Source organism: Dipteris shenzhenensis, chromosome 32, assembly GCF_047967505.1.
Source record: "Dipteris shenzhenensis isolate YYH24624 ecotype China chromosome 32, Dip_SZ_1.0, whole genome shotgun sequence".
In the NCBI taxonomy this organism is placed as follows: Eukaryota; Viridiplantae; Streptophyta; class Polypodiopsida; order Gleicheniales; family Dipteridaceae; genus Dipteris; species Dipteris shenzhenensis.
In genome coordinates, this window is record NC_141627.1 from 27,363,347 (window position 1) to 27,507,525 (window position 144,179).

Below are 144,179 nucleotides of genomic sequence, written 5' to 3' on the forward strand. Positions count from 1 at the left end.
CCACTAATATAGAAAGTTAGACCACAAAAGCCCTGCCTTGGGCCATATATCAGGAGAGCAAGCTACTCCTTCTTTCTTCTCAAATCAGTCCCAAGGTAGGATTCTTCGATTAGAGTGTTGTAGTTGACCCTTTATAGCTGCCATATAAAATTCCATAGGTGTTTTCAAGAAATCCTTTTCAAAAAGTGCAGGGGCTCATCTGCCACCATCCAAAGAAAACAACCATATTTAACGTCAAATGGGAAGGCAGGCTTGAATACCTCTACATAGTTGTTATCCATGTCCATCCACAAGATGAATAAAAAACCAACTCTAGGAGCTCTTGGCTTATGGAAAAAAAGAGCAGGGTGCATCCAGTTCTTATTATAAAGTATGTGGTCTAATGGTTCAAGAATTGGAGTAGGCTTCCATGTTTTAGAATGCCCTCTAGCTTTTAACAAGCGACTGGCTGTGTGACTCAATTAAAGCAAAAAATTATTCTATTAATTTTTAATACCCATCCACATAGTGGATACTGTCTTCTTTTAGGTACACCCCAGAATAAGTTCCTTACTTGCACACAACACTGTGAGTAGTGAAATAATATAGAGCAAAAATAGTTTTCCAACATCCTTAGAGGATGAACAGAGCTAGTGCCCTGCTTACATGGTGCTCTCAGCTCTATTATTTTCATCCGATGGCATAAGGTAGGGAATGGATGCTCCACCCCAAATGGTTATAAGCATAAGGTATCAGTTGATGCTCCACTCCGTTTGGTTCTTCTCTAACTGATTCCCCATGTTTTCTTATGACTTAGAGTCCCAAAAAACCCTACTAAACTCTATTCTATGCACCACAGGTAATCGTTGTACTAATATCCACGTAGTCAATAGAGGGTAAAGTCTTTCAAACCAGAATCAGTGTGAGTCTGAGTGTCCAGGTAGCAGAGCAATCATAAAACCCATCTTACTATTCTTTAAGGAGAGGTTTGAAATGGAAGAAGCTTAGCTATGCCACATGGACAAAATATGAGGTTCGAGAACTCTAGGGAGCTTTGCGAAGGGTGGGAGGAGGTTTGGGAGGCTTTGGGGGAGCTACGCATGGGCACATGGCAGAAGGTATAGAGAGAAACCAATAACAGAGAGCAGCCAATAAATGCGAAGGATGCGACTCATGCGAGGCGGAGAGGGCCAATAAATGGTGGTGCCATCATGCTCACCTCGCATGTGCCATGTGTACGAATGATTTGCCCATGGTTTGGCCAGTTACAGAAAGCTCACGCACACCATGTGTCAAAGCGGGGTTCGCAGCCAGCGTGCACAGCCAATCTGATGCTCACTAGAGACTCGGAGCAGACTGCAGCAGTCAGTCTGACCATCAGGGTTCCCGCGTCATCTCAGCAGACTGCAGTAGTCTGACAAGCTGCTAACGTGGAGAGAGAGAGAGAGAGAGAGAGAGAGAGAGAGAGAGATACATTATAATATATTATAAATTATCTAAAATATATAATATCTATTTCATAATATAATGTATTATAGAATTTTATATATATATATATATATATATATATATATACACAGAGAGAGAGAGAGAGAGAGAGAGAGAGAGAGAGAGAGAGAGAGAGAGAGAGAATTCAGATTGATGTTTACTATATTGTAACATTTCGTGTTTTGTGTGTGTGTGTGTATGTGTGTGGACAGAGAGAGAGAGAGAGAGAGAGAGAGAGAGAGAGAGAATGTGTGTCTTCCCTCTACTCATGTTAAAAAACACAACAACATGAAACGCTCGGTTCCAAGGTCATCTTTACGTAGCTTCTTGTAGGACCGACAACACAAAACAATCATTGTGTACCCCATGCCATAACATAATCTAGTGTGCATAGTACTTTGTAATGCCGACCTGATCCCAGTGGCCTTGAGCCTTGCTAAGGCATAATAGGACCAGTTGAGATCCAAGGGGTGCTCATTAGGGCCCGAGGCACCACTATCTTAGCTTCACGTGTTTTTCTACCACATTATAACCTGTAAGCAATTGTATATTGAGAAGTTTTGCTCTCGTGTCCGCCCAAAAGCACGTGCATGTGTGCACAATCAACCATTATCGGTAGAAGATATGCTAGGGTGGTCCCCAGCTTTCAACCACGAGCTAGAGGCGGGCATAGTTATAAGGTCTAGAATCACATACTCTGTACCATGCTCTATGTTTAACATATCGGCTTTCATGCTTCAAAAACACAATGAAGTCATTCAAGCAACAAATTTTGTCGGCAAGGAAACCAAATACCAATGGACTCAATACACCATACACAGACAATCGTTATTACGTCGACTTGAGTAAGTAAACGGTCCCATCATAGTTTGGTGTTCGGTCCACGCCCAAGGAGCATATTTGTGCTCCAACATAAGATACAAACATGCGTGCCGTAAAAGAGAAGTCCCAAGTAGCAACTAGGGCCCAAAACAATAGATTTAAATGGCGTAGCCAATACAACTGATAAGTGCTACATGGAAATGTCCACCACTTGCCTTCAACTATATAGCAAGCCTAAGTAGCTCTCAATACCTTACACCGACTCACACAACAACTGCCAAAATCTTGCATTCGGTAATAGAAGCAGGGGAGCCTCTGTAGAGGTACATATGGGCATTCCATGCCTTACTGAGGCACTCAACCGCATAATGTAGTCTGCGACTACTACCACAAGGATAACGACTACTTGTAGAATTCGACAACTATCGTAAACTGGCTCATCGGTTTGCCACACTCTGAGGGTCTGTGCACACGAGACACAAATGCACAACTGGTGGCACAACAAGATTTTGTTCACACACATAAATTGCTCAAGGAGGATTTGGCATTTAATAGAGGTTGGACAGAGGTCTACGTACTTGCACGGAGCTCTGCGCTTGAGAGGTGGGAAGTTCTCATTGGCCTACCCATCCAAATCTGTACCTTTTTGGGAGCATTGAAGGCACTTTAGCCCACTCTAAGTTTGAAATGCTGGCCTCCTATTGGTTGGAGGTGAAATAGAGCACTGGTGCTTAAAATGGCACCTTCAAAAAATGAGTTTCACAAAGGAGCACCAGTGGCACTCTAACTGTGCCTCGAAATTTGAGCCAGCCTTCAAAACTCACCACCAAGGGTGCATTTTAGGGTGCGTGTGCACTAAGCCTGAGTGGTGCTACTTGAAGGCCTGTTGGGAGCTTTGGGAGTCGAGGATCTAAGGCCCTTGGAAAACCAAGGTAGCATAAAATTCACGGCTGAATGTCCTTCTTGCTTCTCAACATCTGCTTCTAGCTTTGACGCCATCCCTTGCAAGTCTTGTCCTGTGCGCCGCCCTTTGGAGCCATGGATTAAAACCTTCAATACTCCCATATCTCACATGGCTTGCAAACCGTGGTACCGTGCACGCTACGGATTCAAAGGCGACCCTCACATCACAATTTTTTGATTAGCCGGTGGTTTTGTCGTCCATTGTCCAATAGTCCTATGGGGTTCATTTGCCAAATACCTTCAGTACAAAGCTAAGACCCATAGAGACCTTCCCTGCGTCATTGATTGGTCCATTAAAAGAATACATAATACTTGTCATGCATATGTATATAATATGTATGTTCTCATATTATTAGTACCAACACAAGAGAGTACAAGTACTCGTGAGCACTCCGTTTACTACGGGAGGGAGAGAAGGAAAGGGGAGGGAGGCAGAGAAGGACTACTCACGAAGGAGGGGGAAGGGGGAGGGAAAGGGAAGGGGGGAGAGAGAGAGAGAGAGAGACAGAGAGAGAGAGAGAGAGAGAGACAGAGAGAGAGAGAGAGAGAGAGAGAGAGAGAGAAAGACAGAGAGAGAGAGAGCGCGCACAAAAATAGAAAGAATCCATGTGGCAAAAGGTTGTGTGAGACACTTTTTTAAAGAAAATGTAAGTAGAGCGCTGCTTGGAAGGCAGTGCTGATAATTCATAACCCCTTAAGGGCCCTGTATCACCCTTCCTGAATAAAGAATTCAAATACCAATTTGACAAAATTTCCCCGTCGTAACTACAAGCATTAGCCATACCTTAATAAATAAATCCAGAATAATAACTACTAACCAACATCCCTTCTGAATATAGATAACTCTCCATATGCTTCATGGATCCCCATCCTCCATCCCTTTAGGGTTCAAGTAGGCAAAAATACCCTCATTATTTTTTTCGAGACTCCTAATTTCCTATGGTTTTAGCAGGAGGAATTCTCGAAGCATCTCCTCCTTACTTTAAGTGACCGTTAGCCCTTGCACATAAACCTATTGTGGGTCATGGTAGTGAGTAGCTACCCTGAACATAAATCCCCTCTAGACCATGCCCGAGGAACTAGTGGGTGAGCAAACCGTACATGAATTGTAATTCGAGCCAACCATTAGCCATTGAATCAATGCCATATGGGGGAATGCCCTTGATTAACCTTGTATTGTAAATGTTAACTCCCCACTATATTAATCTGGGCCATACAAAACCATTAGTGGCAATTTTTCTAGACAAATCCCAAGCTTAAACCCATCCACCGATAAATATTCCCTCAAATATATCCATTTATACTACTTCAAAAATAGTGTCTTCTAGGCCAATCAATTTAGTGGCTTCTTCCCTTATTGTTGCATTATTACCATATTACCAATATAAGTAGCACTTTCTCATAGGTAGCACACTCAAAATGGAAATTAAAAAATCAATCTCCTCCATTGCCTAGTGGTAGAAAAATTTCCAATATTTTTAATATACCCGGATGAAAAGTGTCACTGTACCAAGTGCTAGTGGCCAACCACTTTTCACCTTCCTGACGGCTAAGCTAGGCAAGGGGACAGGAAGTGTGTGTGTGTGTGTGTGTACCTATGGACCGCAGTCTCGTAGGTTTGACACACACTCCTAGAGAGGATAGTAGTCGAACCCCTCACATAGGACTGGGTCGGATGACTACCCATTAGTGAATGCAATTAAGGAAATTACAATTGTACAAGATAGAATGAAGCTTACCCATCGATTGCATGATCCTTGGCTAGGTCCAGGAATCTCCTCACTAGCCTCTGGCTCTTCTTTATATCAAATCCATTATTCCCAAAGGCTTCAATAAAACCCTTCAATTTTAAGAAAGCATTGGAGTCTTCCCTCTCCATATATAAAATGGGCATAACCTGAGAGAGTATTATTTTTTCTGCAAAGGATCTAGGCCTATTTCCATCGGCTCAAATGTACTTGCATACTGGGTAGAGGAGGGATTCCGTCCTAGGGCGCCAACTTGATATGTAAGATGTTACTACCCTCGTCCAAAATCCAAGGTATGGGAGGACAAGGTCCATATATAATATGCATGGATTTCATTTAAAAAATTCAAATATGCAAGAGAAAAATATGAAATGTATTGTCCCCTTCCCGCAAAATATAAGTTATATACTTTGAAAAAAATGCAAGATTTTAAGATTTGTACATATTTTTCCTCTATTTTTCATAATATGTGAGGTCCAAGGGGGGGGGGGGGGGTCTTTTGGATGGGGGGGGTAAAACAAAAAATACATAAACCTCCCCCATCATGGTCCATTAAAAGAATACATATAAGATGTCTATTCTCATATTATTAGTACCAAAATAATCCGTAAGCCCAATCCCTTAAGGGCCCAGTATCACCCTTCCCGAATAAAGAATTCAAATACCAATTTGTCAAAAATTCCCCTCGTAACCACAAGCATTAGCCATACCTTAAAAAATTAATCCCAAATAAGAACTACCAACCAACATCCTTCTTAATATAGATAACTCTGTCCATAGCTTCATGGATCCCCATCCTCCAACCCTTTAGGGTTCAAGTAGACTAAAATACTCTCATTATCCTCATTATTTTGAGACTCCTAATTTCCTAGGGTTTTTCTCCAAGCATCTTCTCCATACTTTACGTGACCAGTAGCCCTTGCACATAAACCTATTGTGGGTCATGGTAGTGAACAGCTACCCGAACATAAATCCCCTCTAGACCACACTCCAGGAACTAGTGGGTGAGCAAACCGTACCCTAAATATCATCCGGGCCAACCATTAGCCATTAAATCAATGCCTTATGGGGGCAAGCCTCTTGATTAACCTGGTAATATAAATGGTAACTCTCCACTATATTAATTCCTCCTCAAGGGCCATACAAAGCCATTAGTGGTAGTTTTTCTAGACAAAACCCAAGCTTAAATCCATCCACCGATAAATATTCCCTCAAAAAATTTCATTTATACTACTTCCAAAATGGAGTCTTGTAGGCTAATCAAATTAGTGGCTTCTGCCCTTATTGCTGCATTATTACCATATTACCCATATAAGTAGTACTTTCTCATAGGTAGCATACTCAAAATGGAAATAAAAAAATCAATTCCCTCTATTGCCTAGTGGTTGGAAAATTGCCAATATCTTTAATACAACCGGATTAAAATTGTCACCGTACCAAGTGCTAGTGGCCAACCACTTTTCACCTTCCTAGCTAAGCTAGGCAAGGGGACAAGAAGCGCGTGCGTGCATGCATGCATGTGCGTGTGCGTGTGCGTGTGCGTGTGCATGTGTGTGTGTACAAAACATCATTATCAAGGTTAGAAAAAATGCGTAGAAGAATTCTATAGGTTAAGGTAAGAAATGAACATCATCGATGGAATTATAGACAATTGTTTTCCCAAGATCCAATTACACTTTAGATGTTACAAACACAAGTAAATAAATGCATACCATTCGTTTCCAAAGACTAATAGTTAGTCATATTATTGTACAATCATATACTTAAGTGCTAAGAGCTTCCAACCTATTACCCCAAAGTCTTGTGTCTTCAGCCCTCATTGCATCTTTGCCATAAAGCAATAAATCCATTCTAAACAACCAGCAATTATAGCAGAGGTGGGAGAGTAATCTCCATGACACCTCCGCTCGGATGGTCCCCTCTAAGTAGAACAGTAATGGGCCAAACCTCTATTGTGTGTGCTCTAGTCAATGGTCTCTATGTCACTAGCTCCACCACTCTGCACTGTCTCTTCCCACTAATCCATACTGCCCTCACGTTAGCTATCTCCTCCTCCTCTACCCCAATGTGTTTTGGGGCTAACTCGAAAGCATAAAAGTTGGTGACATGTCGATGTGCTCCACTTGCCTCTTGGTTGTTGTCACGTGATCTGCTGTAGTGAGGTCTCTCTTGGTCGCCACATCTTATCAAATAGAGACCAACGCATGTCTGCTCATGGAAATGGGAGAGTGACCTGAACCCATGTCCCTTCTGAAAGAGCCAACGCTACCATCCTCGAATCCCATAGTGGACGGGGCAGGAGCATATGAAGTGCTCCGTTGTCTCCACATCTACCAATGTGCATCGCTTTGTGTATGTGGCTCTCTTTCTCGATCCTTAGCTGATGGGATGAGACCTACATCTTTCTTATGGAAACATTATAAAACCATGGAGGTCATTTTGGGGCCTTGTAAGAAATTCATGATTTTCTTTTTCTTTTTGGCTCAAAATTAAAAAGTTCTAGAGTGAGAAGCACAAATTTACATGGTCGAGCATTCAATCAGAGGTATGAATCGCGAAACAGATAAACCAACATTTTGAAGTTCCCGCTCAAGCTTTTTTCAGTATGCCATAAATGCTATGTCCAAGGACCCAAATGGCTTTCTACTATTTTGGTGTGGAATTTGGTGGTTTTGGCATCACCGTTTTGTCGAAAGTAAGCGTAAACTCCTAAAATGACTTAGAATTACTAAATTTGGCTCCTGGAGGCCAAGTGCCCAAATCACTTTCTAAAGCACATTCCTATTTGGCAATTATTTTGGTCATTCTAACCCCTCCGAGAGGCCAAATTTAGTAATTCAAAAGTCATTATGGGGATTTTTGCCTACTTCAAACACAATGGTGATGCCAAATTCACCAAATTTCGCACCAAAATAGTACAAAGTCATTTGGCATTTATGACAAACTAGAAAAAGCTTAAGTAGGAACTTCAAAATGTCAGTGTGTCGAGCATCTCTAGAGAGAGTCTATTTTTTTGAAAAAGAAAAGGATTTCCAACGTAACGTTGGCATCGCTCTCATTGGAGGATCTCTAATTTTTATCAAACCTAAAAGGCCTCAAAATGAGCTCTGTCTTCTCCTAATGTCCTAAATGCATGTGAGACCCGTTTGTCCTCCAAATACTGTGCCTGGTGATCACTCGATCCTCTGCTATCTCAAGAAATGATAATAGTAGATCGGATCTTGGTGAAAAACTCCTGTTTCTAACTCCAAGTTTGAGACGTTTAGAGCTAGAGTAGGTCCAACCATTGATACGCTTGATCTCATCTTGTGAAACCTGAATGGACGAGACATCCAAGCTGTATTGAAAGAGGAGAAGGTGATCCATTTGAATACCTTGACTGCCAAACCATCAAGATATGCGTGCGTACCAAGCTGTGTGAATCCCACTCTCAACTAGTCTTTTGAATGACTCTAGTGCCAACCTAGGTAACATCCACTATCTGGAAGATGGCATCAAGATGAGTGGTGGCATAGCAAGCTTTGCCTCTACGCTCTGATGTGAGGCCAATCTTAGACTCCATAGTCACCTATAGCCTCTCGAATCTCGACAATTTGGCTATCGATAGGTCGCTTCTCCAAAAGGGCCCTACATACATGACTATCGGTCTTACAAGTCTCGTAATCATGCGGGCCCATGGGACTGCCAAAGACCTTCAAAAATCTACAAAGCAAGCATAGACTTCAAGGATCTCGATCTCGCCTCCTTGATGATGGCCCATAGAGTGAATATATGATCAAGAGTGGAATGTTGCCTCTGAAAACCAACCTGTCCCAAATCTTGCTACCCATGTGCCTCTGTGTAAGAGCTTCTCTCTCTCTCTAGTACCACTCCATAGATATAGGTCAGTGTGTGATCAATCATGAGGGTGCATAGTTCCTCGTGTCCCTGGGGTATCCTACTTTGTGCATCAACAATAGTGGCAATGCTCCAAGCAAGAGAGGAGGCCGTGGCATACTACATGGTTGAACATCTACTGTTTCTTTTTAATACCAGCATACACACAGATAATATACATGTTTAGCTTGACTATATAGTGCAATAGAGGTTGGTAGGATTGGTGTTGATAAACATTGAATGCACAGTGCACTGTGCATTGTTGCTTTTTCCTTGTTTGTATATATAAGCTACAGTTGAATGCCTTTCATTTTAAGTGCTCTCTCTCTCTCTCTCTCCCCCCCCCCAACCGGCCCCTACCCGTGTTCAGAAAATACACTTTAACTACGCCCTTGATGTGGTCTATATGAGCCAGTTGCCTTGTGAGCTACTGACCCCCATTGGGGATGATGTAGACCTCGCCCAGGTTTCAGACACTGGTGTATCAGTGGTTTAGGATGCCGCCGTCAAATCTTTCCCTACGACTTTATCCACAGCACGCTCCCCAGCTGGAAGATGGCAACAGCAGCAAGGAATCATAACATTTTGCACCTAAACCATGAGAACATCTCATAGTAATGTTGTTGTTTCATCCAATTTGAATGGGAACTAGTCACGTCAGGTCTGCGTACTCATTTGGAATTGATAGCAACCTACATTGCATCAAAAATCTTTGGTCCAATGTTGAATCCTTGCCCTTTATAGAAAATTTTCACACGAAACAGGCAGCTCCAAGAAAAGTCTGTCCTCACAAATATAACATCTGCCTTGACCGAATAGCTTTGACTTCATTAGCGCACGTCTCTAGCTTCATTTGCCAAAATTATCTTTACAAACTAGCTTGCTTCAAAATCTATCCACTTGCAAATCATGACCTCTAATTAAATCTACTTATTTTATCTCCATCACTGCCCATCTGGAAGATTATTTAAAAACCAAAATCATTTACAGGAATGGCCAAAAGCCATAAACAATATAAATAAGAGTAGTCCGTCTAGTGAAATTTTCAGACAGTATGATGTGTGAAAAAAAACAGCTTAAAAGCAGGAAGCAGAAACAAAACAGGTTCATTCATATACCAGAAGACAGATTCAATTTAAAGTACTTTACAGAAAATGAGAATCTCTTCTATTTTTGTTTGTCAAGTAATCATTAGCACGGTCCTTTTCCCTGCTCTTTACTGGTAAAAGGGAAAATAAAAGATGACTTTCAAAATTAATAATAATAATAATTTTCATACATACAACAGAATCACGCTTTCTGCATGAGGGCTGCCCATACAAATTTCACCAGCTCTATTCTTTTACTGCTTGGTGAGAAGTAGGGCAAAGCCGTATTGCCCTGTTTAATTCTGTTTTGCCTAAAAAGGTTTTACAATCCACTAGAGCTATCATTTTCTCCTGTGGAGCTCATTGAAGGTAGTGCCGATTCCTCTGCTTGTGAGTTCCTGTCATCTTCACCAACCGCTGTTTCAACCCGCTTGTATCTGATCTCATCAAGATTGGCATCCTTTTCTAAGACATGCGAGTTGCTATTTTTATCACTGCATGCAAAAAGACTTCATGTTAGTTAGTTTCTGTATTACTGGCAAATGCATGTGTGCCTGATTGACAAGTAAAGGTGGTGGAAGTGAAAGTGGAGTAATGCGAGCAACAGAAACATGCATTTGCACAACGAAATCTATGTACTCATTATCTAAGCAGGTTTGAGAGTTGTCGTTTGGTCCCATCGACAACACACATAGGCCTAGTCACCCGGATGGATAGCTAATCCGGCGGCCAACCAGTGGCCTGTTGGAGCTCAACATCTGCTGATGTCACCCTAGACAGAGAGGACCTTGCTTGTGGGTGTGCCCGCCCAGTGTGAGGCTAGGGTAGATGAGAGAGGGCCTGTGTTGTGGTGTGCCTGCCCCCTGTGAGAAGAGTGTAGGATAGACCACTGTGGCAGGTCCTCTTGCGGCTCCTTGGTCAGGCCTGTGGAGGGGGCTTGTATGGCCACCCTTTGGTGCTGCTGTCCCACCCTTGGCAGGCTACTTAAGGGCAGAGGTAGGCCAACTTGTTGGTCAGCCCCACAGGCTGCCTGGTCGGCCTGCTTGAGGCAGGACGTGAGCCCTTATAGGGCTGTGTGCTCAGCCCCTCAGAGGGCAAATCAGATGGTCGGCCACCAGGCGCTGCTGCTGGCCCTCAGGTCGGCCTGTTTGGAGCAGGGGCTCCCAAGATATGAGTCGGCAGGGAGAGCAGCTGGTCAGCTCCCCTTCTTGCTGACCAACCAAGAAGACGCTGGGGCTATTTATAGGCCCCCCTCCTTGGTGTCTTGTTATCTCAGTTGTGGAGGCTGTTGAGCAGTATGCCCAGCTCTTGAGCAGCCTGTTGTTCAGAGGTTTTCCGTTGTAGAGGGGCCTTTGCCAGAGATCATCTACAGTTCTCTTGTTTCCTTCTCTCCCTCTCAGTGTGGTGTGTGTGAGGCGTGCTCTCCCTCTCATTTCTGTTCATTTCCGCTGCACTTCTCACATAGTATCAGAGCCACGGTTGGCTATAGACCGAAGGAGCGGAGGGAGTGTTGAGCCAGCACACAAAGAGGAGATTTAGGGTGCCGTTCTGAGGTGTCTTTGAGGAGGAGTGTGTGCATGAGTCGACTGTTCAGGTGCCCAGCAAGGGGTGACTTTGAAGGGTGTTTTTAGATCAGAGAGGAGGTGTTCCCGTGGGACGGATAGAGAGGAGTGAATGACATGCCCCAGCACTCCTGAAACCTCTGATCTGCAAGCAAACACAAGAACCACACAACGTGAGAAACTGAGCAGGCTGCTCACCACCCAACCATGACATCTACAAGATGTGATCCCGCATCAGGAGATGTCCCCTCCGAGCCACGAGCTGAGCTACTGGCACGAACTCCCAACCAGATCCTAACCAGCCTGGTGTCCCATACCACCAGGTAGTGCTGTGAAGCCTTGGATCTGCTACTAGGCCTTGGGCTACGCTATGATGCAGGCGCGCGTCCGCGACTCAATCTGACGAAGGGTTGGCTTTTTGACACGCTGGTGAGACCGGTGACGAAATTCTGGTAGAGGTGTGGAGAGGTCTTCTGGCGCACTCTAGCATAGGCTGTGGCTGAGCTTATGATCTCGCCAGGCTATAAAGGAGACGGTGCAGCTATTCTAGGAAGCTATGCTTTCTAGAAAAGCCCACCCTCCAAAACTTGGAGGGTTGATGCTTTTTTTAGCATGCACACCCTCCCAAACTTGGAGGGTCGATGCTTTTCTCGCCCCACCCTCCCAACTTGGAGGGTGGTGCTTTTCTCGCATCAGCCTCCCCGAGCAGCCTGGCCGCATCCTACTCCAGCCTATGGCGCACCCCCCTGCCCGGCCGAATCACGCTCCAACCTATGGCGCACCACTCTGCCTCACCTACCTGCGTCACCTAACCTCTGCGCAGCCCTGACCAAAGCACGGGATCCCTCCGCCTACCAAACAGCTCCTCTCACGCCTCTCCTCCAATCATCTCCACTCTCTCCTAGCTACACCTCACACCCTCTCTCACTTAAACCCTTCAGCAATCTCGAATTCATCACTCACTCTCTTCTTCCTACCTTTTCCCTAAATCCTGACCACTTCCCATAACCGATGAACCAAACAAGAACTTGCAGCACAAATATCAAAATTAGGGCAACTTGGAGGAACAAATCGTCCAAAATTCTTGGAACAGAAGTTCTATCTCAAGAGCTGGCTCTGATACCAACTGACACGCCCCAGCACTCCTGAAACCTCTGATCTGCAAGCAAACACAAGAACACACACAACGTGAGAAACTGAGCAGGCTGCTCACCACCCAACCATGACATCTACAGGATGTGATCCCGAATCAAGAGATGTCCCCTCCGAGCCACGAGCTGAGCTACTGGCACGAACTCCCAACCAGATCCTAACCAACCTGGTGTCCCGTACCACCAGGTGGTGCTGTGAAGCCTGGGATCTGCTATTGGGCCTTGGGCTACGCTATGATGCAGGCACGCGTCCGCGACTCAATCCACGATCAGACCTAGCACCTGGGAACGAACTTTGCTCCCATCGGCTCACTGAGAACTGAACCCCTGGGCCCCTTTCATAGACTCGGGCCCCAAGCGCTAAAAATAGCGAAGACCCCTAACTGATTCGTACCCTTGCCACTCAACCCGAGAATCAAGCCTGCCTAGCTCTAAGCCTCCCCAGGCTACCTGAGCTAGTCTTGTGTACCCAGTACACGTCAGATACCAATCCGTGCACATGACAGTGAAGGTACATTGGACTGTCAGCCCCTTCATCCTATCCCATCCATCTCTTTCAGTTCAGCTCTCTCCCGACATGGTGACTTTGTCCGAGATGGCAGAGAAGAAGATTAGAATTTTCCAGTTTTGCCCACATTCCCGGTTGACCATCAGTTGGATGGGCTCAATTACGGCGTCTGATGGGTGATGATGGAGTCTGTGTTAGTCATATGATATGACAAATTTCATATTGATAGACGTTGCCACACAGATCCCCTTGCATCCAAACTTGGCATCCTGTAGCAGAAGGAGACCGAGACCCTGTCTCAGCTCTGGAACCGTGTCAATGCAAGGGTCAGATCATTCATTTTTCTTAACTGTACTCCTCAGGTGATTAATCACGTGAAGCACATGATAGTGGCCAAGAGTATATGGGAGCATTTGGCGTCCCTGTATAATTGAACTTCCCCCATCAAGAGGGTTTCCCTGGAATCCAGATACGGTTGTTGGATGCCCAAAAGTCTTCATCGATGCAGGACCACATCAACAAGTTAAAAGAACTTCAGCAGGAGATCCTCCAGGCGGGGAAGCAGATATCGTCCGGGGACATGGCCATAACTCTACTATCCCAATTCACTATCGGGCCTTCTATTCGTCCTTGATCACAAGTGGCAGGATGAATGAGTTGACCTAGGAGGAACTGGTCCCAATGGTGCTTGACTAGGAGCAGCGTTTTGTAGATCGTACCTATGAGAGTCATCCTGAGGCTTTGGCAATTGAGCAGAAAGGTAGAAAGCAGTTGACAGCTAAGAAACGAGAAGCACTCGAGGCATCCCGTACATGTAACCGACGTAGCCAGAAAGGTCATTATTGGCGGTAGTGTCCCTAAAGAACGGTGAGGGGCCTAGTAACCAGTTGGCCAATGTTACTGCCATGACGACGTATACTCTAGCCTTGCAAGATGCGCTGCTAGCTGGCTTTCTGGATCCATATGGAGGATTGCTTGCTTGTTTGTGGCAGCAGTATGAGCCACGAGAAGTTGTTCCTGCTAACTCAGGTGGCAGTATGTTACTAGTATGTATTCTATGTGGACGTTATGACCTGGCAATTCCAAACGGGGTCTCCTAGTGTTTTGCTGCAGCTATTGTTTGATGAGCTGCTTGAGATCTGGATAGGTCAACAAATTGCCAATGTAGGAATCCAAACACAGTTGCTTGATCCTTGTGCTTTGTTATATGACCGTTATCATTGGAGCACTAAAGTTCATCGATCTGGCGACAATGTACCAGTTTGGACTTGAGAGTAGACTATTAGCTCTGAGATACGGGTGTCCATGCAGGGAAGTAGACCTTGCACCGAGGACAGTATCAATTGGAGTATTGTTCCAGTACCTTCTGTTGGAGTGATGTATCAATACCAGCACTTGGATTGTTGTACTAGATGACCCATTGCACCAATACCAGACTAGAGGAGTGTTACGAGCACCTATGACCTAGGAGCAACACTTCCAAGTTTCCAGTGATCGTGTTGAGGCGGTTCACTCCATGAGGGTGCTTCTTTGACAGTACTTGTGGCGGTCTTCAGCGATGGAGTATCACACGATGGATTCCTCTAGTTGTTCCAACCGCACACCCAGCTCCCTGGCATCTTTGTCCCATCTAGGAGCTGAGAGAGGGTGTTGGAGGTCAGCATCTACTGATGTCACCCTAGAGAGAGAGAACATTGCTTGTGGGTGTGTCTGCCTAGTGTGAGGCTAGGGTAGATAGGAGAGGGCCTGTGTTGTGGGTGTGCCCGCCCCTTGTGAGGTAGTATAGGATAGGCCACTGTGGCAGGCCCTCTTGAGGTGCCTTGGTCATGCCTATGGAGGTGGCTTGTATGGCCACCCTTTGGTGCTGCTGTCCCACCCTTGGCAGGCTACTTATGGGCAGACGTGGGCCGACTTGTACCTAGGCTGCCTGGTCGGCCTGCTTGAGGCAGGAGGTGAACCCTTATAGGGCTGTGTGCTCAGCCCCTCAGAGGGCAGATCAGATAGTCGGCCAGCCTGTTTGGAGCAGGGGCTCAACCCTGATGTAGGGCCTTGTGGATGGCTCCACTTGTACGGCAGTTGGTAGGCAGGTGCAGTAGGGCTGTCAGCCAGCCCTTTATAGAGGGCAGAGGGGGTCGGACCCCCAGCATATGAGTTGACACAGTAATTGATCCCATCCAATTGACGGTCCACAGGGAAGGTGGGTAATACGGAAATTTTCACCTTGTCCACCACCATCTTAGACAAGATAGCCATCTCAGAGCGAAGAGAGTAGAACTGAGAAGAGAAGGTGGATGGGAAAGAAAGTAGAGAAGGGGGTTAAGGTGGAAGAGAGGAAAGGGCTGGAGAAGACGAGGAGGATACGGGCACACCCACAACAAAAGGCCCTCACTCCTATGCTACACCTGATACATCAAAAGATGCTCAACTCTAACAATATGACCCGCTGATGTGCTAGCAATGGACACACTTCAATGAAAATAGCAGCCCAAATGATGGAAATGAATATGGACAGCAAGAGAAAGAGGGCTGTTATAACAGATTGCAGGACAATACAGTGCTTCAGATGGTGCCTGGCAGTTCAGCATACTAATAGGGAGAAATATACAAGGTACCTACATAAAAGTGAATGAGGCAGGCCTGGTTGGTGAAAAGATAGATCACGATGAGCCAAGCAATGATGAACAAATTTATGATAGAAATCAAGATAAAAGTATTGACCAGTTAGGTAAGAAAATTTGGATTTACTCGCTCTTGACACCTCCAAGAATGTAAAGTTTGAGGACACATTTTTTGGTAGCTGAATGTATGGTCTCCAAAAAGAAGAAAATATAGAAGATGACATAAATATAGAAGATGACATAGGTGATAGCAAAGGATGCCGATGTAAGTTTGCACCAGCTTGTGCAGCAAGAACAAGAAACGCATGACAGTTTCCATCCTGAAGATGCATCACAAAGCATTGAGGACATGACAATGCTGAACATGGCAGCAGCTTTAAACATAACTAATGCTTCACTACTGCTCAATTGGTGGCTATACATGGGAGTTTTACCTTCTACACATGGAAGCCACGATGAGAACAACGGCATCTCATGGGAGTGCTTAAAACTTTGAAGAGTGCCCTTAGGTACACATTATGTGATGAAAGTCGCTGCCATGCAGCGCCACTTTGCAGAAGAAAATTGTGTTGCATTTAAAAAGACTGAACAAAGCCATGTATGTGATTAAGTATTGCTCATCAAGGTTGAATATTCATGACATAAAAATGCTTTCAGTTTGTGGCCATGTAGCACACAGGCGAAACTCTTTGAGCAAAACGGATTAGACACCAACTAACAATACGACTCAGCATCTTCAGCTACTACTGTTCCAGTGCCAGTAGAGTTTTTGGATGAGGTTGTAGGACTGCAACTTTTGACACAGTTATTATTAAGGCATTATGTTTCATTCGATTCTGTGGGCATTCCAACATATCAATAATGACAATCATGGAAGTCGATATTACCATGAATGGAATTTGGGTGATGGTGAGACTTTTCAATCACTACCATGCAAATTTCTGTATCTGTTCCCTTCCAAAGACTAGAGCATATTCCAAGGGCTAATCAGTTTATCTTGATTTGTCCTCCTCTTTTCTTTAGAAGAAGGTACAATCACATTCTCACCTTGCCGTGTAAATTGCAAGTCCAACTGCCACTGTTGCAAACGCAATGTAGAACAGCCAATCAACCTGAAAATTAAATCAAACAAATAAATAGAAGGTTTACTGACAATTTGCCATCAAGACTAACAGGGTAATGACTTGGTACATACCACTTCATGATAAGCAAAGACTCGAATGGCAACTGCCCACATGTCTGACGTGAGTAATGAGAGATTTAATAAGGCAGAACCACTTAACTGCCAAGCCACCACAAACTCACATTGATTAGATGCGATCAATATGTGTGTAAACACTGCTAAGACTTCAAAGGATCCTAACATGGACATGACCAAACTGACAAACGCAACAAAATTTGTACCCAAGCCTGGAAAGAAAGCACTGAAAGAAGTTAAGATACAAACTGCTGCATTTCTGTAAAAGTTTTAAAATTATCAAAACCTTATATCCTCAAAATAAGGTATGTAAATGGTCCATTTACATACTGGGAAGGGACAGATTGGGGGGCTAAACTTGGTTTCAGCTAATGCCCCTTCGTGCTAAGCCTTAAACTTGTTGACCAAGGTCATTTATATGGTTGACCTGCATATAAATTAGTTACTGAGAGTATTTAGGTGAGCATGCCGTATTATGGATTGTACCGCATGTACTCATGGATAATGAGAATAAAGTACAGTCAGCCCACTTTGTTTCCTTTTCTTTGTCTCTCACTCCATCTTAGAGCTCTAACCGAGCCTAAGATCTCTTATGTGCATTGATAGAGCTTACAATATCTTTGGAGAGCAACTAGAAATTGATGACAGATCGCGCAGCAGTGCTAAATGGAGAGGTGAGCCAAGAGCTTCACAGGGGTCAGATCTGTAGAATTTTTTGGGCGCTTTGCCAAAGATTTTCCAAAACAGAAAACCCCCCCCTCCTTTAAAAAAAAGAAAAAAAAGAAAAAAGAATTCCTCTTCCTCAGATCCGCAGGATATTCCCACCGATTTTCCCCTCGACAGCGGGGGGTTGTGATACATGACACTTCAGTTGCAAATCCAGCATGCCCAGAGCATCCCTCTTCAGGCCAGGCCTAGCCGTCCCATTCCTCCCCAGAACTTCGGCTTAGCTGGTTTTTCTCTTCAGTGGAGGTGCACTTTTGCCTTTTCCCTCAAGAGCAAGGCCCAATGCGTACATGTGTTTCCACTAGGGTAGAGACCTTGGATTTTGTTGGTTCACCAGCCACTCCTCACGTTGTAGCTCACCCACCCCCATTCTAGATTCTGTAGTGTAATGCTTTCACACCTCTAGTAATTTAGGAGATTCCATGGAGGTGGTTCCCTCTTACTTTCGCGACAAAACTCCCCAGATCAGAACCAGACTTGGTCAGGTAGCCAGTCGCCTTCAGCTGGGCATGTTACGTGGCCTGCTTTTCTTTCCCCAGAGGAATTACACTAGGAGATTGATCATAGAGGTGGATGCTTCCGTAGGGAAGCAGTTCCAAGCTTCATCCTCTCACCAATGAGGATTATTACCTACAACATTCAAGGCTTGGTATTGTTCCTTATCACCATTGAAGATAGCTGATTCATAATACATCCATGGGTTTCAGAAGGCTCTATTCCTAAAATGATTGTATTTTTCCCTTTATTGAGTGAGAGATTACTGAGTTATACCCTGTACCCAGTTAGAAGTTTTGGGGGGGGGGTAGCTGAGTGATGGTCTCAACTGCCAGTCGCGAGCTGACTAAGGGGATTGCTGTCACACGGAAGGTGTGGACAATAAGGAAATCAGTCTTCTCCTTGTGTATTGGATCTCACCACCTTTGCGCCAAAGGGGGGTTTATTGGGTTATTTCGTAGCCAAGGTGTGGGAGCTAGGCTGTAGACTTTGTGTCAGAGTGAACATGATTTTGGTTTAGTAGATGTGTTTGGTAGGTGGGATTGGTAGGTGAGTTAGGTGGTTTGTGACCTCACCTATGATGTGTCTATGTGGGAAGATAAGGCTTACCCAGCCTATAAAATGAGGCACCATTGTACTTGACACAAATCAATCTTCAAGATCCTCAAGATTTAGGAAATTACTGAGGATCAGAAATCTCATTTTATGCATCATCTCAGAAGGAGCAGCAAGAGGATTGTTCTCATTGACACAACTATCCCCTTGGAGTGGACCACAAGAGATGAAGGTCAGATCATGTGGACGGGAGTCTTTTCAGGTATAGGCATCCCCCTCCAGCTGATTGCCATTTTGTGGGATAGAGGAGGGGATACCTTGATTTTCACTGTTCAGTCCAGGGACAGGATGTCAGGATGAGGATGCAATCTACGATGCACCTCTAGAACCAATGAGACCTGTGGGGCTGATTGGAAAATCTTGATACGTTGAACCCCATCGAAAGGGCATTAGTTTTTTATTCTAAAAACTTCAGCTCTATGGAAACGTTTTCATCAAATTTTTGTAATGCGATCCAGCAGATTAAAGTGGATATCGGCACGTGATCATTCCAAAACCACAATCCTTTTCCATTTTACAGTCAGCAATGCCATGAAATTTCAGATCCATCTACAGGCTGGAGATCCTCTAGAGCACCTCGTTGGGGAAGGTTTCAAATTTCAGTTGATCTGCAGTCATTTTTGGAGGAGGCTTTGGAGATCACTTAGGAATTGGAATATTTCTCTATTCTTTTGGCCTTATATGCATGGAGGATTGCAATTAATAAATGGAGGAAGACTTTTGGAGCAGATCATTCATGCCCTGCTCACATGCATAAGAGTCTATTCAGCATTGCCTTTGGGACTGCAGGCAAGCCAGGATTCTTTGGGCTGGGATTGGGCAGATTCCTCCCCTCCACCGTATACCTTCTTTGGGATTCTGCGCCTTGACTGGGCCTCAGGTTTTTATGAGAGGGCAGACTCATCTTGGGCTATCAAGTTCCACTGTCATAATAATCCTTACTGTCCTTTCCACTGTTCCAGATTCCCAGTTCCAGCCCCCTAAGGTCCTTTGAATACGAGCTGAGAGATCATTGCCAGTATCACTGTGTGGCATATCTGGAGAGCTACATGCACAGAAGCATTAAAGAAGATACAGGTTCGTCCTTGTCAAACCTTTTCTTGCATCTGGAGGGATATTGTGCATACACTGATGGCTACTCAATTGTGAATCCAAGGCTCCTCCAGATCAGCAACCTAAAAATGAGGCACTTCCTCAGTAATGGACACATAGCACTTTCTTCTCTAAGTCCCCTCTGGTTTGGTTTGGCTTGACATTTTCAGCCACCTTCTTGCCTTTTTCTTGCTTCACAGGGTGTATTTACTGTGAGTCCTTATACTCATGAATCAGTTTATTTCATACTTAACAGAAGTCTCTTTTTTGGGGGGTGAAAAGGGAACAGTTTGCAGGAGAAGGGGAAGGGGAAGGGGGGGGGCGGGGGCGCAGCACTGTGACTAGATGAACATGTGTGATAATGAAGGCCTCGAGAACATGCATTCAATGTGTGATGATAAAGGCCTCGAGAACATGAATTTAAATAGGAAAAACAATACGTATTTTTGTTGGTAAAGGTAGAAGAGAAATGCTTCTATCGTGTTTCATTCCATGAAATTGGAGCGATGTTTCCTAAATATCAAGAAGTTCTTTACTGAAATAGATAGGTCTGTATCCAGAAAGCATGCCATGAAAAATGTATGAATGGCATCCTTAATACTTGCACAGTCAGAATGCATACTTCAGATAAATAGGAAAGCCCTAAACACTGACCTTCAAGATAAATGGTACAGCTGTGTAGAAAAGAAAAAGTGATATAGCAAAACCTACAAACGGAAGAACCTGCACTGCACATGAAGAAAAAGTATTCATAAACAGGGAAATGTACAATGACCTTCAAATGTGTACACAAAATAATGAAAGACCTAACACAAAATCTCCAGTCTGGGTTTTCATTCTTCACAACCATTGAAACAAAAATGCTGAGATCCTAATTATTCCCATCACGTTCTTCATGTGGCAAAGGTCAAGCACATGTCTGATGTTCCATGCAAAAGCCAGAAGAAAAGTATGACAGAGAGTGACACTTACAGCACTTTTATTCCAGTCAATAGATTCAAGTTCCTGTCGTTCCAGTATAAGTCTGGGTGATACATTGTTAAGACAGAAACGTGCCCAATAGTTTCCAACAAAGAAGTCCCAATACCAAGTTTGAATATAAGATAAATCAATTCAAAACAGTAATTCTTGGTATATGTCTGCATCACCCTCAAAAAACCGTTTTGTTAATACCTTGTCAAAGGGTGATGCATACAAACTCAAAGCTAAATTAAAAAATTCATACAAAATTAAGTTAATTGCAATTAAAGGAGGTTAGTTTTTTATATAAATCAATTAAAGGAGGTATATATAATCAATTAAAGGAGGTTAGTTTTTTATATAAATAGATACATGCAAAAACTTTTGTAAGGCACAAGATTCCAAAATTGCTTATGCCATCTCTTTTGAATGAACATATCAGCTCATTGCCTCTTCAGAGACGGCTCCAGGCTCCTTTCCAAATTCCTCGCCTACCCAGATTAGAGATGCCTCGCGGCCTTCATTCACGAGGGAGTCCAACATAGAGAGTACTTACTCAGACGACGGGGCTTGGCCACATCATCAGACACCTCTCAGAGCAGGATCACATAGTTCTTCCCATCCAGTGACATTGATCGTCCAGTCTCTAGCCGTCGACGTGACAGAGACCCCGTCTCGACGATCGTAGCACGACACACGAGACATCGAGGGGACACACAGATCACTCTGGGGGACCTCCCATCATTGTTTAGACCCGGGATACATCCCACGAGACTCACGGTGGCTCTCGTCTTGCGTCGAGCCTCGTCCAGGAGACCGAGACACATGGCACCCCTTGACGGGCACCAGCGTCCCATCACCGGCTATGCACCAGCCAGGGGGGCATGACATATGGAGGATTCCGCTCTGCTCAGTCCTTTTCTTTTCATTGTTACATCCAGATGTATTTGATTATGTATGATCAGGCTTAGGATTCAGCATGGGTGATGATGCTCGTTTCAGTAGCTCCACCCTTACTGTGATTTGTATCAGGTTTTCTTTCAGTCTCATAGACCCATCGGTCTTCCGAAGACTCTAATAAAATTTCTTTCTTTTCACATGTAACTAACATACTTTAAAACATATCAGCTCACATGTAACCAACGTACTTTAGAACCACTTCTGTGCATCAATCCATTGAAGTCAACTTTGATGATAAGAAAAAGAAGAGGACTGTATGAAACTGATAGTTTTCAGAAGCTTGAATCTAAATATGGGCCTGTTAATGGCATATCTTTGAAAGGGAAGAGATATCAGAACATACTTATGCCACACCATATACTGCCAAAACCTATAAGCCACCTTTGGCTATACATTCTTTTAAGGATACAGCTGGCACGCACTTATAAGTGCACCAAAAATGCCAAGAAAGGCCATGATTTCGATGAAGTCTACTTTGTGGATAAGGAACTCCTGTTCAAAATTTACATTCATCAAACCTGAAGTTGCTTTTTGTGTCAAGCATTTGTCTAACATTTTGACCATAGGAGGAACGGATAGCGCAAGGGATAAAAATTGTCCGATCAAACTCAAAATCTTGAAATGATTAGTTGATAAAGTTGGAAGACACTACCTCAGAAACATTTGAAAGCGCATAAAGCGTAGAGCCAAGGATGACCAGCGTATCACCCCAAAGAGCATTACTCCCACCTGACAGCATGCACAGGACTTTAACCCTTAGCCATATCAAAGTTTGCATTTCGGGAGGAGAACACAATGTATTTGAGATAAGAGGCAATATTTGTCCCACCTATTTCATGCTAGAGGCCGGAATTGGCTATGCAACCATAAAATTACAGGAGTGTCCAAAATAGGAAGAAGATATCTCTCAGCCTACAAAATTATGACATAGCTAACAAAAGGAAAAGAAAGCTACCACTTATGAAGGATACACCTGATCTCACAGAACTCAAAGGTGGGACAAAAAAATAAAAGCCGTGCTATGTACTATTCAACATCAAAGCATAATCTTTGCAAAAGAATTCAGAATAACTCTATTAAAGCTAGTGAACCAACCAAATCTATATAAAATGCAAATTGACAACAAAAACACTAAGCCACCCAAACAAGGAGGCAGAGAGACAATTATGCATGTTATTTCAAACCATGCACTATGACAAAATGACCAATATGAAATAAAATTATCAGTTAACATTTACGTGAGGCCTAACAAAGGAGCGGAGCAAAGGTTTGACTAGAAAGGCTTAGAAATACCTGACCTGAGAGTGATAAATTGTATCACATGGCATTGATTCCCTTTGGGCTAGCTTTCCAATGCCTATCTGGGCTTCTTTATCTTAGTCTGTTTCTATATTTGCCTTGACTGTCATGGTTAAGACTTGTGCCACAATGGATGCAGTTTGTGTTTCTGATTTTTTGCTTTGCGTGGAATTAAGTGCAACTAACGTTATTTCGCATGTAAAGAGGGATTAAAACTGGACTTTCAAGATCGCATTTTTTATTTTTCAACCCTCACTAGATATACAAAAGGTGAAAATTCTAAAGGTATTGCAAACAGAGCAAACTGCAGTAGGATCTTGGTTGAGAGAGAAGAGCAAATAATTAAATGTGCACAGTTGAAACTTTATGTATTCCACTGTACACAAAGAGAGGATTCAAGCTCAAATGACATGACAAACCCTAAAACTCAGATAAATGCCGTTTGAAAGAGCTTAACTCTACGATGCCCTAGCCTCATGCCCAAGGTATTTATGCTGAAAAAGTCACCTCCCCATCTATAAGCCCCCATATGAGGAGAGAGTGGGGGAGGGGAGGTGGACTTAGGGTTAGGGATGCCACATGAGCAGCACTTTGACTGCCATGTGGGCAGCATACCCACAGGTAAAAGAATGAAGAGGGGGCTGCCACATGGGCAGCACCTAGGCTGTCATGTGGGCAGCAAGCTCACACCAAAGCATAGAGATATGGGGCTGCCATGTGGGTAGCACAAAAGAGGGCTTACCTGGCAGTGTGGAGCCAGCATGGTGGACTGCAACAGGCCAGGGCAGACACTTGGCAGCCCGGCTCAGTTTGAAGAAGGTCTGCACAAGTCTAGAGGGCTAGAACAGTACGCATACATGGCAGGACACTTCAGCAGCAGGCGATGACATGGCACTGACATCAGCATGCTGTACCGAGCTGTTTGGCTCCCGGGCCTGGAAGAGGCCTGAGCAGAACAGATGCAGCAGTATTTTGGGCAGGTCTAGGACCTGCAAGAAGACCCCCATGGGGGCTGCTATGGGACTGGTGCACTGGCTGCAGGCCACGTTGTCAGTCAGCTAAAAGAGGGCTGGTCCAAGCCAGCAAACCAGGTCGGTTTTCACAGACCAGGGGCCTGGGCCCCAGTCGACTGGACAGACCAGCATGGGTCGGCCAATAAGGGCTGTTGGGTTGGCTACTTTTTGCCCTTATAAAAGGGGAGCCATTGGGCTCACGACTCACTCACCAGGGATCCAGTTGAGGAGCAGATTGGAGCTGCAAGAGAGCCTGCCTCCGGGACCAATTCAGGGACAAGGGAGGTGGCCATCAGCAGCAGACAAAGAGCCCACAGGGATCAGGACCCTTGGCTGTCTTCCAGGACAGCAAGGAGACTAGGAGTCAGGAGAGTCATTTGGGCTCATAAGAACATTGTGTGGCAGCTTTCAGGGAGCAGATTGGAGCAGTACACTGCCAGCCAGAAGGGCTTCCACAAGACCAAGGAAGATGGCAAGAACCTGCAGGCAAAGAGCTCTAGGAAGGGTTGCATCCTTGGCTTGTTGAAAATGTGGAGAGGGTGAGAGACACATGATTGGAGACAAGAGCTGAGGCACAATAGCTGATGTTGATAGTTGGTTGAATCATAGCAAGTACATGGCCTCATTTATAGGCTGGGCAAGCCTTATCTTCCCACACTGATACCTCATAGATGAGGTCACACACGAGAATCTAGATCCTATAATCTAGGGGAGGAATCACACCTACCACATGAGGTGGCACAAGTTGCCTCAAGACTCTTCACACTCACACAACTGTAGGACATGGCCTAGGACTCTAGGACCACACACACTAGGACTCCGATTCCAACAAACCCCCCTTCGGAGCTAGGGTGAGAAACTATGACATCATCCAGACTGTGCATCCCAGGCAATCTCAGAGGCTAACATCTGAGCATAATTCAGAGGTTGAACCAAGCACTCTCATGGCTTAGGTGTCAACGTGATCAGAGACTCAAATCTGAGCATGGATGCATGACCAACTCATAGGTCTAGGGAGTACACCAACATCCTGGAACTCGGCCAGGCCTGATAAAGGAAAGACATAACAACCCCCATGTCTCCTAACTAGGTACATGGAAATAAGTGGAGCCTTTTATAGGACAAGGCACACAAAAAATGACAAATTATTACATCATTTTAGGGGGACTACCCAAGGCAGAGTACCTAACACACATGACTCTAGAAAGCCCACTCTTCATCTATCACCTCATGGAGGGATAGACCAGAAATAGCAGCAGTGCAGGCTTGTTCCTCAGGTCCAGAAGGTGTAGCTTTATCGTCTTCGTCCTCGCTCTGCTCCGCAACCAAATTGGCATGTTCTTTGGCTTGTACCTTTGCCATTTTCTTGAAGCAACGATCCTCTGGATGGCCAAGTTTCTGATAGTAATTACATTTACGAGGTTTTCTGTTCTTCTTGGGCTTATTCTTGAGAAAGAATGCTTTGCCAAATTCGAAGGAAGATTCTGCTTTCTCTGTAAGCCTACGGTCCTCATCAATGAGATGAGCTACCATATCCTTAAAGCTCATATTGCGGCTGACTCTTAGGACAGCAAGGATCTCATTGTACTTGGAAATGTCTTCAATACTGGAGAGAAGTACAGCAACTTGATCATCATCTTCAACAATGGCTCGGATGGCAGATAATTGTTGGAGAATTGACCCAAGATTGCTCAAGTGTTCATTGAGGGTTTCAGTTTCCTTCATCTTGAGCTTGAAGAGTTTTTGTTTGAGAAATACTTTGGAATTATTGATCTTATTTCCAAACAAATTCTCTAACTTTTCCCAAACGTCGTTTGCTATCTTATCAAAATCCACATGGTGGATAAGGTTGTCAGCTAAAGCTAGGCCAATGATAGCCATTGCTTTATCATTTTGGTTCTCCCACCAACTGATTCTAGCATCATCACTTTGGGGTTTTGGCTCCTTGCCATTGGTGATATTCCATATGCCTTCTCGCATTAAGAAGAAGCCGGAGTTTTGTCTGCCAAGTTAGGAAATTGCTCCCTGAGAATTTCTCGATGAACGAGGAGTTTTTTATGCTATCCATTCGTGGGAAGGTCTTAGCTGTTATTACAGCCAGTGTCTAAATCCCTTGCAATGTTTACTCAGATTTCAAAAAAGGACCAAATTTTACATGGTAGAAGCTTCAATTATGCCAAAGGAAGACACAGAACAGAAAAGCCCTAAATTTTAGGGTTAGCATTGCTGCAAAATTAGGGTTTGCAAAAAATTGGGGCTTTTCTAAATTTCTGACAGAAAAGTTCTCGTTCAACGGTTGGGAACCCTCACATCATGAAAACACCCAAAAAATTCGAGAAGTTGAGCATAAATTGTAAAGGGGCGAAAATTAGGGTTTTGGGCAGGAAATTGGTCACGAACAGGACCTGTGTCAGTCAAAATGACGACTGAATTGCTGCAGCATTATCTTCATATGTTGGTGAAGAGGAATCCATTGGAGATCTTCAGAATGGCGAGCTTTGACACAGATAGAGCAGGGTTCAAGTCAGTCTGAATAGAGATAGAGCAGGGCTGCTACTGCATCAAGGCATCCTCAAGAGACATGGAGGCAGCAAGGAATCAATGAGCCGAATCATGGACAAAAGATCGTGAGGTTTATGGACCCACCACGCTTCCGCTGCGTTGACGTGCGAGTTGATGGCCGCGGCCCTCAGGTTGTCAGTCGCCGGTACATATGAGATGCCGCCAAGTCATCGCCTTGTTACAAGACCGGAGATGTCGCAAGTCTAGCTACATGGGCGTACGGGCACTCAGCAGGCTCGAGCAGGTAGAAGCTCCACAGGATGGCGGGCAGAATGGCACAAGCGCGCGTGGGTTCGGACCCAGGGAAAATAGCGGAGAGGCGGCACCAGCAATGGGCAAGGCGTGAGCAGATTGCGAGGGAGGCCGACTCAGATCTGGTGGTGCATGCAGCGTAAGTAGAGGCAGCAGAAGAGTGGCGCAGGTGTGGCAGCGAAAGATGGGCAAGACGCTTCCTCCATGACGGGCACTTCCCCTTTGCTTTCGCTCCCCTTCATACGCAGCTATGGAAGGTAGGTGTGCAGCTCCTCGTTGATGATGCTCATCACCTCAAGGAGAGGAGGAAATCACGAGTAGCTACAAGAGGAGCTTACGAGGAGAGGAATGGGCAGGGCGCTTCAAGTTGGCTCTGATACCGACTGTTGAAAATGGGGAGAGGGTGAGAGACACATGATTGGAGACAAGAGCTGAGGCACAATAGCTGATGTTGATAGTTGGTTGAATCATAGCAAGTACATGGCCTCATTTATAGGCTGGGCAAGCCTTATCTTCCCACACTGATACCTCATAGATGAGGTCACACACAAGAGAATCTAGATCCTATAATCTAGGGGAGGAATCACACCTACCACATGAGGTGGTACAAGTTGCCTCAAGACTCTTCACACTCACACAACTGTAGGACATGGCCTAGGACTCTAGGACCATACACACTAGGACTCTGATTCCAACATGGCTGTCATCCAGGACAGCAAGGTACGGGGATCAAGAGAAGCTTGGGCCTCGCCATTGGCTGCACATCAGGGAAGCAAGGAGGTCATGTTTTGTAGGCATTCACTGCCTCACAGGTAGCTGCATGGGAGGATTACTTGGAGGTGTGTTTGTCGGCACAGGTGACTAAGTCTACAAAAGCTCATCGGGGGAGCATGTGGGCTCAAGGATCTAGAACTGCTACGAAGGTACTAGGACAACACCTTTTGGGGTAAGGACAGAGGACCACGATTTGGTGGGACTCTGGACTTCTTTTGTATTGTCCTATCGAACGGAAATATATTTTGGTCGGTTGTATATCTCTTGTGAAGCATTATCTACTTACTGGCTTGCACACACATGGTTGGTTGAGTATACAGAAGTAAAGAAGTTTTGGATTCCGTAGTCAAACACTTCCACGTGAATTCCTGGGACGCTCTATTAGTCTTCTGCTGCAGGATACCCCCTGTCTGGTTCATTTCTAACATTTTAAAACCCTTCTTTCAAAAACCCGAGGTCCATTGTATTTCCAGACACCTCCACAACGACCGTGGTTTTGACCCCAAGGGTTCTGTTGAACCCTAAGTAACAAGACCACAAGCTAGCATCTCACTAAGTGGTCCAAATCCCCCACATCACACAACCTAAACCAAAAGTAGGTCACGCATCAGGACTGCATCTTGCTCATTGCAACCTCTCAGCTGATGGTTCGTGGATACGACAAAGAACAAACATTACTATTCAGAACATGAACCAAACCAGAACAACAGGTTGCATAGAGAAAGATACTTAACGAGCTTCAACGAGCTGTTCCCAAGCTTCCCTACCTTCCCTCTGTAACTTTGCCCCCTTCCTGTAGCTTCCTCTCCAACTTCATCTTTCCTTCCTCCTCCCGTTCTCTCACCTGGATGCATTGCAGGCTTTTTGTTTATCCCATGATTTGGAGGTCAACCTTGGCAAGACCAAGGTCATGATCTTTAACACCTCTCGAGCAAACATGCAACGGAAGCAGGTTACTTTTACTTTCGGTGGGTCACCAATTGAGATCGTATCCTCATACACTTACTTGGGGGTCATCTTCTCCGGCCCGGTCTTCACAATGAGACCAGCCATGTAGGCCAGACTAAGCAGGGGATACGCCTCACTGGCTCGGCTAGAGAGACAATGCTTTCACTCCCACTTCCAGGACCCTCGGACCAAGGCTCTTCTCTTCGACTCCTTGGTCCGACCAGCCGGTATGTATGGCAGCCCTTGTTGGGGGCTTGACATGTCAGAGATAGAGTGGACACGGGTGGAGCGCCTGGAGATCCTCATGCTCTTACGAATGATCCGAGGGAAACCGTCTGTACCACATCATCATTCAGGCCAAGTTTGGTGCTTCTCCACTCCAACTAGATGTAGCCTTTCAGACCATCACATACCTACACCGAGTTAGATCATATGGGGACTGCACATCAGGGAGATAGAGGTTGCCATGGTTGGCTCTCGATTCCTCCATGAGGTTGGCAGCAGAGGGAGACGAGCGATGCTACCTGTGGAGGGCGTCATACGCATGGTTATTTAGAACAAGTGTCTTCTAGATGAGATGCTTTGGTAAATTTTTAAAAATTTTCAAGATTAAACATGTCTGCTAGGTTTTTGAACCTTTTTTAATCTTCTTGTATCCACTGTCACTAATAATGGCCCACTCTTGACATGTGAATTTAAACTTCCATTTTAGTTATCATCTTGTTTGTTTTCTAATGTCTAAGACTTTAGTTTACAGAGTATAGTCGTATTGCTAGTTGGGTGGGCATTGATGTTGCCACAATGGTGTACATTTAATGAGTACTGCCATGGCTATGTGATGAATTGTAATCACTGACATTATAATTATGGGGACGGCCTTATGTTGAGGCTTCAATCTCAATTTGGGGGTTTGGATGGAGCCCTCAAGTCTTGATGGGATCAAATGGCACGGATGGTAACAATGTGTATTGGCTAATATTTTATTAATAAGATATCCATTCAGGTGTCTGGGTCCTAGGGGATCCAGGAAGGGAAAAGAGAGAATTAGGATGCATGAAATGGTAGGTCCAAGAGTCTTAGGCTAAGGGTAGATTCAAATGGGGAGATGGTCCTTGAGTCATCTCAAGGGGCGTTATTGAATGGGTAATCCTTTCATGTGTCAACATGCATCTTCTTTCCAACATTGCATTCATGTGTAACTTCTTTTCCACCTTGCATCTAGGTCGAATTGTGACAAATTCGCTCACGAGCCCCGGGCCAATAATGTGTCAATTTCTGCATCATGCACACATGAGCATGCATTGAAGCATTCAGTTCATAACACTTGGTATCAAAGTAGTATGATTTCAACCTAGGCTGGCTGTTTGTGGCGAAAGAACGGGCTACATGCACGTGGGCAGGGCGAGGCGAGGCATAGCGGAAGCGTGCTGTCCAGAATCATGACGCAGCCTACAAAGGATGAAACGCGAAAGGAGAATTCCATCTGAAGGCAGGCGAATTTTGTTTCATTTCTGTTCTTGCCTAAAAGGATCTCCTTGAAAGGAAAGTTTCGTTGCCGTTTTTCTTTTCATTCAAGCGAATTTCATCTGACTAAAACCGTAATTCTGAGGGTGGGCCAATATAAAACATCCAAGGTAAGGCAAAATTTTGTTTGCTAGTTCCCTCTATGTCCGCCTTCAAGAAAAGCCTTACATTGCTCCCCCCCCTTTCCGGGTGCGAATAGACTAAAGGGTGTGATCTCCTTTCAAAATCATTCTCCATTAGATTGTTGAAAGCACTAGGCAGACTCCATACAACGAAACGGGAAAAGAACCCCATTCGGTTGCAGGAAAATCAGGTTTTCAAAATCTTAGAGGCGCATTATGGGGGCAAGATGTGCTTTCAAATGTGAGAAACAGAGCAGTAGAAGGTCACACTTGGAGGGCTGTTCGAAATCAACGTTCTCCACAAAGCTGCAACAATACCTTCTACACCTGCAAAGGGGAATACCTCAAGCTGAAGATTTTCTGTTTACTAATTTAAGGAACCCCCTTGCTGAATTTTCTTCAAGTTTATTATTTACAACTACATTGGAGGGAAGGGCTGGATGAGAATAATAATGAAGGTCAACCCTCTCAAATTGAGGATGTGTCAAGTGGACAGGAAGCTTCTGCAAATGAGACACCTGAAGGAACCATGTTGCTGATCCACCCAATTATAGTGAACCTCCTTTACCTCTTGAGCCACCACCTGAAGTCCCATCTCCTCCACATGAGAGTGATCAGTTTAGCGGTCCATTTGAACTCTCTTATTAAACTATCAATAAAAAAATGTCTACCAAACGCCAACTATTTGTGGACCCTTCATATGAGGAATTGCCAATCTATAAAAAGCCTAAGTTTGAGCCGAAAGAGGGCTGAATTTCCCAAATACGATGGATCAAGAGATCCACGTAAAATTATGAATTGAATGAGGCATTTTGAGGTATATTTTACTCAAATATCCAAAACTGACCAAGATTGCTTTGGCAACCTTACATCTAGAGAAAAATGCTTTGATGTGTTGTTGATCCTTGTACACATCAATGTATCTTTATCCATAAAGGTGAAAAGACTCTTAGTCGAGGAGATAAAGATTTTTTTCCCATACAACTCATCAGCGCTACTTACGCAAAGCGAACCTTCAACAAGGGTGCAAGTTATTTTAAGGATGGAAAGCAATCTCTAACTCTTCAAGAAAAAGAAAATCATGCCTTGCTTTAGGCATTGTTGGAATAATCTTCATGGGGGTTTGGTTGAAGCTCTAAGGTTTGAAGGGGGTTGCCCATGCAATCACACGTGGCAAGACTTCATACATAGAATGATGTGGTGGTCCAATCATGTATGGCGGTTTCCTCAAGCTATGGCAGAATTCTCTGTGGTGGTTCTACACGTCTATATTTATAGGCTCAATGCATCTGGCTCACTCGCTTTGTCCAGCCTCTCACATGAGAGTCGATTGTAGGTTCCTTGTCTTTGCCAGGACTTTACGACTGGCTAATATAGTGTCTTAAGGTCTTCTCAACTGAGTCGAATCTTTGATAAGGTCCTGATGGAAAAGAGAGAGAGCACGAAGCAAGATAGTGTAAGCTGAACATCGAGTATGCAAATGGAAGAGTGAAAGGAAATACAAAGGGGGGATAAGGTTTTGTCTAAGTGACAAACCTTATCCTTCAGTAACCGTAGTTAGTGAACTAACTGTGGTTAGGGGAAAAAATGTCTAAATGAGGGAAAAGAGCCCCTAACCCACTTATTGACATTACATTGGTCACTGCCTAGAATTTATCAATAATTCTAACACCCCCCTGCAGTGCCAATGTCATGTATAAGGAAATGATCAATCACCAAAACGAGATAAGTTCAAGGCACTGCGAAATGCCTCAAACTTCTCACGTGGAAGTGCTTTATTTATCAATAATTCTAACACCCCCCTGCAGTGCCAATGTCATGTATAAGGAAATGATCAATCACCAAAAGGAGATAAGTTCAAGGCACTGCGAAATGCCTCAAACTCCTCACGTGGAAGTGCTTTGGTGAAGATATCTGCAACATTGTCAAGTGTTGACACATAGATCATACTGATCTCTCCTGCATGCAACTTCTCTCTCCTGCATGCAACTTCTCTCTGACATAGTGATAGTGAACCTCAATGTGCTTCGTGCGAGCATGAAACACAAGATTCTTTGCCACTGCTATAGCACTCTGACTATCAGTGAGAATCGAGAAGGACCCTCCAATGAAAGATGAAGATCAACAAGCAAACGACGCAGCCAAACACATTCAATGTCGCTGTAAAAGCTGCCCTGTACTCAGCTTCACATGAGGAAGTAGCCACAGTAGATTGCTTCTTGCTTAGCCAAGAAATGCAAGCTTTGCCCAAAAAGAAACAATTACCACTTGCGGACTGCCTAGTGTCATAGTCTCCAACCCAATCTGAATCACTGTAAGCATGCATCTGCAAGTCACCCCCCGGGGAAACATCAAGTCATAAGACTTTGTGCCTTGCTAGTAACGGAAGATGCATTTTACATCCTACCAATGTGTTGTCTTTGGGCTGTGCATATACTGGCTCACCTGCGATACTGCAAACTGAATATCAGGCCGTGTATTGCACATATATATGAGGCATCCAACCACCTGACTGTAGAGTGTGGCATCTACAGATTCTCCTGCATCAACATTGTAAGCCTCAGCCCTAGCTCCATGGGAGTAGCTATAGGCTTGCAATCTTGCATCCTGAATCTATCCAAGAGTTTTTGAACATACTTGGATTGAGACATAATGATACCACGTCTCTCTTGAATGAATTGGATCCCCAAATAATAATGTAACATGCCCAAATCTGACATGTCAAAAGTGGCTCTCAATTTAGCCTTGAAATCTGCAATTTTATCACCATTTGGCCCTGTGAGCAGTAGGTCATCTACATAAAGAATGATGACCAAGCTCTCAATTCAGCCTTGAAATCTGCAATTTTATCACCATTTAGCCCTGTGAGCAGTAGGTCATCTACATAAAGAATGATGACCAAGATTTCCCCCCCCATCCTTCTTGATATAGAGGGTACTTTCAGTTGGACTATTGCTGAAACCCTTGCTGGACAAAAAGGCATCTATCTTTGCATACCAAGCACGGGGAGCCTGTTTCAGCCCATATAAAGCTTTATTCTGGTTACATACCTTACGTGCATCATCTGATACCGCAAAGCCTAGAGTTGGTTTCACATACACCTCTTCCAATAAGTCTCCATTTAAAAATGCTGTTTTTATGTCCAACTAATGGACTTTCCAATCCAAATGTGCAGCCACATCAATAACAATTCTGATGGTTGTCATCCTAGATGTAGGAGCCAATGTCTCCTCATAATCAATGCCCTTTTGTTGAGCATATCCTTTGGCAACTAGCCTTGCTTTGTACCTGTCAATGGACCCATTGGGGTTCCGTTTGACCTTGAAAACCCATTTTGTAATGGCATGCTTACCTGGTGGCAAATCCACAACAGCCCAAGTCTGATTTTTCTCTACGGACTGCAACTTATTGTGCATGGCTTGCATCCATGATCCAATGCACATTATCCTTTGCTTCTTCAAAAGATTCAAGCTCCTCTTCATCAAGAAGAGTCCCTGCATAAGCTGTCTCAACTGAAAGAGCCCCCCCTGCGTGCCTTACTACACTACGCCAGGCAATGGAGCCTCAAGCCTACTCTCCCTGAGAGTTTGAAGCAACCAATTCGGGACTGTTTTGGTTGCATGTATCTCTTGAATCTCTTGTCTGACAACTTCATCCACACCCTGAGGTGGTACTAAATCAGCCGGTGGCTGAATAGGGGCATGTGGATCTGGAGGAGGTTGCTGTAAATTCTGAGTTTCAGCGGGGGAACCAAATGCTATAGGAAGCATCCCCTCAAACACATCACCTAAAGAAGCTGGAATCTGAAATTCAGCATGTGTATGTGCTGAATTTTCAGAGAATATAACATCTCTACTAACAAAAATCTTGCGTGTAGCAGGATTGTAGAGACGATAGCCTTTGCTTTGTGAACTATATCCCACAAAAATGCATTTGAGTGCCTTATCTGACAACTTGTGTCTAAACTCCACAAGCACGTGGGCATATGCAACACAACCAAAAACTCTGAAAAGGTCCACTAAAGGCTTTCTCCCGCCTCATAGGGAGTGATTGTCTTCAAAGCCTTTGTAGGAGCCCGATTCAAAATATAGTTGGCACACATGAGGCCTTCAAGCCAAAACCTATGAGGCAACTTCTTACTTGTGATCATGCATCTATCCATCTCCATGGAAGTGCGATTCTTCCGCTCAGCTTTGCCATTCTCTTACTAAATCAGCCGGTGGCTGAATAGGAACATCTGGATCTGGAGGAGGTTGCTGTAAATTCTGAGTTTCAGCAGGGGAACCAAATGCTATAGGAAGCATCCCCTCAAACACATCATCTGAAGAAGCTGGAATCTGAAATTCAGCATGTGTATGTGCTGAATTTTCAGAGAATATAACACCTCTACTAACAAAAATCTTGCGTGTAGCAGGATTATAGAGACGATAGCCTTTGCTTTGTGAACTATATCCCGCAAAAATGCATTTGAGTGCCTTATCTGACAACTTGTGTCTAAACTCCACAAGCACGTGGGCATATGCAACACAACCAAAAACTCTGAAAAGGACCACTAAAGGCTTTCTCCCATGCCATGCCTCATAGGGAGTGATTGTCTTCAAAGCCTTTGTAGGAGCCCGATTCAAAATATAATTGGCACACATGAGGCCTTCAAGCCAAAACTTGTAAGGCAACTTCTTACTTGTGATCATGCATCTGTCCATCTCCATGGCAGTGCGATTCTTCCGCTCAGTTTTGCCATTCTCTTGAGGTGTAAGCCTCACTATAAGCTGATGCGTGATGCCTTTCTCCTTCAAAAATGCCTCAAATTCATGAGACATATACTTGTTGGAGAACTGAAAGGAAAGCATGGAGTGAACACAAACTGAGAATTCTTGCTTATAGAATGAAGAAAGGTGAGGTCCTTATGTAGGTACCTCTTACATGATCATTGACATCACTGATGACCTCTGAGCTCCACAATCATCTCCTCAATCTGCTCCTAGATTCTCTCAATCATCCTATGTGGCTTCTACCACCACCTAACAGTGCTTATGGGCACCTAACTATGCCTCTAACACACACACATAGAAACCAAGGTGTGCCTGGGGCATACACCTTGAGATATCCCATCATACCCCCCTCAAGGGAATGCCTCACGCTATGTCAAGGATACATCTAGTCTCATAGTTTCTCATGCCATCTCATGGTGGTCAAGGATAAATCTATGGCTAGGTTCTCATGCTAGCAAGGGGTTCCCAAGGGTGTGAAGTAAACAAAAGGGATATAAAAGACCTTCCAATGGTTATCTCCTCTGCAGGTACATGCACACAATGTCTGCAGGAGGTACCATGGAGCAAAACACATACACATGGCCTACATCATATGGTGACGAGAGGTGTTTACAAAACACACAATAGTTTATTTCATTCGTTTTGGAGGACTATCCAGGCTGAGTACCTTGACTTAACATAAAAAAGAGAGATCTGGAGCATATATGGAGATGATTCAAAAAGCATAATCTTCATAGGATGCCTCATCTTGTGGAGGCACATCAACTGAAAGTAGATTGACAGTTTCTGACTTTGTAGTTGCTTCCTTTTTGGCTCTACAAAACTTTTCATGGTGATTGTTTTTGCCACAGTGTTTACATGGATTGATCTTGAAGCAGTCTTTTGAGAGGTGATTAGTCTTCCCACAATGTTTGCAAGGTGAAAACTTGCCCTTCTGGATTTTTATAGCATAGGCTGTGTCATTGCCACTCCGGAGTTCCATGTGCCTTTCTTCTTCTTGAAGAGCAGAAATAAGACCTTCAAGATTAGGATTAGGAAGATTTTTCAAAGTGGTAACAACATGATCATAATCTTCATGCATACTCTTTTGCAACACTGCCATTGCATCATCTGTAGTGATTGGAGAGTTGATAGAAGCAAGTTGAGTCATGAGACTCCGCATATGATTGACATGGGCAGCCAAAGGAGTGCCACTAGCCATCTTTAATTCAAAGAAAGCAATCTTAAGTGACAATTTTGAGATGTGAGAGCTAGCACCAAAAATAATGTCAAGCTTCTGCCAAGCTTCTGAAGGAGACTCTAAGTCAGAGATGTGATGAATATAGTCATCTCCTAAGGCAAGAGCAATGATGCCATAGGCTTTCTCCTCTCTAGCAGGATCTCTTGCTGGGTGTGTCGGAGCTGAGGATTCTCCAGCATTGGAGGCTATTGAAGAAGAAGTTGAAGCCGGTTTGACAAGCCCCCAGAGGTTTTCCCTCATCAATGCAAACTTAACCTTCATCTACCATGTGTGAAAGCCCTTACCATTGAACTCATCCATATTCAAGATGGTAGCCATGAGAGGGTCTAACCCAGAATGGGCAGTGTCTAGTGCCTTACAAGTGAAATATGAGCAATAAAAAATAATCCTTCAAAGAGTAACTACTTGAATACTTTGACTTGACTTAAGTAAATGTCAAAGCATAAGGCAATTAGTCAGAGCAACATTTATGCAAGATGTCTAAGCAAAAGATGACCAAGTAGATGCTAGAAAATGAGCATAGCAGACTGAAAATAAATCTTGGTCAAACTACCAGTCAAACTTTGACTGTCCAAAGTCAAACTTAGACTTGCATAGTCAAGCTTTCATGGCCAAAGAGGCAGCTCAGAAATCTGCTCCAATTCGTCATGTAGAGGTCGAATTTCAAAGGGGTTTTGCACTGGAGAGGAAGGTAAACATGTAGAGCTTCATCCTCAGAAAGGAATCGTGCAGAAGATAAACACGACGCCCAGCATTGTAGAAGAACCATGGACTGGTTTTTTGACGAAAACTACCCGAATGTTGCTCCAAATGAGCTCAGACTTGATGAGCAGCAAGGTCATGATGTCGCCCAGCTCCCTTTGGAAGGAATTAGACAATGTTGCTCTCCACAGTGAGACCAAGGAAGAAGGTCGTCGCAGCTTCCTGAGACAATGCCGCCCCGAAAATGGTGAGATAGCTTGTATAGCTCGTTCTGCAGATTCGCCCTGCCCTTGGGAAGACTCTTCTAAAAGATGAGATGCTGAGAATGCAGGTTTGAAGAGAACTCTCACTTCCAAAATCGACTTTCGAAGGGAAGGTGGAAGATGGAGGTGAGGAAGAAGATGATGATGTGGCACCTAACTAGGGCTTAAGGAGGATCATAGGCTCTGATACCATGTTGGAGAACTGAAAGGAAAGCATGGAGTGAACACAAACTGAGAATTCTTGCTTATAGAATGAAGAAAGGTGAGGTCCTTATGTAGGCACCTCTTACATGATCACTGACATCACTGATGACCTCTGAGCTCCACAATCATCTCCTCAATCTGCTCCTAGATTCTCTCAATCATCCTATGTGGCTTCTACCACCACCTAACAGTGCTTATGGGCACCTAACTATGCCTCTAGCACACACACATAGAAACCAAGATGTGCCTAGGGCATACACCTTGAGATATCCCATCAATACTCTTCCCCTCGATCTGTGTGAAGTGTTTGCACCTTGAGTCCTGTCTCATTCTCAACCATAGTCACAAAGTGTTTGAAATGCATAAACACTTCTGATTTTGCTTTCAGACCATAGACCCAAGTGTAGTTGGTGAAGTCATCTATAAATGTAGCAAAATAGAGATAACCCCCAAAAGCAAGTGTCCTCAGAGATCGTTTCAAACTCTAGAAGATATCAAGCTCAAGAGGCATATGGTTATTCATGTTTTAGGGAATTCATGGAGTGGTTTTCAGCAAAGAAGGAAGAAAGAAGCTGTAATTAGCACATAAGAATGAATTAGAGTGACGCAAGAAAGACATATGTTCCTTATTTTGATATGAAACGTCACTTGCTTGATGGAGGAATCTATCTTGACACAGTTCGTGTATTTTGACATAGCTGCAGAGTTGACTTGCAGATCAATCTGGCTCATTTGTGAGCTCTTTGTAGGATCAATCTGGCAGATAAATATGCTTCCTAGGAGACTTGGAGTGAATTGTGGGATCGATCTGGCTCTCTGTGGGTGTTTTATTTGATTGTTTTGGAATCGTTATGGCTCTTTGTGGGTGTTCGACTCATATGTTTCGAGTTGGCTCTTTGTGGAAAGTCAAGAACTTTTTATCGCTTGTTTAGTCTTGGCTCTTAGTGAGTAGACTAGTATAGGTTATTTGGCAGTGGCTTGGCTCTTTGGAAGCGGTATGGATTGTACTTATTCCTGTTGGAGTTGACAATTTAGGGCAGCTGATTATAAATCAATTTCAAGCTCTATGTGGGCGTATTTCTTCCTTGTGTTTTCTTGATTCATCCCCATTTAGATTAAGGGGGGTGTTGGAATAATCTTCATGGGGGTTTGGTTGAAGCTATAAGGTTTGAAGGGGGTTGCCCATGCAATCACACGTGGCAGGAGTTCATACATAGAATGATGAGGTGGTCCAATCATGTATGGCAGTTTCCTCAAGCTATGGCAGAATTCTCTGTGGCAGTTCTACACGTCTAGATTTATAGGCTCAATGCATCTGGCTCACTCTCTTTCTCCAGCCTCTCTTATGAGAGTCGATTGTAGGTTCCTTGTCTCTGCCAGGACTTCACAACTGGCTAATATAGTGTCTTAAGGTCTCCTCAGCTGAGTTGATAAGGTCCATGGTTGTGTTGAGTCTTCTTTGTAACTAGCAACAAGGCCATAGGCATGAGTTGGATAGTGTGTCGAGATCTATTGTCTTGAGTCAAGTTCTTCATGATACATGTTGTCATTTTGGGTCACAATATCTCTCTCTATTATGCATGATCAATTGATATTGCATGTGATAGATTTCAAGGAATCATCTCAGGTTAATAGCTTAGCTTGAGCACCAATTCCAACAATTGGTATCAGAGCCCGTCGGTTGGGAATCCTGTGAGGTCCTGTGAGGTCGTATATTCAAGTAAGCGTTTGTCACGGTTCACTGGGAAAGCTTGTCGTTAGTAGATCATGCAATTTCAAGCCTCTGGCAAAAGAAGACGGTATTAGCTTTGAAGATATGCAGTTTTTGGAGGACATGATGGTTTTTCAGCGTAGTTGTTCATGTCATCGATTGGTGGTGACACTGTTTTGGCATCTTCGGTTTGAGGGTCGTAAGCCAATATCAGAGCATCGTTTGATTCTGAGGATCTGCAAGTTTTTGAGAGATTATGACAGTCTTGTCTTGACAAAGGATTTGGATTTTGTTTGCGCTACTTGAATTTCTCAAAAGTGCACGTTGCCACCATCGGTCGTTGTCCCTTGCTTCATACGATATCTGGTCTTTTGTTTCTGAAGCGCAATAATTTGTCTTGTTCGATGCTCCGATTGTGATCCCTTTGCAAGATATATCAAAGATGAGGAGATCGTTTCAGACTCTAGAAGATGTCAAGCTCAAGATGCACATGGTTATTCATGTTTTAGGGGATTCATGCAGTGGTTTTCAGCAAAGAAGGAAGAAAGAAGCTGTAATTAGCATATAAGAATGAATTAAAGTGACGCAAGCAAGGCATATGTTCCTTATTTTGATATGAAACGTAGCTTGCTTGATGGAGGAATCTATCTCGACACAGTTCGTGTGTTTTGACATAGCTGCAGAGTTGACTTGCAGATCAATCTGGCTCATTTGTGAGCTGTGGGATCAATCTAGCAGATAAATATACTTCCTAGGAGAATTGCAGTGAATTGTGGGATCGATCTGGCTCTTTGTGGGTGTTTTATCTGATTGTTTTGGAATCGTTATGGCTCTTTGTGGGTGTTAGACTCATATGTTTCGAGTTGGCTCTTTGTGGGAAGTCAAGAACTTTTTATCGCTTGTTTAGTCTTGGCTCTTAGTGAGTAGACTGGTACAGGTTATTTGGCACTGGCTTCGCTCTTTGGAAGCTGTATGGATTGTACTTATTCCTGTTGGAGTTGACAATTTTGGGCAGCTGATATATCAATTTCAAGCTCTATGTGGACGTATTTCTTCCTTGTGTTTTCTTGATTCATCCCCATTTAGATTAAGGCGGGTGTGGGAATAATCTTCATGGGGGTTTGGTTGAAGCTCTAAGGTTTGAAGGGGGTTGCCCATGCAATCAAACGTGATAGGAGTTCATACATAGAATGATGTGGTGGTCCAATCATGTAAGGCGGTTTCCTCAGGCTACGGAAGAATTCTCTATGGTGGTTCTACACGTCTATATTTATAGGCTCAATGCATCTGGCTCACTCTCTTTGTCCTGCCTCTCACATGAGAGTCGATTGTAGGTTCCTTGTCTCTGCCAGGACTTCACAACTGGCTAATATAGTGTCTTAAGATCTTCTCAGCTGAGTCAAATCTCTGATAAGGTCCATGGTTGTGTTGAGCCTTCTTTGTAACCAGCAACAAGGCCCGTAGGCATGAGCTAGATAATGTATCAAGGTCTACTGCCTTGAGTCGAGTTCTTCATGATACATGTTGTCCTTTTGGGTCGCAATATTTCTCTCTATTATGCATGATCAATTGATATTGCATGTGATAGATTTCAAGGAATCATCTCGGCAGCTTAGCTTGAACACAATTTCCAACAATTGGTATCAGAGCCTATCGGTTGGGAATCTTGTGAGGTCATATATTCAAGTAAGAGTTTGTCACGATTCACTGGGAAAGCTTGTCGTTAGTAGATCATGCAGTTTAAGGCCTCTAGCAAAAGAAGACGGTATTAGCTTTAAAGATATGCAGTTTTTGAGGGACGTGATGGTTTTTCGACGCAGTTGTTCATGTCAACGATTGGTGGTGACATTGTTTTGGCATCTTCGGTTTGAGTGTCGTAAGCCAATATCAGAGCATCATTTGATTCTGCGGATGTGCAAGTTTTTGAGAGATTACGGCAGTCTAGTCTTGACAAAGGATTTGGATTTTGTTTGCGCTGCTTGAATTTCTCAAAAGTGCACGTTGCCATAGTCGGTGATTATCCCTTGCTTCATACAATATCTGGTCTTTTGTTTCTGAAGCGCAATAATTTGACTTGTTCTATGCTGCGACTGTGATTCCTTTGCAAGATTTATCAAAGATGAGGAGATCGTTTCAGACTCTAGAAGATGTCAAGCTCAAGAGGCACATGGTTATTCATGTTTTAGGGGATTCATGGAGTGGTTTTCAGCAAAGAAGGAAGAAAGAAGCTGTAATTAGCATACAACAATGAATTAGAGTGACGCAAGAAAGGCATGTGTTCCTTATTTTGATATGAAACGTAGCTTGCTTGATATAGGAATCTATCTCGACACAGTTCGTGTATTTCGACATAGCTACAGAGTTGAGACTTGCAGATCAATCTAGCTCATTTGTGAGCTCTTTGTGGGATCAATCTGGCAGATAAATATGCTTCCTAGGAGACTTGCAGTGAATTGTGGGATCGATCTGGCTCTCTGTGGGTGTTTTATCTGATTGTTTTGGAATCGTTCTAGCTCTTTGTGGGTGTTCAACTCATATGTTTCGACTTGGCTCTTTGTGGGAAGTCAAGAACTTTTTATCGCTTGTTTAGTCTTGGCTCTTAGTGAGTAGACTGGTATAGGTTATTTGGCACTGGCTTGACTCTTTGGAAGTGGTATGGATTGTACTTATTCCTCTTGGAGTTGACAATTTTGGGCAGCTGAAATATCAATTTCAAGCTCTATGTGGGCGTATTTCTTCCTTGTGTTTTCTTGATTCATCCCCATTTAGATTAAGGGGGGTGTGGGAATAATCTTCATGGGGGTTTGGTTGAAGCTCTAAGGTTTGAAGGGGGTTGCCCATGCAATCACACGTGGAAGGAGTTCATACATAGAATGATGTGGTGGTCCAATCATGTAAGGCGGTTTCCTCAGGCTATGGCAGAATTCTCTACGGCGGTTCTGCACGTCTATATTTATAGGCTCAATGCATCTGGCTCACTCTCTTTGTCCTGCCTCTCACATGAGAGTCGATTGTAGGTTCCTTGTCTTTGCCAGGACTTCACGACTGGCTAATATAGTGTCTTAAGATCTTCTCAGCTGAGTTGAATCTCTGAGAAGGTCCATGGTTGTGTTGAGTCTTCTTTGTAACCAGCAACAAGGCCCGTAGGCATGAGCTGGATAGTGTGTCAAGTTCTTCATGATGCATGTTGTCATTTTGGGTCGCAATATCTCTCTCTATTATGCATGATCAATTGATATTGCATGTGATAGATTTCAAGGAATCATCTCGGGTTAATAGCTTAGCTTGAGCACCAATTTCAACAGGCATATGATGAGCGCTTTGTAGATAGTTCTAATTTTGTTATGCCTATTAGTCGATTGGAGGATCTATACCTCCCCGTAGAGCTCCTTACCAAATGAATGTGTAGAATTGGACGAAGTGGAGCATCAGATCCCTGAAAGATTGAAAAAAGGAGTGATTCAACCCCGTTTTGTAGACCTGTCCTACTAGTTCGAAAGAAAGATGGCACTTTCAGAATGTGTATTGACTATAGGGCTCTAAATAAATTGACTATTAAGAACCGGTACCCAATCCTATGAGTGGATGACCTGTTTGATGTGTTGAAAGGTTCAAAAGTATGTAGAAGTTGTATCTTACGTCAGGATATCACCAAGTAAGAATGAAGAAAATGACATACGCAAGACTGCTTTTGGTACACCTACAAGCCATTATGAGGCCTTGATATAGACTTTTGGTCCTAAAAATGCTCCAGCAACCTTTTGCAAATTTATGAGAAGGGTTTTGCAACCATATCTCAATAATTTTGTGATGGTTTTCTTTGATGACATATTGGTGTTTAGTAAGATCATGGAGGAGCATATGCCAAAAGGAGTTTCAAGCAAGAGATTGAATATTTGGGTCATGTAGAAGACTAAGATCGTTAAAGAGTGGCCTAATCCCAACAATATTCATGAGTTGAGATCTTTTTTGGGCATGTGTAGCTACCATAGGAGGTTTATTCGAAAATTTGTCCAAATTGCTTCTCTTCTAACTTAACCTTTTGAAGAAGCAATCTATTTAGTCCTAGCATGTCCATTGGAATGACATGAGAATAGATTTACTATCTTCGTTCATTTAAAAAATTAAAAGATAAATAGTGGTTTGGATAAGATCCTGGGATTACTTAAACCTCTTTGTATTCCATCCAAGACATGGAAGCATATTACCATGTCCCAATGATGGAGGTTATGATCCAATTCTCACTGTAGTAGATCAATTGAGTAAACAAGCCCACTTTATACCTTGTAGAAAGAATACTAGAGCCCCTCAAACTGCTAAACTCTTCATTTGGAAGATCTTTCGACTTCATGGTTTACTATCTCAGATAAGGACTCAGCCCTTTTTGGACCGCTTTGTTCGAAAACCTTAATACTAAGTTACAATTTTCCATCGCTATTCATTCCCAAGCTGATGGTCAAAGTGAAAGCGCCAATAAAGTTATTATTACTATGCTACAAGAACTATGTCCATGGCCAGCATAGACTTTGGACTGAATATCTTCCTTTACTAGCGTTTGCCCACAATAACACTACCCATACATCCACTACAAAGTCTCCATTTAAAGTTATGTTTGGTCAAACTCTCCTAAGTCCAATCACACACATAGGGGAAAGGGTTCTTGCTTCTGATCAATTTGTGAGACAATACACAGATACTATAGCAGGTTAAAGAAGAAATTAAGATGGCTCCATCCCAATACGAGAGAGCAGCCAATAAGAAGCTTTTAAACATCGAGAAACGAAGAATCAAATCAGTTCAAGGACTTAGCGATACGTAGAACTAGAAGCGAACTACTATGGACCTTTTCAAGTGAAAGAGGCAGGTTTTCCTAGTGAAAATCAGGTCATATAAGCCATCAGGTAAATTTGTAGGCCACTTCGTTAATGTTTTTAATCATCAAGAAAAGCCCACAAAAGCGTGAAGGTATTTTACAGACTTACCTATTCACATTACTTGAGAATCTTCAGGGGTCTTCAAGTAAAACCACTGGCGCTTCGAAAGAGCTCGAGGTAATCGCTTCTAATTAGCATAAGACTGTGCTCTATCCTGAGTATTTCTCATGCTTCCCATTGCAAACCGCAACATATCTTGTTGTTGCACGAATCAGTAGCAGTGCCAACCTTGACATTCTGTAAGCCAACCATCCATGGGGCTTTGGGCTAGTATCCATACATCAGCATGAATGGACTGATTCGGCTGGCTGAATGTTCAATGCTTAGCAGTATTGCAAGCAAGCTCCAATAGAGGACATACTCTTAGATCAAACTACCTCTGGGAGACATAGGTTCTTAGCAAAGTCTGATTAACATGTTGCACTGTCATGTGGCACCGTCATCAGATGGCATGGCAAGGTCAACAAAGGATGTGGCACAAGTGCCACCTGGCTTGTCGGCTGTTGGTCGGTCCATGTTGAGGGCTGGTCAGCCCAGGAGCTTTGCACTCTCACTCTCAACAAATTACAAGTGCCTACTTCACTCCATCCCTTGAGGAGTGCAAAAGCATGCGGCAGTGTGCATCCTAGCACATTGGTCCTTCACCTTCCAGGTACTAACACCACGGTGGAGGAAAGTGTGGTTTCCATATATTGTACCTGTGGTGTAGCTTCGATTTTCTGCCTGATTGGGCTCTTTGTATTCAGATCTACATTGTCTCTTCTATCTCTCTTTCGTGTGAGCTATTCTTGGTTAAGGATTGCTTTCACTGATGAGCATTGCATGCACGGTGAATTTTCTCATACTTCTCATCTAGATTTATCTTAAAGATGTGGTCTCAGTTCTCTACAAGAGGAAGAAGAATCTGCAAAGTGATGAATCATCTTGGTGCCTCCATTTCTTCTTGTGTCCTCCCAGACTAAAAGGTGCCTCAAAATTCAAAATCAATTTATCTTTATATTTGATTCATACGTTTTGGTTCTGTCCAACTGTTCTCCCTGTGATATAATTTTTTGAAAAATAGAATGTTAACTTCTTCATATTAAAATTATTCACTCCGCTAAGGAATCTGGGATTGGTGGGTGAGAAGTTCCAAATCAATTTAGAAGAGCCTAAAACTTGTAAAACTTCGTCAAGAAGTCACCTACTTGTAAATGTAAATCACAGAGTCTTCTTCAGCCAGTTAGAAATGATGTTAACTCCAGCAATCATGGTTGCTAAAGTGTGAGCTATACACAATGTATTAATTCTTCCAGAATATCCCTTGACGACTCACCTTGTATTTCGCTGGTCAGAAGTTGCTCCATAGTTCTCAAAAACCGCTCATTTAGAAACATAAACCTGTCATTTGACTACTTACGAAATCTTGTCACTTTTCTTAGGTTGGGGATTTTTGCTTTAATACTTCTACAGTTTAATAAAGATCAATTTTCCATTTCTAATATCGTTGAAGCCCTTTATTGTAGCTAGCTGATCAAGCCATCGAAGGATCATACAAGAAAGAGAACATTGTGCATGTTGAAGGATGCTAAAATCTATTCTCTTAAGGACAATCAGCAATCCAGCTTATCATGATTTCCCAAGGTCGCGATTCATTCACATGTCCCTTTTTGAAGCACTGATGCCCCTTGTTGCCATCCAACTTCCTGCAGTGTATCTGTCAGAAGATCCACCACAGAGACAAATCTTTCAAAGTGTGGAGTCCTTGGGTAAAGGAGGCATTCATATTGAGACACAAAACTAGAATAAGCACCATCATCAACAGCACACATTGAATAACACGCCCCTGCGAATGCTCCCACCCCTCCCCCGCTCCCGTCTACCCCCCCCCTCGCGCTGCGCAGCCCCCTCTCCCCTCCCCCTCCTCTCTCTCCACCGCCTCCCGCCGCGCCCCTCCGTCCCCCTCTCCTCCTTCTCCGCCCGCCATCCCCCCCCCCCTCTCCTTCTTCTCCGCCCTTCCGTCCTCTCCCCGCCTCCCCCCCCTCGCGTTGTGCTACCACCCCCCCGCCCCTTCCTCCCCCTCCCCGCTGTTGCGCAACGCTGCCACCCCCCCCTTCCCCTCCCTCCTCGCCTTTCTTCCCCGCCCCCTCTCGCGCTGCGCTGCCACACCCCCCCTCTCCTTCCTCCTCTTCCCCGCCCTGCGCTGCGCTGCCCCCCCCCTCCCTCCTCCTTTCCTTCCCCCTTCACCATTCGCTCCCTCTCCACCACCTCTCCTCCCCCCGCTTCCCCGTACTTCTCCATCCCTCCCTCTTTCCTCCCCCGACTCCGTCCCACTCCCCCCTCCCTCGCCTCTGCCATTTCCTTCCCCCGCCTTTTGGAGCATTCGCAGTTTGTCGGTGCGGTATGGCGGCCGTGAGCCCGGAACCGGTGGCCCAGACGGACCCCCCCCCTCAATCAGCCTACCACATAACACTGACAGAGCATCAGGTCTCCTTGGTGAGGCAGGCCGCCACAGACTTCTCCTAGACGTCCGTTTATGGGAGAGTCATTGGCTACGCCCCTTCACGAGCAGACATCAGGGACTGGTTGCAGTGTCCACCCTCTACCTTGAGGATAGCCACATTGAGGAGGTCGCACTCATGGGACGTGGTATCTTCTGGCTCAAGCTCTCCTCAACACAGGCTGCGAGCGATATGGTCAGACGGTCCCCTACTTTTGTGGGTGGGAAGATCATCCTTATGGTCCCATGGTATAGGGGTTTCAGTGTAGCAGACTTCGATGCCCGCTTCCGCATTCCTCGCCATCCAGTTACCCTCATTTTCCCAGGCCTCGCAACAGAGCTTCTCCCGATCAAGGACCTGGGGGCGCACTTTGACTGGCTCATGCAGGACACCTTCGTTGATGCGACAACAACCCAAGGGGTGCCACGTGTCAAAGTGGCAGTCCTAGATCCACAGAGTATCCCCTCGGAGTTCGAGATTGAGACGGACACAGGTGTGGTGACGCAGCGCATTATGGTCACTGGTCGCCCAGATCAGTGTCTGAGATGCCACGGCTTCGGGCACCAGGCGCGCTACTGCCCTCGCTTCACGAGGACAAAACCTCAGATGGCCCCCATCCAGGCAACTCAAGATCCCCCCCGCCAGGCATCGACACCCCCTCCCGAAGGGGAAGGTTGGACTGAGGTCAAAAGAAAACGGAAAGGAAACAAAACAGGACCAAAAAAGCCTTCCCATCTACAGCAAGAGACCCCTGTGGTCACCAATCAGCAGCAGCCTGGTAAGGGGAAGGAGAAAGGGAAGGAGAAGATCAGCCAGCCTCCCCCTCATCCTTCACCCCGACCCCCCCCCCTCCTCCTCGGTCCCCCTACCTCCCCCCCCCTCCAGGATCCCCCCCAGCACCTTTGGTTTCAGTCCCCCTCTCTCCCTCGAGCATGATCCCGAGGGAACCCCCCCTTCCGCCTGCGGCCCCGAAGCCAGCACAGACCTCCTCCGCGCCTATCCCTCTTGGCCCGGTGGAGGGGAGAGGCCCTTCCCCGCAGATGGCCAGCACCACTCCAGCTTGTTCGACAGCCAACACCCCTCTTTCTGGCTCAGACTCCTCATCCTCGTCCCCACACCCAAGGGCATCTCCTAGAGCTCTACCTTTGGAGTTTTACCGAGCAGGACCTTGGGATTATTTGGATGCAGCGGGTATTGGCTCCTTCCTTGCATGCCTAAACATCAGCATCTTCTTTCTCCGAAAGGGGGCGGAGGGTAAGGTGTCCGTCCTTGCCCCCCATGATGGTCCTAGCTATTCCTTCACTATCACCAGTGACGGGAATGAGCAATGGACAAATGAAAATGTTTGGGAGACGATTCGAGATCAGTCCGAGGAGCAGGTGCAAGACTGGATCGGTACACAGAGCAACGGAGCTTCTTCAGCAGCAGTGGAAGAAGGGTGACGTTCGTCTGAGATGGCGCCACAGCGCCAAACGATTCCGCCTTTTGGTCATCATTCGACCGCCTCTGGAGTGGATCTACGCGGAAGGGGTCCGCCCGTGGAGGACCTCAGAGGTAGCGGGCTTCTACAGTATTTTCCTCGCGAAGGCTTCGAGTTGGTTAGACAGGTTAGAGAGAGCTTACCATCATGGGATGAAGGGCCTCTCCCCTCTGTTGAAGGTTTTAGAGGATGGGTCCGATGATCCGGCCTCTCCTTCGAAACCCTCACAGAAGCGCCTTCGTCTGCACACTGGACATCCTCCGACCACCTCAACATCGACCGCAAGCAGACAGCTGTTTGTGGCCCATCTCCCCTCTTCATGAGTATACGCATTATCTCTTGGAACGTCAACGGGTTCCACTCATCAGGAACCCGCGGCCCCAGGAAGATGGTGCTCAAACAGGAGCTCCAACCAGCCTTGGTGGGAAGGATAGATGTGCTCCTATTGCAGGAACACAAGCTTTCGGCTTCTCAGACCAGTAAGTGTGGGAAGGTCCTCACAGGACGCTCCCACACCTACTGGGAACCTTCGATTGGCGAGCAGGGGAGGAGCGGGGGTGTCTGTACCTCCATCGACGCTTCTCTAGTTCAGCATGTGTGTGGTTTTGGCACCCTGATCCCAGGACGAGCGCTTTGGGTGGGCTTGAATATTGAGGGATCCTGCATCGGCATCCTCAATATCTATGCCCCGACCGACCTCAGATGGAGAGCTGCTTTTTGGAGCTCTTTGACAGACTTATTGCCAGAGATGGATTCTTGGATTGTAGGAGGGGACTTCAATAACCTTGAGACTTTAGAGGATCAACAGGGACAGGGCCCAGAGTTCCTCGGTATAGCTCAGGCGGAGCAGGCAGATTGGGACTCCTCCTTGTTTGCTGTGGGAGGTCGGGACAGCTGGAGGGAGCCTTCCTTTTGCAGATGGACAGGGAGTCTGGACTTCTCTTGGGGTTACAAGAGGGAGGGAGGCAGACTTCTGGAGCGGTTGGACCGTTTCTATGTCAGCGATTGGGCGCTAGGCGGAGGTGGAGAGTCAAGAGTGGTTCCAAGGACGGCCCTCTCTGACCATGCCCCAGTCATCCTAGTCCTGGACTCAGCCTCTCACTCCTTACCTCCACGCTCGTACGGGATCCCAGACTCCATCTACTCCAGAGCAGCGGTTCGCAGCAGGATAGTGGACCTGTGGGAGCAGGATTGGGACCCCATGGGGGATATGGCAGCTCAGGTAGCTCAGGTTCTTGCCGAGTCTAGTCTCATCTGTCAGCAGGAGGCGATTCAAGTCAGGCAGCAGTGGTGGGCGAAGGAGAGGGGTCTCAGACGAGATCTTGCCTCGATACAACGGACGCAGCAGTCTGTGAGGGAAAGAGGGGAGTGGAACAGTAGGAGACAGTAGACACTAGGGAGTGTGGGTGTGTAAAGAATGCGTTGAGCCACACCACAAACTCAAAGGTTTTATTAGGATTAGGTATTCACCCTATGACTGTCTTAGGACAGTCATAGCGGTCGTAACATTTAAAGGGTGGCAATGTGCCTTTACCCCAACAACCTCCCACCTAAAGGCCAATGTGCCTAAAGGGGAGAAAAGAATAAATATCATCAGTGTGCACCTTCACAAGCTCAAGCTGCTTGTCCTCCAGTACCTCCCTGATAAAATGATATTTCACATCTATGTGCTTGGTCTTCTGATGAAAGACCGGATTCTTTGCCAACATGATAGCACTCTGACTATCACAATGCAAAACTGGTATATCTCCTATAATGCCCAAATCTCCCACCAGCCGAGCAAGCCATATTGCTTCCTTGCAAGCCTCAGTGGCTGCAATATATTCAGCTTCTGTGGTTGACAGTGCAATGCATTTCTGCAAACGAGACACCCATGATATAGCACCTCCTTCAAATGTGAAAACATAACCGGTAGTAGACTTCCGGTTATCTGCATTTCCTGCATAGTCTGAATCTGTAAAACCATGCACCAATGCATCCTGCCTACCATAGCATATGCACAAGTCTTTGGTACCCTTGAGATACCTCAAGACACCTTTCACTGCTTCCCAGTGCCGCTTGCCTGGATTTGCCATATACCTGCTGATGACTCCCACCGCAAAAGCAATATCCGGACGAGTGGCAACCATGGCATACATCAAAGAACCAACTGCAGATGCATACGGAACCTTGGCCATCTCAGCCTTATCATCATCTGATCTGGGGCTGTCCTCACTGCTGAGTTTTAAATGTGGAGGCAACGGGGTACTAATAGACTTCCCCCCCTCCATTTTAAACCTCTGCAGTACTTTGCCAATGTACTCCTTCTGTGACAGAAACAAAAGTCCCTTGGACCTGTCACGAATAATCCGCATACCAAGTATATGGTTTGCATCACCCAAGTCTTTCATGTCAAAAGACTTATGCAGTTGCTTCTTCAAAGCACTAATCTCCTGCTGAGATTTGCTGGCAATCAGCGTGTCATCCACATATAGAATGAGTAGCATCAAATTGCCATCCTTTGACCGTTTGGTGTACAAGCAGTGATCGGTCTCACACCTATGATACCCTTGGGACTGCATGAAGGCATCAAACTTCTTGTACCATTCCCTTGGTGCCTGCTTGAGTCCATACAAGCTCCTCTTGAGCTTACACACAAGCTTCTCTTTTCCTTTAACAGCATATCCCTCTGGCTGACTCATGTAGATCTCATCATGGAGATCTCCGTGAAGAAAAGCAGTCTTCACATCCATCTGACATAAATCCATGTCCTCATGAGCAACAAGAGCTAACACTGCTCTCAAAGTAGTCATCTTGACTACAGGGGAAAAGATCTCATCAAAGTCAATGCCCTTCTCCTGCTTAAATCCCTTGGCAACCAATCTGGCCTTATACCTCGGTAAAGCATTTGAATCCACTTTGACTTTGTAAACCCACTTGCATGGCAAAAGCTTTCTGCCTGCAGGTAGCTGCACCAAGTCCCATGTATCATTTTGAAGTAGGGAGTCCATTTCTGATTGCATGGCTTTCTCCCACTTCCTTTTCTCTGTTCTTCCCATAGCTTCCCTGAAGCTGGAAGGCTCACCACAATCTGTCAGCATGATAAAATCAGCCACATTATTGGCTCTTGGAACAAACCTGTCAGGAGGCCGTTGTACACGGTTGCTCCTCCTAACAAAATGCTCCGTATTAGGCTGCTGTCTAGCCTGTTCGTCATGCATGACGGGTGGCTGTACCACCATATTTGGCTGTCCTACAGCGCCATTTGCTGGCATATCCAGTGGTGCATCGTTGGCAAAATTGTCTGGCTGATTTTCAGCCTGTATACCCTCTTGAACAGGGTTATTTACAGCAGCCTGCTGCTGCATATTAATGGGCATTCTTTGCTGTCCGACATCATCATAAACAACCCTCCTGTATTCCACAGGTTGCACGGGTTCTTTGTGTACACTATCCTCTTTAAAGATGACGTCATTGCTGCGTATAATCTTCCGTTTGACAGGATCCCATAACCTGTACCCCATTTCACCTTCGTCACCGTAACCCATGAAGATGCATCTGAAAGACTTTGGCTCCAGTTTGGTGCGCAGTTCTTTGCGTACATGAGCAAAGCACTCGCAGCCAAACACACGTAAGTGCTTGTATGAAGGTGGCTTGCCAGACCACACCTCCTCTGGCACTTTCAGCACCAAAGCCTTGTTCGGCGACCTGTTAATTAGGTGAACTGCTGTTTGCACGGCTTCTGCCCAAAAGCCATGGGGCAATGCAGCATAAGACAACATACATCGAACTTTCTCCTGAATAGTTCGATTCATCCGCTCACTCACACCATTTTGAGGTGGATTATGAGGGGCTGTGAGTTCCTGTTTAATGCCCTTAGCTTTGCATAATTGTACAAAAGCATGTGACACATACTCACCCCCATTATCGGATCTGAGGCATTTCAGCCTGCATCCTGTCCGATTCTCAACCTGAGCGACAAACTTCTTGAAAGCATCTAAGGCATCACTCTTATGCTTCAAGAAATAGACCCACACTTTGCGTGTGGCATCATCAATAAAAGTAATGAAATACTTTGCACCCCCTAGTGATAGCTGTGGCATCTCACACAAATCAGTGTGCACTAGATCAAGCGGTGCTCTATTCTGGGGAGTTCTCCTCTTATGAGGAGTCATAGAATGCTTTCCAAAAATGCAATGATCACAAGTAGGCAAATCTGAAAATGAAAGAGACGGCACATAACCCAAACGTGACAGTTCTTGCATTCCTTTAACGGACATGTGTCCCAACCGGCTATGCCACAATGAAACCTTCGGCAGCTCGGTTATGGCAACAACATGATTACCTACACTGGAAACATAAAGAGGGTACAAGGTATCACTCTTATAACCCTCAGCCACTACAACCTGGCCATCAATAATCACCCATTTGGAATCCCCAAATGTGGTGTGGTAACCACTGTCATCCAATAAGCCAGTGCTAATCAGATTTTTCTTGATTTGCGGCACATGGCGAACACCATCAAGCATGAAAATGCGTCCGTCAGGGAATACAATCTGTACACTGCCAATCCCTGCAATTTGACATGCATAGTTGTTCCCAAGATGAACAACTCCATGAGTACCTGTATAGAAAGTAAACCACTCCCTATGAGGTGTAACATGAAAAGAAGCACCTGAATCCAAGAGCCAGGTGTGCATGTCATGGCCATCAACAACCAAGGTATGTGCAATCACAACAGAAGAGCATAAAACATCATGTCTATCTCCATCACTGTCCTCTGCTGCAACATTGACTGCATCCAAGGCTTCACAGCGCCACCTGGTGGTATGGGACACCAGGCTCGTTGGGATCTGATTGGGAGTTCGTGCCAGTAGCTCAGCTCGTGGCTCGGAGGGGACATCTTCTGATTCGGGATCACATCCCGTAGATGTCACGGTTGGGTGGAGAGCAGCCTGCTCTGTTCTGATGTTGTGTGTGGTTGTTTTGCAGATCAGGGGTTTCAGGAGTGCTGGGCTCACTCCTGAGTTCGCTAAGAAATCCGAAAATGTTCTTTGGAGGTTTTGTAATGTCTCCCATGTTGCATCCTCCTCAACACGATCCTTTCACTTAATCTTGTATTCCGTGATAGTACGATTTCGAATCTGTCTTTCACGAAATTCAAGAATAGATTCAGGTTCGTGAGGAATAAAAGTCAAATCTGTAACTTCTATAATCTCATGAGGAGCAACAAGTTGATCATCTGCACCCAAGACTTCTTTCAGTCTACTGACATGAAAGACTGGATGTATTTTAACATCAGGAGGCAATTCTAGTCGATATGCAACTGGTCCAATTCTTTTAATGACCTTGAAAGGACCACAGTATCTGGGGGATAATTTCGGAACCAAACCAATACTTAGGCTCTTGGATTCCTTAGGAATTCTCAAATATACCATCGTTCCTTCAGAGAACTCTCTGGGTGAACGATGTCTATTAGCATAAAATCTGTCCCGATCTTGGGCACTTCTAATAGACTCCTTGGCAAACTGCAATATTTCCTGCATGTCTTGCAAGAAGTTCTTAGCAGCATCATTTTGAATCCCTTTTAATCCTACCATAACTGGTGACTTAGGTTGAAACTCGTACATAAGCATAAAAGGACTATAACCTGTACTGGAATGCTTTGCACTGTTGTAAGTAAATTCAATCATGGGTAGATAATCTTCCCATGAAGACTGTCTCTTAGATACATATGCCCGAAGCATGTCTTCAACCAACTGGTTGACCTTTTCTGTACTGCCATCAGATTGTGCATGATCCGAGGAACTCATACTTAGAGTGGTTTCCAACTTCTCAAATACGAGTGTCCAAAAGTTACTTGTAAACTTTGAGTCCCTATCACTGACTATGTCAGATGGCAAACCATACAACTTGAACAAGTGGTCCACAAACTCGTGAGCCAACTGAACAGCTGAAATAGTTGTTCTTGTAGGTAAGAATCTAGCCATTTTTAACAAACGGTCCACTATGACCCAAATAGAGTCATGACCCTTGCGCGTTCGAGGTAAACCAGTAATAAAATCCATGGAAATACTTTCCCATTTATTACCTGGAATCTGTAATGGCTGTAATAAGCCCGCGCTTCTAAGGCGTTCAGCCTTAGTAACCTGACAAACTCGGCAACCTACTACATAGTTTTCTATAAATGCACGCATCTTAGGCCAATAAAAGGTATGCTTCACAAGAGACAGAGTCCTATGTATACCTGGATGTCCCGCACTAGGAGCATCATGACACTCCCAGAGAATCTTGGATTTAAAGTCCAGAACATCAGGCACACAAATCTTTTCATTCCGGAACAGCAAGCCGTTCCTAATCATCCACTGACCTCCCGCCGCCTGTATCCTAGGTGGCACAATCCCTGAGTCCTGGTCAACCATGGAGCTCCCATCCTGGACTCTCTGTCAATAAGAACTGAAATGACTATCAGTTGCGTATAGCCCTCTTAAGGATTGAAATAGGTCTGAGGATATTTCCGTAAATGACAAAGCATTTACAAACTTAACTCGACTTAAGGCATCCGTCACACTATTCAACGAACCCTTACGATAACGTATTTCGAAATCAAAATCTTGCATTAGCTCTGCCCATCTAGCTTTCCTTCCTCTCAATTCTGATCCATCACACACATACTTAATTGACTGGTGATCAGTCAATACAAGGAACTTTGAACCATACAAGTAGTGTCTCCAAACCTTGAGAGCATACACTACAGCATAAAGTTCCTTCTCAAGTGTGGGCCAACGATACTGGGTGTCGTCTAGCTTCTTACTCTCAAAAGCTACAGGTCTGCCCTCTTGGAAGAGAGCTGCCCCAATCGCATAATCGCTCGCATCGGCCTCTAAAACATAAGGCCGGGTAGGATCGGGTAATGCAAGAACGGGTGCTTCCTTGATAGATAACTTCAAGGTTTCAAAAGCCTTGTTCATTGCATCATTCCAAGGGATCGGCTGAGTAGACCTGCGTCCACGACCTTTCAATATGTTGGTCAAGGGTGCCGTGATATGTAAATAATCACGCACTGACTTCTGAAGAAATACCGTAAATCCTAGGAAAGAACGAAGTTGTTTCACAGTCTGAGGGATAGGCCATTCTAAAACCTTCTGGATACGATCCAGATCAATGCTAATACCTTCAGAAGAAATCTTGTGTCCTAAGTAAATGATCTCCTTCATAAAGAAGTCACATTTACTCATCTTGGCATAAAGCTTATGCTGTCTTAGAACAAGTAAGACAACCCGAAGGTGTCCTATATGATCCTCAAGCGTTTTACTATATACCAAGATATCATCTAAGAACACTACAACAAATTTGCCCAGAAAATCCCTGAACAAATCGTTCATCATCTGCTGGAAAGTAGCAGGAGCATTGGTCAAACCAAAAGGTAATACGAGGAACTCGTAATGACCATACCTAGTCCGGAATGCGGTCCTATCTATGTGTTTAGCATAGATACGGATTTGGTGATAACCCGTACGCAAATCAATCTTAGTGAAATACTTCGCTCCGGCCAAACGGTGTATCAAATCATCAGAACGAGGTAAAGGATAGCGGTTCTTAATTGTAACTTTATTTAATCGTTTATAATCTATACACATTCTCCAGGAAGAATCTTTCTTCTTTCTTAAGAGGACAGGTGCACCCCAAGGTGATTTACTTGGGCGGATATAGCCCATATTCAGGTAATCCTGAAGCTGGATAGCTAACTCATCCTCCTCTACCTGGCTCATCCTATAAGGTGGTACACTGATAGGTTGAGCCCCTGGGACTAAGTCTATGCGATGATCTACTGCCCGTTCTGGAGGTAAACCTTCCGGCAGTTGAGCTGGGAATACGTCTTTAAAATTATCTAACAACATTCTCAATTCTCGGTGTTCAAACACACTTAATTCATTCTTGTTAATTACCGAAACAACAAATGAAGAAAGTGGAATCAAAACACACTGATAGACATCATAATGAGAATTGTTCAATATATTCCGAAGCTGCATCGCAGATACAATAGGCCCCTGAGAAGGGGGAATCTTATCACACTGAATACAAAATTGGGTGTCCTTGTCTACAAAAGAAAGCGTATGCTCCGTCCATCCGATCTGGATATTGTGGGTTTTAAACCACTCTATCCCGATCAGCAAGTCTACATGCTCTAGATGCATAACATAACATGTGAGAGCTCCCGTGTAGGCCTGAATCCGGATGGGAAGCGCTTCAACCTTGCGATCCCAAAACTGCTTCCCAGCTGGAAGCTGCACCTCGTAGGTGTGGTCGCTAGGTACTGTGGACAGCCCCATCTTCTGCACAAATTTGTAATTAACAAAATTGTGAGAGCTGCCCGGATCAAAGAGAATGTGAACCTGTTGGTCCCTAACTTCTCCATAAACTCGGAAAAGATCATGGGAACCAAACAACGAAGTATTAAAGGTACAATTACAAGAAAGGGGGCAGGTAATGACATTTACTGAAATACCTGTCATCGTGACTTGGTTGGCTCCCTTGGCTGCGGTGCGTGGACCCGCCTGGAGCTTCGGTCCTAGCACCAATTTTTGGTTCTTCCGCTTAGGACACTCATTCTTTGTGTGGCCCCGCTCCTCGCAATAAAAACATCGGCCTTCTTTCTTGAGCCTGAGAGTGCGAAGGAAACGGGCCTTACCATTCTTCGCAGGAGTTAAGCTTTTCCTGGAGGCGTTGTCCGTAGACTTCGTCTCCCCAATACCAGTTGCATGCTGAAAGAACTTGCGTTTGTTCTTTCCGCTCGTTTCGGTAACTGTGGTTACCTTGGTACCGGCCATGGTATCATCATATATGCGCGCATATGTCATGGCCTCCTGCAATGTTGTGCACTTGTTATTCTTAATCTGTAACTTATAGAAGTCTGGCAAACCATCCACGAAAAAACCTAACAAGGTTACTGGATCCATTTTAGTGGCCCTGGTTTGCAGATCCCTAAATCTTTGAAGATAAACTTCAAAAGTTAAATTCAATTTAGACATATCGAGGGCCTTGAGCTTGCCGACGATATCGTAGTCATCTTCCTTCTTCAGGAACTCCTTCCTGAAGATGCCCTCAAAATCTGTCCAAGTATCAGGCTTAGGCTGGAGTTCTTTCCACCAAAGCAAGGCTTTACCTGACATAAACCCTGCTGCAAGCTGAATCTTTTTCTCATCTGGATAGGGGTGAAATTGGAAGTGTACTTGCCACTTGTGCAACCAAGTGTCAACTACCTCCTTTGTTCTTGATTTTTGGTCACCTGGAAAAGGATCCGGAGTGATATTCGGGCCTAGCACGGAAGCCATGGCATCCACATGCGTGAGTGCCTGAACCGTGCTAGCCAGAAGAGTCAGAGTTGCTTGTATCCCTTGGAGTTGCTGTGTCAACCCCGATTGATTAGCGTTGACCTGCTCAAATTTACCATCCAGAGCAGTCGTAAACTCACTGAAGGCTTTCTTAGTTATCAGGTCGTCATAGAGACCCTGATCATCCTCTCCCACTGGAGTGTAATCTAAGTCCTGCTCTCCCATAGTGAACTCGGGATTTGGAGCATCAGACATGGCTGAAATCTGATTTGATTACGTACGGAGAGAAATAACTGACTGAAACGGCACAGAGGAGGATGGAGCAGAAGAAAACCGTCCCGAATGATGCCGATGGAAGGAGATGCTGAAATCTGGCGAATCGGAAGACCCAGAGTCACGGAGCCTCCCCGAACCCGCAAACCGGATGCGCAGGCTGCAGTAGAAACTGTACGGTCTGCTGACGTGGCCTGTACGGCTGCTGACGCAGGCCGTACGGTGGCTGCAGGTACTGTCGCAGTCGCTGTTCGATGCAGCAGCAGGTACAGGAGCAGGCGGAACAGTCCGTACAGGCTGTACGGCTGTCGCTGAAGCTGTACGGACTGTTACAGAAGCTTCGGGAGCTGTGCAGGGCTGACGCAGGCAAGGGCAGATGCAGGGGAGCTGATCGAAACAGGGCGCAGGCTGTACGGATGAGGCTGGCTGGGCACGAAACTCGAGGTGAGGTCTCGATACTCGAGGCTGCTTGTGGGTAGCCTAGCACCCAGCCCCACCTATATAGGGTGCAGGGCTGCCTTATTTGGAAGCTGGGCTTTCAAAAAAGGCTGAGCCCCTCCAGCTTTGGAGGGGTGCTTTTTCGAAAAAAGCACCCTCCTCCTGCGCAGGCTGCACGCAGCCCTGGGCGCAGGCTGTTCGCAGCCTGTTGCGCAGGCTGTGGACAGCCTATTGCGCTGGCTGTGGACAGCCTATTACACAGGCTGTCCAGCCTCTACTGCCTCGTCTACTCCGCCCTTCCCTAGGCTCTGCATCCCTTCCTCCCTTGCTGTCTATTTCCTGCACATCTCTCCTACTTTTCTGCTCTCTTTCTCCTCCCTCTAAACTTCTCTCCGATGCCTTCAGAAATTTCGATTCTCTCTCACTCCTATTATTCTTTCTTTTCCAGTTCTTTCTCCACCCCTTCTACCCCAGGTAGTCAGCAAAAACGCAGCAGGAAATTTCGAATTTTAGGGCATACCTGGAAGAGAAATCCGTCAAAATTCTCGCATCAGAAGTTCCTACCTCAGGAGTTGGCTCTGATACCAACTGACACGTCCCAGCACTCCTGAAACCCCTGATCTGCAAAACAACCACACACAACATTAGAACAGAGCAGGCTGCTCTCCACCCAACCGTGACATCTACGGGATGTGATCCCGAATCAGAAGATGTCCCCTCCGAGCCACGAGCTCTGAGCTACTGGCACGAACTCCCAATCAGATCCCAACCAGCCTGGTGTCCCATAACACCAGGTGGCGCTGTGAAGCCCTGGATCTGCCACTGGGCCTTGGGCTACGCTAAGATGTAGGCGCGCGTCCGCGACACAATCCAGGATCAGACCTAGCACCTGGGAACGAGACTTGCTCCCAACTGCACACTGAGAACTGAACCCCCTAGGCCTCTTTTATAGACTTGGGCCCCGGCGCCAAAAATAGCGAAGACCTATAAATAGTCCGTACCCTTGCCACTCAACCCGAGAATCAAGCCTGCCTAGCTCTAAGCCTCCCCAGGCTAACCTGAGCTAGTTCTGTGTACCTAGTACACGTCAGATACCAATCCGTGCACATGACACAGAACTAGCTCAGGTTACCCTGGGGAGGCTTAGAGCTAGGCAGGCTTGATTCTCGGGTTGAGTGGCAAGGGTACGGACTATTTATAGGTCTTCGCTATTTTTGGCGCCGGGGCCCAAGTCTATAAAAGAGGCCCAGGGGGTTCAGTTCTCAGTGTGCAGTTGGGAGCAAGTCTCGTTCCCAGGTGCAAGGTCTGATCCTGGATTGTGTCGCGGACGCGCGCCTGCATCTTAGCGTAGCCCAAGGCCCAGTGGCAGATCCAGGGCTTCACAGCACCACCTGGTGGTATGGGACACCAGGCTGGTTTGGATCTGATTGGGAGTTCGTGCCAGTAGCTTAGCTCGTGGCTCGGAGGGGACATCTTCTGATTCGGGATCACATCCCGTAGATGTCACGGTTGGGTGGAGAGCAGCCTGCTCTGTTCTGATGTTGTGTGTGGTTGTTTTGCAGATCAGGGGTTTCAGGAGTGCTGGGACGTGTCATTGTTGTACCTCAAAAAAACACAGTTTACTCTAAGTAATCCTCGGGAAATGCATAAACAGCCTTGTTGTACTTTGTACCTGCGCGTACTTGCATGTACCACGCAAAAGAGCAGAGTGCTCTTCACTCTTTTCCTTCTTCCCCAAAAAAAAAATTTCTGTGTCTGCTGTACCTGCAAGTACCTGCTGTGCCTGCACAGAGTACCTGCTGTACCCTGTACTTGCGAGGGCATGGATCCCCAAAAAAAAAACTGTCGAAATTCTCAAAAAAAAATTGCACTCGAACCTTGGCTGAGGGTACAGCCGGTACGGCTGTACCTGTACGTGCACGCGTCCCGAGGACGCTGCTGAACAGTAAGATCTGTGCGTGGCTGGTTTGTGCGCGGCTGTTCACAGCCCGCTGATGGAGGTCGGCTGCCTGTGTGCAGCCGGCTGCTGCTGGTCACACGACCCGGCAGCTAACAGCTGCACGGCCGGCTGCCTGTCGCGGCTGGTCGCGGTCGCGACCAGCTGCCTGTGCAGCCTGGCTGCAGCTTGCAGCTGGCTGCGCGCTGCGCGCGCTGGCTGCACCCGCCTTGGAGCTGCCGATAGTCGCTTGCTAGCGAGCCGAAGAGCTCGCTGCTGCCCTTGAAGAACCGCGTGCTGCTGCCCGCGCTGAAGGAGAACCGCCGCACGATAGAATGCTGCCCGAAGCCTTTACACAGCTCGAGCTGAGACTCGAGAGCAGTTACAGTGCTGCCTGCTGACAGAGGGCACGAGGCCCGAGGGGAGAGGGAGGGGTAGACCGGAGTGAGAGAGGGAGGAGAGAGGGAGGAGGTAGGCTCTGATACCACTTGTGAGGGAAAGAGGGGAGTGGAACAGTAGGAGACAGAAGACACTAGGGAGTGTGGGTGTGTAAAGAATGCGTTGAGCCACACCACAAACTCAAAGGTTTTATTAGGATTAGGTATTCAGTCTATGACTGTCTTAGGACAGTCATAGCGGTCGTAACATTTAAAGGGTGGCAATGTGCCTTTACCCCAACACAGTCTTCTCCAGGCTCTGAGGAGCTCAGACGACAGGAGGTTAGAGCCCGAGCCATGCTAGAGGAGATCACCCAGCGATGCTCAGAGTTCTCGTTTCATGCTTCCAAGTCCTTTTGGGCTAGGAAAGGCGACAGGATGTGCAAAGAGTTCTTCAGGACTCATGGCCAGAGGTCAACAGGGGAACAGCTCCGATCTCTTAGAGCGCAGGATGGTAGTGTCAGGACAGATCCAAACGAGGTCCGGGACTTGGCGACAGATCTCTATTCCAGCAGGAGCCCCCAGACCCTCGTGCCCGCCGTTGCAGGGAGAAGGTGTGGAGGTATACACCGTCGCTCGTGCAGCCTAGCATGAGTGAAACCCTTCTCACCCCTTTCACCGTGGCAGAGATGCAGGATGCGGTGAGTGCTATTGATGGGCAGAAATGCCCAGGTGAGGATGGGCTCTCTAGAGCTTTCTTCACCACCTTCTGGGAGCAAGTCCACCAGCCCTTGCTCACAGCCTTCCAGCATATCTTCTCCAGCGGACAGATGCCAGAGAGCCTTGCGACAGGCTTGATTTGCCTAGTCCCCAAAGGGGGGGACCGTCAGGAGATCAGACAGTGGCGCCCTATCACCCTCCTCCCGACTGCCTACAAAATCCTCGCCAAGATGATCAGTAGCCGCATCCGCCCCCTGCTACATGACTTGATCCATGACACCCAGACTGGTTTTGTCCAAGATCGCAGCATTTTGGACAACATTTTCACATTCTCAGAGGCGACGGAGTGGGCCCAGCACAGTGGCCAGCACCTTGCCATACTCCTTCTTGACTTTGAGAAGGCGTACGACAGGGTAGACTGGTCCTTCTTGGAAGGTACACTCTCTCGGTTCAGTTTTCCGGACGAGTGGATCAGAGGTATTGCTAGTCTCTACAGGTCGGCCTCCAGCCGGGTTATCATCAGCGGCAGGATGGGGGAGAGATTCACCCTCGAGCGCTCAGTGCGTCAGGGCTGCCCGCTTGCGCCCTACCTCTTCCTATAGTTTGCAGAGGCCATGACTCACTTCCTACGAGCCCGTACCACTGGTCTTCGAGGGATGCGCCTCCCTATTCGGGATGATGCAGAACTTTTGGACTCCGAGTATGCAGACGACACGGCCCTGTATGTGCAGGATGATATCGAGTCACTGGAGCGAGTGAGACTGTCTTTAGTGGTTTTTTGCCTAGCCGCTGGGGCGAAAATCAATTGGCATAAGTCGGTTGGTTTTCTTACGATCTAGGAGCCAGCTCACAGTGGGGTATTTTCGTGGGGTTTCGCTGGATCCCTAGAGGACAGACAACACGTTACTTGGGATTCTAGGTAGGTCTGAATATCACGCCGGCTCAGCAGTTCTTACCGGTCCTAGTCTCCATACGACGGAAGCTAGCCTTCTGGAGCACGGCTCGACTATCTTTGGTAGGCAGGGCCCTTGTGGTCAACCAGGTCCTTCTTGCCACCGCTTGGTACGTGGCATCTTGCTGGTGTTTCTCGAGATCGTGTGTAGCCCAACTGGAAGACTGGTGCGGAACTTTCTTTGGTCTGGCTCAGATGGTTCCGGCACCACCAAAGCCCGGGTCGCCTGGCAGACGGTCATTCTCCCCCAGACAGAGGGCGGTCTTGGCATCATAGATCCAAAACTGCAGAGTCAGGCATTACTTGGCAAGTTAGTCATCCGCGGTCTGATCCCAGGAGGGCAGACGTGAAAGCTCTTGCTTCAGCATGGTCTCAGCGCGTGCATCCCCAGAGAGGGGGTGATTGGCAACCGTCTATCCGGTGGATTTTCACTTCTGCCCCACTGACTCAGCCCCGTTCCCCCTTCCTCCGTAGCCTCGTCTCGGTCTGGAGGAAGTTGCGGCACATCCTCTCTCAGGTTCCCCCCAGCTGCCGAGAGAAGATAGACACACAGCCCCTGATCTGGAGCAGCCAGGTGACAGATGATACAGGTCGCCAGCTTGGAGACTCCAGAGCAGAGAGGCCGTGATCGACCCCCAGCTTCCCTGGCAGCGCCTTCGCATCATAGGGCTCAAGGGAAAACGTGGCATATAGACCCCCTGATTATGCAGGACCACGACTGGAGACTCTGGATTTGGGAGGGCCGCTCCTTGACAGAGGTGGAGTGGGACCCAGGGGAGTGGCGCTGGCCACCAGTGGAGACCTCAGAGAACCCTACCCCCTTCTTCTCATACAGTGCGTGTACTGGTAGGCGTGCTCTTGGGGCTCTCCAGCGCAGGCTACCCACATAGTTGGTATGCCCAAGGGATATCTCTGGTTTTTCTTCGCACATTCTGGAAGACTCTTTGGGCAAGCTGGCGGCCGAGGAAGATCTCTTACTTTCTTTGGATGGTGGCCCACAAGGGGCTACCAGTTGGCAGCTGGCTGAGGCAGATGGGGCAGGAGGGGCATTGCCAGATGTGTTTTCAGGAGGAGGAGTCCCTGAAGCACTGCCTTTGGAGCTGCTCGCATGCTCAGACAGTGTGGAAGGGAGTCATGGGGATCTTAGCGAGGGCTGCACCCGAGCTAGGACCGGTCACTTGGGGAGCCGTTTGCTGGTGAGCACCGAGATGGGACATCACTTGGCTTATGAGTTCTCTAGGCAGGATCCAGTTTTCTTCATCACGCAGGCCACCTGGGCATACATGGACAGCTTCCCTTGGCATCTGACAGAGACAGATGCAGGAGCGATGACTCGGCACCCAGTTTGGGAGATCATAGGGAGTATTGTAGGCTGGCACATCTGGACTTCAAGATGCGCGCAGACCTTAGGAGATCAGGCTTCTTCTGCTACCCAGACCCTAGCGGACATTTGGAGCACGATCATTCACACGCTCAAGGGTCAGTGGGATCAGATTCAAGGGGAGTCCCAGGCAGGGAAGGAGAAGAGACGGCGCTTCCTTCGCGACTGGGACCATCAAGAGCTGTTCTTCCAACACTTTGCTTAGAGTCTTCAGTGGCATTACTCCCCCCCACCGTGGCTGTTTGTCCACACTCCGATGATTATGCCCTTAGAGGCTTGTAATTAGTATTTTGTTACCACGGGCTGTATCCGTTTTGTGATTGCAGCCCGCTGGCCTTTAGGCCCTCTTGTACTCTCGTTTTCAAGCAATATAACTAGCACTACTTTTTGTGCAAAAAAAAAATCAACAGCACACATTGAAGCTAAGATATAAATGTAACATCTAAATCATATTAAAACTAAAACAAAGATCCAAGCAGCATCAAAAAAATTCACAAAAGAATAAATCACCCAAACCAAACAAATGGCACAAACCTGATCTATCGTTTCCATGTACATCAGATAAGATTACTAGTACAAGGCCCAATACACAGAAGCACACTCCAATAAGCTGCCCGATCTTGTATTTCGTCTTCATAATCAGCCATGTCAAGAGAAGAACACAAGGAATCGTCCAGCAGTCTAATAGCATCACACTTGTCAAAGAAGTGTATTGATATGCTCTCACCACTACATTGAACAAAATAACAAAGTCAGGCATCTACCAAAGAAAAAATGATGACCAAAACACTCAAAAGAACTCTTCCAACAATTGAGCCACAAAAAATCCTATAAGTATTCTACCATGTGCCATTCTCAAACAATAAGAATATGGTAAATAAGAATAAGAATAACGAAAAAGTCAAGTTTTAGACATCAACATGGACCTCAAGGATCTATGAGACCAACAAATGCATAAATATCAGATCTCTAAATCGATTCCCTAGTATTCTTTAGAAAAATGGAAACAAAACCACAAGCTATCATCTGTGGAAGGACTAAAGAATGAGTGTGCTCCACAAGAGTTTTGATTTCAACTCCACCATGCTGAGGGTAGTAGTATCAATTCTACACTTGGATGATATGTGTGCTCGTTGAGAGAAGCTTGGTTCCACTTGAGGATTGGGGGGTCCCTTGATTTTATATTGAGTCTCACATCCTGCAACAATGTCACGATCCAAACTACGTTGTTGGGGTGATCGAGTTTTGAGGGATTGGTGATTCTTTATTTTCTTGAAAGAGAAATCATCTAGATTATATTTTCCTAGAAAAGAGATTATCTCATATACCAAATGTATCGATGCTTACAGTTGTAAACATTGTCGTAGATAAGTATGGAGGCCAATACTTGATTGGATATCTTGTAACTCACTTTGTATCACTAGTAAAAATACACCAGAGATTTGAATACCCTAGTAAGGGAGGTGGACCTCACTGCTTGACCTCTTTGCAGCTATTTACTGTAAAGTATATTAAAATTCTAACAATATCGTGTGAATAGTGGTGTGTGAAATAAATTTGAATTTGTTCTAACTTGTGGAAATTCAAGTTAATATTTTTGTTCAATGTGACTATGCTTCCTTAAGCACAATTTGACACATCTTAAACTTCTCCATTACTTTTCAAAATCTCCATTTTTCTTCCAAATGTCTTTCACAAGAAAGCCTTTGAGCTTTAAAGGAAAGTTTATGATCTCTTTGCTTAAGAAATACAACCTAGACTTTCCTCGACAAGCCATCAATGAAAGTTTAAAAGTACATCTTGCCACCAAACGATGCAGCGTTAGGCCCTACTAACAAAGTAAAAGGGAGGAGAGGAAAGAGTAGAGATGGAGGAGACAGGGCACAACTAGGACCACACACAAGTGACTGATTGTACACTAGTATTAGTTCAAAAGAATGAATACATACAACTTTTCCATTACAATCACAAGAGCCTTTGAGCTTTAAAGGAAAGTTTATGATCTCTTCGCTTAAGAAATACAACCCAGAGTTTCCTCGAGAAGCCATCAATGAAAGTTTAAATGTACATCTTGCCACCAAACGATGCAGTGTTAGGCCCTATTGACCAAGTAAAAGGGAGGAGAGGAAAGAGTAGAGATGGAGGAGACAGGACACAACTAGGACCGCACACATGTGACTAATTGTACACTAGTATTAGTTGAAAAGAATGATACATACAACTTTTCCATTGCAATTAAAGTTTATGGTTGAGGCATGGAAACCCTAGTGCTATTTTAGCACTCTCAAGTGCTATGCATATTAACATCTAGACAGAATGTTGAGCGTGCTCTTCAACACCTTTCCTTAAGATCAACATCATAAAGTACCCTTCCCTCAAGAGGACGATTCTAGGGTTTAAAGAAGGATTGAGCATTACATTCCATCACTTCCTTTTAATGGGAATGTCCTTCCTCTGAGTCAAACCAAGAGCTTGTCGGTGTTTCTCAAAGGCTCTTTTCCAATTGGCTTGGGAAAGATGTCTACAACATTATCTTTGTTGTCACAATATTGCACTATGATGTCTCCAAGTAGCACTCTTTCTCCAATAAAATGCTCTCCAGACATCATTATGTTTTGTCCTAGAATAATATATTGGATTGTTTGCTAGAGCTTGAGCGCTTATTGCTTCACAAGCTCCTATGGTAAGGGCTCTATGTTTGGCTTATGTGGAAGACAGAGAAAGAGTTGCTTATTAGTTGAGAGCCATGAAATTGCACCTTGTCCAAGGAAAAAATGTTGCCACATTATCCTTGGTATCATGCCTTGTAGGCTAGATTTAGCCCTTTTAGAGCAGTTAATACTAGTTCTAGGCTTAGGACACTTAAGACACTTAGTCCTAAGTTAGGCCAATATAGTATATGGCTGTTCTTTGTACTTTCATCCATTCATCATGTCTACAAGTACATTCGAGCTCTTTTCCTTCCAATTGCATTCCACTCAACAAGGGTATTGGAGCCAAGTCTCCAGCCCCCATTTTGCCTTGATTATGGCCCCAACTGCAACGCGATTTGCTGTAGCAGCTCGCCATTCCTTCTTGTAGCAAAGGTGACAAGCTCCAACAGCCATGACCATTTGCTGCAGTCACTCATTGCTAGGTCACCCCACCGTACAGCTCATGGTCAGATTTGCTGCATCAATTCAAGCGCAACCAGTCGTTCAGCTCTTACACGTAGTCAACCTGCAGCTCATTCTTCATATCATTTAGCCTAGTCTTCAAGACAGCCTGCTACGGTAACTGCTCATATCTGCGTTGCCCTCTCTGCATTCAACATCGCGCCATCAGATTTGGGAAAACTTTAACAATTCAGTGCACAGTGGACTCATTTTACTGAGGGATTAGCAGGCATTCATTGGTAGTATAACCAATCTCTACGGTTCCGTACAACCAGTCTATACACATCCATACAGATTGTCTGCGCCATACAGTTGCAATCCATGCAGCCATACTGTTTGTTGTCCGCCGCCCCGTTCATCATCCGTACATCCATCCAGACTATACGGAATCCATACAATTTGTATAGTCTGCTTGCTCCAGCTCTGGACTGGCACGTAGGTTCTTTTGGAACTCGTACAGTTGACTAAGCAGCTAGTTTCTTTTTCAGTGCATTGGTCACCTAAAAATTGGGCGTTTGCACACTGCAGAGGACATTGGATTGGTACAATTGAGGGTTTCATTGCACTTGCCCTCTATTTGAGACTTTTGTACCTTTTACTCTCACATTGGACCCTCATGCCTCAAGGTTTGTGTGTCAAGTACATTCAGCCAGTCAAAATCAGTGGGCAGATTTGGCATTTTAAGTAGTGGTTTATGCAGGTATTTGTAATCAAAGTTTGCCTAACATTTGCAACCATTGGCAGTCAAATTTTTGCCTGACATTTGTAGGTATTTGCAGTTAGATTTTGTGGGCAGATCTATGCATTTGGATCAGACTTTGCCGTGATAGCCTTGAGGCTTGGGCAGTTGCATTTATGCAGAGCCACTTTTATTTATTTGGGGATTTCTTGCTTTTTGCTTGAAAGCAACGGCCAGCAATGATTTGTTTGGGATGCTTAGTGCTGAGGACAAGCTCAATAGCACCAACTATCCAATGTGGTCATATATGATGCGCTCGTATATGATGCGCCATGTGTTGGTTGCCAAGACTATGTGGGATAGTACAAGAACAGATACGAGACACGTGTCACAGGCATCCGTTGCCACCACAACTACCATGGGTGGTGGTACCACCGCTAGTTCTGCATCATCTACCTCTACTACCACAGTGCCTCCTACTCAGGATTAGATCCGATGGGATGGTAGAGATGTACAAGCTTGCCTTGTCCATCGAGAGATTTATTGTTCCTCATATCCCGTCTTACACGACAGCGAACGCTGCATGGGATCAATTGGCATCTCTATATCAGATAAGGAATGAAGCCAACATTGCCTTTTTGCATGGGTTGATGGAAGAAGGAGGCAGCATGGATGTCTACTTGACCAAGGTCAAGGACTACAGAGAGCAGCTCATTAATATTGAGGAGATCCTCAGGTTGTGTCTACTACTCTGAGTGGACTTGGATGATGGAAGAAGGGAGCAGCATGGATGTCTACTTGACGAAGGTCAAGGACTACAGAGAGTAGCTCATTAATATTGAGGAGATCCTCAGGTTGTGTCTACTACTCTGAGTGGACTTCCTAATTCTTATCAGGAATTTGTTACTACATTGAGGTTGACGGCCATGAGAGATCCCAACCACTATACTTTTGATCAGCTTGTCACATTGCTTTTGCAGGAGGAGCAAAGCCGTGCAAATTGGACTACCTCCATGAATGCAGGTCAAGCATTTGCCATCGAGGGCAAGGGTGGCAAGAATTTCAGCAAGCCTAAGAACAATGGTGGTATTTCCATCTCCTTTAGCCACGGTAATGGCAAGAAGAAAAAGAAATGCAATTATTTGCAGAAAGCCCGGACATGAAATTTGAGAATGTAGAAAGCGCATCGCTTCAAAGAAGAAGCAGCATCAGTCAGGAATTGCAGTTTCAAATGATCCTACTGCAAGTGAACACAACAATGAAGTAGCAACTATTGCTCATGATGATTGGGCATTTGTTATCACATGCCGCTATCCCTCCAAGCATGATGCAGCTTTATTAGTGGCTGATTCTATGTCCACTTGGTACTTTGACAGTGGTGCTTCTAAGCACACCACCTCCTGCAAAAATCCGTATGTCCTTGGGCGATGCACTTAAGGGGGGCATAGTCACACGTGTGCCAACAATGCTTCTTATCCAGATAGAGGCATTGGTCAAGTGGAAGTTATATCAGCCTCAAATGATGCAGTACTCTATTGGAGGTGTCATATGCTCCAGGTATTAAGAAAAAACTGATTTCTATTTCAGCCATTGCTAAAAATGGCTTGATGGTTATCCTCGTTTCGTGTATGACTTCCGGCATGATAACAGCATTTTATTTACTTACTAGAGGGCTGTATAATCTCGATTCTTACAAGAGAGGGGCTGTTGTTGAGACAGCAGCTGATTCAGTTATTGCTGATACTCACCTATGGCATGAGAGACTTGGGCATCTAAACTATCGTAGCGTGGCGAAGATGCATTCACAAAAATGCACACACTTTCAAAGCACATTTGTAAGGGCTGCTTGCTGGGGAAGATGCATTGGTTCTCCTTTCCCAAGGATGGGACTGTTGGTGCATCTCATAAGTTGCACTTGGTTCATAGTGATGTATGTGGACCGATGCGGATGGCTACTCTTACTTTGTAACCTTTGTTGATGATTTTACCAAGCACACTTGGATTTATCCTTTGAAATCCAAGTCAGATGTCTTTGCTTGTTTTAAGCATTTTCGTGCCATGGCTGAAAATGAGAGCAGACACAAGCTCCTTACACTCTGCACAGACAAGGGGGGTGAGTACATGTCCTGTGAGTTTGGTGATTTTTTAGCATCTCTAGGCATCATACATCAGTGCATAGTGCCATACACACCGCAGCAAATTAACGAAAATAGCTAGGTGTATTTAAAGGGTAAGTCTTTGCCCAACAAAATTTGGTTGGATGCCATTATGTGTGCAAAATATGTGCTGAATAGAGCACCTACCACTCCCTATAAGGCATGGACAGGACATAAGCCTGCCATTTCTGATATAAGGGTCTTTGGTCGTTTGGCATAAGAACATGTACCATCTCAGCTGCAGCACAAGTTGGAGGATAAGGCAGTGAAGTATACTTTCATTGGCTACAGCTCACAAAGCGAAGGCTACAGATTGTACCAGCCTCACACTGAAAAAATAATTGTTAGCATAAATGTTGTCTTTGCTGAGCAAGCAGGTTTCCTTTGGCTGGACTGTCAAAAACAGCCTGTTGTTAATGCCTCAGCCGTATTTGACTCATTGGTGCCCCTTTTTCAGTCCCGTACGGATTCATATCAGCCATTACAGAGTTCAAATACCTCATCTGCCACCCAATTCACAGCCCCTGCCCGATGCACATGCTCAGCTTGATGGATAAACTAATCTATACTAATCTAAGCTATACCAACCGTCGAATCAAAGAAAATGCAAGAAATAATTTCTTTTTCATGTTCATTTTAATAGGTTACCTGCAAGACAAGAGTTATAAACAAATTTTGATTCTTTTCATATATAATTAAAGTATATTTAATTTAGCAAAACATTTTAAACTAAATTAAATATACTTTAAATATACATTTAATCTAAAATGAATTGAAAATTAAAGATTAAATGAAAATTACAAATTAATGAAATAGAGATTATGTAAACACATAAATTATAAACTAAGGTAAAATAATTAAAAATAAAATACCAAGCAATTACCAAGGAAAGGGCTATCATAGACAGCACAAAACAGTCCCCATATGGCTGTTAGATACACTTAAGGACAGCAAGCAATTACCAAGGAAAGGGCTATCATAGACAGCACAAAACAGTCCCCATATGGCTGTTAGAACCTTTGATTGCCTGCTCTAGAGGTGCACAACGTTAGATACATGGACATTTTTAGAGATGTTGTATTGATTGCCACAGCCTGTAATAAGGAGCCTTTATGCCACAAGGATGCTTTTGGCAGCAAAGAGTGGATGGATGCTATAAAGGCGAAGTTGGATTCCATTCACCAAACGTACACATGGGAGTTGGGTGACTTGCCTCCTTGCAAACATGCCATTGTCAGAAAGTGGGCCTACAGCGCACAGCTGATGGCAGCATAGACCGCTATAAAGCCCGTCTTGTTGCCAAGGGAGCAGGGCATTGACTTTGAAGAAACTTTAGCCCCCACTTCAGACATGTTTTGATTGAGATGCATTACTAGAGATATCTTGGGTTGCATGTGCATTTTGAGCTTGATCACACTCCTCTACTTGTATTCTTTCTCATAGTTGCCTGGTATGTTACAATAATGACATTTTCCTTTCCTATTGGATCCACTACTAGATCCCTCAGCATTACCACATTCGATATTACCTGCACTAGAGAGTTTTGCAGTTTTCTGACATTTACCTTTGCCTTTCTCGCAGCTACGGCCTGCAACGTTCTGGTCATGCCATTGCCATTCTCTACATTCTGCACCATTTGACTTCTTAACAAAGCATCTGAAGAACCTCCTGCAAAGTGGCCATGGCAAATCTAGTTGTCATAATGAAGCTGGAGATGAATTTCTGTAGGGAGGTGCCAAAGAGTTTAAAATGACAAGAATGAGGTTTTATCAACCTCTCATCCATCACTGCAAGCTGGCTCCGTAATCTCCAAAATCTTGGCGAGATCAGTGTAGGCCATGTCCCTCTATCATCAATAATAAGTGGAGAGCTGACTCTTGAGCTACAAAACCCTGCTTATAAGTTGAGGATCTTGCACTAATAATATGATGAATACGTAAAAATCTATATTATTTCATCCCCCATTATCTTGTGTAACCCTTTGCCAAGCCAGAGCACTTTCATGATGAACTTGTTTGTTGGATAATTTCAATGCTACTCTTCATGCTGAAGCAGAATCTTCCTTTTGCAGAGCTGCAACATCGAAAGTTGAACTGTTTCTTGCCATCATTACACCTGCATATGAAAACTTTATAATGTTTAGTAGAGCCTTGGTGAGTATGCTCTGCTGGATTGGTCTTGGTGTTTTTCAAAGGCTGCACATATCTTGCAGCTTTCAATACTCACATGCTTTTCATGTGAAGAAAACACCAGGATTATAACATTCACATTGTTGTCCAAAGCTGCATCAAAGCCATTACATGGCTGTGCTTCACTAAGCTTAGAAATATTACTAAGAAGTTGGTTGCAACTCGTGAGAAGATAGAGCATAAAAATCTCATTATTATCATTTGAATTTGTCAGCAGTGGGATACAAAGTCTTATCTCTACCTGCCTTTGAATGGGCAGCCAGCCTTATGTAACGAGCAGCCAGCTCATGATGAAAATAGATTTTAGGATGGTGATATTTTGTAAGCTATCGTTTGATAGTGAATCTTCCTATCCTTAGTTGCAACATTTTGCCAGCATCGTCCATCTCAAACTTATCCTACAATATTTGCTAAATTCTTCATACTCATAATGCATAATAGGTCTAAATCTAATATTGCATGAGATATTGGACATAGCACCTCCATTTTTTGTCCCTCATGCTTCAATTTTCATCTGATGGATTTTCACTCATAATGTACATGATGAGTCTAAATGAAATATTGCGTGAAAGATTGGGTATTCTTCAAGTGCCCTTGAGTCTATAACAAAATTTGTCAAAGTCAACAAGGAGCTTCTACAAGCCCTTGCCAATGAGAAGCATCTCCATTGTATACTCTCATATTGAATAGCTCACAATGCACTCATCTCTTCTTTCACATCACGCATGGAATATGCTAGGGTCAATCATCTAAATGAGATGGCCTATCTACAAAGTGTAGACTACAATGAAGGGGAGTTACAATGAACGTGATACTACAAATACCATTCATTCAAATAAGAAAGAAGAGTACACCTCAACTTACCAAAATAATTTCCTTCCACATCCATAAAAGCGAAAAGAAGGTAAAAGTACCAAGGCACCTGCAACCACAAACAACAGCATTAAGTTACTTGAGCATGATCAGTGAAAGAGATAAACAAATAGTAAAAACCTTCCAAATATACAAAAGGGTTCGTCTAGTTTATCCTCCTCGTCAAGATGTTAATAATCTGAAGCAATTCAACACATACTAGCACTATCCATCCACTGTCCAAAAGCAATCAAAAGTTGTAGCGGACCTTAGTAGTAAAAGTACATTAATCATGTGTTCACCATGCTTACAGCTCTTGTAAATAAGATATAAGCATGTTTGATAGGTACTTTCATGAGACTAGATGTCGTCAGTTTAAACCACAAACAGTTCGAAGTGAAATGCTTTATTCCTCCTCCATTTCACCTCTATGGAGAAAACCCGAACACTACTAGTCCTCTACCATCCGGTGCTCAATTAGTCTTTGTCCACCTATGGTACCATGGTTTTACTATTGAGAATATGGAGACAATGCATTAATCCCTTACTTCTTCATTCCTCTATGCTTCCCAAGTCTTCCTCAAGAGAACACCGAATAGAGCACTAAAAGATTTGTGTTGTGCTTGCCAATCCCAACACCCTTTCATCAAAGCTCCTTGTATCCTTCTATTGGAGTGCTTTACCAAAAGGTTGAAGCAACCCCTAGCCTAGGATTCGTTCAGTCGTTCGACTACCTTAGTGACCCAATCCCCGTTCCCCTCACCTCAATTCCTCCATTCCCAAAGCCCACGTCTCCTGTCCCCCTATCCCCACCACTTTTTTGTCGTCCCCCCCTATAGCTACCTTGCAACTAATAACTCTATTTCTCTGAGGCTACACCGATGGTAGATGCGACTGCGTTCGTGACCGCTACCCTGGGTGTGGCTAAGCACAGGATAGAGAGGGCATGGTGGGTGGGAAGAGATTCCAATCGAAAGCAACCCCTGATCATACAATTTCATGACACTCAGGCACGACTTTCAGCTCTACGACGCAGGTCAGTCCTTCGAGATCAGCCAGCGATCTCTATGGATGAGGACCTCAAACCTCTACAGGTTGAGGAGAGGCACTCTTTGCTGCAGCAGCGAGATCAGGCCCGGAAGGAGGGAAAGTGGGCAGTGGTACGAGAGGGACGACCTCTTACAGGCCCCCGTAGGAAACCTGCCCCCTCCGCTACATAGGGAAGCCGAGTCTATGAGACTCAGATATCCGAGACCCTGTCCTGCACCATTTGGAACTGTAATGGTACCTTATGGTTAGAACCAGGGAACTTCTCGAAATCCTATACAGGCCACAACATAGTCTTCTATACAGAGACACATCAAAGTCCAGAGCGTCCTCTTCTAATAGTCAACGGACATATATGGGAGTCTACCTACAGAGATGAGACGAGGGGTACAGGAGGAGTTCGAGGTTCAGGTGGAGTTGCAGTCCTTTTCAGATCCACACTTCGGGGGATCATTTCAGTAGAGCAGAGAGATACACATTCCAAATTTCTTTGGATCTGGATACGACACATGGACAGCCAGGATCTGTTTGTTGCAGTTTGCTACTTCCCCCCGGAGACCTCCCACTTTGCCAGAGATATTCGAGGTGATGATGAGACATCCCCATTTGCTGCCCTTTATCAGTCCATCGTCGACTTTTCTAGCCGCGGAGAAGTCCTTCTAGTGGGGGACTTCAACGCAAGGACAAGGGCCCGTCAGGTACCACTTCTTGATTTCATAAATGATTCCACTCTACTGGCAGATGTTGACCTTGAGGAGGCAGGTATGCTACGGGTTTCGGCTGACAGGCGAGATCCATTCTCATCTCATGGGCAGGCCCTATTAGACCTAGGCAGGATACATGATCTCATTATCTATAATGGTCTTGACAGATGGCCCGCTTTAGGTGGTTTCACATGCTTTTCACATGGGGGGGGCTCCAGTGTCGTTGATTCCATCATGGGATCCCCTGTCTTCACATCTCGCATTACTGACTTCACTGTAGCACCTCTCCCCCCAGGGGCTGATCATACATACCTTTTCTTTCGCATCTCCACCTCCCTTCGCACAGCACCTTCCACCCAACTCAATGCTTACTCCACCTACCACAATATACGCGTTGATCGGGATCACTCACTTTCTTACTCTGGCCGTCTGTACATACTTCTCGCTTATATTGACTTCATACCCCTTTTAGAGGATCGTGCTGCCCTTGTCACCCGCTCACTACACGAGGCTGCCATTCACGCTTTTCCCCACACCACCCGCTCCACCCGCCCACCACCCCCTAGAACCGTACCCTGTAATAGTTGGTACGATGATGAGTGTAAGGCCTTACACCGTCAACTCAAATTCGAAACCAAAAACAATCTTTCGAGCGCACCAGATACGCTACGTGAATACCGTAGACTGATACACAAGAAGAAACTAGACTTTGTTCGTCAAAACGAAGAGCTACTGAACATTTTGTTTAGTAACAACTCTAAGGACTTCTGGCGGAGATTTCTAGAAGGACGGTCCCCTCCGCCACTCACTGACACCCAAATTTGGTTTGATTATGCATGCACACTTTATGACACCCCAAATCAGCCAGTCCCTAGCCTCTCACACATGCCTTGTCCCACATCCTGCACCCTCTTCACTAGAGGAGGGGTAAAGGATGCCGTAATGAAACTTCATAATGGCCGAGCGAAGGATCATGAGAGACTATGCACTGAGTTCATTGCATATGGGATTAACCTCCTAGCCCCGATCTTTAGCAAAGCTTTTTAATGAAGCGGTTTGTTTGGGATTTCCACACACTTGGACCATTAACACTATCTCACCCATCCACAAGGCAGGGGATCCCATGAGCCCGAAGAACTACAGGATCATTATGATTAGACATGTCATGTCCAAGATTTATGCATCAGTACTTGACTCCGAGGTTAGCAGACTTGCAGAGTGTCGAGGACTTGGAGTAGCAGGACAGGCTGGATTCCGGCGTGATCATGGAACCATGGACCACATTCTCGCACTCAGATGTATCATCAAGGAGGCGAGGTCACGGAAGCAGAGGGTTTATTGTTGCTTTGTGGATTTCCGCAAGGCATTTGGCATGGTCCCAAGAGCCCACCTCATACGGTGCCTACAGGACTTGGGTTATGACCAAGAGATCATTTGGGCTGTCGTGGCACTTTGCGAGAGAGTTTCTGGCAGAGTTCGGGCAGAATCCGGGTGGACAGACGAGATCATGAGTACCATCGGGGTCAAACAAGGGTGTCCTTTGTCGCCTACCTTGTTTGGCCTCTACATTGACGAGCTTGAGACAGTGATGCAAACACAGGGGGGTGTAGGTTGCTCTCTTGCGGGCACGCTGATCCAGATTTTGCTCTATGCAAATGACGTGGCTCTCTTGTCTTCCTCAGCAGAGGGGATTCAAAGACACCTAGACGCACTACAGTCCTTTTGTGGGTCTCATGATTTGAAGGTCAACCTGGGTAAAACCAAGGTCATGATCTTCAATACATGATGGCTCGAGATGCGTCAGGAGCAGTTTACATTTGTGGGGTCATCTATAGTTTCGTCATACACTTATCTTGGGGTTATCTTCTCCAGACCAAGCTTCACTATGAGACCCGCGATGCAGGCACGCTTGAGTAGAGGGTATGCCTCATTGGCCAAGCTAGAGAGGCAGTGCTTCCGCTCACACTTTCAGGATCCACGCACCAAGGGGTTGCTTTTTGACTCCTTGGCTCGCCCAGCAGGGATGTACGGCAGCCCTTGTTGGGAGCCAGACTTGTCGGATACAGAGTGGGCCCGTGTGGAGCAGCTACAGGTTCTCATGCTATCACGGATGATTCGTGGTAAGTCATCCGTTCCTCACTAGATTATTCAGGCTAAGTTTGGGTCACCCCCTTTACAGCTAGATGGCTGTATAAGATTATGGTGGACATGTATGACGATATCACTGACTATGTCTACACAATTTTCTTAGGATGCTCGCTCAGTAGCTCCACCCTTTTGCTCATTGTATCAGGTTTTCTTTCAATCTCACAGACTCATCGGTCTTTAGCAGACGTTAATAAACACTCTCTCTCTCTCTCTCTCTCTCTCTCTCTCTCTCTCTCTCTCTCTCTCTCTCTCTCTCTCTCCAGCTCGTCTTACCCCTTCGTACAGCTCCTCATAGCCCTTCCGTACGGCCTCCGTAACTCTTCTCGTATCCCTTTGTACAACTCTCCATACCCCTCTGTACAGCTTTTTGTACTCTTTCGTGCACTTCCAGTAACAATCCGTAACCCTAGCTCTATCCTCTTCTATGGCACTTGCAGCAGGAGGAGATCAGAGGTGCTGGTATGCACATACAGAGAGATGGTTTGAGCGACTGGGGCTCCACATGGATAGACTACCTCCCTTCTAGTATAGCATGGATGCTCCATTCTCTCCCCTCTTATCACATGAGGTCAACCAGGTTATCCGTGAGGATCGTGAGGATCTACTACAGCTACACACTTTTTGGACCTGGTTGGAACCTAGTGAACTCCCAGTGAAGCTTAGCTTCTACAATGATCACTGCTTACATATCATAGTGGAGGGTTTCATTGACCCACTAGGATACACATAGATTCACCTACCGCACTCGATGAGGATCTCTCTTGGGCAGTTCCGGGTCTCTTCACATAGACTTCGCATCGAGAGCGGCAGAGCAGAACGACTACCCAAGGAGCGGCGCATATGCACACTCTGTGACATACAGGAGGTTGAGACAGAGGAGCATTTCATCTTCACTTATCCTGTGTACTACGAGATCCGAGGACGTTTCCACTACCTCTTCAGGGATAGTTATGGGATTTTAGCCCGTTTCCTCTCCTACCCAGACCAGCGGTGTTTGACAGGTTTCATTCATGAGGCACTTAGACACCGCGAGAGGATACTCCGAGCACGGAGACAGGAGCAGACTTCTTCCTCGGTTGATCCCTCTCAGAGCTCTATCACGGAGTTCTTTCAGCTAGATCACATGGATCCCAACGAGACGAGGCCTTGACATGATCGTGACCCGGAGCCCGTGACCCTACAGCTCAGACAGAGGATCGACACACAAATCACACTTGGAGACATCCCCTCCTTGTTTAGAGTCGGAGCCCTAGTAGTAGATGTGATTCACGAGGGCTAGAGGCTCATCTTAAATAGGTGACACACTGGCCATTAAACCAGTGCGTCATCCAATTAGGAGTGGAGAGCTCCTTCCTGATGCAATGAGCTCCGAGGGTAGGCATGGAGCCATGTAATGCCTTTTGACACCCTGCCACATAAATTCGACTACTCGCCATCCAACCCCCCACAGAATCATAGAAGTCCACGATCGTCAAACACGCTTCCACTCATCAAAGGGCCTTGTTTGCCAACCCCAACCCCCCATGAGCTGGACCATGGTGAGTTGGAACATGCATGATCTTCATGATCAGGCATGTCAGCAATCACAACAACTTATTCTTCGCCAGGAGCTACAACAAACTTTGGTGACTCATTGTCACGAGGACGTGAATTTATGGGAGTTTTGATTTGCGACTCCCGTAATTTGCGTGTGACTGCCTTGGGCCTCTGGGGCAGGGAAGTTTGGCCATGTGTGTGGGACTTGGGGAATTAAAATTCCTAGTGGGCCCTTGGAAATTATGAATGTGCATGCCAATTACTAGGCAATTAACTCCTAGTACCAGTGTGTGCAGCAGAGGGGAAAAAGAGTGGTGCAATTAAAATTTGCTAGTTTTTGCACAAGACTCCAAAAACAGCACAGGACACTTATTTGGCATGCAAGAGGCCAAAATCAGGCCAAGAAGAGAGAGAAAATCCATCCAATTTTCCCCGGAGTGTGCCCGGCGCTGGGCGACCTGTTTTTTGGCTGAATCTGATCTTCTGCTATTGCTGGTGACCTCCAGGAAGCTGGGCGACTTGTTTGGATGCTGTTTCTACTGCCGGAAGCTGAGCAAGAAGTGTTGTGATTTCTCTATAGGCCGGTTTCTGCTATTTCTGGCCCCCAGCAGTGCTGTGATTTCTTCTACAGGCTGATCTCGCTGATTTCTGGGCCCCAGGAGAAGAGGCAACCTGTTTTGCTGCTTCCTAGGTTGCAAACTAAAGTGGGGTGAATAGGCTTCTGGCTGATTTCTGTAGGCTGTTGCTGATTTCGAAGCCTTTTCCAGGTGGGACGACCTATTTTGGAGCTGCCTTTGGGCTGTGCCAGGGCTGAATCGTCTATTCTTTGCTGGCTCTATTTGTGAATCTAACCAAGGGAGTGTGTACTACATAGTATGCATCTCTGAATAATCATTAAGAAGCATAAAGACTACCAAAGTTTTGGCTGCCTTTGGCTTTTCTGCAACTATTTAGCCGTGTTTGGTGGTTGGGCAATTGGTTGTACAGGTGCTGCAAGCAAAGAGATAGTTTATGCCTTTGGGTTTTGTTGCACGCTTGGTCGGAACAAAGAGAGCGTGATTGCCTATTGATTGGACACATATTCGGCATATAAAGTTGAGCAGGAATTGCAGGGTGTGCAGGATATTGGAAGTCTGTGGGGAGTGGTTTGCCTATGTGCAGCTTTCAGGAGACCTTGTAATCAGCCTCTTGGCTTTATATGAATATTAAAGAAATACCGCAAGGGGCGTCGGTGTTTGGGGCCAATCATGTCTTTGTTTTTGAGTAGGAGCGCTCTAGCTCCCTGTGATTTAATTGTTAGTTTGATTATTTACTGTTAAAGTGGATTCTACCACCCTTTGATTAGTGAAGGCTGATTTCATGGTTCCGTTGCCGGGACCCACCTAACTTTTTCAAGAGGTGAGCCTGTGGTTGGCTTGGTGCAAGTCCAGCAAAGGATACAGCAAACAGTCCAGTAAATATGTCTCACAAGGAAAGATCTTTGACTCTCATGAAAGAGGAAGACGAAGAGAGGATGTCACAAACCCCTACTGATGATCAAGGCGTGAGAGAGGGATCCCAGCATGTTGCTGAGCATCAGGTTGACAATATTGATGAGAAGGATGTGAATTTCTTCAAGGCACAATTGTAGAGCTTTACGAGTGCTTTTTCTCAATTCACACAAGACCCTCGTCTTCAAAAGATTCTGAATTCTGAAACGAAGCCAAAGAAAAGGAAGTCCGATGATGCAGATAAGGAGTTCAAAGTTAACAAGAGCCCGCATGTGAATTTTCATGATCAGCCCTCACAAAATCCCTATGGTTTGCAGCAATCTAATGTTATTCTAGGGCCGAATCAAGGCAATAATTTTCAGTCTATAGTTTCCGGACAACAAGGAGTTATTGCACCCCCTGTGCAACAGGGTTATTTCAGTGGAGGATCAGTTTTTTAGGCTATGGTCAGCCCTCAAGCACAATTTGCTGGTATGCCTACTAGTCAGATGGTGGGGTTTCAGCATACTATGCAGCCCATGGGACAGAATTTGATGCATGCAAATGTTGGGGCAGCCCCAAGGATGCAAATGAGTATGCCTAATGCAGCAACATGTAACATGGCTATGCCAAATATGTAAAACTCAGGAGCTGGTCTGAATAATACAGCTTTGCCTCATGGTGTTTGTGTTGGAGATAGTGTGCCACAGATTAAATCACAAGGAGCTAGAGCGCTCCTACTCAGAAACAAAGACGCTGATTGGCCCCAAACACTGGTGCCCCTTGCAGTATTTCTTTCATATTCAAATAAAGCCAAGAGGCTGATTACAAGGTCTCCTAAAAGCTGCACCATAGGCAAACCACTACCCACAGACTTCCAATATCCTACACACCCTCCAATTCCTGCTCAACTTTATATGGCGAATATGCATCCAATCACTAGGCAATCATGCTATCTTTCTTCCGACCAAGCATGCAACAGAACCGAAAGGCATAAACTATCTATCTGCTTACTGCACCTGCATAACCAAGTGCCCAACCAGCCAAACACAGCTAAACAGTTGCAGAAAAGCCAAAGAAAGCCAAAACTCTGGCACAGCCAGCCAGGAAACCCTTCCAAAACAGGTTGCCCCTATCTGTAGTCACCCTGGCCACTGCCCAACAACATGACTCAGCCTTCCTCTGCCTGGAAACAATACCAAACACAATAACCAGCCAACAACCAGTCCGAAAACGGCAAAAGCAGGCAAAAACTAGCCTTCCTCTACCCAGATTCCACAGGAAATAGGTCATCTGAACTGGAAAACCATAAATCCAGCAAAGAATAGGCGATTCAGCCCTGGCATAGCCCAAAGGCAGCTCCAAAACAGGTCGTCCCACCTGGAAAAGGCTTCGAAATCAGCAACAACCTACAGAAATCAGCCAGAAGCCAATTCGCCCCACTTTCTGGTGTCTGTCTACAACCCGCTGTTGCAACACAGGAAGCAGCAAAACAGGTCGCCTCTTGATTGTTAGTTTGATTATTTACTGTATATGCTGTGGTTAAAGTGGATTCTACCACCCCTTGATTAGTGAAGGCTGGTTTCACTCAATCTATTGACATTCTTATCACTCAGAAGCACAAGTTCTCTCTGATGACGGTGCCACTCCTCCCAAGACAAGCGCCAAAATTTGGCCCCCAACAGTACGCAGGAGCGGCAGGGCGTCCATCTCAGTTTCCCAATCCTTGGCTACGAATGATTTTGATCAAGGTGAGCTCACAGGAAGACGAGCAGTCTATATTGGCTTGAGGATGGGGACTCCAAGCAATGCATAAAGGAGCCACAAGTATCTTAGCTAGGACGACAATGTCGGATCCTCGATAGTGCTTCACTTAGAGCAGCCCTATCGCGGACTCCCCCAGAAGGGGGTGTGGATCCCCAATGCCTATTACAAGAGGGGGAGATTCAGCAGGCAATAACAGAGATCTAGCAGTAGCTGGCCCTACCCCCCCAAGCCAGCTAGGTAGTTGGGTCGCAGCAACAAACTACTGTTGGCTGTTTCAATCATTAGATGATACCACACAAGTCCTCACAGCCTGGGAGTCCATGTGGGCACACACCCTTTCATGGTCTCTCAAGGCATGAGCAAACAGTTGGATGCCCCGATCACAGGAGAGGAGCTCGAGGAGGCCCTCAAGGCCCTCCCACGGCAAAACTGCCCAGGAGAGGACGGCCTGACCCCGGCATTCTTTAGGTGCTTTCGGGAGTGCATTCATGCATCCTTGCAGTTGGCTTTTCTAGACATCTTTAATTCCAGTCGCTCTCCTAGTCACTCAATCGAAGCTGGATTTGTCTGATCCCGAAGGGGGGAGATTGATTTGACATCCATCAATGGCGCCTGATCACCCTTTTGACCATCACTTGCACAATCTTAGCCAAGGTCTTCAGCTTGCGACTGCATCCCCATCTTTTTGACATCATCCATGACACGTAGACGAGTTTTCTGTAGGACTGGACAACATCTTCACTTTTTGGACGCAATGGATTGGGCGCAAGAGGAGTCTTAGCCTGTTCATAGTCCTCCTCTTGGATTCGAGAAGGCTTATAACAGTGTGGAGTAGCCTTTTTTGGAGGCCACCACAAGAAGGATGGGCTTCTCGGAGCATTGGATTTGTGGAGTTCCGGCCTTGCATATGGGTAGTGCCATTAGATGCTTATTGGAGGCCACATTTGGCGAGGCCTTCTCTCTCTCCCGCTCAGTGCAAAATGGCTGCTTTCTAGCTCCATTTCTTTTCCTCTCCATGGTAGAGGCTTTGGGATACTTTAGCGCTCCCAATCGACAATGAGCTTCAGCAGACAACACGGCCCATTTTGTGGAGGGCACGGCAGAGAGCCTAGAGGGGGTCCAATATGCCCTAAAACAATTGGACCAAATCAATCGACCTTCTTACGGCCGTCAGCCACTGAGAGGTTCGGGGGGGTGGGCACTCTTGGCTTCTGCTAGATCCCGCGAGACCAGACAGCGAGATACTTATGCTGCCAAGTTGGCATTGACATTTCAAGGGAGCAGCAGATCACCCCTGTGCTAGAGAGTTGCTCAAAAATAGAGCACTGGCAAAGTTATGCTCTGAGGTTCACTGCAGAAAAGCTCCTTCCTGTGCACCTTCTTATGCTCTCGTATAGGATGTAGGTCTACGTAGACCTACGTGTGCTGTCTGTTTCAGCCACCTGGGGACTGTTCTGGCTTCTTGCACAGCAGCCCTCTCCTCTGACCACATCCTCATCTGTCATGGCCTGTTCATGACCATGTTCTAGAGCATCCAAGTCTGCTGTGCCGGCCATAAATGCTGAATTTCTGCTTGCTGTAAACTATTTACTAGCTGTGGGAGCAGCCCCTCTAAACTGCTATCAATTGGCACTAGGAGCAACCCTTCAAACAATTCCTGAAAACCCGTAGCTGTCTTTATAACTCAGTCATGGGCTGATCTGAGTTTTCAGCAAAGACCACATCTCTACTGACAAAAATCCTTTGAGTATGGGGATTGTAAAGGGATTGTAAAGATGGTACCCCTTCATTTCACTGAGGTAGCCAACCCATATGCATTTCACGGCCTTGTCATCCAGCTTACCTCTCATTTGTTGAGGCACATGTGCATATGCTATGCAGCCAAACACCCTCAGGTTATCCACCTTGGGTTTCCTATCATGCCAAGCACACTTCATCATACACCTGGCCTTCTCCATCAAAGATCTATCCTTACTCTCAGCAAGACCATTTTGCTTGAGTGTATATGGCACTATATACTGGTGGGTAATGCCTTTTTCTTGCAAATATGGCATTGACATGTACTCCCCCCTTTATCTGTTCTCACTGTCTGCACCTTGCAACTTGTCCAGTTTTCAGCCATGGCAACAAACTAGTGAAAACACATAAATACTTCAGACTTCTCTCTCATAGGATAGACCCAAGTAAATCTGGAAAATTCGTCTATAAAGGTCACAAAATGCAGATACTTTCCCACCGATAGTGCCTACTGGGAGCACACATATCAGAGTGTCTGAGCTGCAAATAGGCAGTCCACAAGAGGAAAGTGTTTCTCTCTTGGCAGTTCATGTATATCTTGATTGAGCAAGAAGCAACCCACTGTGGCCACCTCCTCATGTGAAGCTAAGTACAGGGCAACCTTCACAACAACTAAGGCTTAGGAGGTACCACTCCTATCCTCACTGATAGTCAGAGTGCTATTGTAATAGCACAGAATATCACACTGATCTATTCTCCTATACATAACAATGTTCCAGATGTTTTCACCCAGGCATTATCCAGAGAGAAGTTTGAAGCTTTCTGTGAAGCACTAGGCCTGATTCCTTGTGGTGGTGGATCTACTTTCCTGTACATGTTCACACTGCTGTCAACAGTAAAGAGAGCAACACAGATCTGGAAGAGAACTCAGATATAAAGCCAAAATAGAATAGACAAAACCCAAGTACAAAAACTGCCGGCACATGTACCAACACCTTCAGCAGACAATCAATAAGGTAAGGTACCAAATATGGCTTCTTTTGTTGCATCCTCTGAAGTATAGGACTCCTCTTCTGCCCCATGCCTCTGAGTAGGCTTCATTAACTGCTCAAAGGTAGAGCACTCCCGCAACGTTCTGCTCTGTGACTGCAGACAAAGCTCCCTCCTGTGTTTCTTTTATGCTCTCCTACAGGATGTAGGTCTGCACATAGATGTGCTATGGATGTCTGCGACTTCTGCTCCTGCAAGACCTAACTCCTTAGCCTCTGTGCTGCTCTGAATGCAGCCTGATCTGAGGCATTGTGAAGTACGAAGACCCCCTGCAAATGGGCTCTTATATAAGGGCTGAATGCCCCCCCAAACTGACCGACCCTGCTGCAGACTGGCTGACCAGTCTGTCAGTCAACCACAGACTGGGCCGACCTAGTCTGTCCTCCTCTGCTCAGCCGACTGGAATCTGGGCCTATCCAAGGCCCTGCTGTAGGCGCCTATTGCTGGGTTCTGCCCCAGCCCTTCTGCAGTCTGCAGGCCTTGCAACAGCCACTGTTCCTGCTGCTCTACTGCCAACCAGCACAGTGCCAGACTGCTGTACCTGTACCTGCACCTGCTGCCATACCGTGCATGCCCTTCTGCAGCCCCCATTTCATTGTGCATTGCTCCAGCTCATGTGCCATCAACAAGGTCTAGTGCCAGCCTTGGATGCTGACAAGGGTGGCCCTTGAGGCTGCCCTAATTACAATTCAATGAGGAGATATTTGTTCTGCCCAAGGCAGGGCCAATCTGGTGCCTCATGGCACAGAAATATGGTGTTGCAATGCACATAAGCCTGATGCTGTAGACGGGGCCCCATAACAATAGGAAGACGAATCTGCTGTGAAGAGGTATAATGGTTGTTGGGATAAGCAAAAGGCATGCGAGAATGAAGCTGGCATGCAAGATGGAGGAGATGATGCAGCCATAAGATTTCTCCACAAAAGAGAAGAACCTGGAAGAATGCTTACGCAGGTTTACGACTTGTTTGAGATTATAGTGTAATCATTATGCTACTAGAGACATACTTAGATGTAGCTGTAGTTCACTATATGACCATTCAAACTTCACCTAGTTCCTGCAGAACGAGTAACATATAAATATTTTTCTAAAGTTGCTACAATATGTGCATCGTGTACGATATAGGACACACGTGTTTCTCCTTTCCCATATCATTGATGTTTCCTTTTCAAAAGAGCCATTCAAACTCTTTGTGGGGATTGGATTCAAACAATATGAGCCGCAAATTTGTTTACATGCCAATCTGCAGCAAGGATCCAATGAATATTCATGGACGCATTGAGATACATACCATGAAATGGAAACTAGTAGACAGATCACAGGAAGAGAGGGTGCGTGCCTACTCCATGGTGCACTAGTTGCATGATTGTGGACTATCACAAGACTATTTTGTGCAGTGAAGATGAGTTTGAAAGTAACAGGGGAAACCAAAAAAATAGACCCTGAACTAAATTAACCAGCCTATCCAAACACTCAGAAAAAGATCATGGTATCAACAGACTACACAGGCTTCTTCCTGCTAAAAGCATACATTAAAACTCCAACCAGTTCTGGCATAAAGATCAGAAAGTCACCCGTGGCGGCTTCTTGCGGCTAAGGAAAATGCCACCATAAACTGCAGCTAGTAAAACATAGTTGCAAAAAGACTGAGAAGTTGGAGCATCAATGCCTGCACCATAGAATAAATACAGAAAACATCAAACTTTCCTCAATGTGACCAATAAGTTTTGCCTTAAACATCTAGTTTAACAGCTGACTATCACTAGGTCTTGTTCCCCAATAAGTTTTGTCTTCAAGCTTAAACGTTTAGTTAACAGCTTACTATCACTAAGTGTTGTTCCCAAGAATATGATAACTCTGTTATTCTTACCTACACCTTTATTTTTTCAAACAACCTGCATTAGCACCATGTTTTTCTTTGCTTCTGGCTTCACCAAGTGACTGAACTAACGGCTTACAAATGTATTTGCCTATTGACTTTCATATAGTCTGAGCAACCCTGGAAAATGTGACTAAAGTATGTGGAAAAATATGGGAATGACTTGTGGCTAGGGGTAAATCAAAGAGCTACGGCTTTAAAGTACAGCTTTTTCTGTTTAGCCACAACAAAATCAAAGAAGAATTGCAGAAAGGGTGTGATCGACTTGCAAACCCATAAATACCTCAAAGAAACAACACTAAGTGTGTACCACTGTCCCTTCGACACGCGTGCAATTTCTACTACCAAAATATCAGCAAAGCAAGCAAGCCTCAAATCATATGCCATCATTTCTACGTCAGTAAAGGGATAATCGAAAGGCATGCACATTATTGCAATGAAACAAGTATTTGTCAAACCAAGTGGCCTCCTTACACATGCCTTGAAATTACCATGGAACACCCATGTTCTATAACAAAATGGTTGGCGTTAGTTAGAAACTACGAAATCCCCCATACTTAAAACTTATAATCTAACCTTATACCCAATCAACAACCCACCCTTTTTCCAGATATTTGGCAAACCTAAAAGTAGTCTATTACTGGTAGAGCCACTATTTCATGGCACTTCACTAAGACATTGTAGGCAAATCTAAAGGAAGTTTATAACTAGTAGACAGCCACCATTCCATGGCACTTCACTAAGACATTGTACACTTGCTTGATGACCAACACCGTTGGACAGCATGCATCAAAATTACAGAACCCTCTGGTTAGAAGCAGTCTGGAAATGGGAAGCAAGGGAGCTGCTGTTCATACAGATAATTTGCAGTAGTCAAGCTAGCATATCTGCTCAACCTACAGGTAGATCCATTTTATTGAACATTCAGCCAAAATGGCTAATATCACTTGGCATTGCATGAGCACAGACCATACAATACACAAACCTTAAGTGAAAATCAAACAAAACTAATGAATTTCCATTAAGCATGTGCACAATCTTACAAAGAAGGAAATTCTCTCAAAGAAAGAGTACGCGTGCACACGCACACAAATAAGAAAAAAATAAGAAAAAGTCTCTATCTATCTATCTACATACATACATACATAATTCAGCCAAAATGGCTAATATCATTTGGCATTGCATGAGCACAAACCATACCAACACACAAACCTTATGTGAAAATCAAACAAAACTAATGAATTTCCATTAAGCATGTGCACAATCTTACAAAGAAGGAAATTCTCTCAAAGAAAGGGTACGCGCGCACGCACACAAATAAGAAAAAAATAAGAAAAAGTCTCTATCTACATACATACATCTATCTATGGCACCGCCCAAGTCATTTTGGTGCGTACACTCACATTCGCTGATGTCAAAACCAAAAGGAAATGAAAAGACGGGCCAATACGGCTGACGTACGTCGTACAAAACTGTGCCAGACACACGATTAGCAGCACAGATTGCTTTTAAAACAGGATTAAAAACAGGTCCGCTACAGACCTCGGCATTCGTTACGCATCCATTTGTTTACAAGCGTACGATTAACTTGAAGCATTTTAATAAGGACCACCGGCAAAACTGGGTGCGCAGAGGCCAGAATGGAAAGAAATCCATTAAAGACTCGATCGAAGCAGCTAATTATTAACAGGATCGAGATAAGAACGTGCGATTTCCGAATTGCGCAGTGCAGGAAGAGAGCAATTTTTGCAGAGACGGAGATAGATGATACCTTCGCGAGCAAGCATACTGGAAGTGAGGCCGGTGAAGGTGACGAGGAGAGAAGCAAATTGGCCAAGTCCAAGAGCTCCAAGCAGCCTATACAGCTCCGCTCCCTCCATCGCAACGCGAACAAGCTCATCAGTGTTCTGTGCGTCCTATTTTTTACGCCATGCTCACTTATATATATGTACCTATTCATTCCAAAAGCTTATAAACAAGAGAGCTAACTTATATTGCTATTTTATATTGGCCTTAACAAGAGAGCTAACTTATGGAGAGAGAGAGAGAGAGAGAGAGAGGGGGGGGCGGGCCAAGCACACAGGATTCAATGGAAGCATGGGCATGGGATGAGTGTGCAAAATTGACTTGGATGACGCTTTTTTTCAAAAGTGTTAGTAGAGCGTTCTTGCCTCGAAGGGAGCGCGAAGAACTAGTTTTTGAGTCGGATGAGCTACAGCTCAGGTGGTAGGCCTTGCGATCGAAACCTGCATGATGTCTCGTGTTGCTTGGCAACGTAGGCCCCGGGCAGATGTGCGTGGGCCATGGGTGGTTGAGTGGGTGGGTGAGTGGAAAAATATATATATAATTTGAAGATGAAAAATGCCAGAAAACTTTTGAGCTAGATGACTTATTTTAAATCTAAAGAGGAGTCCACAAGTGACTGTGGTCACTACCTCCTAGTATAATGGTAAAGCAAATGCAAAGAAAAAGCAAACAATTTTATAGGAATATGAGCCATTAAAAGGTAGGGTAATCTCCATAATTGGCAATTTAAAACACATGACTTAACTAATTTGTTAAAAAGTTACATGGAAATTTACAAAGGAGTGCACTACGGTAGTGCTAATAAAGTTGTTAAACCTTTTTCAAAGATAAAAATGTACTTTTACTCTAGAAAAGAGTGCGCAACTACACAAAAGGAAATTGTAATGTTTTTGAAACTAATAATTCATGATTATCTTGTATACTAAAGCTAGAAATCGTGTCTCCTATGTATTTTATTTCTCTCATAATTGATTATGATATTAAGAATTTGTCTCATGTTTCTCAATTTGATTTGATCATACTATGTTTCACTCTGGATAAAAACCAAATAAAGCAAATTGAGCATATATTATCTGGAAATTTTCAAAATGTGACCAATTGGTATGGCCGAAAGAGCTTATATCTCCATTGCCAATCGTATCTCCCCTTCTCCCAAGAACTAATACAGGTCCAACAAGTTGTTTAAAAACTATAAAGGCGAGACGATTATGGGGTGTATCATTGTACCCCTTGTTAATTTTCCTATTGGTTCCACTTGACTTGAGGGTGATTATCTAAGCACATGGCACACGTGCGCACACACCCACACACACGTGGACGCGCACGCACGCACACATCTTTCTATATACTATTATAGAGTTATGTGGTTATAGAGATGTTTTTGATACATATATTCATATGTGTATATATGCATGCATACATGTGCATACATGTGTGTAGAGAGAGAGAGAGAGAGAGAGAGAGAGAGAGAGAGAGAGAGAGAGAGAGAGAGAGAGAGAGAGAGAGAGAGAGAGATTGCCTGCCACCACTAGGTAGTGTTTCACATTTGGCATATCTTCATAAGGAATAATATTGCATTCAACGCATAGGGTGTGCAATAGACAAAGAACAATGTTTGAAAACAAGCTATTAGGAACATAGAGACAATTGTGGGGTTTACAAGAATAGAGTTGCTGATTCTAGAAAGAAAGAAAGAAAGAAAGTTTATTAAAGTCTTCAAAAGACCGATAGGTCTATGAGACTCTGAGAATCCTGATACAAACAAACTATGAGGGTGGAGCTACTAAACGAGCATCCACACCAATGTAGAATGCAAAAAGCTAGTGCTAAGTACTACATAGTCATGTGAGAGTGATCAACTACACATCAGTACCATCATCATCATCATCATCATCAGGTCATCAAGGTGGATGAGACAATAGAAGCATGAAGTCAGCAATAGAGTGTTGTCGACTGCTCGTAGGCATGGTCCTGTGTCCTCTCCTGGTCATAGCTCTGCACCTAACAAGGGATGTAATAACCCCTGTTAGTTGAGCCCCGGACTTTGAACAGAGAGGGGATATCCCCAAGTGTAATCTGTGCGTCAACCCTCTGTCTGAACTGTGGTGTTGCTGGCTCTAGACCCAATATGGGGGTCCACATGCTCTGCCTGGAAGAACTTTGTGATCAAGCTTTGAGAAGAGTCTACTAAGGAGGAGATCTACTCCTATCTCTATGATCAAAGTAGATACTAAAAGAGCATCCACACCAATGCAGAATGCAAAAAGCTAGTGCTAAGTACTACATAGTCATGTGAGAGTGATCAACTACACATCAGTACCATCATCATCATCATAAGGTCATCAAGGTGGATGAGACAACAGAAGCATGAGGTCGACGATAGAGTGTTGTCGACTACTCGCAGGCATGGTCTTGTGTCCTCTCCTTGTAGTAACCCCTGTCAGTTGAGCCCCGACTTTGAACAGAGAGGGGATATCTCCAAGTGTAATCTGTGCGTCAACCCTCTGTCTAAACTGTCGTGTTGCTGGCTCTAGATCCAATATGGGGGTCCACATGCTCTGCCTGGAAGAACTAGGTGATCGAGCTTTGAGAAGAGTCTACTAAGGAGGAGATCTGCTTCTATCTCCATGATCAAAGTAGATGCTCGCAGTGCTTGACTACCTCATGGATGAAAGTTGCCAAGTATCTCTGGTCTAGCTAGGACAGAAATTGGGACAACACCCCAGAACTATCTCTGAAAAGGCAATAGAAGCGTCCTCGGAATACTGGGCACCTGAAAATGAAATGCTCCTCTAACTCGAGCTCTTGTATGTCACATAATGTGCATATGTGCCTCTCCCAGGGTAGACCCTCTTCCCTGCCACTCTCAATGCGTAGCCTATGTGAAGAGACCCGAAACTGCCCAATAGAGATCCTCAATGATTGGAGTAAGTGGATCTATGTATATCATGGTGGGTCAATGAAACCCTCCTCTATAATATGTGAACAATGATCTTTGGGAGCTCACTCGGTCCCAACCAGGTTTGGAATGTGTGTAGTTGTAAAAGATCCTCGTGGATGACGTGGTTGACCTCGTGTGATAGGAGAGGAGAAAATGACACGTCAATGTTATACTGGAAGGGAGGGAGTCTATCCATGTGAAGCCCCAATCACTCAAACAATCTCTCTGTGCATGCATACCATCATCTCTGGTCACCTGCTGCTGCTGATAGTGCCATAGAAGAGGACAAAGCTAGCCATGATAATCTGATGCACCTAGAAGTGCAATCCCCATACCCCCTGACCCAGTATAGGTAGGTAATAACCTAAAATATTGCATCCAGGTATAGTGGGGAAACTGGGGATGACCCAAACTCAATCTGAATGATCTAGTGAGGGACAAACGGCTTACCACAAATCATTTGCGATAGCATGAGAACTTGTAGCCGCTCCACACAAGCCCACTCTATATCTGACAAATTCAACCCCCAACAAGGGCTGCCATACATCCCCGCTGGATGGACCAAGAATTCAAACAACAATCCCTTGGTCCGCGGATCCTGAAAGTGTGAGCAAAAGCACTGCCTCTCTAATCTGGCCAATGAAGCATGTTCCATGCTCAGGCCGGCCTACATTGCGGGTCTCATAGTGAAGATAGGCTTACAAAAGACAACCCCAAGGTATTTATATGACAAAACAATCTCAATAGGTAACACGTCAAACGTGAACTACTCCCGGTGCATAACGGCTCGAGATGTATTGAAGATCATGACCTCGATATTACCAAGGTTGACCTTCAAATCATGGGACTCACAAAAGAATTGTAGTGCACCAAGGTGTCTCTGGAGGCTCTCTGCTAATTAAGACAAAAGTGCCATTTCATTTGCTTCGTTGAGCTTAAGTTTGGAAACTTGCCTGATGCATGTTATCTATGCATATCATCTGGTCATTTTGCTAGAGAATGCCCAACTCGACATGTAGAGGTGTTCAAGGATTTGCTTGTCTGGAGGATGCCTACATGAAAAGAAAGGCAAAAGGTTTGGAATGTGGATATCGGATCAAATTGAAAGCCAAGCTACTAGGATCCAAATACTCAATCTACCTATTCCTTACAGGAGGAGCTAGAACTAGCAAGACTACACTTGTACTAACTCTGATCAGATAGTTGTTACACCTATATATGTAGAAAGTGGGAGTGCAAAGGAGAAGAAGAGCTCAATTACAGAAAACTCTCACAAAAGGAAGAAGCTCTCAAGAACAAGAAGGGAAAGCAAGAGAGTTAAGCCTATCCAACTTTTAAGTTTGGATTCCATTCCACACCACAAACTTCAACTTGTGTGTGTGTTTATACAAGTATTTGGATTGGCGTCATCCCCAAATCCACACACTCACACCTCATTGGCTCCTCAAGCCAAAACACTCACCCCTGCACTCCTCTTGCTTACATTTCATGGAGATATTCTAACATTGCCTCTCTATGTGGATATGTGGCACACACGATGAGCATTGCACTCAACTTCAATGCATATAAGATTACAAGGCATGTGGCAAGCACGTATGTTTAAATACCAATGTTATAGGCATTCATCTCTTTCCTTTTCAAGAAGTCCCTAAGGGATTTCAACGTCCCCTCTTGTTACAAACACGCTCCTCTTACAATTAGAGGATTCCAGATAATCACTTTTAGAGTAGTGATTTTTCCAAATACTCCCATATTGTACTCTCAAGATCGAAAAATTTTCCACAAAAAAACTTGACAATAATCTTATGTTCATCAAGAGATTTTGAATCAAAATTTCCCATGCTTGAAGAAGACACTTGCAACGAGAAAAATGTTTGAGCCATTGAGGAACTTTGTAAAAGAAGATAAGGAGGCCTAAAATTAAGTGTCATGTCTCAAATATTAGGATACTTTAGAATCTTAGCAAAGAAACTTAAAAAAGATAGAGACAAAGGGTGTCAATGTTGTTGTTATATAAGAATCACTTGTAGTAGGATCCGTATGCTCAACAGAGCAATACACTCTTTGAATGCCTTGTTCATAATAGTAAATGAGGTCCATTTGCAAAAGAAGGACTATGTTAGCTCATAGCATCACTTCTACTAAAAACCGATAGAACAACAATACATAAAAGAACTTGAACCACTCCTTTTGGCAAATGGTTAAAGTAACAACAGTGATAGACTTGATAAGACAAGATAGTCAGCTTCAAATGGCTTCTATGGCAGGTCACGAGCCAATAGAAGCGGTGCTACTTATAACTAGCTACCACATAAAAGTTATCTAGCAAGCGACAAATAGCATGTATGAAAGGTGCCCTAGAAAACAGAGACTACTGTAGCCAAAAAATTGATGCATTCCAATGATAAGTCACATACAAACTTCTTGATAACTTAAAGCAAAGAATACTAACAAAATAGAAATATTCTAGAAAATTGGTGATGAATAGTAATAAACTCTTGATGATTAACAAAAAACACAATGTAAACCAAGGTATTTACTTATGGCACTTGCTTTGTTGGCTGCAATCATTGTTGACCTTTTTCCTATTGCTAATTCTTTGCTTCTTTGCATTTGCTTTACATTTGCTTCACTAACCAAAAGAGACTTTTGAGAAAGAATAAAAAAATGAAGAGAAAACATTAATAAAGAAAAAAACCTTCAAAGATATGCTTCAAGAGTTGAAACGGCACATCCACCAAAACCATAGGCAAGAGGGAAAAGAAATTGAGGAAGAGCTCTAGGCTCGAATGAGCGCAAAGGAGAAGAAGAACTCAAGGTGGAAAACCTCTCACAAAAGGAAGAAGTTGTCAAGAACAAAACATGAGAGACAAGGGAGCAAAAGAGAGTCAAGCATATCCAACTCCTAAGTTTGGATTCCATTCCACACCACATGCTTCAACTTGTGTCTGTACTTATACAAGTATTTGGATTGGGTTCTTCATCCCCAAATCCACACACTCACACCTCATTGGCTCCTCGCATGCTTAGCCAAACCACTCACTTATGCACTCATCTCGCTTACATTTCTTGAAGATATTCTCACATATATAACAAAGGCCCTAATTTAGATCCATTGAAGATAAGAATACTAAAAATGGCATACATAAGCAAAGCTATGTACAACATCAACGACACAACTCTCTATTCCACACTAGACATAGGAACAACTACAAGAAAATGCCTAAATTAGTAGTAAAGAAGTGGACAACCTCACAAAACAATGCATGGATCTTCGAATAATCATCCTATATGAAGTCTCATTGATTGGAAAAAGAATATTTTGATTTGCAATAGATGATTGCATGCCATCAAACACATCCATAACCTCCCATTTGATGGCCTAAATTTCATCATAATTGGAGACTTATATCAATTACCCCTTGTACATGGCAAATGGAGACATTCTAGGAGTACATCAATAACCTCCCATTTAGTGGCCTAGATGTCATAATAATTGGAGACTTATATAAATTAGCCCTTGGACATGAATAATGGTGATGTTCTAGGAGTACATCAATGAATTTTATGCAATATTCTTGGATGACCTCTAAGTCTATAGCACAAAGCAAAGTGCCTGCAAAAGGCATCTTAGAAATGTAGGGAGACAAGAATTCTCCTTTACCCATACAACTGTGTTTTTTGTGTATTTAGAGGTGTGTTGTTGGGTCACACAATGTTCGACGAAGGCATCATTGATGAAAAGTCAAAGATAGATGTCATACAAAAAATGAAAAATTCAAATAATGGCAAGCAAGCATATTGATTTTCAGCTTTTATTAATGATTCATCAAGAAGTTTGCAAGTATCTCTGAACCATGTCAGTAATTAACAAGGATCGACATGAAGTTCAAATGAAGCAACAAACATGATGAAGCGTTCAAGACCCTATAGGCAATGGCAATCAAGGCATCGATCCTAAGGAAGCCTGATTGGAACATGATTTTCCATGTGCATGTTGATGCATCAGGGATGGTGACTAGTTCCATTATGGCTTTTTGCAAAGCAAACTTGGATTTCATTGAATCCACCAAAATTTTTGGCACTATCTTCTTGGCAACCCCTTTGTATTTTATGTGGATCATCAAGCGCTCTTGCACCTCACCAACAAGACAATCATGAAGCCATGGCTTATTCAGTGCATGCTCTTGCTCTAGGACTTTGAATTCAAAATTGTTTACAAGCTTGGTTCGTGATATTGTGGGGCTAATTTCTTGACTCAAACTGAAGATGACAAATCTCGTGAAGAGATCAACGATAGTGTTCTTGAAGCAAACCTATTTTTTGTGTCCATGTATGAAGATAGCATGAGGACTCTTTATAAATTTTATTTATTTTCACTCTTTTGCACATTGGAAAGTTACACTTGTTCAAGGTAGTTAGGCCTCATTGTTGCACCATGACATTGGTAGTAGCCTCAATTTTCAATCTTAAGTAGTTGAGCCTTATTAGTTGCACCATTATGTTAGAAGTAGTCTCATATAACTCATTCGTTGCACCATGATGTTGGAAGTAGTCTCAACTGAGACTACTTCCAACATCATGGTAGTTGAGACTACTTCCAACATCATGGTGCAACTAATGAGGCTGAACTACCTAAGATTGAAAATTGAGGCTACTACCAATGCGATGGTGCACCTAATGAGGCTTAACTAACTTGCAAGAGTGTAAGTTTCCAATGAAGAGATAGGTAAGATTTAAGAATTGAGATTAGTGTGCTTCTTTTGTGCACAGTTATAGTCATAGTGCCCAAGGATATTCTTCTTGGCCTTTTGCACTTAGCAAATATTACATGCAATTCAATGTGAGGTGTAGCAACACAATTGGAAATTTGCACTAGGTATGCCTAGCATCCAATTGTTTCATAGTATGCGTAAGGGTAAATATGAGCTTCTAAGAGATGTTGTGCATAGCATCATAGGCATTCGTTATGTGGGTTCGATTTTGGCTAAAATCTTGTTAGAGCCTATTGCCTACATGCTTTGGGACCTACAACGATCAAGCATGGGATCTTTTGCATGTCTTGTTCGAGCTTGCCTACATGCATTCCTAGCCACATACTTTCCTTTCTTCTTTCCCTTTGCATAGATCCATTCCCCATATAGTGGGTGTCCTAAGGGCCTTATCTTGCTAAGATATTAGGAAGCATAGGCACAATCATTGCTCATGCCAATTAAAGCCACTTTCAAAGTACTTGCTAAAGTGAAATACTTATTTTTTTGATCAAACAAGCAATACCTTGCATAATTGTAGGCCCTCATAGCCATAGTTCCCCTAGTTGATTTGGTGGTAGAGTATTTGTGGAGTCTATGTCAACAATTATGGCTTTTGTATTCGGGGCAAGCAAACCATCTGAATCATAGTGCTCTAACTCCTCTTCAGTCACGAAGATAGTTGCAAGGGCTGTTGACTCTGTGAGACCATAGCCCTGGAACCAATGAAAGTAAAGAAAGATGTCATCCCTTGAAAGGGAGGACAATAATAGCCACCCCACAAGTTAAGGGATTTTGCTATTGGGCTTTCATGATTGATGTAGTTTTTTGAACCAAGCCAATAATTCCTAAACAATATACAAACTACCGTATCATAGTGACAGTTTCTGTTGTAGTAAAAAATCTTTCATGTTTCAATAATCCCCCCCCCCCTCTCTCTCTCTCTCTCTCTCTCTCTCTCTCTCTCTCTCTCTCTCTCTGTGATTTGACCACAGTGCTAGACACAGAAACAGTCTAGACTAGAATAAGGTGCTTGCTACCACTCTTCCAATAGTCCAAACCAAGCTAAAAAACAACTCATAACTTGGTACATTTTTCTCAGCCTAGTCACTCCAATTTGGGAGGACCAGACTCCCTAACCTCATCTATCTTACTCTCATTGTTGGGAGGACCAGACTCCTCAACCTCATCTATCTTACTCTCAATGTTGGGATACAGTTTGAGAGATGATTGGAAATCTTATCATGTGGCCCATCTAAACATCTCAGTCTATAGGTGCTAGTCTCTAGATGGATATAATAGCCACCTCAGAGTTTTGCTCATCCATGTGGACTGATCTTATCCACATCCTTCACATCATTCAAGACCACTATTAGAATGCCTCCATATTGGCACAAGATATTTCCTTTTCTCAATCAGCAACCATAGAATGATGTGGCATTACTTTCTCCTTCGTTGGCTCTTGCTAGCATAGGGTTGTTGGTTCTTTTTTCATTTCCACAGGTTGCTTTGACAATCACGGATGAGATTTATGCAACCATGAAAATGGATTGTTTTAGTTCCCTAGGTTGCTTCAGGCCATAGCTTTACTTTTGTTCAATCATGATGTTCTGCTTTACACAAATACATTTTTTAAAGGAATAAACATAGAAAAGATTTCTCCTCCACCCTCCCTTGAAAAAAGAAATTCGTATATCATGCTTTGAAAACCTAGGCATGATCAGCTCTACAAAACTCGTGTACTATGCTTTGACAACCAAGGCAAGATTAGCTCTCCGAAAGGGCACCAACAAGAAAGAAAATTGGGTTGTTTGCAGCTTCCACTTGAACTGGCTTGAAGAGGAAACCTTGTAATACATCCTTACAATTTCAGCCAACCATAGCTAGCCTCGCCTCTTCAATGCCAAATAGTTACAATTGTATTCTTTGAGCTCTTGGTGATATGTCAAGGCCACAAGTAATAAAGTAGATCGATAGCATAACCCAATTCTTTCCTTGTGTATCAACTTGGGTATGTGATAATGCATCTTATACATGTTCAACTGATTTCTCTCTCTTTGAGTTAGCACTTACGTTTTTGCATTCCATGAATAGCTCTGGCAGGCTTGAGAGAGAAAGAATTGGTTCTCATGCATGACCCTGTCTACATACATAACCCAACCCAACTAGTGTCCTAGCACATGCATTACTTGGTCCTTCAATAACAAGAGGCGGAATAGAGACGACATCCATTTCTCCATCCCAGAACTAGAGTACAGAATCTACAAAACAAATGGTTCACACTATAATTACCATAGTGACCTCTAGGGCATTACGGTAGTTCAGTGAAATTGTCATGTTGGAGGCTGTTGGCGAAGAGGGAGGGGTCGAAGAAGGATAGGGAAACAAAGGCGACTATGAGCATGATGCAAGGGTTGCTCCAGGAAGTAAGGAAGATTACAAGATCTTGGTTGGAGGAAGAGGTGGGGTGCTAGAGGTGGGTGAAACTATTATGACTTATGGGGTAAGAGGGGGGCAGGAGGTGTTGCCTCTCCCAAGGGAGGGTTGGATGATGGTTGCTCCCATGTAGCTTTGATACTTTGTCATCCATGAGAAGCAAGGATTGTTGTGGTGGGTGTTCCAAGACAATACCAAAATGTGCACCGATGGAAATAAGTATATCTTTGTATTCCCTAGGCAATTTAGAAATGGGGAACGTTTGATTGGTCTCCATGTCCCCTATTGTGAATCCGTAGTACCGAGGAATGAAAAAAACCAAGCCCAGATGCACTTCCGCTAAAGCAAGAGCTGTACATTCTTTTGCCAAATAGAGTAATGTCTTGAATGTGGTTACCAATCAAGAGCCTCTCATCGTGTGGGGTTAAGGCTAACAATTTGACCAAAAATTGCCCTATCCTATATATCTTTTATTTTGTGCTCAGCCTATTGCTTGTTCTTAGGGGAGAGAGTATTTGGATGACTATGGGTGTCAAGGGTGTTGTCATTATAGCTGTTTTGGATAGACTAAAGCAGTCACCTTCTAAAACCTTCTTCTAGAGACAACCAAAACCTTTGGAACTGAGTATTGATGAAGAAGGCGAAAAGAGAAGATGGAATGTATAGAGGAAGGGAAAGTGAAGGAAAAGGAGAGAGAACAAAAGCAACTAAGGACAGGAAAAAAGGGGGGATCAAAGGGCTACCTAAAGGAAGAGAAAAATGACAAAATTTAGGGAGGGGCCAAGGAGGGGACAAGGGGAGAGTTGATTGCTTCCCAATTGGCTACCTTTCTAGCTCAAGGACTATGCAAGGGGGGGAAGTTAGGGGCGAGGGATAGTAATGGAGTTCTTTCAAGTGACGATATCCACAAAGAGACCAGTCACCTTTCATGAGGGTTGAGTACAAATTGCTTGTTGTTTTATAACTTTGTTTGATAACCAATGTCTTTGGCAACTGTAACAATCAACCAACAAGCTTAAGTCTTTATAGAGGAATCTCTTTGGCTAGCAAGTCATACTCCTTAGTATAGAGTGAAGGTAAAAAAAGAAGCTTTGAGAGATGATAGAATAGAAGATGACCTATAAGACTATCATGATTGACTCAACAAAGTAGAATGTGATTTGTGATCATAGAAAAAGCACTATGAATACCAAATTCTCATATTGGAAAAATAAGTACAACAATGTGAGGAAACACTGCATCAATCTAGAGTTGAGACATAGACAATTTAATAATTCATGTTCAAAAATCCAAGCATTAGGGCTAGGAAACTATAGATTATGGTTTCGATAAAAAGGAAATGAGTAACCAATGGATATTGAACTCAATTGGAAAGAGGCCTCAAAACTATCTCTAAAGACCTATCTTGTTTCAACTACCACAAGCATGATGATTTTACAAGCATACCAGTCCCTCCATCTGTTGCTGTCTCACCGTGATCCAAGTTGAGGATTAGTTCATAACCTCAAAGATTTGTCTTCTAAGGCTAGGTCTAGCAAAAGGCTAGACATTGTCAAGGAACCTAAGAATAGTGATGATGATGTGAAGCGCTAAATCCCACTTTGTAGGAAGGTTTATTAATGATCAAAATCAAGTCTTTTAGTTGAGGACAACTCCTATTCAAGTGGGAAAAGTAGTTATGCCCACGGTTACTTAAACAATAGCAAGGCTCATTCTAACCCTTACTTTTGCCTATTACCACAACAAGGGTCATAGTAACTCTTGAGCTTGCCCGCTTGGAGTTCTAGATGAGCTTCTGTTGCTTCTTCCATCTCAATGCTCACTCTTATGCCTTTGAAGCTTCCCGGTCTCACACTTCGACCCCAGTAGCCCTCTCATCCCATAGATTAGGCCTGGCTCCTTACTTATGTAATTGGATCAATCCTTTGCGCTTGTCCAAAACATGTGACCTCAATCTTGCAACGTGGTGAGCCGTCCAATGGGTTGGAATTCGGCTTACATTAGTAATATGCCTTACTAAGGTTAGCCCAAGTAGCATTGGTGCAATGTTGTAGTACAACAGCTTGTCAAAACAAAACTTAGAAATCAATTGGGCACAGAAAGTGCGGCAAACTTGATGTGGATATCTATAGAAGGTCCTCCTTTGTCTCAATTTGACTTCAGTGAGTCAATTACTTTATGGTGGACTGACGTGAAGACAACAAGACATGCTTACAGCTCTCATGGTTGAAAGGTGATTTTAACATTTTCTTTGGTGAAATTTTTTGCACTATTATCTCTATTTGACATATGTGAAGGCTTACTTTAGTGATATTTTCTCTTCTATTTACAACTATCACATTATATTGTATGAAAGTGAGTCAACATAACAATCATGTGGATGTGTGCATGGTATTGTTTTTTTTGTGTCCTTTTTGTGCGTGTGGATGTTGTGTATAGATGCATGTTAATGTGTGTAGGTTGTGCATATGGATATGTGTATGGTATGAATTTATTTTGCATCTCCTTTTTGTGCATATGGATGTGTGTATAGATGCATGTTGATGTGTGTAGGTTGTGTTTGAAAAGACATGTTGGGGTTCAGAGCTTCAATCTGAAGCTAAGAGTTAAGTGCAAATCATATCCATGTATTCATCGACCTCTCTTTGCCATGCTTGGTCGTCTCTTTGCTATTTCTGTGTATCTTGCAGGCATACGATAATCATCTCAACAAGATCCTTGGAGACATGGAGGAAATCATTATCTTTGTTGTGAAGCAATTGTCCAAGCAAGATCGACCATTTCCATAATTATCTATATGCTGTTTAGCAAGGGGAGGGGGAGGGAGAGGGATGATTTAGCCAAAAATTGAGAGGGAACTTGGAAGGGGGGAAGCGGGAAAACCCAAATGGGTCTCTCCCATATGGTTAACTCATCAAGGGGACTCGGGAGAGGGCCTCCAAATCCCTAATAGCTATTATCGCTATCTCTTCTGCTCACGACTCCTTATTTTCTTGTGAGCTCTTCATGATCCCTGTACTTGCCTGTGATCTTCCAGAGTTGACTCCACATACCAGTCCCTCCATGTGAAATTGCCTCAATCTGATCCCCGCTACTGCTTCATGACTCCCTGTACTATCTCCGAGCAACTCCATCTACTGCTATGAGTCACATTGCGGCCTTGATCTCTACAAAGCTTGTGCCTCCATTGTCTTGCCAATTTCCAAAGCTTTCAACCCACTGCTTGTTGGGTAACTTGGTGCTATTTGGTACGTTGTAACCCGAGGGCCCCGAGCCTATCCTCCACTTGAGCAAAGCCTCAGTGTGCAATGCAACTCGTACTTAATTAGGTAGGCACTCTGTGTAAGATCCTAAAGGTAGCGGGTTGGACTTCACTTGCATCCCTGTATGCTTTCTAGCCTAAAGACTAAAGATTAACATTCATCCTGCTCTTTGAGCTTGAGGGCATTGCTCCTTGTGAGGTGTCCTTCCTCGCTTTGCCAGTAGAGCCTTCATGGCCCTCTCTACTTTTTCCCTCTCCAGCAGACCTCCCTCCTCTGTCCTCCCCAGCTCATCCCCACTCCCCATACTTCCTTTACATACCTTGCATTTGTCCTCTTCTCTGGCCCCCTCGGACACCCCCATCACCACTAGCTTTGACTAGACTTCTGTGGGTGCATGATTTGGTTCATGAGGAGTAGCCACTCTTGCACCAAGATAAGGTATACTATTTATTTTTCACTTAGTCCCTATTTTGTTTTGTCTCTACTGGGTTTTGTGACTATTCTAATATTTTGCATGCATGTGTCTCAAGAGCTAAACCTTTGTATTCCTTAATCTTTATTAACGTGTAATGCATTACCTTTGAATAGATTAGATAAGAAGTTCAAGGTTCTATTTCATTGAAAGTTCTTAAACAGTGACACTCTGTTATTGTAACTTTTATGCATTAGATATATATTTTTAAAGAGTTAAATATATGGAGAGATGTCTTTTTCCTTTGAAGAGACATTGAGAGCTAAAAGAATTCTTGTTTTGTAGTGCAGGTAGCATGGCTATTTGCAATTGGACTCTCCGATAGCCGACCAATTGTATAGAATGAACAAGGATGGCATCATGAAATGGCGTGTGCAAGAACAAGAGTATCTAGATGTCCTAAGGAAGCCCACACTAGAATAGTGGGTGGACACTTCTTCGCTAACATCACATGTCATAAAATTATGCAAGTACATCTCTAGTGGTGCACACTTTTTCAGGATGTAGCCAAACATGTCAAGCAATGTGACCCCTACTAGTAGTGATGTAAGATACCCTAAAAGGCTGATCAAATGACCCTTATAGGAATATTGGTAGATAAACCTTTGAGAAATGGGTTTTAGTTTTCATAGGCCCAATCAGTTCAAAAGCCAAAGGTATGCAAGCCCAATATATCATCGTGGCTACAGACTATTTTACAAAGTGGGTCGAGGCCAACAAGGCCACAAGAAAGGATGATGCAAGAGCTACGGCCACGTTCTTGTATGAAAATGTTATCAAATAGGTTTGGATGTCCCCTAGAGTTGGTTAGTGACAGAGGTACTCATTTTTTAAATGAGGCAATTGCCATGTTGAAATCAAAAGTCTTGATCATACATAGGAAGTCATCGGCCGACTACCCAAAAGAAAATGGCCAACAAGAGAGCACAAACAAGATGCTGACCTTCATGATGACAAGAACCATTGAGGCCAGTCGAACGGATTGGGAGCATGAGCTCACCATTGCTCTCTGGGCATACCATACTACATATAAAGTGGCTACCAATAGTACACCATTCAGCCTTGCCTTCGTCGTGGAAGCAGTCATGCCCATGGAGTTCATAGTCCCCATCATGTGCATAGTAGTTAGGGATCAACTTACCAAACGATCGCTATGTGACAGGCTGGTAGAACTTGAGAAGCTAGATGAAACTAGACTTCGAGAAGCTTATTGCATGAAGGTTGAGAAAGCACGATGAAAGAAATGGTTTAATCACAACCTTCAAAATAAAAATTAAAATGAAGGTGACCTTGCTCTTCTATATAGTGTAAGGAACACTAAGCACAAATTGAAATATAGGGGAATGGGTTCCTATCGCATGGTAGAGATCACTCCCCAAGGGTCATGAAAAATTGTGACTCTCAATGGAGTCAAAATGGATGGCTACATCAACAGTAGCAAGCTTAAAAGGTATTATGGACCTCTGACCATACAAACCCTTCAAGCCATTCATAAGGAAAAGGAATTAAAACTTGAAGTGGCTCGTATGAAATGACAAGTGATACACAGGTGATAGAAGAATCCAGATATTGCCATGCAAAGTTAAAACAATCGAGTCGTATGACTCTTTGTAAGGCAATGCTAGAAAATGCAGATCCATTAGACGATCTGATTATTTATGCTGCCAGGTTGCCTTTGAAGTTATAGATTCTCAGAATGCATTTAAACTCTTAGATGCATTAATAGATCTCAAAGCCAGCCATAACTTCATATCAAGAGAGGTATACAAAAAGAAGATAAGGGAAATCGACCTTGAACCTACCTCCGCTATGGTAAGAGTGGTAAATGGTCAATTAATTGCTGCATTGCATTATTTCAAAATTGATGTTCATGTTAATAACCATTGCAAGAGATCCATTTTTACATTATGTCTACAAGAGCCCTTAACAAATAGGTGGTCCTAGGTAGGACCTGGTGCTGGGCAGTTAATTGTCAAATTGACTGGGGAGAATGAACCACCATATTAACAAGTGGTGGTCGCACATCGGTCATGCCCTTGTGCCCTCAAGTACCTACAAAACCCACCTTAGATATTAAAGCTCCCCTCAAGCCCCCAAATTTAGTGGCGATAGCAATGACCAACATCATGGCATAGCCTGAAGGTTCCAAGGACAACCCTGATGTGGCTAACTAGCTCCCACTAGTGCAGCCAAACGCTCTTTCAATGACTGCACCACCAAGAGAATCATCTGATTCAGTAGCACAATAGGAGTCAAGGGAAGAAGCAGTCCCACCACGATGGGTTAGAAAGGATATCCTCCAATACCAAAGATACTATGAAGAAGAAGAACAATCGACATAGTGGTCCCACTCCTTACTACTGCCCTAAGCAGAAATCTAGAAGAAGGACCCCTCGAAGACAAAGAAAACAGGCAGCCAAGTCTGACCAATACTCAACCCATTAGTGATGGGTACCCAAACGATTGCTAGAGGCCCGTGTATGATGAGAAAAATTCTTTCATTTGGTTGCCCAAGGCACGTCCACGTTCCTACCATCCTTGCCCTCGATGACTCCACTTCCATTTCAAGATACATGCCCTTAAGAACCGCAAACTATAGACCCCAATCCGCAAGGCAGGCCCAAGCTTCCACCAGTGAACTAAGGTGATAGAGACACAAGCACTCGCTTCAAAATAAGAAGCAGTTCCACAAGAACTTGTTGTTAAGAGCAAAACACCACCCATAACCCCGTTACTTCCTAGGGCGATTGCTTCCGAATCCCTTGACTGAGAATATAGAGTGTTGCTTGAATTAGAAGGGGAGGAGCAACAAAATGAAGCATAGCAACGGTAGTGTAGTGAGGGACAACATGTTTCCTTAGAGCATACCACTGTGGTTCACCAATGATGAGGTAGATGAGACAGAAGAGCTCGATGAAGAAGCCCTCTTTAAGGTGCAGTTGGTAAGTGCAATGGGCACTTTGACACAATTGACTCAAAACCTTACTAAAATTTTGAATAACCATCCCAAAAGCAAAAAGGTAGCCAAAAACAATGCAAGGAAATGAAGGCATACTCCTAGTGCTACACGCTCAAGTGGATAGCCACTTGTGACTCCACCTGTGATGCCTTTAGTTGGTCCTAGAATGGGGAATGCCCTATAGGGCAACAATTTTCAGTCAGCTAACTATGGATAGCAAACATTTCCTCCCTCAGTGGATGGACCCAGGGTACTTCGGAGGAGGGTCTCTCTTCCAAACAATGGTAGGGCAACCAATAGAAAGGCTAGGAATGCTTGGCACTTAGTTGGCTAGTATGTAGTTAGGAATGCAAAATTTTCAACAATCTATGATGGGGGGTATCCCAGTTGGAAATGCCAATATGATGTATGCCCACATAGGGATGCATCCCATTATGCAAATGAACATGAATCAGAGGGAACGGGACCTGGGATGGTCAACCCAACCATGGGAATTGGCAGTAATGCACAGAGCATGGGATAGATGATGCCACCTCCTACTTTGTAGCCACCTATATATGACAATATTGCACCCAAGGGCAAGTTGAAAGACTACAAAGAGGGTGGGGCTTTAGTAAAGTTTGAGATTTCTAATGGAACGTAGGATAGGCTGAAAGTATTGACCTTTGTGCAGCAATTTGATGCCACTTATGCTAGTGGGAATTTCACAGAGTCATCAAAGATCAGAAAGGTAGCCACCTTCTTAAAGGGAAATGCTCTTCAGTGGTGGACAAATTTGCTATTGTAGGGTAGAGCACCTACAACATGGGTAGAGCACCTACAATATGGGTAGAGCACCTACAACATGGGTAGAGCACCTACAACATGGGTGAAGTTCAAGCAAGTGTTTTCAGTTGCTTGGCTCACCACCACTTTTGAGGTGGATATTATGATAGCTTGGCACAAGCTTGATGCAGCAAATTGCAAGAACTTGGAAGAGTACAATAAGAACTACTAAGAAGAATTATTGCTTGTGAGTTCTTACAGGCGTGTGGAGCTATCTGAACAAATTGAGAAGTATTGTTGTGGGTTGTCAAAAGAAATCCAAGACTACTGTACCAAAACTAAAGTCTCTAATATGTCTTAGCTCAAAGAAAATGCCACTACAGCATATGCCTTCTTGCAAGGAAAGACTTCAGGATTCAAGGGCAGCAACCAGGAATCTTAAAAAGTTTAAGGGCAGCAAGCAGGAAGCCCCTAAAAAGTTCAAGAAGTTTGAAACAACCCCCTAAGGCTCGGTTTTTGCAAGATAAAGGTGAGTACCCTGCCTCGGGAAGATGACAACTGAAGAGGAGAAAGCCTTTATGATGCCAATAAGTGTTACATATGCAGGGAAGAGGGTCACAAAGCATTTGATTGCCCGAACAGAAAGAGGAAGCTTCCCTCATCGGAGCAAGGTGAGCAAAGGGAAGAAAAGGACGATGAGAAGGGTACGAAGCCCAAGTCCACTGCTGGTCTTTAGATGTGATCGGACCCACACAAGATGTGGATGCCACAGAGCTATGCAGAGCATGGGGCAAAATCTGTGACCAGACAACTTTGTTTTTTCTTTGATCTAGGGGCCCGTGCCAATTTCATGTCTCCAAAGCTAGCTAGAAAATTGGGCATTAAAGCAAAAGAGATGGGAACTCTTTGTGATGCAGATATGGCTTGTCTTGGGCATAGTGAGTCAGTCACTCTGATAATTTGCAAGCTATGCATGCACATTCAAAGCTATGTGGCACTAAGGAGTTCTATATCATGCCTTTGAATGGATGCGATGTTCTTTTGTGTATACCTTGGCACTACAGGAAGGGAGCTCTTTTGGATGCTAGGAACAAAATGCTAAATTTGACTCATAGATGCAAAACCCATGCTAATTTGCATGAGCATCAATCCCAACTATTTTGAGGCTCATGAAAAGTGTCATTGCCATTAGATATGGTTTGCATGGTCAATCATGCATTAACACTATTTTTCACCAAGTGTCATGCACAACTGTAAAAAAACGCGCTCTTAAGTGTGTTATTCAAATGCGCATGTATCTGATGGGCATGATACTTTGCATGTGCATCAATATTGACTATGTTGAGGCTTGTACAAAGTATCATGCCCATCAAATATGACTTTCATGGTCAATCACACATTAAACACTATTTTTCACCAAGTGTCATGCACAACCATCAAAAAACATGCTCTAAGGTGTGTTATTTGCACAAGTACATATCTAATGGGCACACTACTTTTCATGTGCATCAATACCACCTATGTTGAGGGGTGTGAAAAATATCATGCCCATCAGATATGCTTTGCATGGTTGATCACGCATGAAACATTGTTTTTCACCAAATGCCATGCATGACCATCAAAAAACGCGCTCATAAGTGTGTTATTCGAACACAAATCTATCCGATGGGCATGCTACTTTGCAAATGCATAAATATCACCTACATTGAGGGGTGTGAAATGCATCATGCACATCGGATATGATTTGCATAGTCGATCACGCATTAAATATTGTTTTTCACTTAGTGTCATGTTGTTTTTCACTGTGTCATGCATAGCCATCAAAAAACACATTTATAAGTGTGTTATTCGAATGTGCACGTATCCGATGGCATGCTACTTTGAACATGAATCAATACGACATATTTTGAGGTGTATAAAATGTATCATGCCCATTAGATATGCTTTGCATGCTTGATCACACATTAAACACTGTTTTTCCCCAAGTGTCATGCACAACCATCAAAAAATATGCTTCGAGGTGTGTTATTCAAATGTGCACCTATGCGATGGATATGCTACTTTATATGTGTGTCAATACCATGTAGGTTAAGGTTTGTGCAAATCATCATGTCCATTGGATATGGTTTTCATGGTTGATCATGCATTAAACACTTTTTTTCCCCAAGTGCCATGCACAACCATAAAAAAACACGCTCCTAAGTGTGTTATTCAAATGCACACGTATCCAATTTGCATGCTAGTTTTCATCCACATCAATGTCACCTATTTTTATGTTCTTGAAAAGTATCATGCCCATCCGATATGCTTTGCACGGTCAATCATGCATTAAACACTATTTTTTCGCCAAGTATCATGCACAGTTATCAAAACACATGCTCCTTAGTGTGTTATTCAAATGCACACGTATCGGATGGGCACACTACTTTGCACCTAAGTCAATACTTTCTATGTTTATGCACATGAAAAATATCGTGTCGATCGGATATGGTTTGCATGGTCGATCACATATTAAACCCTATTTTTCACCAAGTGGCATGCACACCTGTCACAAAAAACACACTTTGAGGAGTGTTATTCGAACAAGTATGTATCCGATGGGCATGCTACTTTGAATGCACATCAACAACACCTATGCTTAGGTTCCTAAAAAGTATCATGTCCATTGGATATGGTTTGCATGTGGTCAATCATGCATAAAACACTATTTTTCACCAAGTGTAATACACAGCCGTCAAAAAACACACTCCTAAGTATGCTACTTTGAATGCACATCAATAACACCTATGTTTAGGTTCTTGAATGGGCATCAATAACAATAATGGGCATGCTACTTTGAATGCACATTAATAACACCTATGTTTAGGTTCCTGAAAAGTATCATGCCCATCAGATATGGTTTGCATGTGATTGATCATGCATTAAACACTATTTTTCACCAAGTGTAATGCACACCTTAAAAAACACACTCCGAAGTATGCTATTCGAATGCACACATATTCGATGGGCATGCTACTTTGTACGCACATCAATATCACGCATTAAACCCAATTTTTTGACTAAGTGTCACCATCAAAAAGCACGCTCTGAGGTGTGCTATTCGAATGCGTACGTATCCGATGGGCATGCTACTTTGTACAAGCTTCACTCCCAACTATGTTGATGCACGTGCAAAGTATCATGCCCATCGGATATGCTTTGCATGGTCGATCATGCATTAAACACTATTTTTTCCCAAGTGTCATGCACAAGCGTAAAAAAACATGTCCTACATGTGTTATTTGAACATGCATGTGTCCGATGGGAATGCTACATGTCATGCATGTTAATAACACCTAGGTTGAGGTGCATGCAAAGTATAGTTCCCATCGGATATGGTTTGCATGGTGGATCACACATTTAACATTATTTCTCACCAAGTGTCATGCACAACCATAAAAAAACCCGCTCCTAAGTGTGTTATTCAAATGTGCACATATCTAATGGGCATGCTTATTTGCATGCACATAAATACTTCCTATGTTGAGGCATGTTCAAAGTATTGTTTCCATCGAATATGATTTGCATGGTCGATCATGCATTAAACCCTATTTTTCATCAAGTGTCATGCACATCCGTCAAAAAACACAATTTGAGGTGTGTTATTCAAACAAGTACATATTTGATGGACACGCTACTTTGTACGCACATCAATATCACTTATTTTAAGGCACATGAAAAGTATCATGCCCATCAAATATCGTTTGCATGGCCAATCAAGCATTAAACACTGTTTTACACAAAGTGTCATGCACAACTATCAAAACACACACTCCGAGTTATGTTATTTGAACACGCACATATATGATGGGCACGATACTTTACACATGCATCAATATCACTTAGGTTGAGGTGTATGAAAAGTATCATGCCCATTGGATATGCTTTGCATGGTCGATCACATATTAAATATTATTTTTTACCAAGTGTCATGCATAGTCGTCAAAAACACGCTCCTAAGTGTTTTATTCAAATGTGCACGTATCCGATGGACATGATACTTTCCACTAACATAGATACCACCTAAATTAATGGGCATGAAAAGTATCATGCCCATCAAATATGCTTTGCATGGTCGATCATGCATTAAACACTATTTTTTCCCAAGTGGCATGCACAATAGTAAAAAAACACGCTCTGAGGTTTGTTATAAAAATGCGCACGTATCCAATGGGCATGCTACTTTAAACATGTGTCAATCCCACAATGTTTGAGGTATGTACAAAATATTGTGCCCATCAGCTATGGTTTGCATGATCGATCATGCATTAAACACTGTTTTTCACGAAGTGTCATGCACAACCATAAAAAAACACGCTCGTAGGCATGTTATTCGAATGCGCACGTATTCGATGGGCATGCTACTTTACACGCACATCAATATCTTTTGGTTTTAGGTGCATGAAAAGTATTATGACTATTGTATATGCTTTCCATGGTCGATCATGCATTAAACACTATTTTTCACCAAGTGTCATGCACATCCATACAAAAACCCACTCTTAAGTGTATTATTCAAACACTCATGTATTCAATGGGCAAACTACTTTGCATAAACATCCATGAAACCTACCTTAAGGGGAATGCAAAGTATTATTGCATGGTCGATCAGGCATTAAACATTGTTTTCACCAAGTGTCATGCACAACCATCAAAAAACACGTCCGAGGTGTGTTATTCGAATGTACATGTATCCGATGGGCACATTACTTTGCACGAATATAAATATCACCTAGGTTTAGGTTATTCAAAGTATCATGCCCATTGGATGTGCTTTGCATGGTCGATCACACATTAAACACTGTTTTTTACCAAGTGTCATGCACAACCGTCAAAGAACATGCTCCTAAGTGTGTTATTCAAATATGCACGTTTTTGATGGGCATGCTACTTTGCATGCACGTCAATACCATCTATGTTGAGTCATGTGAAATGTATCTTGCCCATATATATTTGCATGGTCGATTATGCATTAAACATTGTTTTTCACCAAGTGTCATGCACAAATGTCAAGTAACACACTCTGAGGTGTGTTATTCTAATGTGTACATATCCGATGGGCATGATGATTTGTATGACCATAAATAACAACTATGTTGAGGCACATGAAAAGTATCATCCCCATCAGATATGGTTTGCATGGTCGATCACGCATTGAACACTATTTTTCACCAAGTGTCATGCACAACCGTTAAAAAACACGCTCTTAAGTTTGTTATTCAAATGCGCACGTATCGGATGGGAATGCATCTTTGCACATGAATCAATCCTCACTATCTTGAGGCATGTACAAAGTATCATGCCCATTGGATATGATTTGCATGGTCGATCATGCATTAAACGCTATATTCCACCAAGTGTCATGTGCAATCATCAAAAAACACGCTCTGACATGTGTTATTCTTACAAGTATGTATCCGATGGGAATGATAATTTGCGCACACATAAATACCTCCTATGTTGAGGAGCACGCAAAGTATCATGCCCATTTGATATTCTTTGCATGGTCGATCATGCATGAAACACTATTTTCACCAAGTGCTATGCACGACCATCAAAAAACACGCTCATAAGTGTGTTATTCAAATGCGAACATATCCGATGGGAACTCTTCTTTGCACATGCATAAATATCACATATGTTGAGAGGCATGAAAAGTATCGTACCCATCGGATATGCTTTACATGGTCGATCATGCATTAAACATTGTTTTTCACCAAGTGTCATGCATAGCCATCAAAAAACATGCTCATAAGTGTGCTATTCGAATGTGCACGTATCTGATGGGCATGCTACTTTGAACGTGCATAAATATCACATACATTGAGGGGCGTGCAATGTATTGTGCCCATTGGATATGCTTTACATGGTCGATCATGCATTAAACATTGTTTTTCCCTAAGTGTCATGCACAACTGTAAAAAACACTCTCCCATGTGTGTTATTCAAATACGCACCTATCTAATCTCTATCTAATGGGCATGCTACTTTGTACATGCATCAATACCACCTATGTTGATGTGCCTAAAAATTATCATGCCCATCGGATATGGTTTGCATGGTCGATCACGCATTAAACATTGTTTTTTCCCAAGTGTCATGGATAGTTGTAAAAAAACTTGCTCCTAAGTGTGTTATTCAAATGCACACGTATCCGATTTGCATGCTAGTTTGCATGCACATTAATGTCACCTATGTTGAGGTTCATGCAAAGTATCATGTCCTCGCATATGGTTTGTGCATGGTCGATCACACATTATACATTATTTTTCACCAAGTGTCATGCACGGCCGTCAAAAAGCACGCTCCTAATTGTGTTAATCAAAACACGCATGTATCCGATGGAAGCACTAATTTGCACATGCTAATTCTTCCTATGTTAATTCACATACAAAATATTATGCCCACCGGATATGATTTGCATGGTTGATCATGTATTAAACCCTATTTTTCACTAAGTGTCATGCACAACCGTCAAAAGTTATTCGAACAAGTACATATCTAATGGGCATGCTACTTTGAACATGCATCAATACCAACTATGTTTGCAAAGTATCATGCCCATTGGATATGGTTTGCATAGTCGATCATGCATTAAACATTGTTGTCACCAAGTGTCATGCACAACCCTAAAAAAACATGGTCTGAGGTGTGTTATTCAAACGTTCACATATCCGATGGGCATGCTACTTTGCACAGGCATCAATATCACCTAGGTTAAGGTGCTTGCAAAGTATCATGCCCATTGGATATGCTTATGCATTAAACACTATTTTTGAGCAACTGTTATGCACAATCATAAAAAAACATGCTCCTAAGTGCTTTATTTGAATGTGCATGGCATCTGATGGGCATGCTACCTTATATGCAAATCAATCTTACCTATTTTGAGCCATGTGCAAAGTATCATGCCCATCGGATATTATTGCATGGTCGATGATGCATTAAACCCGATTTTTTACCAAGTGTCATGCACATCCGTCAGAAAAAGCACACTCTGAGGTGTGTTATTCAAATGCATACGTATTTGATGGGCACAATACTTTGCATGAGCATCAATACCACCTATGTTGAAGCGTGTGCAAAGTATTGTGTCCATTGGATATGGTTTGTATGGTCGATCATGCATTAAACAATGTTTTTCACCAAGTGTCATGCACAACCATAAAAAAACACGCTCCTAAGTTTGTTATTTGAATGCGCATGTATCTCATAGGCATGCTACTTTGCATGCATGTCAATCCATTCTATGTTGATGCATGTGCAAAGTATCATGCCCATCGAATGTTATTTGGATGGTCATGGATACATTTTTCCTTGCTTTTTCTGATGAGTGGTCTTTGACGCTCATGCATGAGAGGTGGTGGAAAGTAGGGAATTCCAAATGACATCCGATGGGCACGTAACTTTGCACAGATGTCAAAGTAGGTGAGATTGAGTCCTGTGCTAAGTACCATCCCCATTGGGGACTCACATATTTAAATTTACTTTGCAAGTCTCCGATGAGGATTTAAGCATGATAAAAAGTGTGATGACCATGGCTTATATATCATCTATGAAAGAGGTTGGGAAGGAAGATTGACTATATTCCACTTATGTGTAGGGATTTATTTAAAAAAATAATTTAAAAAGGGGCCACATTTCTTGTTGCGGGAGGTATGGAAAAAAGAGAATTCATGGAATGGAAGGGAGGAAGGGGTACGACCGCATGGGAAGGCAAGGGGAGGGGAAGGGAGGGAAGGGAAGGGAGAATTTAGGGGAGGCGAGGGGAGGGGAAATTTGAATTTTAAGGAAGGAGAGAGAGAGAGAGAGAGAGAGAGAGAGAGAGAGAGAGAGAGAGAGAGAGAGAGAGAGAGAGAGAGAGAAGAAAGTTTGAATTCTAGGGGAGGAAGGGGCGAGTGGGAAGTTTGAATTCTAGGGTTTGAGGGTTTCTTGGCCTATATAATGACCCCATGACTCATTTCCATCACCCCCTCTCTCTCGCTCTCTTTCCCTTCACCTCTCTCTTTGTTTCCCTTCCTCCCTCTCCCTCTCCCTCGTCCTCTCCCTCTCCCTCTCCCTCTCCCTCTCCCTCTCCTCCTCCCTCTCCCTCCCTCCCTCCCTCCCTCTCTCTCTTCCTCTCCCCCTCCCCTCCCCTCTCCCCTCTTCCCTTCTCCTACCCTCCTTGTCCCTCATCTCACACAGTTGCGATCGCGCACCGCACGACACCTTTTTTTTGTTGGGGTGTACGGCAGCGGGCGCACGAGAAGGGAGGGTGGGAGAGAAGGAGGGGGAGAGGGGAGGGGAGGGAGAAAGGAGAGGCAAGAGGAGAGGAGGAGAGAGAAGAGGTAGAGTGGCTTGCATGACTGCGGCCATGCGAGCTACTCCCCCCCTTCTCTCCCCTCTCTCTCCTTCTCTCCCTTCTCCCTCCCCTCCCCTCCCCCTCCCCTCCCCTTCTACTCTCCCTCCCTTCTCCCCTCCCCTCCTTCTCCTTCTCACTCTCCCCTTCCATACTCTCTCTCCTCTTCCCGCTCTCTCTCCTTTTCCTCTCTCTCCGTCTCTCCTCTCCTCATACCATCCTCCCTTCTCCATCTCCTCCCCCCTCCCTCCCTCCCCTCCCCTCCTTCGCTTCTCCCTCTCCTCCCTCCTCCCTCTCCTCTCGCCTTTCCCCTCCCTCCGTTCTCCTCCTCTCTCCTTCCCCCTCCCCTCCCTTTTCATCCTCTCTTCCCTTTCCATCCTCTCTTCCCCTCCTCTCCCCTTCCCCCTCCCCCTCCCTTTCCCTCCTCCCTTTCATCTCCGTCCCCTCTATCAATAGCCCCCATCACTAGAGTGTATATCCCATGCCCACAAAAACGAACCAAAAGGCTCGTGGACATGTCCATGTCATGCTCATAAGTATATTGCACCATCTTTGCCATATCTACCAATGACCTTCGATCGATGAACCACACATGCTGGCATGTCCAGTGCCCCCATATCTACCAAAGCACCCGCGGGCATGTCCATCCCATCCACCCATGCCTTCATATCTACCAATGACCTACTGTTGAGACAAACTACACTCGCGCCGCTATATCAACCAATGGTTGGGACAAACTACACTTGTGCCATTATATCAACCAATGGTGTTTCTCACTAACGTCACGTCTTTAAAAACCTTTGTAACTATTGCAAGGTGTTTATTGAGATTTGCCTTTTGAAACTTTGAAAGGCGTTTATTGAAATGATTATCATGTCTTGGAGATTTTAGAGTTTTGACAAACTACACCCATGTCGCTATATCAACAAATGGTGCTTCACTCTCGCTGATGCCACATCTTTAATACCAAAAAATTTGAAAGATGTCCTTTGACACCATTATCAACTCTTGGAGATTTAAGAGTTTTGAAACTCTTAAAGGTATCTATTAACACCATTATTAAGTCTTGGAGATTTTTTAGGAGTGTGTGTGCCATGCACGCAAGTATAGTGCACCAGATTTGCCATATCTACCAATGACCTTTGGCTGACAAACCACACCCATCGGCATGTCCATGCCATGCACTCGTGCCCCCATATCTACCAATGACCTACTGTCAAGATGAACTACAAAGCATTGAATGAGTTATGAATCATGATGAGAATATAATAATTATATGAACCATATCCCAACCACTATGATGTTTCTTTAAAACATTGAATGAGTTATGATGGGAATATAATAAGTATGTGAAGCATATCCCAACCATCATGACGTGTTTCTTTACAACATTGAATGAGTTATGATTCACTTACTCTATACTCTTTATCATCCTCTCTACACATTGACTTAATGGATCTTTTCCAAGTCAACTATGAAGTGGATAGGGCTAGTGACTTTGATGTTCAATAGTCCACCAATACTTTTTTTTTTTGGGTCTTGCTAGCTGATGCATATCTTGGTTGAGCAAGAAACAACCCACTCTATCCACCTCTAGTAGATCTTCAACCACCCACTCCTATTCTTGCTGAAAGTTGATAACACAAGTGTGTGTGTGTGTGTGTGTGAGAGAGAGAGAGAGAGAGAGAGAGAGAGAGAGAGAGAGAGAGAGAGAGAGAGTAGTGCACAAGAGATAGCTAGCTGTACACTATGTTGTATTGATCATAAACATGAATATATACATGAGTACCCCTTAGGGTTAGGGTTAGGAATAGGGTCTACCCCTAATGCCCTATCTAGATGGTGCAATTTACACCATCCTCAACAACCCCCTCTTGAATTGCTTGGGTACGTAGTGGGTGCGAGGAAGGTAGTGATAACGCTGGCGCTCCATCGACCTGAAGGGGATCAAAGAGGTGGCTAGGAATGTGAGTGTTGGTAAGGAAAATCACTTCCATTTCTTTAAGGATGCCTATTAAGTCATTGCACAGTGAGGCGCTGTTCGCTTTGGGGTTTGACACTAAGGTGCATAGCATTTCGGTTTTGTCTTGCTCTTGTAATAAGATGAAACAAAAAGTTGTTCTTGATGTTATTAGGAAGGAGAGGCCACATATAGTCTCAGTGTAGGAATTAAAATGTGGCCAAGTTTTTGCTTTGCTTGTAGGAAGTTGAAGTATGAAGTTTTTGTCAACTATCCACACCGAGGGACGGCAATTTTAGTGTCAAAAGGGTTTCATGCCAAAAAAGTGTGTAAGGATAAAGAAAGTTGTGTTTAGCAGTGTCTATAATAGTCAACAGGTTCGAAGGGAAATTAGTTAGTTTGTATGCCCCCAATAGCCATATTGATAGAGTAGAGTATAGATCTCATGTTGATTGTTTGCCTTCTAGCTCTGAACATGAGGCCTAGGAAGATTTAGTGCTCGCACAAGGCTTGGTTGACTGTGGAGATTTAGACTCGAATGATCTACTTGGTTTTTCATGAACAATTTGCAGAAATGGATCAGAGTTTCACATAGGTCTTCTTGGTCCTTTAGCATCCCGATTGAGATAGGGAGGTCATGAAACAAGCCTTTTAAATTCAATAAGGTTTATCTTGAATCTCGTAGATTCTATGCAGAGGTAAGGAAGTTGTGATGCAAAATAAGTGATTGATGCCTTAAACCTTGCGATAAGTGGGATGCTAGGATAAAAAAAGTGCTACTCCACACAAGGGATTTTGATAAGTAGTACAAAATGAGGCATAAAGGAATGGAGAAAAATTTGATGGCCATTCTATGGGCACTTCAAACGGTGGTATTAGAGGGTCCAAAGGATGAGATACTAACAACCTTATTGGTTGAGGCTGAAGTTACAATTAACGGAATCGAGCTTGAGAAGGACGATATGGCATGGATAAAGAGTCATCAGAATTCACTGGTAGTGGGTGATTGTCCCTCCAGAGTCTTCCAAGCAATTAAGGTGAAACAGCAGAGAGAGGCTATTGACAAGGTGATGGATGCCAATGGAAACCTTGTGTGACAAACTTTTGGCAAACTACAGATAGATTCCATAAGGAGCTAAGTGCAATTGTCGGTGACACCACTTCTCAATACCATGCATGGTCAGCAAGTTTAAATGAGGTCCTTTATGGACTGAAGTCGCGAGTGTCAAAGTTCCAAAGATCTTGTTGGGTAGGCCGGATGTTAATGACCGATGAATTGGAGGAAGCACTATTAGTGATGGAGAATGATCGGTCTTTGGGTCCTCATGGTTTCACAACTAAGTTTTTCAAGCATTTTGGGACACCATTGGGCGTGACTTAACAGAGATGGCAAATGCATCTGTTCGGCGACATTACCTCTCAGAGCATGCCAACTCTAACTTGATCAACCTTTTTTTCAGGTGGCAGGACCGAATGGTAGGGGACTAGACCAATCACAATGTCGAATCCAAAATCAAATGCATGATCAAGATCAACTGCCAAAAGATAGTTTTTTGTTAGAAGAGTAGCATGACCCATCTACGACAGGTTAGAGACCTACTACATAGGGTCTCAAAGTTGGGACTCTTTCATTTCAAGAAATACAATTTAAGATTTTATTTATAAATCTCCATATCTAAATGCTTCTTAGGGAAATTTAAAGTTGGATCTATGTTAAGCCTTGTCATTGCTTTCATGTAGGTAAAAAGTTATTGTAGCATTGCACACCTCTCTCTCTCGCTCATGATGCACAAATTATGGTGGCTTGCTCTTCATAGAATTATTTTAATGGGTGACATATGAACTACCTTATCTAGTTACTTAGCTCTGCAACATATTGATCTATCCATGCAGCATCTCTCTGGAAACATCCAATCTTAGTTCAACATGTTGCCCAACACCTTTGACAAATAGGATGTCTTTGCAATATCTTGATCTTAGTTCCAACAGAGTCATTGATAGTCTTCAAATTCTCTATGAATCTCCAAAACTGAAATGGTTGTATGCTTTGGTCTTGGGCCATCGCAAAGAAAAAGATAAGTTTTTTTTTTGGGCAAAAAAAAGTTTGTAGTATATTATATCATAAAAAATATGATAAATACATGTTCTTTAGAGTAGAACAGCCAGCCCCCATGGGGAGAAGTTTCTTTAGCAAAACATTTCTGACAGATACTCATGAGCTTGAAGGCTTTTGAGTTTGTCACAAGTTAACAATAGGCTTAAAAAGAGAGGTACATATGAATCATCTGTATCATCTATGCCATCATCAATAAAGTAGTCAGAGTAGTTGAAGTCATTTGAATCATGAGAACTATCAGAGTTATTAGAGGCAACAGCATGGGCTTCACTAGGTAAAATGGTTCCTTCTTTACAGTTGGAGGTGGGACCTTCTTAAGAAAACCAGTAAATTCAGAAGGGATTTCAAAGGGAGTAGTGTTGTCCATCCCAAAGCATCTTTGTACATGGTCTTGAAGATCAACATTAAAAAGGGCAACATTAGATCTGAATTGATTTATCATCTTTGCAATTTTCCTTTGGTCCTGTACATCCAATTGAGAAAAAGTATGTTAGCATGCAACTCAATTTTATTAAACTGAAAATTATTTCTGGTTATCCAAATAAACCACAGTGTATGTGCTTTAATGGGTGCCCATATCTTTTGCTTTGTCTTTGAAGAATTCCCTAGCAGAATAGCTTTCGAATTTATTGGTTCTCCTGTTTCAAATTGTACTATTTTCCACACCTTTCTAGTAGTAGGACATGCAACAAAGAGGTGGAAGACATCTTCCTCTGAAGAGGGGCACCTCATGCATTTGCCATTTCCCTTTCCAATTCTTAGTCCTCTACTGTTGGTCCACAGCTTTATGCATTATTAGCCAAAGCAGGGCATACATTTTATCAGGGATTGAGATTGACCAAATGGAGGAGAATTTGAATTTCCATTTGCCCCTAGAGTCTTGTAGTTTCCACCTAGTATTAAGGACAATGCAGAGATCCCCTATGTCCCTGGCTGGAGTAGGGATAGGGACGAAGGAAGAAGGAAGTACTCTCAACCTAACTGAACTCTTTGTCGTATACCAAAAAAGATCTACCTTTCCATTGTTGAATGCCCTCCCAGAGGTCAATTCTCTTCATGATTAATGTTTGGTTTTGATTGTATTGAGTCCACCAACTTCCCCCCGAATGATGAAGTGATGCAACTCGCAAAGCTTGAAGAACTGAGTGCCTAGGTTTGTACTCTCGAAAGCATCCAAGATTATATCGATTGGATGTAGACCTATGGCTGCACTTCGGCATTCCATACTCAAAACCATTTGGCAGCATATCACTCCATGACCTACCACCCCCTCGGAATTATTATTTTGTTCAACTGGGCGCTACAAGATCTCCAAGACATGCAAGAGTCCCTAGTTAGCAATTTTGACACAATGCATGTAGCATATCCTGAACTAGTGAATGAGGGGGATGGTGAGGAAGCCATTTCCATTTTCAATGCCACTGCCCACCTGCCAAAATACCTAGCCCCGTGCCCCCTAAGTGTTTCCTCATCTACATTTCCTCTCCATATTAAAGTGTTTGAGTCAAGATTCACAAGATCTTGAGGATATTCCTTTGAGTTTATCATACAATCAATGTGACTATAGGGAAGAATGACTCAGCATGCCTCTAGCTTAGGGGAGTTACTTGAATTCCTTGAAACAAGATTGATCTTCAATCTCACACTTACTAGAGCATAAAAATATATCTTCAAGATCAAACAAGATTGATGTTCAAGTTAAAAGTTACTAGAGCATAAAAATATATCTTCCTTTCATGCATCTTTTAACCTTCATAACAATTTGGATTTCTTTCACATTTCTTGTCCTTAGTTTGGTAATGAGCATTTATTTTCACTTTATGAACAAATTCTAGTGAATTTTGACTACCTACAAGATTGCTTTCAGATCTGACAGAGATATGGACGGATTGTGATTATGACTTCGCTCAATTTTTGTTATTTTAAATCAAATTTATTCAAAATAGTCTTTCACATGTTTTGGCAATAAATTTGTTGTCATGCAAGTTTCAAGGAGAAGACTGTAGTATACTAAGGAAGACAAGGTTTTAAAACATCTTCAGGTCTAGGTATGTATCTTTTGTTGAATCTCAGAGCTTAGGCTCCCCTTCTTATAACACTAGTAGAATATATTCAGACTAAGCAGATTTGAAATTTTTATGATGCAATGTTTAGTGAAACCTCACTTTTGAATTTGCCTGTGGGAAAGCTTCAAGGAGAGGAGTAGAGTACACTAAGAAAGATATTATTCTCAAAATGTATACTAGAGTTCTAAGTAGGTTCTAGTGTTTCTTCAGCATTGTTCACAAAAAGAAGTCTAGAATCTTCTACACATCATTCCAAATTTGATTAAGTCAGATTGAATATAATCCCCAAGTCAATGCATGAGTTATGAAGCAATTTAGTGACTACATACAAGGTGTGTGGGATATTGTAGGCATAGGTTTGAGGGCATATTTGCACATATTTAAGAAGTTAAAGCAAGGCTCAGCATTCCTTTCAATTGGGCCAAAAGTAAAGGACCTACTACCAAAGTCAAAAAATTATTGATAAACCTCACTATGCTCTTACTGTTTTAGAGTACTTGGTCTAGTTGGTGAGCCTCAACATGTTTGTAGTATAATAAAACTACATGATGGAAAGATGGAGGATTTTGAGCTAGCAATGAACAACAATTTTGTGATGAATGTCCAAGAAATATTACAAGCCATGGTTATGCAAGAATGTAATGGAAATGAAAGATTATTGTAAAACTTGATGAAAGAGAGGTGATAAACATAAAAAATTAGCAATTTTGAATTTAACTATAAGGGATGTATTTGACCATGGAGTTTTCCCTTGATGACCAAAGGAGTTCAATATTCAGTTAGAACAAGAGGTTTGGTCGCTAGCTACATTTGAGGTAGCATGGATTTTGTTTTTGTGACTGTATAATACATATAAGTTGGGAAGTGTTGGAAAGATATCTATTGTATTTTTTCTTTGACCAAACACATATTCCTAATGCAATAAATGGACATAACAATGGTGAGCCACTTCATGTTGAAGCCTATGGATCCTACCAAGTAGAATGGCTTCTAGCTACTACTGATATGAAAAACAACAAATGCTTGTTTGGTGTTTTCACATAGAGTGAATGAAGAGCCCTTGCCCCTCGTGCATGGGAGAAAGAGTAAAAGAACAAAGGTAAGGAAGAAAAGAGAAAATGGCTTGGTAAACTTAGAGACATTGATCCAAGAAAGCCATTAAATTGGGATTTTATGAAGAAGATAAGTCTTGGAAATCCCTTAGAGAGATTACACATTAGTAATGCTTCATGCTATCATAATGATAGTTGAGAAGCGTGTTTATTTGTATAGCATTGATGCATATAACTTGAAGCCAAAAGAAGAGAGTCAAACAATGCTTGAAAGAATTTAGAAAGAAACTTGCAAATATAGGATTGCACTCTCACCAAGTAAACATTAGAAAAGATGATTTTTTAAAGGAAAATCAGGAAAACCTCCATGCAAACCAAAAGCTTTGAGATTTCTATATGCAAAGAAAACAATGATAGACTGAATTGTATTGATGACTTTGATGTATGGAGAGTGTTGCACAATGACTATGAGGGAAAAAAAGGTCAAAAAGGTTGGAAAAGGCTCGACTATGGTTAGCTGTTAATACCTTGGTACCTTGGCTCAAGTATGGTTAGCACTTAATACCTTGGTACCTATTCCAAAAGAAAAGTTTTTAGGAAATTGATGTTGAGACTCTCCTGGGTGCTTTTTCCATTAATATGGAGATTGCATGGGAAAAGAACTATTTCACACAAAACATGGCAAATTCTTATATGTAATCTTTTTCACCAATTCTTGCTATTGTGAATTTTTATCCCCTTTAATCTAGTTTGTACATTGCCATCACATTTTGTATGCTCATGCATCATACATGGTATTATGGAAGCCGTGGACTCTAGTCAACTCAAGCCATGAAGAATCTCATTTGCTTACTTGCAAATGTGCATATAATCAAGCTACTCGACATATTGCTAGTAAGGGTTGCTACAACTCTAGCATATAAACAATCTTGGTATCTCAAAGCTATGCAAGAGGTAAACACAGAGCAAAGAAGGAGAATTTATAACTCCTCATAGGCAAGACAAGAGTGCAAGCTGGTGTGCAACTCATTAAAGGTAAGGATGTGCATGGATACAAGTAAATGAGCCATGAGGATAGAAAGATTCAAAAGTCCTTAGTTTTTATTATTGTTTTTTGTTTTGTTGACAGTTTGTGAGATTTTAATAAGTTTTCAAAAATTTTAGGTCTCAAATGTTTTTCGTGAAAGCCCTACTTAGGTGAGGTGGATTTTTGGACCTTTTAGAGAGGAAATAAACTTCATTTGCATTGGGTTCTCATTTCAGTCTCTCTCCATACTGAACCGCTTCACGCATTCATCCTAAATCCCATCACCTCTGTACCCTCTCCACTTGCTGCTCATGATGGCATGTACAAAGCAGAATGCATCTAAACTCACGATAATTATTGAATCAGAAATTGAGTCTTCATATCACAAGATAGCTCAAACGAAGGCCCTTTTATGCCATCATAGATAGCACAAGAAGGTCCCCAAATTTGAAAATCCATCTATTGGTGGTAAAGCTAATCCAATTTGTAGTTGAATAGATACAATTTGTGTGGTGTAGACTATCCTATTGTGTTAACATGGGTTAGCACATGGTAATGGCTCATGGTAAAGTAGTCATTGAAAACTCCCCCTTAATGGATTTGTATATTAGCATCCACTCATCATGGTTAAGACAATAGAGTGAACAATGCATGGCTACTTGTGGCCTCTCACCCTCAATCTCACTAGCTTGCTTGCATTTGCATGCTTCATAATTTTCAATCATATCCTTTACTCACTGCTCATAGAAATAATGTGTGGGATTTCCTTCCTCAAGTAGTCCTATTTTATCACATTCAACTCTCGTAATATATCTTTTCTAACTTAGTCTCCTAAATATCTTCGTCTATGTCAAGAAGTTTATGTATTAGAATTTCATCATTAGTGTAAACTATTAGTTTAATACATTTCAATACTATATCCTTAGCACCTTGAATCTATTCATTTTAGAATTTGCAAACCTTGGCCCTTTTAAAAAGATTCATTGAATATAATTTCACTCCCATTATTTCTCTATCCCACCATCGTGCATGTTGAATCATAAAGCCATGAAACTTTACATCCATAATTTCTTTGTTTCTTGATTGTTTAGGTATCATGTTTTGTTGGCTTAGCATTGAAATCGATAAGCCAAAGTCCAAACTTAGCGAGTAATGGTCTAATAATGTTGTGAATGAGCACCCCTCTCGTGCCTTTGACCCTCATCCAATATCCTTTGCTAATTTAAAAAAAAGACGTAATGTCAATTGAAAGAGACTACAATTGTCATCCTTCTAGACACTATCAACCAACTTCTATCCTCCTCTTTAATAGTCCTTTGACTAATAGCCTTGGACTTTTCTACATTCCTTAATGGCTGCACACTCCTTTTCTTGACAACTGTGGACTTTACTTTAGCTATCACTCTCATCTTGCACTTTCTTATGGCCTATTTTCTTTAACTTAGTAGTCCCTGCTCAATCACTGCTTGAGAAGTGGCTGAGGTTTGATGACCTCTCACCTTTGTTATAAGACCCTCAAATATAATTCCCACATTAATTCTAGACTAGCAAGATGGCATGCCTATAGTATTGGAGAGGGAGGTTAGGAGATCATGGAGGACCTCCCCCACATGTCACTACCACTTGACTCTAGATCATGAGAGCCATCCTCTTGCCATGGAGAGAGCATCTCACTAAGCCTCAAGAGGATCCTTAGCCTATTTTCAATTGGTCTAAATGCTTCAGTGAGTTGGCATATGTGTATGTGTGAGGGTGGGGCGAGTGCCTTTCTTATATTATTGTGTACATTCTTCTCACAAACTTATGTGTACGCAACCGATGGACTACTAGGAGTGATAAGCTGCCTGGGAAAGCAATGGTCACTAGATCCCTCCCGATCAATAGTTAGAGAGGAGCCTAGATGGAGACTTTGGATATTTCATGAGAGACATCTAGTAGAGTTGGACTAGGATTCAAGGAGTGGCCTTGGGGAGCGCCTTTTCCTAGTATTCGATGATGGCAAGATACAAGATTCAATAGAGATATATTCACCATATATCCACAACCATTTAGCAGTAGCAAGCATATGCCATAAAGCACTGGCAAGCACAAGGGATTTTTGAGCAATCTTTGGTGAGTTTCAAGACCCATTTTTGGATAGAGATAAGAAAGTTTCATACTTTTCTTTGGCTATCATTCCTAGGGGCATTATAGTGGGCTTGTCCTTACAACAAATTGTTAGACCTTCTCTTTGTATGAGATGTCAGCTTGCAAAGGAATCCTACAAGTAGTGCTTGTGGAGCTATCCTATTGCCATGGTGATTTGGACCAGTGTTTTCAAATTGGTCTCCTCTATCACATTTGATTCGTTCATTATGACATTTTATATGAGTCGCCTAGGCTCCTGTATGCTCCTAGGATGTGGTCCTACAATGTTAAGGTACCCTTCCTATGGCCTATCCCAACCAACCTCCAACACTATGCCAAGGTCGGATGATGTAGTGTTACTAGAGACGAACCTACCAAAGTTAGATGGGGACCAGACCAATAACACTCATCCCATCCATTTTTACGTCAATGTAGAATGGGCCTCTCCTACCATCTCTAAACTGACCTTCAACATCAATCTTTGGAGAATAGGGGAGTTTATTTGCGATTAGCTTCGAACAACGAATCATGTCTTTGGTTCATGTTTTAACTCATTCTCTTGCCTTCTAGTAGTATCACAACTAGGCCAAGCTAGTCTTCCTCCTTTGGAATTTTTTGTAGCCAGCTTTGTGAAGCCACAACTTCGTAAATATTTTTCAAAGACGAAAGAGACCTCTTCCACACCAACTACAAGGCCAAGCTAGTCTTCCTCCTTTGGATGTTTTGTAGCCAGCTTTGTGAAGCCACAACTTACACCAACTACAGTGCTTGCTATTTGTGAGTGCCTTATTACTTGGGATAGCTTTTGGCCTTCTCCTCTCCCTCCAGTCAATGGTTCAAGCTCCTGAGTTTGCTCTCTTAGAGCGAGTGTGGAGGCATACTTCCATTTTCGCTATGAGCCTCGCATTTTCAAGCGTGTGTGCACAGGCATAATAGTGTAAATTAGACAAAAGGAGAAACGAGGTCGGACAAAATGGCTATATTAAGCGATTGTATACTGTCTGTAATGGTGGCCGTCAACGATTATACACCATGCAAAGTACACATTCAAGCGGAATCAAGCTGTGCTCCGGCAACGACGATGAAAGGGGCGGGGGCCAAAGGCTTGTTGTTGCTACCCACGTCTTGCATCCCAGTACTCCCCAAATTACTTAAACAGTATGGAGGAGGCGGCAAATAGATTGTGCACGTCCCGCGTGATTGGGCTTCACGTATGCCAGAAAAGGGTGCTGCTCTGCACGTCTTCGTGATTGGGCATCAACGTATGCCACACAGAACAAATTAGAGCCGCGTATATTGAGGAATATAGGAGGCGGCATATTGCTGCTGCTGCTGCTGCTGTTGCTGGGAGATCGTATAAGTCGGAAGAGTTGTGTACTGAGCGAGGTGCACGGGCTGTGGAAGGAGGCGATACTCGATGCCCAGCTCCTGGAAGTATTTCTTGAGCTCCAGGAGCAAGTCAGATCTGCGACTCATTCTGTCGCCCATATTCTGGAAGTTGATGGTGTGTTGCATCACGATAGACACGCGCATTCTGTTCAAATCCTCCAGCTCTTTCACAAGTACATTGAATTTGGGGTGCCAGTGTTCACGCTTGAGTTCAATATACCTGCATCATCATGCATTACAGCGTCACGAAATGCTGTCTAGTGTTGCTCTTCTATACATAAGGATAAACGACATAGACATGAAAAATAAGCGTAAACAAAACGCCCAAAACCCATGCATCCCGAAAGACAATTAAACCCATGAGAAACGAGCGTATCAAAAGTAGAAAACCAGAAACAAGCGTCCCAAGAACCCATCAAATACAGAGACAGCCAGCAGAAACAAGCATCCGAAATCAAACAATAATCCAAACCCAAATTTACAAAAACATGCTCAAAGACAACAACAACGTTTTTAGATGTAAACACTCCGCGTCTTTCAAGCCCAAACTTTCGAAACCAATCTGAAATAATGGTTTATAGATGCAAAAACACTCGGCTTATGCTGAGCTGAAATTTTTGAGTCTGCATTAGGCTGCCTGAGTAAAAAATAAGGGTTTAGCAATTTAAACAATACAAATCTATTACAAACAGAAGTCCGAAACCTCATATTTGAAAATTTAAAGCATCCAAGGGTCTCAAAGTGCTCATCCAGAAAGACACTAGAAGCCCATCTCAACAAAAAAACATCCAGAATGACAGTAGAAACCCATTAAAATAAGCAAGCGTCCCAAACCTAGACAATAAACATCCATCAGAAACGAGCATCTGAGCTCAAAAAGCATAGCTCCAATTATTTGGGACACAGCACATGAATTGAGCTTACGCTGTTATCTTGTCCTTCAGGGCTGCTATCTTGTCGTTGGGAGTGGAGATGTGGACTGAAAAATCCAACACATCCCTCATGTCTGGACTGCGATATAGATTGCTGATGGGCTTGGTAGCTAGCACCGCATTGGGGTAGTAGACCTTCTCATTGTCGGCCTTTAAGAATACTGTTGACAGAATGTTCATCTCTTCCACCACCATCTGTGTAAAACATTAACAACCACATCTTCTTACTTCATCATGTTGTCTTTATCGTCATTGAGCTTGCAAGTTAGCCAACACGCAACTTCGTTTTCAATCATCATCCAATTAAATCACTTTTTATGGGAGGTTCTGTGCAGCATTATACATAACGCACGTTGTTCTACTTCATCATTCCCATTACCATTAAACTTTCAAGTTGTAAAACATGAGAATTTGAAGTAATTGTGAAGCCAATTCCTATGCACTCTTTACCGACAGCCTCAAAAGATCAAGAACAACAATATTAAAACAGTGAGATAATTTTGGAGCATTGGATTACCTTTTATGTACATAAATGTGGGTGCTTTGCAACAGTTGCTAATATATTCAAACTTGAATCACTTGTGTAAAGTTGTATATTATATGCACTTTAGTCTTGCTGTGCTCACCTGATTTCCGTCGATTACACACCTGTCTCCTACATCATAAGGGTGCATCACGAACAGGAAGATGATGGCCTCGAACACTTGCTTCAATGTGTTACCGAACATGAAAGCCACCAGCAACAGCTGCGACATGCAGAACAGAAGCACATGCGTTGATGCAAGTCCAAAAACCAGTAGCCACACTACGATGATGACTATGGCCACTATGACGCTCAGCACTCTGTGCACCTCGTCCACAGCTGTTTTTGTGTCGTTCAATGAATGCGCTAATGATCTTCTCTCTTCATAAACTCTCACCTGGCAATGAATTCACAAATACAGTGATAAGAATCAACCATTGTCTTTTGCGTGTATCTGAATGCATTATATTTAGCAATTGATACAACGAATAGAAATAGCTCTTCCTCTTGATCTTTAACAATTGACACAACCAGTACATATCATTCAGGCTATGCTTTTGATTTCTGCTTGCTGATGCGGGATCCTACATATAAAATGAAGTAACGTCCTTCTGTAACAGTGATCACGTACCACCCAAATCTTTAGAGCTTTCTTTGTTATCTTCCCAGTATCCCTGGCACCTTCGAAAGAAGGAAGAACTTTGGCAACCTCCTCTGGACCTATGAATCGTAACAGATCATCCTCCTTGATGCTACTGTAATAGGACAAGCGATCTGAGCTCTCGTTAGTGACATTGCAATAATTGAAAAGATGGCAACCTAATCTCAATTGATGACAATTGGGGAAAATGGCATCCTAATCCTCATCGTTTCCAGTAGACAAAAACTCATGACGCTCAGTTTTTGTGATTGTTTATAATCTTCCCTTGGCATGATATTGATATCTCCTGTCCCTTCCCCTTTTGCCAATCAACGCTCCGAGCAAAACTGTCAAAAACAAGGAAATCAAACAGGGGTAAGAATGGCACCTAGACCCTGGTTCTGCCACATTCTTGAATATCATCTTCGCAGCGGCCTTAGCCTGCATCTCACTGTTGATTTCAATGTCATGAGCATCCTCCTCCGAAATAACAGACTCGTCAATCGTCGTGACCAGTGTTGCAATCCCCGGATGATTCACCAGATTCATCAATCTTCCCATAAGCCCTGCAGAAACGTTTTGAGGGTCTAACCTCTGCAATACCTCAACATTGATCGCCTGTTTATTGGCATTACCTCCTTTCTTATCCGCTGACAACGAGCGCATGCTGGGTGCAGCACTCCGCTCTGGCTTGTGGGATTGATCCAAAGCGATGTCTAGGAGCAGGGGACGGGAAAGGGCTTCAAGGACATGCTGATTGAAGAGGGATTCCTGAATTCTGTCAAAGAAAGTGTTGACATGGAAGGAGGAGGCGAGCACTTTCACAGCCAAGATCTTGAAGAGCCAGATGCCAGCGGCGATGAGGAAGCACTCCAAGAGGTTTGTCACGAAAGCGAGGACCTTATGGCTGCTAGGGGAGCGCTCCACCTTGGGGTCGAACATCAGCTTCCAGGCGAGGAGGACGAGGCCTAGCCAGAGGCAATTCTGGACGCCCTTTCGAAGCCCATAGACGAAGTAGAGCACCTTCTTCCTCAGCAGGAAATTCTTCTCGAAGATGATCACAATCAGTCGGATTAGCCATCCTGATACTAGTCTCCCGCAGAGCACAACCAGCACCAGCAGAAACCATTTCCATAGTCCCAACCCCCACAGAAGACGGTCCTTCACACGCGATACCGTCAAGCTGCACACCAGGCCTGTCATTATGATGAAAAACGAAACCCATTGCGTGAGCGTTATGCATTTCCAGTTTCCCTGCCGGAATTTGTCTGGGAAATCGGCGTCCTTGAAAGGATCGTCTTCATCATCTTCTGCTCTGTTTGCAACGCGGACGGAGGGCCTTGCAGGGCTGGCGGGGGGAAGAGCTGCATTTTTGTCAACTCGAACGGTGGAGGCCGGCTCGACGAGCCTCGATTTTGTCTTTGTTTTGCGAAGCTGATGCGACGCCAATCTGCTAGGACCGACGTTCTTCTTCGGCAGCGTCGATGTTGTGCTGTTCGCCTCAAATCTGCAGGTGCTCTTCCGCGCTGGAAGATCCAGATTAGCTTCGTGTTCGGCCTTACTTGCTCTAGCAGATTGCTGCTTCGCTTCTTCTTCCTCCTTGGTCTCTGACTTCCCTACAACCTCTTGCAAGTCTGCTCGACTTCGGCCCTCGTTCGACATAACGAATGGAGCGTTTGATTGCAGGGGAGATCGCGCAGCTCCCTGCTGCCTCGTCGCGGGTGGCCGCTGTGAAGACGGCACACCCGCCCCTGACTTTCTCGGACGGATGGTGAAGTTTCTCTCCACAAGGTGATCGGAGAGCGGTCTACAGACAGTGTCTTGCAACTTCACGAGATCAGGCTCCGAGATGTGTACATCCAAATCCAAAGAGCGATGCCTTGGGGCCTTGTCCCAGTGTGTGGAAGCGATGCCGAGGTCCATAGACAAGTGAGCGACCCTCGGATCCTCCTGGTCGACCTTGCTGTAGACATGATAGTCGGGGCTCACAAATTCCTCCCAAATTGCGTCGTTGGAATCCTCACAGAGTCTTCTTTGCGGGAGTTCACCTCCGTTGCTGGCAACGCCGGAGGTTTTGGCTCTACTTTTCTGGTATTCAAACGTCCTGGGCTGCATATCTGACTGGAGGACATGTCGAGGTCGCGTTCCGTTCGCTGCGAGAGGGCTCACAGTCTCGGGACTGCCCTCGAGTCTTACGACGACTTCGTTCATGCTGCAGAAATATTGCTGTGGCCCGAGTTGGAGCTCGATCAAAGATCTAACAATGCAGGCTGGAGAAATTTTTGCCTCCAGCGGTTTGGAAGACGACTGACTTCTGAGTCCTGACTGCAGCTTGGATGTGATCCCGGAGTAAGTCGCCGCCCATGAAAAGAGCGTATCAGTATGTCTGTGCGTCTGTGGGCACACAGTGTGGTACACCGACTCCGTTCGTTGTGAATCTTCTCGATCATTTATTGTAGGGTGTTCGGCCGGTTTCAGAGCGGAGAACCGTGGAAAGGAACAGGAGGAAGTAACAGAATCAACTGAAGGTATCTAGTTAAGGTCCGCAGGTGCTTTCTCGTAAGGTTCCAACAAGCTGCGAGTCGAGTTGCAAAAGTTGACGGCTGCAAGAAAACATCATATGATCATACTGTTTCTGGAGCTAAGAAGGAAAGGAAAGTCGGAGAAGATGAGAGAATGCAGGTTGTTAGCAAAGGCAATGAATGAGTCGAGCTTGTTGCACCTTGTTAGCAAAGGCAATGGATGCAGCTTGTTGCTGCTGGCGATCTTCACAGCAGAGTGTACAAACAATTACGAATTGTTAGCAGAGTGAAGCTAACAATTGTGAAATGTTAGCAAATTGTTAGCGAAGTGAAGCTAACAATTGCGAATTGTATTAGAAAACAATGGGCGATGTGAGTGGAGCTTGCTGTTGATTCTCACATGAGGACAGTGTACAAACAATTGCGAATCGCGGGAGAGATTCAAATTCCAATGTTTCTTCAGATGCGTGCAGTGGGCTCTGTGAGAGTCTCTCAGATCTCTGATCTGTAGGCTGTTGTCTCAATCCCACAACAAAAGAATGCAGAAATCATCAATGAAAATGAATACTATTCGTGAATCGTGGGTGGCTCAAGAGCTGGACTCCAAAACAATCGAGAGACAAACTGCCAGCTCCCACGCTCCCATGCGTTGATAGTACTCTGAGATTGCCTGCCGAGAGTGCAGACCTTCAATAAAAGTAATGGCGAGTCGCTACAATCTCGAGATTGTGTGACAGCCTCAACACTTCACATGATTCCCTCCACTGTTCAGTATCACATCAGTTGCTAGCCTAAAACAACAAATTTTCACATAAATTATGTTATGTCAATCTTGTAGACTAAAGTTTAAACATGGCTATAATCCAATCCCAATTAATACAAATCAATGCCTTATTTCGCAATTATAGCGGTTGCGAACTCATACCATTTTGGAGAATATAGATTTATTTTGACCAAGTAGTCAACTTGGAGATCTTGGAAATAACCTCCTTTGTAAAAGGTCACCTCCACTTGAATTTGCCTCTAAGAGCACATTCCCACTCCCGACTCGTCCCCAGTCTCTAGGTTTCTACAATCGCAATCACGCTAGAGAAGGTCACTCCTATTGTTGTGAATTTCTGCGAAGTTAGCCGTGATTGTAGAATTGCCAGCTTTTTCATCCTCATTCAACCAATCCTGAACGTTATTTGCACCATACATTTGCCTGATAGCATCGATATAATCGTTGAAGGAGACGGGATGGAGTATACCCTCGCTCTCTCCCTACTTCAACGCCTTGATTTCCTGCTAAGGTCCGTCTACATGCGAGAATGCTCTCTAAGGTGTTGTTTCCCGAATCCCCGCTCACATTCTACAAAAATGGGCACCCATGGCCAATCCAATCCCCTGAAGCGTTGAGCAACACATTTGGGCACCCGGCTCGCACATTAGAGCTATCACTGTCAAGCACCTAGGTGCTCGCACCCCAAGTGCATGGGAACACCTTCCCAAGGCCCTTAGAGATGCTCTCTACCACGAGCTTGTAAAGGTATATTTCAAGCTGATTACACACCAAAGTTGTGAATGCCCACGAAGAGTCGAAAGGACCAATTAGAGGGGAAAAAACAAGCTGGCAGGCATGTTGTGCATACACAACACTCCCTGGACAAGTGATATCTAGAAGGAGCATTCAATGTTTCTCCTGCCCTCATTTCATTTTACACTGGGCAGGGGAATTACACTGGGCAGGGGAATTCCCCTGCCCAACTCCATCCGCAAGACTAGGCAGCCAATCACACTTGATTGTTTTGGGCTCTTAGCATGCAGTGGTGGGGTTGGATGCATTCCCTCAGAGACATGAGCAACAACGTGCAAGCCATTGAGGACAATGTGAGTCTCTCTCTCCGCCAAAAGGCACTCCTTAGGCGAGGAGCGGTGATGTGTAGCCAGCCTCATTTTCGTTGTACTTCCATTTACATACAAATTCCACTTTTTCTTGCAAAGAAAAATGGCAAAGTATGACACTTCTAGATATGGTTCCTACACAATTCCTCAATAATCTAGGTGTCAAAACCCTCCATTGTCACACCCCATTGGAGACAAGAAAATGGCCGAGCATTTTGGGGCTGCTTGACAGCATATTTGTTTTTAACCATCTTTCGAATTTTGAAGGCACATACTTTCCATTGAATTAGCTGACAACCTACTGAAGAGATTAAAGAGATGGAAAATGTCTTCTTTATGCCCAAGGCACCTCGTGCACATCTGATATCCTTTCCTATAACCTGACCCCTACAATTAGCCCATGATATAGCTTTGTAAAGAATTAACCAAAGTAGGGTGGGCATATGCTTTAGAATCCTCTAATCCCCGAGTACACTAAGCCTTTTTTCCCACTTGCCCCTGGAATATGAGACCTTTCACCTCGTATTCAGCACTTTGAAACTTCCTTGACGTCATAGGAGGGAGTAGAAATAGGGAAAATTTGAGTGGAGTCAATATTTCCAACCCATAGCTCAATCCTTCCCATAACCAAGATTTGTTCTTGATTGGTGAACCTAAATCCCCTTCTAATTTCCAAACAAGTTTTCCATCTGTATTCCCCATTCTTCCCAAGCTGACCCCAACTTTGAAGCCCGTTGAGTATGTCCCCTATCACTTAGGGGTCATCTTTAAAATTACTGAGACCTAAAAGAATCTAAGTTCATGCATGCTAATCTGAGCTTAGCTTCAAAAGCTTTCCAAATGGATCTCCATAATTGGCTTCCCTTGGTTAGGTAGGGTTTAGGGTTGGAGAGTCAAAGAATCTAAGATAGTTCTTCCACTTGGTGGCCCTAATAGGTCTAACCTATGCAAAATTCCTCAAAAAGTGCTATGCCCAAATTGAGAATTGCCTTGATGGCCCAAGAGATGAAAGCTTATGGGTATCCTATTAAATATCAGAACTACTCCCAGGCCTCCTTCATTCTTGGATCTTGTACAGAAGGCCCATCTTATCTTTGAGATTCTTCTTTTACATGTTTTCCCCTAGAGAAAGGACCTACAAATTCTGATGAACTTTTCATGGGCAAATCTTTGAAGGGCACCAACTGTTTAAATAAGAAATGGATATTGAGTAATTGCAATCATTTAATACCATTGCTTCCAACAAGGTTTGCCTAATAACCTCTCCATCTCACTGGGCCAATGATGGTATAAATTGGCTACCATGATAATACTACCAGTTACTACTATGTTATCTTCCATTTCACAGTTCACAAATTTGGATATGTAATGTAGGATGACGGTGGTTGGAAAAATGAGGGATCAAAAAGCACCGTCTAGATGAAATGATGGTGTAGTGAGGAATAAGTGGTGGCCCTCAGAGTTCAAGTGGGATGCCTTAATTTTGTTGCTCTTTGGTCACTGAGGTTCCAGCCAATTATTAAATGACAGCACTCGAAGTTTAATTAGGATTAATTGAGATGACTTCATTTTGCTTCTTTTTAGCCATCGAGCTTGTAGCCATTTAAATAGCCACAAGGCTCCCGCAGCCACCTAGCTTGCTTGATGGGATGACGTCTGATCCACAACTCTATGGCTAGCGAAGTGTGCATGAAGTGGGTTTAGGGTTTTGCCCCTTCAAAACGAAGTGCCACCTTGGAAAAAATTTCTTGCAGTGCCCCTTTCAAATGATAGTAGGCTGCCAATTGCTTGTTGACTGGCAATTTAATCAAAATAGCCAATTGCATGTCAAGATGGCTACGTGGGCACTAGTATTTAAGTGCCATAAAGCCTCGTCATGATGGGTAGTTGCAAGGTAACGGTGTCCACCTTTTGCCACTTCAGGCCAAGTGTGACACCAAGGTCCTCCAAATATACAAAGGGCTTGCAATGTAGGGCAGCAGGCAAACATACATCGATCCAGATAAGTCACCCAACTAGATTGTGCTAAATGTTGTGCATTGGAGGTTCGAGGAAATCAATACCTTGATTGAGATATTTCTCGCATGAACACATCAACAAACAAATACTTCGATTAAGGTATGTAGACCATACATGGATGCCTTGATGGATTGACATCGTGACATGGCATCCAAGGTGGCAAGGCATACTTCGATTAAAGGAATAGGACATGACATAGCAATCAAAGTGGTAATTGAGGTGGCAAGCTCTTTTGCCAATACCTCGATTGAGGTTTTTAATTGGTGCTCTAGATGGCTGTGAGGGTGGGTGATGTGGCTATATAGCTTGCATGCTTGGCACAACACATGGCCATGCAAATACCTTAATCGAAGTATCAAATACCTCTTCCTCGATTGAGGTATTTGCATGGCCATGCATGCATGCCATGTGTACCTCGATTGAGGTATCTCAAAAGCACCTCAATCGAGGTACATATGACATGTGGCTTTTAGTAGTTATCCCTTATGCCATTAGCATCCAAGGCATCACCTCTTTCCTACAAAGCCTCTCTTTTCAATTCAGTGGGCTACATTTTGACAATTCCTTGCCTCCTCAAGCTTAGCCAACCAAACTCTCACCCTCCTTTTTTGGACCCTTTGCCTCAAAGTTCTCCTCAAGTTTGGACCCTTTCCTCCTAAGTATTCATTTGCCTTGGATTTGCTTTTGGTGTCTTTAGCATACTTAGCATTTCTTTGCTTCCTTTGGCATTTCTTTTCTTCCTTTATCATTTCTTAGATTACTATTGCATTAGACTCCACTCTAGCATTTTGTTGTGGCATCCCCTTCTTGCATTTTGTTGTGGCAGCCCCTTCTAGCATTTGTTGTGACTTCCCCTTCTAGCATTTCTTTTTTTTTGGGTAGAAAAAGTTTGTAATATATTATATTTCCTATTGCATTAAACTCCACTCTAGCATTTTGTTGTGGCATCCCCTTCTTGCATTTTGTTGTGGTAGCCCCTTCTAGCATATGTTATGACTTCCCCATTCTAGCATTTTGACTATATAACTTTGTATTCATCCATTATTCACACCCCTTTCTGATGTTATATCATCTATTGAGAGGGAGATTTTGACTATTCATGGTAGGCACATGATATACCAGCTATCCTCCATCTCATTTTAGACCTAGAGTCCATGCTTACATCATTACATACTCTAGGTAGTACAATAGACTTCGAGGATTGGACACACACTCATCTCCTTGCTCCTATATCCTAGGGCCTTTCAGATGATGAGGTCAAGGGTTTTCTGGATATTAGGGATGCTGTCCTAGATATCTTCTTAGATAGGCATGGCAATACGCGAGTGATGAAACCCTTGACGATATCTAGTTGTTCTCACCCATTAGCAGCATCACAAATCTATAATCGATATATGGCTGCTGCTAAGAATGGAAGAATTCCTAATAATTATCAGATCCTATTATACTTTGGCATGTAGTTGTATGCCGAGTTTGTTTTGGGACATAGGGTGGATTATTCTAACGTGCAGTCTAGTGGTGAAGCTGGTAGTGGAAGGATGCAGGACTAATGACATAGAAGACATGGTGCTGGTGGGCTAGATGTTTGAAGCTCATTTGTTCCCTCGTCTTCTATACAAGAGGTAGGATCTAACATCACATTGGGTGTGAGGTCAGTTGCTAAGTCCATTCAGCATGTGCTCAGCACTATGTCATCACCAGAGACTCAAACTATGGACATGGTATGTATGTTGTCTTTTTTAAGTTATACATTAAATTTTATTTCTTATATTTTTTGTTATTTCCACATGTAGCTTGTATCTTCATCGACACCCTATGGTAGTGGCTCAGGTGTTAATTCATCATTTGTGACTATTACTCTTGTCACGATATGTGCCACTTAATCATTTTCATACTTCATATTGAACTTGAGGTGCATTAAGCTAGAATTTAGACTTATGGCATGTGCACATGATATATGCATAGCCACCAGCACCTACTATGAATATCCATGAGTTGATGCATACCATTGAGAGATTGAGGACAAAGGTGAGTGCGACACGGGATCTCTTGCATGACACTCAAACTTGTCTTCAGGATACAGAGCCTCATAAAAAAAAGTTGAGGTGGATGAGAGCATTAAGGATGCAAGTGTTGATGAAGGGAATGATTTACAGCTTGTCAAAGTACAAGATACCAAGCATGCCATAAAGTATGTGCCACCACATACAAGAAAGCAAGTGTCAAATCCATAACCCTTGAGGAGATCAAAAAGGGTGAGACATACGTGGATAGGTTGACGTATAATGGTTATATGAGGATGCACTATGCATATATGGTTAGTAAAGTGCAGCCATATGTTTTGAAGAAGCTGTCAAAATTTCAAATTGGAGAGATGCTATTGATAAGGAAATGGATGCCTTGGACAAAAACATTATATGCACTTTTGTCACGCTTCCGAAAGGCCAAAAGCCTATTGGCTGTAAATGTGTCTAGGAGTTTAAATGCAAATGGATGGGAGTGTGGAAAGGTACAAGGCATCATTTTTAGTAGCAAAGGGTTATGGCCAAACATATGGTTTGGATTATGATGAGACTTTCAACCCGGTAGCAAAGATGACTACCATAAGGACGGTTATTGCATTCACTAGCATGTTTGGATGGAATTTATGGCAGATGGATGTTAAAAATGCCTTCCTGAATGGTTCGTTGCAAGTAGACATATATATGCTATAGCCAAAGAGGTATGTACACCCTAGGTTTCCAATGCACATGTGCAAGCTAAGAAAAGCTTTATATGAGTTGAAACAAGCACGGATGCGTCAATTTTACGAGCAAAAACCTATGAGCAGGTTTATACGAGCGTGTTTTTCACGAGATTTTAAAAATAGTATTTCTTTAGGAAACATGGTTTTTACACTTTTATTTTCATTAGAACTAGATCCCTTTATCATAAAATTATATAGACTAGTGACTCATTCATTTTTACATAACATAAATCTTCTTATTCATAGATATCCCTTTGTACCCTTGTTATTACCTTAAAAAAGTATTGAAAAATAATTCATTTAAGAAATGTCTCTCATAATCACTCTCAATATAATAATATTATACATAAATAATTACTTATTAAACACATTTATATCATATGGCAATATCTTTCAAGTGTTTTTATAGTATTAATAACAAGATATTTATGGACATGTTTCTACAGAAGTTTAAATTACTGTAAATAAGTATTAACTTGGTCTTATGTATCACTCTCATAAAATACATGTAATATTTAATGCTATATATGCAAGGTTTTCCAAAATATAACCCCATAGATGTGCTCAAATGGGGTTTTCCGATCAATTTGAGTGGCTGAATGACTATATTTGGACATTGGATGTGAAAGTTATGTCACTTTTAAAAGTGCTGTCCAAGGTAGTTTCGCCAGCGAAACTACCTTGAAAGACCTTGTTCAAAGGGGTTTCGCTGGCGAAACTACCTTGATGACTTGCTTCAATGAGTTTTCTTTGGAGAAACCCTTTAATGAAGATAGGTTAAGAGAGTTTTTTCAATGTCACCCCCTATTAAGTAAAAAGTTGTAAGAAGGATCATAAGGGAATTTTCATAGAGAAGTCTACTCTTCATGTGGGTTTCTTCAAAATCCATCCCATTATGTTCTCACCATTCCCAACGATTCACATAAATATTCATGTATAAAATAGGCATTCCTATAATACTTTTCATATTTCTAAGTGAAACTATGTTTTCTTCTGATCCATTTTTGTCATATTTTTGCATAGTTGGAAGCTTTTTTTTTCCTTCGCTCGGATGCTCGGAAGATTTCGCTCGGAAAATGCTCATCCCCAACAAGCACTAAGGGCATGGTGTGACAAGATAAGCAAAACCTTATTGAAAATAAATTTCAGATAGTCCAAAGTTGATTATTCCTTTTAGGTGGGGTCAAAAGTTGTGATCATAATCATATATGTTGATGAATTGATCTCATGGGAAACTATGATGCATGAATTATAGCCATACAGAAGCAATTAGCAAGGGAATTTAACATGAAAGACCTAGGACAACTTAGGTACTTTCTTGGCATTGAGGTCATTGATACTCCTCATGGTATTTGGATGATTCAAAGGCAGTTTGCCTTAGATATGTTGGAAAAATATGGCATCATAGCATGGAAAATGATTGAAACTGTCTTGAGCAAAATGCAAAGATGGTTGATGATGGTCACTATTTGCAGGATGTTACTATGTTTAGAAAGATGGTTGGAAGCCTAATATATCTCACTTTCACTGGGCCAGACTTGAGCTATACTTCAGGTGTGGTGAGTAAGTTTATGCAAAAGCCCTACAAGAGGCACCTTAATGCAGTGAGGAGGATACTTAGATATGTGAAAGCCACAATTAATGTTGGCTTGTTCTATGCAAAGGAAGGAGAGATATGCTAACATGGGTATACAAATGCAAATTGGGCTAGCAGTATTGATGATAGGAGATCCAACTAGTGGGTATGCATTCTCTCTTGGAAGTGGTATGATTAGTTGAAGTAGCAAAAAACAACCCACAGATGCATTGTCTAGCATGGAAGCTGAGTATAAATGGGCTGCCATAGCTGCATGTGAAGAACTTGCTTGAGATTACTTCTTGATGAGTTGGGTGTTTACATTGATAGTCCACTTGTGATATATTGTGACAATATAAATACTATAAAGCTGGCTAGGAATCCCATTTACCATGCAATGACTAAGCACATAGAGGTCCACTATCACTACATTAGAGAGAGTGATATGTGGAGAGATTGACATGAGATATATCAAGACAGATGAACATGTTGCAGATATCTTTACCAAGTCATTAGGTAAAGATAAGTTTTCTCTTTTTAGATAGGCTCTAGGTCTATGTGATGTACAAGCTCATACTGTGCTTGAGGGGGGGATTGTTGATGTATAGAGTGTGGGTTAAGCCATGATGATGTGGGTTCTTTCTGGTATCTATGTAAATGGACTTAAGAACCTTCTTGTAACGAGGATTATGTAAAAAGAAGATGAATATGAGAAGTTTGCAAGCTTCTGGCATCCTATAATGAAAGAGAGTGTTTCATGAGCATTTCTGAGTGTATCTCTTCTCCCCTTTTGTATTTTCATGTAAGGGTACCTTCACCTTGAGTTGTGTCTTAGGGAAGGCATCTTAGCATTTATGAGAAGGATCCACTTGTGCAATTGAATGTTTGAGGTGAAGAAAGTAGACGTTGAGGTGGGATATTTCATTGTATGCCCACTTTGGGATTTTTCATTGGGTAGTGAGAGATGTATGTTTTTGGGAGTTGAGCAGGAGCTCCTCCAAGAATACATGTTCTTCTCTCAATTAGATACACTTGTTAATGGGGAACTTTCCACTGTCAACACTTGGCACCCACAATTTTTGCTTTTCTATTATTATGAGAACTTTAGAAAATGCTGCCCTAGCATAAAGGTTGTGGAGGTTATATGGCATGCCAAGCTCTCTTAAGTTTGAAAGGGCTAGTGAGATTTGAAGCTCTTTTCCAAAACGCATCAAGTCACCGAATGAAATCTTTGGGAAAGACAAGTTGCATCCCTGATTGGATAACTTGATCTCTCTCTCTCAGTGCATGAAGAAGAAGAATAGAGCTACTACCCATATGGTGTGTCCTTGACTCCTTGCTTGCAAAGACTAGCCAAACAAAGCACAGTGCAGAATCCTTGCAACCATAAGATTTCTAGCTGTTCTCTTCCTCTCTTCTTTAGCTGCTCCCATCTATCTTTGGTGTTGCACCTTCACTTACTTGTTTACCCTAACAAACCTCCAAGGAGCAGCACTAATGTGTTTTCCTTCAAGGCCACCTTTCTACTTCATAGCAAGATTGGCACAGACTTTTGTGTGCCTTTGTAGTGTAAAGGGTGTTTCAACAAAGCAACATAGAGGACACTTGAATGTAAAGGATTCTACAAAGGTGGCATCAATTTAAGTAAAATGCACCACCGGGCTTGCATGCAAAGTAAGTAGCTATTTGGGATGCATTGGACACAAGTATACAACTCGAATTTTGATTTATTGGCTGACTACAAGGAGTATGCAAGAGGGAATGTCAAACTGTAGGCACAATGACAACTACCCAAGCTAATTACCACGCTCATAGTCATAAATTAAGTAGCTGGCATGCATTGGATGCAAGGGGGAGTGTGCAAGAGTGGCATCAATTTAAGAATGTAACAAATCACAATTTAAGAATGTAATGATGACTCAAACTAAAGTCATCATGACAACCACCAAGCTTGCATGCACCATCAGACTTGCATGCAGAGTAAGTAGAGTGAGCAGCTAATTACCAGTCTCCATGAGCCATTGAAGTGACACCTTGGACCGCATGAGCTTGCATTACTCCCACAAGGAGTAGAAGGAGGTGTGCAGTTCCCTCGGCATTCCCCTAAGATCCCCTTTCACGTGGAGTGACCGTTGGAGACTGCACATTTTTGGTGCCACTACCGGGGAGATAGAGGTATGCTTTTGCTTGCACATGCTTTTTCTATTACTTCCCATTGCTATGAAGCTTGGTTGTGGAGTTTAGTATAGAGAGTGAGTTGAAAAAGTGAAGGAAAGAGAGTGAGAAGGAGGAAAAAGACTCGAGCTATTTTTTGGAAGTTTTTTGGTGGTTTGTTGTAGTTTTGTGTGCATCATAGGTCTAAAAATCTAGGAGGGAGTGCTTTGAATCATTGCTAAACCTTGGATGAAGTCCCATCCCATTGGAAAATATGAAAAGTGATGATTGGGCAGAAGTTTCAATGTCTTGGGAATGACAAACTGTCCATCTTGGGAAGAAAACCTTCCATTTTGGTCCAAACTTGCTTGTTTCTTGCCATTTTTTATTCCTTCTGGCTAGTTCTTTTTTGTTTAGTAGGTAGCTTAGCTAGAAAACTAGTCACATCACCTACTCCAAATGCTGCATACAGGCCCAAGAAGTTCAGAGAATCTCAAAAATTCCATCGGCCAAAGAGTCCCCAAAGAGAAAAACCGGGTTAGCCTAACATACTGCACATGTCGGGATGGTAACCCAACACATGTCGAGATAGATTTTCCTCTATGATACTATTGACTACGTTGTGATATTGTTGATTGTGTTGAGTTACATTGACTGTGTGGAGTTAGGTCTTCTGACATTCTAACATCACTTGACACTGAAACTAACAGCCTAACATATGATAAAATCTCTGATAGCTGGCATAATTAATGACCAAATCTTGTCCAAAATAGGGTTCAACCCTAACCCTACGCACATCAAGTTAATAAATTAGTGGACATGCAACATTAGAAACCCCACGTGCGATGGCTTAATAACCTAGTGTATGGAGGGTTAACATCCCAGTGCACACCGGAATACTATCCCAATGCATGCCAGGCTACTAAGCTAGCACATGCGTCGGATTAGCAAGTTAACTGGTAGAGAAAGAGTGAAAATTTCATAGGATCCTGAGCTACCTACATGCTATTGAGATCTGGAAAATGCTAGGAGCTGAGCCAAAATTGAAACATATGAGCCAGAATCGAAACATAGTGTCTCCAATAGATTGATATTGAGCCAAGAGACCACTATAGTGTCAGCCTCATCTGTAATCTCAATCTTGGGCTCCTACTCTACACACAGCTCTTTATAAGGCAATAGTTCAAGCTCAAAATATTCAATGAGCTTCGATGCTGAAATGGGGGAGAACCCAAACCCAGTAGCCACTATGGCTTCTAGCTCCAACTCGATCAGGCCCCAACCCCACCCCCCACCTTCGACCACATCCTTGCAGCTAAGGGAGTTATTCTCTAATTTTATGGGATGATTCGGCTTGTCCAACCCCAACCTAGTTAACCCCTTCACCATGCAAACTAAAATACTGGAAGAGCAACAAGATCCCCCGCCAACTTTTGCATTGGATAATGCTCAAAGTAACCCCATGCCCACCTCGACTGTGGAACCTATAGGGCCTCATGTTCGATGTCCCAAAGGGCTGGGAAATGATCAGACAAACTTTGGGGAAATCACCTTGCCACACATGATGGCCAGTCTGTACTCAGCTTGGGGAGGAGCCCCAGACTGAGATGAGAACACTGGTATGCTCTGCTACCAAAACCCGACTTCTCACAGGACCAGATCCCAATGCCCTCACCCCTATAGATGCATCGAGAGGATATATACACACTAAAGACTTGTTTTGATCAAACAATACAATGATTTGTCTCATCCATTTGCAAGTTTGAATCTCTCCATGGGCAAGTCGAAGAAGATCTGCAGGGTCCTCTAGGGCCAGGTCATGCACAACAAGGCTAGGGCCATTCAAGGTAGAAAAGGGCCATAGAAAAGCCAATAGCCAACAAGCAACCAAGTAGGCCACATTAATTGAGCAGATCTAGTCAGATGGATAGACCAAAATCACTCTCTCTTTCTGTGTGTGTGTGTGTTTGTGTTCTCTCTCTCTCTCTCTCTCTCTCTCTCTCTCTCTCTCTCTCTCTCTCTCTCTCTCTCTCTCTCCATATTCCCTGTTGCTGCCAGAGTGGATATTACAAGCATTGCCCAAAATAGCTTCCTTCTACCTCCCTTGCCTTTCAAGCTCCTCTGGACATCTCTCTTGCAGATTGTTCTCCGCCATTTCTCCACTCCCAGTTATGCCTCTCTCCTACTGCCTTCACCTCCCCCTTGCATCCCTCTTGCTCCTCTTCCTCTTCTTCTTCTCCTCCCGTTCCCTCCTCCCCCCCGTCCCATTTGAAGAGAGAGAGAGAGAGAGAGAGAGAGAGAGAGAGAGAGAGAGAGAAAAGGGAAATCGTGAATGATGGACGGGAGTGATGTAGGCGGCGAATGGATATCGTGACAGATGGAGCAAACGAAAATCGTGAATGATGGATGGGAGTGATGTAGGCGGCAAATGGATATCATGACAGATGGAGCTCCTTGCATGAACGGATATCAGGGGTGGATTTTGTGAGTAATATTGTTTATGCTAATCAAGGAGTCATTTGATATAAATAGTAACTGCTCCTCCGTTTTCACATCAATTAAATTGTGATTAATTTACTGCTTCCAAGGCACAGTAGGGGAGAGAGATGGGGATTGATACAAGAGGAAAGGATCCTCCTCCAAATCTAGGTTCAAACTCATTGGCCGTACACTCGACATGACTTCATCCCTCATGCATGGATTCGATATTGACAATCTTGACAATGACCTCTCGAGTCTCGACGTTGATAGAGCTTGAGGTGCTTTCGTCCACTTCCCACCACTAAGCAACACGAACGTCTCTCCCTTTAAAGAGCATGAACCAAGAGTAGCTAGCACTTCACTATCCCAGTCTCCAATTGCTGCTGTTGGCAGTTGACCTCCCAAGTCGATAGCAAGGCCCTTGTATGCAAGTGTCGTCTAAGAATTATGTGGAGGAACTCTTCACCCCCCATTCACACGTCGTTCTCCTAGCTCTTCCAGCAACAATGATCAAGATGGCTCAAACAAGAGATGCAACTCCCTTAATCAACAAACCTCCTCCAATGGAGAGACCTGGGAAGCAGTAGGAGAGCCTAGAGGGAACACAACCAAGGGATGATGGTCAAGCGCTACTGATGCAGACTCCTCGAGGGAGGGGAGGATTTCGAGCCAGGAGGAAGAGAACCTACAGTCGCCCTTCAAGAGTTCCGACACACATGCCATAGACGGATGCAGACCAGGCAGCTACGCAGGTAGAAAAACATCCTCCCCCACTGTTAACACCAATGATTGCTCAAACGGAGAGACCAAGTCAAAAGCTGGTGCAAATGGAGGGACCAATCCAGCAATCTAAAAAGAATAGGCTGAAGGAAATGCACCAGAAGACTCACGACAACATCGGCAAGAGAATCACCAGCATGAAGATGAGGAGAAGGCATCTATTAAAGGTAAAGTGGTTTCCTTTCTTGATGAAGATAGATTAGAGCAATCCATTTGATTGGCTGGAATCTCATGCTCTAATAGGATATATCCCAGGACCTAGACCTCCAACTGCATTTCTTGAGGGGTGCTAAGGAATAATTGGATAAGAAAAGGCTTAGTGGGTCACTAGTGTGAGATTCTTGAGAAGAGGTTGCTTCTTCCTTGAGACTGAGGATATGGCTTGGAAGGCCTTTCACCATGCCCTCTAGACTATCAGAAATCAACCTCTTTATTTTAGAGTTTTGGTCTGAGGATTTCAATCCTGACAAGCTTAGATCTACTTTTGAACCTGTATGGGAAGAACTCCCTGACCTCCCTTTCTCATT

The 144,179-nt window shown here is 43.7% G+C and overlaps 2 protein-coding genes across 7 annotated transcripts; both read right to left on the reverse strand.

Moving 5' to 3' along the window:
* Positions 1-10,053: 10,053 nt before the first annotated feature.
* Positions 10,054-88,190, reverse strand: LOC147880539 (uncharacterized). Of its 6 annotated transcripts, none has more exons than XM_087370576.1 (12): positions 88,084-88,190; positions 87,660-87,790; positions 85,584-85,678; positions 72,564-72,621; positions 64,055-64,249; positions 22,502-22,578; positions 22,259-22,341; positions 20,902-20,953; positions 20,584-20,652; positions 16,999-17,085; positions 16,851-16,915; positions 10,054-10,458 (listed from the first exon to the last, which is right to left on the reverse strand). In XM_087370576.1, the coding sequence occupies exons 2-12, from the start codon at positions 87,766-87,768 to the stop codon at positions 10,287-10,289; spliced, it is 1,062 nt and encodes a 353-aa protein (XP_087226702.1). In that variant the 5' UTR covers positions 87,769-87,790; positions 88,084-88,190; the 3' UTR covers positions 10,054-10,286. The 6 variants fall into 6 exon arrangements, with proteins under 6 accessions (XP_087226702.1, XP_087226704.1, XP_087226701.1 ...); XM_087370577.1 differs by lacking the exon at positions 88,084-88,190 and adding an exon at positions 16,691-16,767 and having other exon boundaries at positions 10,284-10,458; positions 87,660-87,831; XM_087370578.1 differs by lacking the exon at positions 85,584-85,678.
* A 36,816-nt stretch (positions 88,191-125,006) lies between these two features.
* LOC147880540 (mechanosensitive ion channel protein 10-like) lies at positions 125,007-129,801 on the reverse strand. Its single transcript, XM_087370894.1, has 5 exons — positions 127,879-129,801; positions 127,482-127,605; positions 126,954-127,247; positions 126,320-126,522; positions 125,007-125,615 (listed from the first exon to the last, which is right to left on the reverse strand). Exons 1-5 carry the CDS (start codon positions 129,699-129,701, stop codon positions 125,288-125,290), a joined length of 2,772 nt encoding a protein of 923 aa, XP_087227020.1. The 5' UTR covers positions 129,702-129,801; the 3' UTR covers positions 125,007-125,287.
* Positions 129,802-144,179: the final 14,378 nt, after the last annotated feature.

Bases quoted from the DNA above. Each gene is read 5' to 3' on its own strand.
- LOC147880539 (XM_087370576.1), bottom strand. From the start codon at position 87,768: ATGGAGGGAGCGGAGCTGTATAGGCTGCTTGGAGCTCTTGGACTTGGC. The intron at 22,579-64,054 runs GTTTGTGCCATT...GCATGCTGTCAG, and splicing joins ACATGGAAACGATAGATCAG to GTGGGAGTAATGCTCTTTGG. The intron at 16,916-16,998 runs GTATGTACCAAG...TTTAATTTTCAG, and splicing joins TCTTTGCTTATCATGAAGTG to GTTGATTGGCTGTTCTACAT.
- LOC147880540 (XM_087370894.1), bottom strand. From the start codon at position 129,701: ATGAACGAAGTCGTCGTAAGACTCGAGGGCAGTCCCGAGACTGTGAGC. The intron at 127,248-127,481 runs GTACGTGATCAC...ATTCATTGCCAG, and splicing joins AAGCTCTAAAGATTTGGGTG to GTGAGAGTTTATGAAGAGAG. The intron at 126,523-126,953 runs GTGAGCACAGCA...TGTTTTACACAG, and splicing joins GTGTAATCGACGGAAATCAG to ATGGTGGTGGAAGAGATGAA.